The sequence below is a fragment of the Lactuca sativa genome, chromosome 1 (assembly GCF_002870075.4).
Source record: "Lactuca sativa cultivar Salinas chromosome 1, Lsat_Salinas_v11, whole genome shotgun sequence".
In the NCBI taxonomy this organism is placed as follows: domain Eukaryota; kingdom Viridiplantae; phylum Streptophyta; class Magnoliopsida; order Asterales; family Asteraceae; genus Lactuca; species Lactuca sativa.
Window position 1 is genome coordinate 212,633,589 of NC_056623.2, and position 144,179 is coordinate 212,777,767.

Below are 144,179 nucleotides of genomic sequence, written 5' to 3' on the forward strand. Positions count from 1 at the left end.
ACCCTCTCACAAGTGCCAATGAAGGATGACTTGGTCATCTTTCCAAGTAAACATGATTCGCATGTGTCATCTTCCCTAAGGTCGAATGACTCCAACACTCCATCCTTTTGGAGTTGGTTATCGGACGTGGAGGGGTGTTTCTTCATGTGTTCATGACCTGCTGATCTGAGGGTGAGGTATGCTCTGATCCTGTTGAGACTCGGGGCAAAGGATTGGTGGAGATTGACCACAGGGTCATACTCGGATGCGCAGAGGGCTGCGGTTTCATGGGATCAGTTCAGAGAGATGTTTAGCACTCGATATGATCCGCAAGTTGCGAGGGAGAGATTGGCTCAGGAGTTCCTTGAGCCGAAGCAGAATTCGGAGTCGGTGACTGAGATCGCCAGGATGTTCTTTGTGAGGGCGATGTTTTGCCCTGAGTTCGCTTCGGAGCAGGCTCAGATGTCCCGATATCTGAGTATGCTCAAGGGGGGATATCAGATAGTTCGTTTCTGTGCAGAGGTGTGAGACTTTGTTGCAGTTCCAGGAGGCCGCCAGGCGGCGTGAGTTAGAGGTTGAGTTACCGTTGCGTGAGCTGAGGCAGGCCCCGATGCAGTCGCAGCCGGCGCCGAAACGGTCCAGGACCGTTGATGTTAGAGTGGGGAATCTGAGCGGCCTCACTTGTGGGAAGTGTGGGAGGGGTCATACCGGAGTTTGTTGGTCTGGTTGTGCATGCCGCAAGTGCGGAAGGGAGGAGCACTATGCGCGGGATTGTCGGCAGTTAGTGCCAGTTCGGGATTTGAGGATTTGTTATCATTGTTGTCAGGTTGGACATTTGAGGGTCAACTGTCCACAGCTTTCTGCAGGACCGGTGCAGGCTCCAGCACCGGCCACTTTGAGGATTCCAGGAGGAAGTTAGGATGGAGCGGAGCCCCAAGGGCTCAGGGTCGTGCTTATCAGCTTGCGGCAGAGGAGGTCACAGCAGTGCCGGAGGCAGCTGCGGGTATGTTTCTTTCTTGATGTTTTGTTATCTTGCGATTATGGTGGTGTATTGTTTGTGCTGGTATCTTTGTGTGGATTTCGATGCGGTATTCATCGTTGTGCGGGTTGAGGTTTGGCATGGTTTTGGATTTGTGTTTTGGGTTGGTATCCGTTGTTCCCTGAGGGTTTGGTGTGATCATAGTTTGGTGTTTTGTGCTATCGTTGGTTATCGTTCGTACGGGTTGTTAGTGGAGATGCGACATTGGGTTGAATGTCGAGAAGCATCCACATTCGTGGAAGGGATAATTGGAGATCGGATTCTTTCGAGCGGATTGATCAGTGAGGAGATGTGTTTTGCTGAGGGTTGCTTATGCTTGTGGGAAGCAGTGAGTGTGTAAGTGTTCTCTTTGTGCGGGGTTGTTCTGGGGGGTCGTTAATGGCGACCGGTGGTTGTTAGTCAGCGCTTAAAGTGGGGGAGAATTGGGGAATTCTCCGGGAGATCGATGAGTATTTGAGGGTGCTTAGCTGTTGGGATTCAGCAGTGTTTTGTCAGCCAAGAGTATAGGCTGATAGGAGCGAGTGTCGGGCATGCGGGGCGAGATACGGACCTAGGGCATTTGATTGTGGAGGCCTGGAAACAGGCCGGGATCAAGTTTGAGTAGGTAACCGGGGCTATGTGATCAGAGTATTTGTATGCTTTATGTATGTTATGTGTTGTACTGCATTATTTCTATGTGATTTATGCTGTGCATGTTTACAGAGTTGGAACCGGAGGGTTCCTGGAGTTAGAACTGGAAGGTTCGCAGGGTTAGAACCTGAGGGTTCACGGAGTTTGGATGTACGGACCCACAGAGTTATAGCCTCGAGTGGCCAATATGTGCTATGTGAGTCGGTCCAGTATGCTGGAGACTCTGTTGGTATTGTCGGATCGGTTTGAGATTGCGGATTGTGTATGTTGCAGTGGGATTGCATTGGAAGGTCTGGCCCCGGGTAGTGATCTTGTTTAGTTGAGGTAGTGCAGGGGCTTGAGAGTCCAAGTGAGGAGAGCCAGAGTAAGTGTGTGGGATGGATAGCAGAGACGCTAAAGGGTGGTGTAGCGTTAGACGTGCATCGTGGCATTTGTCGGAGTGACATTGTGGCCGAGTGGATTCCTTGGTAAAGGAAGAGAGAGAGAGAGAGAGGTAAGAGGTGTGTAACTTCGAGAGGGAGTGCAAGTTCACGGAAGTGAAAGCGGCAGAGCAGAGTTATGATTAGAGTAATTCAAGTATGGTTACTGAGCAACGTGTTTGCGGCAGTGGAGTAGAAGCTCATCCGGTTTGAAATGTCTGCTGAGGTTGCGGAGGGAAATCCGCAAGTGTAGAGCCAAGAGGCTCGGAAGGGATGCAAGGAGAGAGAGTCTTGGACTCTCAATGTGATTCTGATCAGGGTATGGGGTGTATATTAGTTGTTCACCCTGGGGGATGTTCAAGGATATTATCAGTGTATCAGGATTTCCCAACCTGAGGGTGTTAGAGCTGGTTCAGCTTGTGTGTGTGGTTGCAAGGGGAGAACTCGTGAGAGTTGCTCTGAGGTTGAGAATGGGTCTCTTAGTCGTCCCGGAATGGATAGAGTGGGAGTCGGATAGGGTATCCGATGGTGCATGGTTTTCTAACCCTTATGGGTCGAGGGATTATTGAGATTTGGGGCAGTGATGCCTCTTGGGTAATTCTCGGTTATTGAGAGTGATGATCAGGGGGTACAGTCGGTGCCCGGTTCGAGACGGTGGTCAGGACACCGTGAAGGAAGGGAAAGTGTGTTCGAGTTTCGATAAGTATGCCTTGAGGGACCTGGCCTGGTTGAGGCCAGGTGGCGCGTTGCGGGAGTATCTTTGGAGTTGAGCTGCTGTAGGCTTCGAGGACGAAGCCTAATCTAAGTGGGGGAGAATTGTAACATCCCGAAATAGCAAGAGTAGAGTTGAAGGACTAAAAGTGTTATTTGGGAAGAGTGACTCGGCGAGTCCATGGATGGACTCGGCGAGTAGAGTCGCGACTTGGTCGCATGTTAAGTAGCCGACTCGGCGAGTCGATGAGATGGACTCGGCGAGTAGGCCCTGGGTGGAGAAAACCCTAATTCTCAGGGTTGAGCCCTATATAAAGAACATAACAGCCCACTCTCAGCCTCTTTATTCATCTCCAAGTCCAGAAACCCTTAGCCTTCGTGTGTGAGTGATCCTATCTCAATTGGGAGCTTGAAGGAGATGATTATTGAAGGAATTTTGGGAGATTGGAGGCTTGGAGCAAGGGGCTTTGCTTGGATTCGAATTTCATTGCAGTTGGGGCGTCCATTGGAGGTATTATCTCGTTCTTGGTCTGTTGATATGTTGTTTCTTCATTTTGGGGTTTGTGGGAACTTTTCTATGGATGTAATTGGAAGTCTAGAGGTTAGATCTGAGGTTGCTACCTTAGATCTGGAATGAAGAAGAATCAGAGAGCATGAAAGTCCCTGTGTTGGAGTGTTTAGTGAAGCTTGCATGTCCCAAACCCTAAACCAAAGTGAATAAGGCCTAGATCTCTTTGGATTCACGTAAAGTTTGCCACTTTACGTGATGGATGAGTTGTAGGAGGCTAGATCTATGTTTTGGATTAATTGCATGGTCTGGAATGCTTCTGTATGGATTCCAATCGGTGGTACTCGGCGAGTCACATGGGTGAACTCGACAAGTTGTTTGAAGATGAGCTGGGACTCGGCGAGTTGGAAGAACAACTCGGGGAGTCAGATGAAGATGGCCTTGGACTCGGCGAGTTGTATGAACAACTCGGCGAGTAGGTTGAAGATAGCCATAGACTCGGCGAGTCTGTTCTTGGACTCGGTGAGTCTTGTCGCAGAGTTTCGATATTCTCTGGTTGAGTCGAGAATCGATGAGTCAAGGGATGACTCGGTGAGTTGTGTGCGAGAGGACTCAGAAGTTGCGGGACTCGACGAGTCCTGGGGTGACTCGGCGAGTTAGGTCACGAATTGAGTGAGCTCTGAGTATGGGAACTCGGCGAGTCATCGGGTTGACTCGGCGAGTAGGGTCAGTCAGGGGTTGACTTTGACCTTGTCTTTGACCAAGGGTTGACCAGTGGTTTGCAGCGGGATTTTGGTAATTGTTGTTTATGGTTTTGAGTTTAGTGCATTGGTGGCTGTCCAGCGGTGGAGATTGTATCAGTGATCGGAGCAGCTTGAGTTATCTGTTCTGTCGGCAGTTTCGAGGTGAGTTATCCTCACTATATCGATAGGGTTTATGGCACCAAGGCCAACTATTTTATCGGATGGAAATCCGGGTAGTTGTCTATCGCTATGATATTGTGGAATATGGGCCGGAAGGCGTTATATGTTGTGGGCTGGAAGGCATTACATGTTGTGGGCCGGAAGGCATTGCTATGTGGACCGGAAGGTCATGGCCTGGAAAGGCGTATGTGTGCATTTAGTATGTTGACTGATTTGTAGGGTGATGTTATTCTAGTGACCGGATAGGCCGGTATCTTGATTAAAGTAATGCTATGTTATGTGATCTGTTGATCGATTGCTGACTGTGAACTGTTATATGATTATGTGTTATGTGCATGATTGCTAGGTCTGGGGTGTGACCCGGTATGTAGGGTCGTTCTATGTTCTATTATGATATGTATGTTTTTTATGCTGTGGGCCGGAAGGCAATAGGTTATGGGCCGGAAGGCAATATGCTGTGGGCCGGAAGGCAATATGTTATGGGCCGGAAGGCGATATGTTATGGGTCGGAAGGCATTGCGTTATGGGCCGGAAGGCGATATGTTTTAGACCGGAAGGTTGTGGCCTGAAAGGCCGTATATGTGGTTGGTATATTGGGGGTATCTCACTAAACTTTCGGGCTTACAGTTGTGGTTTTATGTTTTCAGGTTTTTAGGAGTCTATGGCAAGGCAAAGGCGTGATCGTACCGTTCCTCGTGTTGGTGTTTTATGATATGAACCTGGGAAAATACTCTGTTAAATAATGTATTGAAAACCTTTTGTAAAGATTTTATGGAATCGAGATGTTTTTGAAAAATTTAAAAATTGGTTGTATTTTTCGGTCGTTACATCCTTGATGGCTTGCAGGTATTTCGGGCAGCTTCTCTTCTAATGCCCTATTTTGTGGCACTGGTGGGACTTTGCCTCCTTTGGGTTTGGGTTGGGCTTAGCAGGGTCAACCTTGGTCCCACTAGAAGAGGAACCATCTTGGGACTTTCCCTTGCGGTGGTTCTTCGAGGAAGCCTTCCTCTTCTTGCCCCTTCCCTGCCCAATAGCCAAAACAGGAGCAACGGGTGGATTGGGAGTTGGCGTAATAGACTTGTCTTTGAGGTTGCTCTCAGCAGTCCTTAGGAGCCCTTGGAGTTTGCTTAGGGTGACCTCTTCCTTGTTCATGTGGTAGGTCATCCTAAATTGGTTGTAGCATGAGGGCAAGGAGTGAAGAACAATTTTGATGGCTAAATCTTCCCTAAAGTTGACATTCAACTTGCGAAGACGATCAACATACCTTTGCATCTTTTGCAAGTGCACGGTTAGAGACTCTCCACTTCCCATTTTAGCAATGATCATATTCGTTCTGATCTCATAGCGCTCTTGCCTCGCGCTTTGGTGATATCTCTCCATCAAGTCTAGATGCATTTCATAAGGATACATGTCCTCATAGGACTTTTGGAATTCGGAGTTCATTGTGGCTATCATGATGCAATGGACTTTCATTGCATCACGCTCATGGGTCTCAAAGACAGCCATTTCTTCGGGAGTAACAGTTTCTGGATTAATCTTCTCTAGCTTCTCATCGAGAACATACTCTTTGTCCTCGTAACGCGCGATTGTGCGAATGTATCTTATCCATTCGCTAAAGTTTGACCCATCAAAAGTCACTTTTTGATAAAGGCTCCTTAGTGTGAATGAGCTAGCAGCAGCGTTGTTCGCGTTAGATATCTACAAATAGAAAGGAACAAAGTTGATTAGAATTAAGTCCCTAATTAACACCCAAAATGAAAATTTAGGGCTAGGACCCAACAACATTATTTACACATTAGAAAAGGGATACCGTAATCCAACATGCAAATAATTTGGAGGTAAGTGAATGACGATTCACTAATTCTTCACCATGAAAAACATAAGCTTTAAGTTTTAAATATATTGAGAATTCCTAGATTTCTTTGACATACATTGAACTTTTCAATGGCATGTTTAAATCTCGATATGCCCCTCTAGTTTGTGACTGGGATACCGAGGATCACAAAGCGGGTGTGAATAACCATGCCAATCTACATGGTGCCTTCTTTGTTACAATCACCTATTCGATGTGCCGGTAAACCACACACGCTCCATCGAACTATGACAAACAAAGAATCACCCTTTGCCACATTTGCTTAGAACCAATTAGTGTTTCGGTTAACCGCACACGCTCCACTAACTTCTTAGCAAGGGTGCAAAGTGTAATTTCATGGGATTGCATCAATTCAACTTTCCTAAAGTAACTAAGATTGGGAATTTTATGAAACACGTTTAGTTACTTTATATAGATTCATTATACTTATTAATGAGAAGAGGTTTGCCCTATCCTACCCGTTCGGCTAACGACCCTCCACCAGTCAAGCAAGCGGTGGGTGTGAGTGTACACCCATTAAGCACCATTTTATAGGCAACAACCTTATACCCACGTTATAGAATGGCTTCATGAATGAGGCCTACTAACGGTAAGACTAGCATATTTTAAGTCATACATATATATATTAAGCTTGTAATAACATATTAGTATAATGTTGAATTTTAAACTCGTAAAATTATACGGTTTGAAATTTAAATTATTCAAATTAAACTTTTAATCACAAAACTTAAATTTCAAAACTTGAGGACAAGTTTTAAACTTTTCAAAACATAAGGATCAAATAGCAAATAATATAAATCACTAATTTGATTATCTCAATTTGATTTTATTCAATATTACTTGCAAGACAATTCACCAATTCAATTCAAATAATCAATTATTATCATATAAGGAAATTATTATTCAACTAATTGGTAAATATCTTTTGTTTGGTCAAGAATATACTCATATATATGTTTAAAATCGGATTTTGATGACCCAAAACAGTTAAGGCAGGTTTCCTCAAGTAAACAGCAAGAAATCCCGAAACTAGCTCCTTCTGACGCTCGAACTCGCCGAGTTCCTCTATGGACTTGCCGAGTTGGAGCTACTCACCGAGTCCACAGTGGAACTCGCCGAGTTCATCAAGTAGAAGCACAAAAATCGAATTTTTTAAGCAACAAGCAATCAACCAGTGCGTGAATTCAATAGAAATCAATCAAATCTCTGATACCACTGATGGGTTTCAGCCATAAGAACTTTCCTATGTGCATATGCAAACCCTAATTGCTTGGATCTAGGTTTCTCTAATTGAACATGCATTGTGTCCAAGACATACAATGCTAGATCTAATGAAAACAATTGAGTCTAATCATATGAAATCGGATCTAGAACAATACCTTAGATTACTTGCTTGATACTTCTTCTTCTTGGAGCTTAGAGTCACAATTGTCACTCCTCTAATGGTTTACAAACACCAACTAGCAAGAGAATGATCTTGAGAAAGAGAGAGAGAGAGAGAGAGAGAGAGAGGAGGGTGAGAAATTGGCTCTAGGGTTCCTTGCCTTGCATGAGTGGCGATTTCCCTCACCCAAGGGATCTATTTATACTATGAGCTACTAGGGTTTCACCTTCAACCCTAATTGAATAACTGACGCCCTAAGCAATCCAAGATCCTCCTAGGTATTAGGCTTGGACGATTTTATGGTCTCTAAACCCTAAAATCCGTCCACCCTTATATCCATAAGGATATATAGCCCAAAACACAACTATCACACATTTAACAGTTTATGCCCCTTTATTCAATTAACCTCTTTAAGTCACCAAATTAATTCTCAATTAATATATGACTTATATAACATTATTATTCCTTTAATATATTATTTTCATAATATATTAACAATAATATTTCTTCTCTGTTAACAAATCATCATGTCAAGTTGCTATGGTGAAGGCAACCCAAAAGGACCATGCACAACCGGGTCAAGTACTTACCAAATATAGTTACAGCCTTAGACACTAATCCAACATAACGTACTGTACAACTTTCGTTTAGACTTCGTTGGCTATATTTGACTTTATTTTAAAAGTTATATTATTAATAGACCGGGACACAATTGGTCCGTGAAAAATTCATAACTAACTTTCCTATGTGCATATGCAAACCCTAATTGCTTGGATCTAGGTTTCTCTAATTGAACATGCATTGTATCCAAGACATACAATGCTAGATCTAATGAAAACAATTGAGTCTAATCATATGAAATCGGATCTAGAACAATACCTTAGATTACTTGCTTGATACTTCTTCTTCTTGGAGCTTAGAGTCACAATTGTCACTCCTCTAATGGTTTACAAACACCAACTAGCAAGAGAATGATCTTGAGAAAGAGAGAGAGAGAGAGAGAGAGAGAGAGAGAGAGAGGAGGGTGAGAAATTGGCTCTAGGGTTCCTTGCCTTGCATGAGTGGCGATTTCCCTCACCCAAGGGATCTATTTATACTATGAGCTACTAGGGTTTCACCTTTAACCCTAATTGAATAATTGACGCCCTAAGCAATCCAAGATCCTCCTAGGTATTAGGCTTGGACGATTTTATGGTCTCTAAACCCTAAAATCCGTCCACCCTTATATCCATAAGGATATATAGCCCAAAACACAACTATCACACATTTAACAGTTTATGCCCCTTTATTCAATTAACCTCTTTAAGTCACCAAATTAATTCTCAATTAATATATGACTTATATAACATTATTATTCCTTTAATATATTATTCTCATAATATATTAAGAATAATATTTCTTCTCTGTTAACAAATCATCATGTCAAGTTGCTATGGTGAAGGCAACCCAAAAGGACCATGCACAACCGGGTCAAGTACTTACCAAATATAGTTACAGCCTTAGACACTAATCCAACAGAACGTACTGTACAACTTTCGTTTAGACTTCGTTGGCTAATTTTGACTTTATTTTAAAAGTTATATTATTAATAGACCGGGACACAATTGGTCCGTGAAAAATTCATAACTAACTTTCCTATATGCATATGCAAACACTAATTGCTTGGATCTAGGTTTCTCTAATTGAACATGCATTGTATCCAAGACATACAATGCTAGATCTAATGAAAACAATTGAGTCTAATCATATGAAATCGGATCTAGAACAATACCTTAGATTACTTGCTTGATACTTCTTCTTCTTGGAGCTTAGAGTCACAATTGTCACTCGTCTAATGGTTTACAAACACCAACTAGCAAGAGAATGATCTTGAGAAAGAGAGAGAGAGAGAGAGAGAGAGAGAGAGAGAGAGGAGGGTGAGAAATTGGCTCTAGGGTTCCTTGCCTTGCATGAGTGGCGATTTCCCTCACCCAAGGGATCTATTTATACTATGAGCTACTAGGGTTTCACCTTTAACCCTAATTAAATAACTGACGCCCTAAGCAATCCAAGATCCTCCTAGGTATTAGGCTTGGACAATTTTATGGTCTCTAAACCCTAAAATCCGTCCACCCTTATATCCATAAGGATATATAGCCCAAAACACAACTATCACACATTTAACAGTTTATGCCCCTTTATTCAATTAACCTCTTTAAGTCACCAAATTAATTCTCAATTAATATATGACTTATATAACATTATTATTCCTTTAATATATTATTCTCATAATATATTAACAATAATATTTCTTCTCTGTTAACAAATCATCATGTCAAGTTGCTATGGTGAAGGCAACCCAAAAGGACCATGCACAACCGGGTCAAGTACTTACCAAATATAGTTACAGCCTTAGACACTAATCCAACAGAACGTACTGTACAACTTTCGTTTAGACTTCGTTGGCTAATTTTGACTTTATTTTAAAAGTTATATTATTAATAGACCGAGACACAATTGGTCCGTGAAAAAATCATAACTTTTTCATATGACATCCGTTTTCGTCTGTCTTTATATCGTTGTGCTACTATTAAGGAGATCTTCGATTCTTGTTTAGTTTGCGTTGGCTAAAAACCGCTCGATCTAATATTCGAATTTCAGGTTGTATACTGCTAAGCCAAAACTTCGAAAACTCATAACTTCCTCATACGAAGTCAGATTTGGGCGTTCTTTTTATGGATGCTCTCGTTTTAACGTATTGTATGACTTTCGTTTAGATCGCTAAAGCTAAAACTCGCTCAATCGTAAATTCACTATTTACGCTTTTTGGTGTCGTGTCGGTTCCGTCGCGAAACTTCAACGGGTCATAACTTCTTCGTTGTAACTCGGATTTCGGTGTTCTTTATATGTACGAAAACCTTGTGACATATTCTACAACTTGGTTAAGATTGTTTATTCTAAATAGTCTTTTGTCGAAAAGTCATTTTCGACCCGTATTATCTCTAAATTGACTAGCCCAGATCTACGGCCGTTTCAATTATCTCCCCCTTAGGATGATTACGTCCCGGAATCATCACTGAAACAGGGCTCACATGATGACTCCATACGCTATCTCTTCATCCTAATTAATAACTGTAAGTTTCATGTTTCTTTGAATGAGTATCTAACTCTTGGACTCCTTGACTGCAGGCGGTGCTCGATCTTGCACTTGCTTCCTATCTCACGTTAGACTCCAAATTATGACCTTCAAGTCACAATCTCGATCCTCACTGGATATGAACTTATGATGGGTCCTTTTATTACTACAATGGATTGATGTGTCATATTCTAATGACCTATCATTGTATGTTGCAACGCTTAGAATTTGGTCTTTTAGAGTCTTCCAGAACAGGCTATACCTTCCTTCATGTTCTAATCACATCTTAAAAGGTAGCATTTCTAGCTAAAAGCAACTATCGCGATACCTCTACTGATCGCTTTGATTATCTTTTATTTCAATCTTCTGGCTTAAGTCAGATGTTACATCAAACTTGATTCTCTAAACCACGTAACATACTCATCGTAGTCGAACTCAATTCGATATGGTCACTAGGGTCGGAATAACAATCATCTTCTTAGTCATTACCGAAAAGATGGTCATGACATTGTTGAATAAAACGCTATTAATTACTAGCTTCTTGGTAACCTTGTGACTTTCCCGGATCAAAGTGTGAGTCTTGTGCTTCCGGTAGTATAGGCCTTTACTACCTTTCACACCTACTCATACTCGTCCCAAGTATTGTCCCGCAGTTTTTCCATGTCACCATACAAGAAAATCACATAACAACTTAACACATCAAATATCAAAACGAAGGTTTTATATTATTCCTTGAAATGATTACATAGGCGTTCAAGTTCACCTTAGACTATGCCTCTAACAGGCTACATCACGTGGTACTATCTACACGACTACTTCATAACTCGATCTTTGGATGTCAAACCTTCACTCCTGAATCCTTGCATTGTCATCTGCTTCATCAAGGGTCATTTGAAATGCTCTTGCCTTTGGATTTGGCGGCACATTTGGCTTTGTAGCCCTCTCTCTTTTTGGACGGTCTTGCTTGAGGTGCCCTTCCTCATTACATCCATAACACACCCTTTTGTTGAATGTACACTCGTTGGTATAATGCCCATGTTTCCCACACTTGAAACAAGTCACCTCCTCGTTGCATTTTCCAGTGTGTTTCTTTTTGCACATTTTGCACCATCTTTCTTCACTTCCTCATCCTCTAAACTTCCTCGTATTGGAATTTCTCTTCTCATTGGGCCTTGTCGATCCTTCGAATTTCCTCTTTTCGCCAACCTCAACCTTGCTAGAAACTCTTCCTTTAATCATATCCTCCCATGGAAGTCCTTTGGCGTACTTGTCGATTTTCGTCAGCTCATCCGGAACAAGATGTAAGGCAAACTCCATCTTCTCTGTGAAGTTGTTGGTGTATTCATCAATAGACATGCTCCCTTTCTTCAAGGTAAGGAATTGGTTTTCTAGCTCGAGCAGATTTTGGCCCACTTCCTAAAATAAGCTAGTGCTCACACCTCACAATCATCTCTTAGCATTCTAAGTTTAAGTCTAGAAATAAATTCATATTCCTAGTTCGCTTAAACTAATGCTCTGATACCAACTATGACATCCCCATTTTCACGGCCAGAAAAGACCGGTTTTGTTTATGCTTTAAAAAAACTCAGAGTATCTCTTTTAATAAAAAGGTTGCGGAATTTGTTCCCAATAAAACATGATAAATACGTTATCAAATCACTTCCGAAGAAAAATATTTTTATTCATTTTAAAACATTTGGGATGTCATCGTCAATACAGAAACATAAGCATAAACAGAACATACATTCATTATCACTAGTGATTTATATCTCCTTAGTCTCCCAGTGTAATTGACTTCATATCAACACCTGTGATATAAATCAACTAAGTGGGTCAGGTTGGGAAACCTGGTGAGTACATAGGGTTTTCAACCCACAATCATATAATTATTATATTTAAACATCAAACAATCAACCCAATTACCCATTTCCATTATCTTCTTAATGATTTACCCCTAAGGATCAACTATTTCTCGTTCATTCATTCATAAGGATCATCCTAAGGAAACAACATGAAGTTCATTGTTTCCAATGACAAAGTGGTCAAGCGTAGCTGCTAATATTATCCCTTAGGCGCAACTGCCAGAATTGGGACATTTTCTACGATTCGCTTCTACCGGTATTGACCTTTAAACGCTACTATCATGGTCATAAGGCTCCCTATTTGGCGCAGCTGCCCATACTGTCCTTAGAGCGCAGCTGCTAGGACGTTTCACCGTAGATCTAAAACATTTACGGGTTGTGGCATAGCTGCCAGTGCTCATCTATAGGGTACTAGGTCCACTGCTACCAATGTTTACCTATAGGGCACTAGGTCCATACTACTAGTGTTCCTCTATTTCAGCTTTTATCCCTCATCATTCATTTACCCATATTTTACCCAACATATTTTGTAGATATAAAATACTTTATACAGCTTACATCATTTAAAACATGTATAAAAATCTTTTAACAACATAGACAGCAAGTATTCAGACAATATGCACACATAGCACGTAATTTATATTAAAATACTTCATCTCTATGTCTAAGATGAAAGGGACTATGCACTCGCCTGAAAGGTGGTGATTCGGCACTCAGACAGCGCTTCGATACTCTCAAAACAATTTTCCTTCGATAAAACCTAGTATCAATACCACTAGGGTTTAGTCTAACGATAACCGTGACTAATTAATAGCTTGATTATTATTATTATTATATAAGCGTTAAACGATACTTATATAACTCATAATAGCCCAAATAATTATTTTAAGGACCTAATAACATTACTATAATTATTTGAAAGCTATCGTAAGCGTAGCTCACTTACAGCGGATTTTAAAGAAAACCGGGCTTTGCTCGGAGCAGTGTTTCGAAACCGAAAGACCTTTTTTCTCGGGACTCTGGGAGCCTCGGGGCTTCCCTCGGGTGCTAGGGGGTTTACCTAGGGTTTACGGAGGTGTAGGGGAGTTAAAGAGAGAAAAAAACTAGAGAGAGAAGTGAAAAATGTGTGAAAAACCGGCTGCCCTCGCTGCCTTTTGTAGCCTGCGAGGCCTCGGACTACGTTAGGCGTAGTCCTTGGCTTCGCGGGGCATAATGCTCGGATAAGGTTGCCACCTCGGGCCCAGCTGTCTTGCACACCGGATGGATAAGACCCGAAGGTACGGTGGGCGTACCGGATCTCATACGCGGGGCGTAGGGCGAAGCGACGTGTCAATATTCGAAGCGAAGCCTTGGTCAACAAGCAACAGCTCAGATGCGGCCATGTCATCCAACTATTTAAAAGAGTAAAAAGATTCATTATATGGGTATGAACTCACCTGATGTGGGTAATTCAAAGGAATTGGCACGTAAGGATGAGAAGTTCCACGAATGAACTCCCGAGAAACAAACGGGTCCTAAATGACATATATGGCAAGTATTTGCATGAATATAGTGTTTATAAGCAACTATCATGCAAAGAAACACTCCAATGAGTTACGAGAAACTTAGAATGGAGTGTAGAATCACATGTGATTGATCAAAGGAATGTTCACGGCCACCATATGGAGTTTATGGGCATGGGTTTACGGCCTTGGAATTTACGGTCGTAAACTCATGGTAAAAGGTGCATCAGAGGGTGTTTGAAGGCTTGGGAACCTTGACAGACCATTGATCTACACAAGGATGAGAAAGACCAACATAATGCAAGGCTTTTGATGAATTTACGGCCAAGCATGGAGTTTGTGTCCGTAAACTCATGGACGTTATGCAAATGAGAGTGGTTTAAGGTCCTTTTTCATCAAGGAAGGGTTCTAGGTCACAAGATTTGCATCTAGGAGGGTTTATGGCCAAAATGGCACCTTTATAGGGGTTTACGGCCTAGGGAGACGCTCTTGGCTGTAAACTCCTTTTGTTCTTGAGGAATGGATGATTTCAATGTCTAGATCAAGTGTTTCAATCATACAACAAGTTAAGGAAGGAGTACTCATGATATTGAAGCCTGGAAGGGTTTATTTTGCACCAAAACACTAGTGTGTTCTTGGTGTTCTTTGTGTCCTAACAAAATGGAATGATTTCATGTATGAAATCATAATGATACTAGATGATGAAGGATAACAACTAATCAAAGGTTAGGAAACTTACATATATGATGATTTAGATGATGAACTCGATGATACTTGAGAGAGTTTCAAGGATTTCGGCCAAGGAAGTGAATAGACTTGAAAAATGGCTAAGTGTTACATATATTAGGGTGAGTTTACGGCCACCTTGATTTTATGGTCGTAAACTCTTGGTGTCTTGGCCTAAACTCCTCTTGAATGAGTTTGTGGCTTGATCTTTTTACTGTGGCTCTTGCAGATACTTCTTAACACACGTTCCTTGAATGTATTGGGCTTAGAGCACTCAAATCGACTCTAAACAGTGTTAAACGGTAGCAGAACTGAGTCTAACTTTTGGGTGATTGGACTGGTTTTTAAAGAAAAAATTTTCGGGTTGTCACATCATCCCCCTGTTAGATGGAATTTCGTCTCGAAATTAGCTTTCTTAGCAGAACTACTGGGGTTGTGCTCCTCTGATTGGCAGAATACCCACTCGTAGACCTGGCACTTTTCCTCACTCTTCATGATAGGATTCATATTTGGTCCATCTACCATTACCTTATGTATACAAGTCGCATATAATTAGGATTAGTAAGACAGTCGGATGTGCGTCTGCCCCAGGTCCACAACCAAACAAGAAACAGGAGACAGGGCGGAAGCACACATACTAAATCTGCGTAATCATAATCATATACCACCCTCGCATATACACCGAATAGTAATAGGTGGGTTATATTTGTCCTTAGCCTCTGTGCTATAGGTTGCTCTGCTGGACGAGTGGTATTTCAGAAAGGACTATGGACATATGACGATAAGGCCTCAGAGATCAAAGTACTATTCGCATGAGTACTTCGGGGTTTAGAATACAAAAGACAAAACTAAGGTTAAGGTCGGACTGTCGATATGAATGACGAAGGTGTCATGAACTTGACGTTTGAAGTGATAGAAACATATGAACTTAGTATGGTGAGGACCACACCAACTCATGACAAATGATAGTAACGGACTCTTTACTGAACAAAGTTTTGGCTGATTTGAAAGAAACGTCTGATATACGATGATGTACCCCTAGTGTGTTCGACAATGTATTCTTTACAAAGGTTCTAGTGCTTTCTGTTTTCATTTGATGTTAACACTTCTATGTATCGTACCGCGATGAGCGAGTACATACAATGAAAGTGCTTTGATAACTAGTGTAGATAGATTAGACTACGATCGTCCTTGGTACCACTACGATCGCTTGTTATATACAAGTTATGAATAATTAAAATGAATAAGACAGTCGACTGAGTAACTCTGCCTCAAATCCACAACCAAACAAGGAACAGGAATTAAGGCGGAATCACTCATTCTAAGTCTGCAACATCTTAGCTATGCACAACCCTGATGTATATGCTAAGCCATCATAGCTTCTCTGAACGGACCTTTTAGTTCTCTTGAATACTGTGATCTATTTCAGTATGTGAGTTATTAAAATTACTTTTAAGTGTTTTTCCCCCCAAGTTTTAATCTTATATAAATATAAATTGATTTTTAAAGTAATAATTATTTCGAAAACGTACCGTTGCTTGTTGACCACTCCGAGGTTGATTCTCCTGCGGTGATCATCAGAATGCGTCCATCCGCTCCTAAGTTCTTTGTTATCGGGCAGTCGTTCTGGTAGTGTCCAATCTCACCACAGCCATAGCAGGCTTGGTTTTCTTCAACTTTGGGGAACTGGGAGATAGGTTGAGCCGGTGCCCTGTAGAAATGGACCACATGTCCCTTTATGTGGCAGTTCAAACACTGCATTTCCCAGCATACTCCGGTGTGGTGGTAGTTGCAATTTCCACACTTCGGAAGGGTTCCAACATATCGACTGGTAGGTGTTGGAGTAGTAGGTGTTGTGGCGGCATACATAGTACTCGTTTGTTGCTCTTGCAGGGTTTCCTGTGTTGTCTGCTTCTTCTTCCTCTTGTTCCCCGACTTCCGTTTATGGTCCTCTTTCTTTGATGGCTCGGGAACGAGGACTTCTACAACATGGTGGACTCCATGATCAATGAGTCGTTGTGCTAGGCATTTGGCACTATCAAATGTAGCTGGGTTAGAAGAAAACACATCTCCTTGGATCGGGGCAGTGAGACCCCAGATGTATCTTTCTATCTTCTTGCTCTCTGAGGTAACCATCCCTGGGCATATTGTTGCCAGCTCGCTAAACCAATCAGTGTAGGCCACTATGTCTAAGTCGACCATTGTGAGCTCCCATAGTTCTTGTTCCAGCTTTTGAACTTCACCCAACGGGCAGTATTCTTCCATCATTAACTCTTTTAGGTTCTCCCAACCAATTGAGTTAGCCACTAATAGGGTCAGTGACATAACATGGCTATTCCACCATGTTACGGCTCTGTCGAAGGAAGTGCAGGCAACAAACTTCACATTGCTCCTTTCTAGGCACGAACAAATTGCGAAGAACGAATCTGTTTTCTCAAACCATTACATCAGAGCGATGACTCCACCATTTCTATTAAAGGAATTGGGTTTGTAGTTCATGAAGTCGTTATACAAACACTCCCTTGGGTGTCCGTGAGTAGCTCTGGGGTTGTCTAAGTGGGTACTGCTACCAGATCCGAAGGTACCACTTTCACCGAATTGAGCTAAAGTAGTTGCCACTGCAGAGGATATCGCTGCTTGGAGAGCAGCAGAGTCGAATTGAGGTGCAGGTAGTGGCAGTAGAGTTGGAGTTATCGGAGTAGTGCGTCTATTTGATCTGCGAGCAGGCATCTTTGCTAAAAGAATACAAAGATGAGACAGGAATAAGTCTATAGCAATGTATAAAAGCCGAAAGCTGAAAGACAAGGTTATCCTAGTTCTGATTGTATTGGGTCCCAAATTCCACAGGGTTCTGGAAACAATTCATAAAAGATTCTATACCTAATAAACTTTATGAACTTGAAATGGCTATCCTTGAATGAATATTTGTTACCTGAATAACTGTTACCAATTGCATGTAAGAAAATAATCCTAACACATAATGTGAGCAATGTTTCCACTAACTAATTAAGTTAACCATGATTATTATTTATTAGTGTGACGCATATGATGTTGTGGTTACTTCGGCTGATCCCTCCTTGAAAACTTCTTTTGAACCTACTCTTGTTCCTCCTTGACTATTATGAGGAAGTGGTTACATTTATATGGGTTTGTCGTGCGAGAATGGATGTAACTAAAGAATCTATGAGATTTAGGGTAACTTTATGGGGGTGATCCTTATAGAGTCCTCATATAATTGCCCAATATATACAAGTTGTATATAATTTAAGATTAAATAGACCTTCGAATAAGCGATCCTACTCCAAAACCACAACCAAACAAGGAACACGTAGTGAAACGTAGATCACAAATTCTAAGTCTATAAAATCTCAATCATATAAAACCTTGGGAGTATACATTGCAAGATTATAGACCTATCCGTAAGGGTCTTTTAAGTTATCACATAATTTATTTATATAGTGCCTAAAATACTCCTATAGTATTTTAATGTAATATACTTAGTATGTTTCAAACTTGTTATCGTGTCATAGTGTCATAGAATACTCCTATAGTATTCTAACTCTCATGTTCTGATCTAGAAATCTCTTGTATAGAGTTAGGTGAGTTTTAACATCATTGCAACACTACATCACTCCCAAGCACATGTCGGTCGCATCTCAAATGAATATAGTTGATCAGGCTATATTGATCCATATAGGATTACATAACTGCCAAGGTTTGACCGCAGTATTCAACCTTTAAATACTTATGTTCTGTACTTCTTGTGATACTTGTTCTAGTATGTATACATGTATAAGCAAGTAGGTATATTTTTATAACTTATTGTTATATTTTTAAAATATATTATTATCCAAAGCACTTAAGCCCCACTGTATATATAATTGTAGACCTTTTATCGGTTGATATAATTAGTTCACTGTAAACAATGCTCTGATACCAATTTGTCACACCCCAAAACCAGAATGGCGGAAACGTTTGGGGGTGGAGTACGTCATGTTTATTATCACAAGACATGCATCATATTAATCAAGGTAATGAACAACCTTCTCATTAGAAAGAAAGTGTTTACAATATGTGTGATCACGAAACATAGAATAGATAAGCAAATAGCAAAACAAGACTTGAAGCTATTATGCTCCATCTTCTGAATTCCCAACACGAGTACCTGTCTACTAGTTTCCTGAGAATACAAGTTATTTCGAAAGAGTTGGTCAGCAATTAAGCTGGTGAGTTCATAAGATTTTAGTGATGTAATTAAGTTGTAGAAAGCTTAGTAAGATGTAGTAAGTTGTAAGTTTTATTTAGAAAAGTTCGCCTGTTCCTCCAGAAAATCCTATATTTCCTGCTTTGATGAAAGATAAGTAAAAATGACTCTACAATCCTTTCTATGAGTACTAAATGGATACAAGTTATATAAAAACCAGAGTAAACAAACAATCGATTGTGTGTATCTGCCCTAAGCCCACAACCAAATAAGGAATAGGAAGTAAGGCGGAAAGCACACATCCCATTGTTTGTTAGATCATTGTTGTATATAACCCTGGCGTATTCACTTGGTACTCATGGAGTTAACTGTAATAGTTCCTTTATATTTAATGAAAAGATTCTGTAAGAAAAACCTTATTTCTTATAATAAAAATGTTAACCACAGTGGTTCCTTCTATAATCACTTAGTTTATACTAGCTATATATAATCTAATATCGAATAGATAGTTAATTGTGTGAATCTGCCCTAAGCCCACAACCAAACAAGGAACAGGAAATGAGGCGAAAAGCACACATCCAACTAATTATCGGGTGTTAATTATATATAACCCTAATGTATAAACTAAGGTATTATAGAATTAACCACCTAAGGTCCTTTAAATTTACACTGGTTTAATAAAATGGATTAAACCCTTTACTGGGAAGTTGATGCGGGCCCTAGTGTGGAGGATCGGGCCCTTGCGTTCCTACAGGCCCACGATCGTGTGACTAAAGGGGCTTCACGAAAATGGCCATAACTTTGGCTACGAATCTCCGTTTTGGGCCTACGACCAGTCAAATCGAAGCTTGGAGCAAGGGGCACGTCTAGATAAGTACCCGAAGGGGACTTACCCATTTTTGAGTCCATAAATCGCTTTCTAAATGGAGTTATGAGCAATTTTTGTTATTTTTCCTTAATTTTTGGGTTTTGTTTTTGGGTTTGTATTTGGCCCATGGACTTTTAGGGTTTCATTTTAATTTCTGCTTCTTATTTAACTATTTTTGATGTAATTTGGATGGTCAATCATCAACTTTATGAACTTTCGATTTTCTCCCAAATTCTGTGTGGTAACCCAGATTTTGAAGCCAATCCCACGGTATTCGTAGAATCAACGTGGTTTTGAAGAGATTGTCCTGGCTATTCTTTTAGAATCAACAGGTTCATTCTTGGTTATCTTTGTGTTGTTTTTTTTGCGCTGCATCAGAAGTTTCAAGTTTTGTCTACCAAATGATCTATTTGAAAAGTATGTTTTGTACTAGAAAACGGTGCATTGCATTAGTGTCCTATGACTTGACCCATACCTGGTAATCCTTATGATGTCTTAATGTATACGGAACATAAACTAAGATCGAATGGAGAATAGGCTGGGTGAATCCCCTCTAAGCCCACAACCAAACAAGGAACAAGAAATGAAGTGGAAAGCACGCATCCTATTACCTATCGGATCTTATTAATATATATCCCTTGATGTATACATTAAGGAATCATATGGTTAGCATCATATGACCCTTACTACTGAATGTACTAGACCCAACTGTTATGTTTGTCATTTGAAAAGATGTAAGTTTTCCCTAGTTTATAACTATCTTGACTCGAAAATAGTTTGCATTAACTTTCAAGTGGTACTGTCACTTGATGACAGTAATGGGAATTAAGGTCATAATGTGAAGGCTAATACCCATACTATATGCTCTCCCTGTCAAGAGATTCTGGGAACCAAACACGACTTCAGCAACCCAGTTGCTAGGCCGTGTAATGCACATTAAAGTTATGTGATCATGTATACCCAATATAACTATCACCTTTTGTTTAGAACAATAAGTTAGTGATTCATTTGTATAATTAGATCATGTAGTTGTTCCATGCTATAGCATCTTAGTAAGTTCATTCTGTTATAGTATCTTAGTATGTTCCTTCTGTTATCCTGTATTGTATCTTCCTCCCTATTTCTCATTATAGTATGTTCTAGCATCTAGTATGAATTGAACCCCTAAACTATAACTAGTATAGTTTACTTGAATTCTTATTGAAAATACTCATTTATCTACTATGTTATGATAGTACATAAAAAAAGAGTTTTGTTAAACTATAAAGTAACATAACATTAAAGGAGTTTTTGAAATGTTTTGATAACTTATAAAGACATAATAAATTTTTTTGAAAGATGTTTATAACAAACATTTACACAATTAACACTGTGTTCAACTTGTATTCCCCCCCCCCCCCCCTTAAATGCATTTAAAATAGTTAAAAGATTCATTATAGGGGTATGAACTCACCTAATGTGGGTGGTTTAAATGAATATACACGTAAGGATGAGAATTTCCATGAATGAACTCCCAAGACACAAACGGGTCCTAAATGACATATATGGCAAGTATATGCATGAATATAGTGTTTATAAGCAACTATCATGCAAGGAAACACTCCAAGAGACTACAGGACACTTAGAATGGAGTGTAGAATCACATGTGATTGATCAAAGGAGTGTTCACGGCCACCATATGGAGTTTACGGCCATGGAGTTTATGGCCGTAAACTCATGGTAGAAGGTGCATAAGAGGGTGTTTGAAGGCTAGGGAAACTTCAGGGACCATTGCTTTACACAAGGATGAGAAAGACCAACATAATGGAAGGCTTTAGATGAGTTGACGACCAAGCAAGGAGTTTGCGGCCGTAAACTCATGGAAATTATGCAAATGTGAATGGTTTAAGGTCCTATTTTCATCAAGGAAGGGTTCTAGGTCACAAGCTTTGCATCTAGGAGAGTTTATGGCTAAAATGGCACCTTTATAGGGGTTTACCGCCAAGGGAGATGCTCTTGGCTGTAAACTCCTTTTGTTCTTGCGAAATGGATAATTTCAAGGTGTAGATCAGGTGTTTCAACCATACAACAAGTTAAGGAACGAGTACTCACAATATTGAAGCCTGAAAGGGTTGATTTTGCACCAAAACACTAATGTGTTCTTGGTGTTCTTGGTGATCTAAAATGGAATGATTTTATGGAATGATACTAGATAATCAAAGATAACAACTAATCAAAGGTTAGGACACTTACATATAGGATGATTTAGATGATGAACTCGATGATACTTGAGTGAGTTTGAAGGATTTCGGCCATGGAAGTGAAAAGAGTTGAAAAATGGCTAAGTGTTAAATATATATGGGTGAGTTTACGACCGTAAACTCTTGGTGTCTTGGCCGTAAATTCCTCTTGAATGAGTTTATGTCTTGATCTTTGTACTGTGGCTCTAGCAGATAATTCCTAACACTCATTCCTTGAATGTATTGGGCTCAGAACACTCAAACAGAATCTAAACAATGTTAAACGATGACAGAAGTGAGTCTGACTTTTGGTTGATTGGACTGGTTTTTTAAGCAAAAATTTTTGGGTTGTCATAGACCTCCAGTCTCCTCAAAAATTGAATTGAGTGGAGAGTCCCTCTACGGTGATAGAAACCCCATATCATCTTGACGAGTTGGAGACTGAGAGTTGCCCCTGTCGTAGAAGTCAGTCTCAACAACCACTTCATCCAACGAATCTTCAACTTGTTTTTGCTTCTTTTGAATAAACTTTACCCTATCGCTTTCCCTTTACTTCGGATGCTCGGGAAACTAGAGAAGGAATCTCACGAATCTTGAATCCTTTGCGAGAAAGTTGAAGTTTATGAATTTGTTTTGAACCATAAATCCCTTTTGGTGAGGACAAGGATATTTCAACCGTTTATTCTTCGATAATAGACCGCTCAGGAGAGTGTTGAGGCCTATGAGCCATTTTCTTTATATGCTTGAGAACCCCATAATTCGAAGGCATAACCTCCTTAGTATATTCTTGAACAACCTTATTTTGAACAGGTTTCTTTGTTTCCTTCTCAATGGGCACAATAGAAGACCTAATAATCTTTTTAGGAGAAGGATCAGGCATCGAAGGACTAGCCTTGCTAACCTTCATGGAACCCTTTGTGTGTTTAGAAGTACCAGTGACACCTTTCGCCAATAATTCCCTAGTTTCAATTGAGGGATTGATAGTTTGTAGATAAGCAAGAAGAAAAAGATCTGCAGGATCAAATTTGTGAAGTATAGTATAAGGAATCCACGTCATAGTCGGAAAAACATCCAAATAATCTGTCACAACCTTTGGATGTTGGTAAATGCCAAATTCAGCATTAGGATCATTAACAAGAACCATTATGCCTTCTTTTTCGTAAACATACTTCAGTATTAGGCTCCAATAGCAAGCACAAGAATCTCTAGCAACAAAACTAGTATTATTAATACTATTCACAAACTCTTTCCATGACTGAGTTGCATAATCAACCAATAAATCATTGTACAATCCTACGAACATAGCATAAATCTCAAGTTTTACGTTATCCAATCCAATACTTCGACCAGTTAGGCATCGAAGAAATATCGCGAAAAGAAAATTCCACATACAAGGAAGATGTAACACCGTAAATTTCAAACAAATTTTTCGCATTTTATAAAAACATAATTCACTTAATATTCATAAAAACATCAATGTTTAAAACTCAATCCATGCCATACAAAAATCCCAAGATCACGTAATATAAAAATCCCGTGTGTGTGTACAGATCAAGCCGGCGCCTTCCCTCGATCATCACTAGTACCTGAAACAATAACACCAAACACTGTAAGCACAAAGCTTAGTGAGTTCCCTAAAATACCACATATAACACATATTAGCTACTCGAGGCTATAACTCTATGGGTCCGTACACCCAAACTCTGTGAACCCTCAGGTTCTAACTCTGTAACGTGCACAACATAAATCACATAGAATAATGCAGTGCAACACATAACACATAGATATCATACAAACACCGCATCACATAACTCTAGTTACCTACTCAAGGAAAAGTATAGTGAGAAGACTCACCTCGCGTATCTTAATAGCTCGCAAATCCCTGAAATCACTCGTGCTCGATCCCCCGAGCTATAATCCTCCTATAATACAATACATCTCTAATTAACACTTTCACAACTAAGGTTGACTAACCCTAGTAAGTCAACACTGGTCAACTCTGGTCAACGGTCAACTTTGACCGGACTCGGCGAGTGCACCAAAGTGACTCGGCGAGTCTATAGGTGTTCACTGACTCCCTTGGATCCTCTCTTGACACGTCGAGTACTTACCTAACTCGACGAGTTCCACCTGGCATGAGTCGCGGGGCCACCACGACTCAACTCCCCGAGTCTCAAGAACAACTCGGCGAGTTCAGGCTTGACTCAGCCCCCTAATGACTCTACCTGACTCACTGGGTCATCCCCCAACCCGGTGAGTCCACTCGTTGAGTCTCAAGAACAACTCGGCGAGTTCACGCCATGCACAAACTCTATTGACCTTCTGAGATCAGATCTGCTTTCCCAACCCATAGATCTAGCCTTCCCAAGCATGAATTGTTGGATAAGGTGTCTAAGTCCATAACTTATTTGGTATATACTTGACCCGACCCGGCATGGTCCATTTGGGTTGCATCTCACCCGAACTATTTATGGATAATTTTATGAGAGTTATACACATATGTTTATTAATATATTATAACTTATAATATATTAATATGAGGTTATGTTATTTAATTAGTTTTAGTCTTAAATTAATTATGAATTAATTTAGAGATTAAAAGGAAGACTAATTAGATTATGGGCTATTAGTTTTATATGGTGTGGGCTAACACTCATTTGTTAATGGGCTAGGCTTGGATGAAAGTCCATGGATGATCCATGGAGCTTTTTACCCATGGATCCTTGGAAAAGGAAAGGTCATGGGTTATTAGGGTTTCACCCTAACCATGCACACTATATAAGCATGCTTATGGAGCATGAAATGGCAACTAGTGAACTAGTGTGTGTGTGCTTGTGTGTGGCCGAAAATACAAGTATGTATTCTCTCTCAAAGTTTTCCAAGAGTTTGTGGTGTTTTGTGATTCCATTTGAGGCATTCACACTATTGGTGCTTGGCCCTCAAACTCCTTAGGAATCAAACTCATCATTAAAAGGTATGTAATCTCATCTAATTCTTTTATGTTTAAAAGTACCCCATGCCATGTTAGATAGGTTAAGAACCTTGGAAAATTATTATTTTGCATGTATTTAGACAAACATAGATCCAAGGTTTATTAGGGTTGCATGCACACTTAAGAAGTGTTATATTGCTCAAAACCTAGCAGTGGTATCAGAGACTAGGCTTGCTTGTTTGAATACTTGATGCAAATTGCTGAAAATCGAAGATTTTATGCTGTCTGCACAGTTGACTCGCCGAGCCCTTGAAGGGACTCGACGATTCCCAGGAAAAACTCATCCAACTCGGCGAGTTGGTTCATGCACTCGACGAGTTGGACCCCCAGACAGCATATCTTCGCGTTTTAGTGCTGGAATTGGTCTAGAATCATTACCTTAAACTGTTTTGGACTCATAAAACTTGTTTTTGATGTGGTAATGATGATGGTGGACCAATTTCAAAGTTATAATCAAAATTTCAATTTTATATGTGTTCATATGATTCTTGAAATTGTTGATGTGGATGTTCATGTTCATATGAGTTTTGTTAGATCATAGGAATTATTTGCAAATTGTTTGTTAGTTAATTCTTTATCTTAATGTGTTTTAATGGAATTTTTAATTTGTCCTCAAGTTATGGAATTCCAAGAGGTTTTCTTTTAAATGTTTTTTTTTAGAAGTTGTAGGTTACATTTTCTTGAAGATTTTTTTCCCATAAATGCTTTATGGACTCAATAACTTGTCCACAAGTTATGGATTTCCAAGAGACTCTTAATTAAAACTCATAGGTTATGAATATCCAAAAGTTTATGAATTGTTCAAAACTTGCCCTCAAGTTTTGGAATTTGTAAAGTCTCACACAACCTTTAATTCCACATCCTAGGGTTTTAAAAGTTAAAATTCGACACTTATACTATTTATAACATTAATAATTAATTATTATATATATGTATAAGAATAAGTTGTTTTACCGTTAGTAGGCCTCATTCACGAAGCCGGTCTATAAGGTGGGTATAAGGTTGTTGCCTATAAAATGGCAACTTAATGGGTGTCCACTCTCACCCACCGCTTGCTTGATCGGTGGAGGGTCGTTAGCCGAACGGGTAGGACAATGACTTTAAATTCTCATTAAAAGTATAATGAATATTATAAAGTAACTAAATATTTTTTATTTAATTCCCAATCTTAGTTACTTTAGGAAAAATGTGAATTTGGTGCTAGCCCATGGAATTCACACTTTGTACCTTACCAAGTCGTTGGTGGAGCGTGTGTGGTTAACCAGCACACTAACTTGGACTAGTAAGGATCACGAAGAGTGACTTAATGTTTGTGATAGATCAATGGAGCATGTGTGGTTAACCGGCACATTGATTGGGTGATAATATTAAGGGTACCAAGTGAATTGGTATGGTTATTCACACCTTGTTTTGTGATCCTTGGCATCCCAGTCACAAAATTTGAGAGGGCACACTCGAGATTGAAACATGCCATTGAAAAGTTCAATGAATCTCAAAAGATATAGGAATTTCAAATCCAATTAAAACCTAATAAATTATTTCATTTTTCATGGTGGAAATTGGTGAATCGTCATTCGCCTACCTTCAAATATTTTATAGCTTGGATTACGGCATCCCTCTTCCAAATTATAAAATATTGTGTTGGGTCCTAGCCTTAATATTTCATATTGGGTGTTATATTAAGGACATTGAATCAACTAACTTGATTTTCTCCCATTATTGATGTCTGGTTCAGACAACTATGATCTTCCCAAATCTCTTGATGATGATGTCCCTCAACATCATGCTTCACTTCCTTCACCTCCTCCAATTATTCTCCCTCACCCACAAGTTCTTGAAAAGTTTAAAGTCACTCAATCCCTATTGGCAAACATAGTCTATGTGTGCTCACATCTTGGAGATAAGGTCACATATTGACAAGCCGGGAGAGTTGGGTGTCAAAGTCTTGTGAAAGTTGGATGTTCAATCACTTTCTTAGTAACATAGTGAGTCTCTTTGGGACTACTATAAGACAGACTATGACATGACCCTTAAGGATCTTATCTATTTGCTTGGTGTTGTGGAATCAGCAATGATTTGGAACACCAGTAAAGCAAATTTTATTAAAAGAACAACTTCCCAAGTCTTAAATGGAAATTGAAAATGGTAGTATTGGATATCTAGAAAAAAGATTTCTCTTCCCAATGGAAAGGGATCAGCCATAGTCAACTCGGTAGACCAAATGGTAAAGAGAAAGGCTAAGTCTGAGATAGTCTCATGTGCCGTTACCAAAAGGTCCATGTGTTTTGTTGCCAAAGGAAGGGGCATTGGTTACGAAGCTGCGCTATTCACCTGAAAGGTCATAAGATTGATCAAGTCAAGAGGTTTGACTCTACTTCGGGTAAAGTCCACTGTCTAACTCTATTAAGTTCCTATTTGGAGATTCTTATTACATAATGTGAATGGGTCACATGCTGATGTTTTTAAGAATCAAAGAAAAGATAGGAAGCTTAAAGTAAGTATATGTTGATTCTGATTGCGAAGGTGGGTTTCGATCGCATGGTTCGGTAATCAGAATTTTGAGTTGTTGCTTAAGAGTTATAATATATTGCTTATGAATAGATAACAACAAGGTTTTCATGTGGATTTTAAGGATAAGTTTTTCCGCAAAGTTTTAAAATAAAAGGAAAAAAAGGTTTTAATTTTATTTATTTTAAAAATATCCTTACAATGGCATCTGTGGAAAATTGTTGCTTATATGTTACAAGTAATAGCAATATTGGAAAGTGGATTTGATTCTTTCATTTGTGGTAGTGTCTGAATTTACCAAATGAAGAAAGTTTTTCATCACTCAAGTTTCAATTGGACAGAAACTTGGAATCATACAAGTTGTATTGGATGATGAATGAGAATTTTCATCTTTGAAAATTAAGACTAATTCTTTGATCACATGTATATGTGAGTCAATTGAAGGACTAAGGGATTAGGTACACTGGGTGTGCGTTGGTCAAGGTCCACCACAAAGATTGATTTGTCATGATTTACAAAAGATTAGTAAATATGATTATACTTATGAGGTTAAGTATAATTCTGTAACATTGGAAAGGTTACAATGTATGACAGAACAAATGAGAAGAATCAAATTAGGCAGAAAGATAAAAGTTTCTCAAATCTGAAAGGATGGGAGAGTACTTTAGTATCGTATTTCATGATCATCTTAATAATTATGAAACCATATCACAAATTCATACTCTAAGGACGTCTTAGTGCATTGTTATGACTAAGAAGAGAGGTCATGAATTGTTGGATTGGTTAAAATCAAGAAGATGAGTCATACTTTGTTCCAAAACAATTCTTAGAGTCATACTCCAAGATTGTAACTTTGAGTGACATAAAGGAAGATTTATTAACACTAGTCAAATGTAAGAGTTAAATGTTTTCTATTCTTGTACATTTGAGATTGGTAATATGTGATGTCTTGGATGAGACAAAGACCAACTAAGACCAATTGTGTGAAGTGTTAGTCTTGATAAGAATCCGCACTATCCCTAGAATATTTTTTTTTTCAAGGAACGGTTCTTGACTGGGGAAACTTATATGTCTAGGGGACAGTGGGAGCCTTAAAGATCCTGAAAGAGTTTCAAGATTTAATCAAGAGTAAAACCTGTAATTTATCACTAGCACACGACTTAAGGTTTGCAACCTATCGTGTTGACATAGTTCTTATTTATGTACCTACTTCAAATAAGTTGAATTTGAATGTGAGTTATCAGAGTTCAACTTGGAAGCATTGGTGGGCCTTGTGCTCCCAAGGTGACAAGAAACTAAGATTGAACAAGTTTAATCCATGTAAGGCTGAATTTGTCACTAACCTTATCTTGTGATTATGGTTTTGACAAATTCACATGGATAGGAACTCATACACTATAAAATCTAAGTGTCATAAGGTTTCTCTCTGATTCATGAAAATGATGGTAAGGAAACACTTTCACTAAGTAGATTTTACGTAGATATCAATTGTGTCATTTGCATTTTCAAAAGTCGTTAGTGGAGCGCGTGTGGTTAACCGGCACACTAACATGGACTTGTGAGAAATGGCAAATGTCTAAGCAATTGAGACTATGATTACGGCATCCCTTTTCATAGTTCTGAAAATTGGTTAGACACACATGTGAGCTATCTAAGAAAGGGTGTATGAATCTAAATTTCAGAAGTCCAGCAGATTTCTGGAAATATGTCAGAGCTAGTGGGAGAATAAGTGTTATGTTGATAATCATCATGTTAGTGGGAGCATGATTATTACGTTTAGTGTTGCAAGTTAGAAATGTTAATTATAAAAAACAAAGTTTCAATTCGTGAAGTTGCAGGGGTTGAAAAGTTGTTTTGCTATAATTAAGGGAGAGGAAATTATACTTCATTTCAATTCTAAAGCTTAGATTGAGATTTTAATCATCTTTAGTTAAGGATATATGTATGAATTTTATGTCTGAATGGTTCGACTTAAGGAAATTCTATATATATTGCGTTTTCAAAATTCGATTATGACTACGGCATCCCTCTTCATAGTTAAATTTTGAAAACATGGCAAATAAAAAAAAATATTGTAGCAAAAGACTGGTATAGTATCATGTCTTTATGTCAAACATCATGAATTGTCTCCCATATGCTTTGGATATAGGATCGATTGCATGTGCTATAATATTCATCTTTTCTAAATTTTCCAAATGCTTAAGGCATTGAGAAGGGAAAAGTCTAGAACTGGATATGACTAAAGTGATTAAGCAATTGTCGAGAACAATCTGAGGTTCGCCAAAGATTGGTTGCTCAGGGAAAGTTGGAAGTATGATGTAAGTTGTCGGAAAGGACCATATTGACATATTCTGAAAAGAAGTAACTCTTGTTCGGAAGTGATAGTGAAAATGGGACTATGGAAATGTCTCCATAGGTGGAAGTTATTCAATCTATGTAAGACCTTAATGCAAGAAGGATATTCAAAGCAATGTACTTTGAATATGAGACTTCCATTCCATAGAAGTTGACCTTCTTTGGAATACTCTGTAATGACTGGTGACAAGGTTTTGGTGACTTTGTGCATAATCATTACAAGAGGAACATTGCATAAAAGTTTAAAATCTAACAGATTTTTTGGTAAATGATAGGAATCAGGGATTCTCACATTTACAATAAGGATTTGGGATTGTGAAATGAGTATCATTGGAATCATGTTCAATTGATCTACATCACAATGTAAGGATCATAGACAAACATAGTGTGCATACTTGGAGTATGGCATAACTATTGTTTAGAAAAACAAAGTGTACATGCTAGGAGCATAGGACGACTGTTGTTTTTATTCAAGTCTTAAGTTGATTGTTTGAAACATTATACAATGAATAATGTGTAATCAATATGGTGATAAATAAAAGGTGGTTCTATTTATATTCAAAAGGGTTCTGAGACCATATTGGATTCGATTATTATTGTGTTTCACTTTGCATGTTTTGACTTCCAAAATAGCTAGGTTATTCTTTCCGAATGACTAATTTATTTAAATACTCCACAGTCGTTCATATGTTGGAAGTAGGTATGAATCAAGACTGTCATAAATCGAGTTTGTAGATGACTAAATGGGTTTAGTCATAGCAATGGTTGCTACAACATTCACGAGTGCTCATAAGTTATGAGTATTGGAATAAACCCACGCTCACTTGTATCACTTCATGGAATTTATCTCGAGTGATCGTGAGACGGTAATATCATATAAATCTTCAAAGCTAGAGATATGAGTTGTTACCTATGAGTTGGTTGTGCATTGATTGCACGTAAACGCATCAGTAACTTGATGTTATAAAACGTGCCTTTGTGTACAATTCAACAAGTAGTAGAACAAGCATATGAGTCGAAGTTTATATGTTCCTTCTAGAAATAGAAGCGATATTTGGGCCCCTCGATGATTTTGTTGTGACCTATGTACCGGCCGGTCAGAACTAAATTGATGTGTTCGATTAAGTTCTTTGTCAAACAAATCGAAAATCGGGAAACAAACTGCTGGACAATAAGTACGACGTTGTTCCATGTATTTGTCCGGCTGATATCATGAGAACAGAGGATTATAGGATCACTTATATAAAATGGCGCTTGATAGTTCAACAGATTTTTCGAGAGCTACGATTGCTGGTTGGTTCCTGAAGTAACATACGCAAATATAGGTATTAGACTTATCCAAGTGGGAGTCTGTTGGATAAGGTGTCTAAGTCCATAACTTATTTGGTATATACTTGACCCGACCCGGCATGGTCCATTTGGGTTGCATCTCACCCGAACTATTTATGGATAATTTTATGAGAGTTATACACATATGTTTATTAATATATTATAACTTATAATATATTAATATGAGGTTATGTTATTTAATTAGTTTTAGTCTTAAATTAATTAAGAATTAATTTAGAGATTAAAAGGAAGACTAATTAGATTATGGGCTATTAGTTTTATATGGTGTGGGCTAACACTCATTTGTTAATGGGCTAGGCTTGGATGGAAGTCTATGGATGATCCATGGAGCTTTTTACCCATGGATCCTTGGAAAAGGAAAGGTCATGGGTTATTAGGGTTTCACCCTAACCATGCACACTATATAAGCATGCTTATGGAGCATGAAATGGCAACTAGTGAACTAGTGTGTGTGTGCTCGTGTGTGGCCGAAAATACAAGTGTGTATTCTCTCTCAAAGTTTTCCAAGAGTTTGTGGTGTTTTGTGATTCCATTTGAGGCATTCACACTATTGGTTCTTGGCCCTCAAACTCCCTAGGAATCAAACTCATCATAAAAAAGGTATGTAATCTCATCTAATTCTTTTATGTTTAAAAGTACCCCATGCCATGTTAGATAGGTTATGAACCTTGGAAAATTATTATTTTGCATGTATTTAGACAAACATAGATCCAAGGTTTATTAGGGTTGCATGCACACTTAGGAAGTGTTAGATTGCTCAAAACCCAACATGAATGTCACGTAAAGTTTGGAACTTGATGCTTGTATAACCCCCACAAGGCATCAAAAGATGATTTGGTCCCAAAAATGACCACCTAGGTCCAATGACTCCATAATAACCCAAAAAGCTCCAAGGATTAAGGTCTCTGGACCTCTTTGAGTCCAGATCCAAGGCACAAACTCGAAGAGGGACCATTTGCTTCACATAATCACTCTACAAAGGGGTTGGAAAACCCTAACTCTAAAGATCAACCCTAAAACTGAAGGATGTTCGAATTATTACCTCAAAATGAAGCCTCTGGACTCTAGATCTGCTGGAATCTCACCTCCTCCTTGCTCTTGCCACCTTCTTCTTGCTAAACAAAGAATGTAAAAGGCCCAAAAGTGATTTCCTCTCTCCCAAAACGAATTAGCTCTCTTAGGGTTCTCTCAAGGGACTGGTAGCCGCAATGGGAGGCTATAAGTGCCCTTGAATAGGCTCCAAACCCAGGGAATTAGGGTTTCATTAAACAGCATGGACTCGTCGAGTCCACTCCATGGACTCGCCGAGTCAAGCCGTGAAACTGCGTCCAAACCGCGATCCTACTCGGCGAGTTTGAGCTCCAACTCGCCGAGTCTCCTCACAAAATACCAAAGATATAAGAATGAAAAATACCTGGGAATCCGGGATGTTACAATTCTCCCCCACTAGAACTAGACTTCGCCCTCGAAATCTCGCTTTGCAAATAACTCCGGATTCTGCTCGCGCATCTCACGCTCCGGCTCCCAAGTCATCTCGGAACCCTTCCGATGCTGCCACTGAATCAAAACCAAGGGTACCTCCTTGTTCCTCAGAACCTTGATTTTTTGATCTCTGATTGCCACTGTTCTCTCAGCATAATTCAGTCTCGCATCCACCTCAATATCCTCTAATGGAACCACTGCCGACTCATAGGCTATACACTTCCGCAATTGCGACGCATGAAAAGTATCGTGAATCTGTCCCAACTCTACTGGCAAATCCAAACGATAGGCTACCCTGCCTACCCTCGCGACCACCCGAAATGGACCAATATATTGGGGCCCCAACTTGTCCCTCTTCTTGAATCGAATCACTCCTTTCCAAGGAGAGACCTTTAGGAGCACAAAGTCGCTGACCTGAAACTCAAGCTTGGACCGGCGTCTGTCCGCATAACTCTTCTGACGACTCTGAGCGGTCAACAACCTCTGCCTGACCTGTTGGATCTGCTCTGTCGTCTGAAGCACTATCTCAGTACTGCCCATAACACGCTGTCCAACCTCTCCCCAGCAAATGGGGGTCCGACACCTCCTCCCATACAACAGCTCAAAGGGTGGCATACCAATGCTTGAATGATGGCTGTTGTTGTAGGAAAACCCTGCCAAGGGAAAATACGTATCCCAACTCCCCCCCGAAATCCAACACACATGCACGGAGCATGTCCTCGAGCGTCTGAATCGTCCGCTCACTCTGTCCGTCTGTCTGGGGGTGATACGCGATACTAAAATGGAGCCTAGTACCCAGCTCCTCGTGAAACTTCTTCCAGAATCTGGAAGTGAAACGTACATCCCGATCTGAAACAATCGAGATCGGCACCCCATGCCGAGATACTACTTCCCTCACATACATCTCTGCTAACTTCTCTGCAGAGGAACTCTCACTGATAGCAAGGAAGTGGGCGCTTTTTGTCAACCTGTCCACAATCATCCAAATCGCATTGACTCCCCTAGCAGTCCTTGGCAATTTGGTGATAAAATCCATGGTGATCTGTTCCCACTTCCATTCGGGAACCTCCAACGGCTGCAACTTACCATGCGGCTTCTAGTGTTCGGTCTTAACCCTATAGCAGGTTAAGCACCTCTCAACAAACCACGCAACATCCCAATACATCTTAGTGGCCCTAGGATGGATCGAGAATTTCAACCGATGAGCCTCTTCCATCAAAATGGTACGCGCCCCTCCCATAGACGGCACCCAAATACGCCCCTGAAAAGTCATAAGCCCCCGACCATCGGTAACGAACACCGATACCAACCCAAGAACTCGCTCCCTCTTCTGATTCTCTGATCTCACGGCCTCAGCCTGTGCTCCATGAATGGTGTCCAACACCAGAGTCATCACGGTCAATCGCAAACATACACCTCTCAATGGGGCGATCTCCGCCCTGCGACTCAGGGCGTCGGCTACCACATTAGCCTTGCCTGGATGGTATAGAATCTCACAATCATAATCCTTGAGCACATCCAACCACCTCCTATGCCGCATATTTAGGTTGGGCTGATCTATCAAATACTTCAGGCTCTTATGGTCCGTGTATATCGTACACCGAACCCCATACAGATAGTGACGCCAAATCTTGAGGGCGAACACCACTACGCCCAACTCTAGATCATGGGTGGGATACCTCGACTCATGAGGTTTCAGTTGCCTTGATGCGTATCCTATCACATGCCCTCTCTGCATCGGCACCACTCCCAACCCCAAGATCGACGCATCACAGTATACCACAAAGTCCTCCATTCCCGCTGGAAGGGCTAGCACCGGGGCTTCGCATAACCTTTGGCAAAGCGTCTTAAAGGAGGCCTGCTGCTCGGGGCCCCATGAAAAAGCGACACACTTCCAGGTCAACCTAGTGAGTGGAACTACGATCTTAGAGAAATCCTTGATAAATCTCCAATAATAACCGGCCAACCCTAGAAAACTCCTGATCTCGGAGCGTGACCTCGGCACCTCCCAAATCATCACCGCCTCAACTTTGGCCGGGTCGACCAATATCCCTTTCTGGTTAACGAGATGCCCTAGGAACTGGACCTCTCGCAACCAAAAATCACACTTGGAGAATTTGGCATAAAGACTCTCCGATCTCAGAACTCCGAGGATCTCTCTCAAATGCTCCTCATGCTGCTCTCTAGATCTCGAATATACCAAGATTTCATCGATGAATACAATCACCGACCGATCCAACATCGGCCAGCACACCCGGTTCATGAGATCCATGAACACTGCCGGGGCATTGGTGAGCCCGAAAGGCATCACCACAAACTCAAAATGCCCATAACGCATCCTAAACGCAGTCTTCTGGATGTCCTCATCTCACACCCTCACCTGATGGTATCCAGACCTCAAATCGATCTTGGAGAACCAAGATGCTCCCTGCAACTGATCGAACAAATCGTCGATCCTTGGCAACGGGTAATGGTTCTTGACCGTCAGCTTGTTCAACTCCCGGTAATCAATGCACATCCGGTGTGAACCATCCTTCTTCTTGACAAACAGGATAGGCGCTCCCCACGGCGAGCTGCTTGGCCGAATAAACCCCTTTCCCAGCAGCTCCTGCAGCTGTGAGGATAACTCTTGCATCTCTGGAGGTGCAAGGCGATAAGGCACCTTAGCAATAGGCGCGGCCCCCGGAACCAAATCGATACTGAACTCCACTTGCCTCACAGGAGGTACACGCAGAAACTCCTCTGGAAATACATCCGGGAACTCCCGCACTATCGGAATCTCCCCAACTGACCTCGGCCTCTCGGAATCCACCCGCGTATCCATCACATACGCCATGAAACCCTCACAGCTCTGCTGTAGACACTGTCTCGCTCTAGCGGCCAAACAAAACGCTGACCCAGAACGTGTACCCTCACCGTACACCGTAAGAACTCCCCCACTAAGGTGTCGTATGGCCACCAGCTGCCGCTCGCAGTCGATAACCACACCGAATCTGCTCAACCAGTCCATGCCTACAATGACACAGACATCACCCATCGCAATAGGAACCAAATCAATCGGGAATCATAACACCGAAAATCTCAACTACCCACCCGCGGATCACCTCCGTGGCATATATAACTCTCTCGTCAGCTATGAAAACTCTCAGAGGCCGACTCAACGCCTCACGACTAACACTGATATGCTGACTAAAAGCCAAAGATACAAAAGACCGACTCGCACCCGAGTCAAATAACACCAAGGCAAGTACAGAATTCACAAGAAAAGTACCTACGCATAACATAATATAAGCATAATATCACAACATCAAAATAAATGCACGAAAGAATACATACCAGCCACGACATCGGCCGCTGCGCGGACCTCCTCCGCGGTCAACTGAAAAGCTCTCCCTCGAGCCCTCGGTGCCTCGGCCTTCACTAGCCGACTCTCGATAGCTCTGATGGCGGCAGGGGCAGATCCCTGAGGTTCTCCCTGAGCTGATCCCCGCAACTGCGGACACTCCGCCTTCCGGTGTCCGGTCTGGTTGCAGTGAAAGCACACTGCGAACCCCTTGGGGCAGTCCTTGGCCATATGCCCCTCCTTGCCACACTTGTAGCAAGATCCAGCTCTACAAACTCCATCATGACTCTTGCCGCACTTTCCACAAGTGTGGACCTTCTGGCTCCCTGATTTGGGATCAGCGGGCTTGGCCCGCTTGGCTGCCGGCTGGGATTGTGCCAGTCGCCGATCCCTCCCCTGAGACTCTGCCTCCTCCCTGGCCTGAGTCTCTAGCTCAATCTCCCTCTTCCGGGCATTTGCCTGAAGCTCGGCAAATGTCCGGTATGAGGAGTTCGCCATGAACTCCCAAATGTCTCGCCTCAAGATACTCAAATATCGGCTCATACGTGCCTGCACAGTGGACACGTGCTCAGGGTAGAACATCGCCCTCTCGTGGAACATCCTGGTAATCACCGTCATAGACTCAGTACCCTGCTTGAGGGTCAGAAACACCTGGGCCAAACGCTCCCTCTCCACCAGGGGAACGTACTCATCTCGGAACATGGTAGTGAACCTCTCCCAAGTCACTGCCGCAAGCTCAGCAGGCGTAATGTGCGTTGTCACAAACTTCCACCAGTCCTTCGCTCCCAAGCGAAGCTGGTTCAACGCGAACCGAACTCTCAAATGCTCAGGAGATGAGCAAGTGAAGAAACACCACTCTATGTCTGAAATCCATCTCATAGCTGCCACCGGGTCCTGGGTCCCATCAAACTCTGGCGGTTTTGTGTTGCTGAACTCTCGGAACAGCAACGCATCACCACCCTACGGCCTCGCAGCAGCAACAGCTACGGTGGCCGCCACAACAGCAGCCTCAGAAAGAGCAGCATAACGCTCATCAAAAGTCTCAATCAATGTGGTCTTAATAGACCCGGACATCTCTGGTATCTCTGCGCTGATGGCCGCAGCGACCTCCTCGTGGATGATCCGGCGGATCTCCTCATCACTAGCCCCACTGCTCTCTGGCATAAGACGTGTCCTCACCATGATCTACCTCTGAAATACAACATACGATCAATTAGAACCCATTCAAGCATACTCACACTCGACAACTCATCCATCCTTGATCCTTGGCATTCCGAAGATTCTTACTTGAACTGTACACCGCCCCGGTGCTTTCAGTAGTATGGGCCCAATACTACTGTCCGCACCGTTTCAATATACACCCCAAATCCTCCTCTTCGGAACCCAAGTTCCAAGTACTCTATCATGCATAAATTATCCTCTAACAGATCTCTCATAAGCTCCTCGCTGCTACCTATTCACTCTCAAGCATCTCATAGCAGCTCACCTCTCCCTAGGCTAAGGCATCACAAATCAGGGCATTCTAGTCCTAATTGGAATACCTAGCCCACTCTAGCAAAAGAATACATCATATCAATCTCATAAACATATAATATATGGGTATTTTGGGAAATCACAGTTCGGGCACTGGCTGATCGTACACACGTGTCAGCTCTGAGTTTCTCTAAAAATCTTTTACTTCTTTTAGAAAATTTTGGTTCTCTTTCGAAAATATTTTCCAAATCCTCAGTTTGAGTTCAAATACTCCCGAAGGTGTACCCGAATCCCTCAAACCAAGGCTTTGAAATTCAATCCATGCCATACAAAAATCCCAAGATCACGTAATATAAAAATCCCGTATGTATGTACAGATCAAGCCGACGCCTTCCCTCGGTCATCACTAGTACCTGAAACAATAACATCAAACACTGTAAGCACAAAGCTTAGTGAGTTCCCCAAAATACCACATATAACACATATTAGCCACTCGAGGCTATAACTCAGTGGGTCTGTACACCCAAACTCTATGAACCCTCGGGTTTTAACTCTGTAACGTACGTAGCATAAATCACATAGAATAATGCAGTGCAACACATAACACATAGATAGCATACAAACATCGCATCACATAACTCAAGTTTCCTACTCAAGGTAAAGTATGGTGAGAAGACTCACCTCGCGTATCTCAATAGCTCGCAAATCCCTGAAATCACTCATGCTCGATCCCCCGAGCTATAATCCTCCCATAATACAATATATCTCTAATTAACACTTTCACAACTAAGGTTCACTAACCCTATTAAGTCAATACTGGTCAACTCTGGTTAACGGTCAACTTTGACCGGATTCGGCGAGTGCACCAAAGCGACTCGGCGAGTCTATATGTGTTCACTGACTCCCTCGGATCCTCTCTTGACACGTCGAGTACTTCCCTAACTCTACGAGTTCCACCTGGCATGAGTCGCGGGGCCACCACGACTCAACTCGCCGAGTCTCAAGAACAACTCGGCGAGTTTAGGCTTGACTCAGCCCCCTAATGACTCTCCCTGACTCACTGGGTCATCCCCCAACCCGGCGAGTCCACTCGCTGAACACTTTACGTGAAACCCCAACCCTACTCGCCGACTCTCAAGAACAACTCGGCGAGTTCATGCCATGCACAAACTCTATTGACCTTCTGAGGTCATGTCTACTTTCCCAACCCATAGATCTAGCCTTCCCAAGCATGAATGTCACGTAAAGTTTGGAACTTGATGCTTGTATAACCCCCACAAGGCATCAAAAGATGATTTCGTCCCAAAAATGACCACCTTGGTCCAATGACTCCATTATAACCCAAAAAGCTCAAAGGATTAAGGTCTCTGGACCTCTTTGAGTCCAGATCCAAGGCACAAACTCGAAGAGGGACCATTTGCTTCACATAATCACTCTCCAAAGGGGTTGGAAAACCCTAACTCTAAAGATTAACCCTAAAACAGAAGGAGGTTCGAATTATTACCTCAAAATGAAGCCTCTGGACTCTAGATCTGCTGGAATCTCACCTCCTCCTTGCTCTTGCCACCTTCTTTTTACTAAACAATGTATGTAAAGGCCCAAAGGTGATTTCCTCTCTCCCAAAACGAATTAGCTCTCTTAGGGTTCTCTCAAGGGACTGGTAGCCGCAATGGGAGGCTATAAGTGCCCTTAAATAGCCTCCAAACCCGGGGAATTAAGGTTTCATTAAACAGCATGGACTCACCGAGTCCACTCCTTGGACTCGCCGAGTCTAGGCGTGAACCTGCATCGAAACCGCGATCCTACTCGGCGAGTTTGAGCTCCAACTCATCGAGTCTCCTCACAAAATACCAAAAATATAAGAATCAAAAATACATGGGAAACCGGGCTGTTACAGAAGAGAAGGTTTCTTAAAGTCACTTATCTTAGTAAGCAGTTGTTGATAACCCATTTTGTTGAACATATGAACCACCTATTCAGTCGAAACCTCATAATAAGGTTCTTCGTTGGCTAAGTTCAAGATGTGAGAAAACTGCTTATTTGTTAATTTGTATTTCTTCTCATGTGTTAACTAAAAAGTGACCACTTTGGTTGTCTTGTTGAACACAGCACCGGAACCGGCAAGCAATAGCCATGTCATGGGAACAGAAAAAGAGGCCGACATTGCAATAGATAAAATGGAGTGATTCAAAGCGACAATAAGCATCTAAAGTTCTCTACGATATTGCTCAACATCAGGTTGAACCCGGTAATTAGTCCCCTGAATCTTCGGTAATGGCTGAGATGTGTTGTCATCGGTGGTGTGAGAAGGATCAATGTTGACATTTGTGGCCGCCATGATGGGTTTTAACCATAAGAACATCCTATGTGCTCATACAAACCCTAATGCTTGGATCTAGGTTTCTCTATTGTACATGCAATTCATCCAAGACTATAAACCCTAAATCTAGCATATGATAATCAATATTAGCATAATAATGGGTTTAAGATATTACCTAGATTGTTATGTATCAATAACAATCTCAAATCCTACTTGTAATGACTTTAGAAAGCTTAGAGTCAAAAATGTCACTCCTCTAATGGTTCACAAACACCAAGAGCAAGAGGATGAAGAATAAGGAGAGTGGAGGCTGCACAAAACGTGTGGAAACCCAAGAGAACAAGTTCACCACATTTTTGGGGCTTAAGGGTTCCTTAAATAGTGAGGCTATTAGGGTTATCTAACAAGGAAACCCTAAATTGGATGCTTTGGCCCTAAGCAACCCATGGACTCTTTCCTTAAGGCCTTTGCACGATTTCTAATGGGTTTCCTTATAGAATTCGCCCATCCCCTTAATAAGGAGTCCATTAGCTCAATATTCAACTATCACACAATTAACAGTTCTAGTCCCTTAAGTTTAATTAATGTCTTTTAGCCACAAACTTAATTCTTATTAATTCTTGACTAATATTAATTAAACAATATGATTTCTCCTTTAATATATTATTCACATAATATATTAATAAATCATAATTAATCCTTTCTCTCCATAATTCATCCTATCAAGTTGCTTTGGTGAAGGCAACCCAAAAGGACCATGCACCATCGGGTCAAGTACATACCAAAATAGTTATGGACTTAGACACTAATCCAACAGTCTCGCACTTGGATGAGTCTAATATCTATTCTGCGTATGACTTCAGATCCTGATCTGCAATCGTAGCTTTCTAAAGCCGCTGTAAACTCTGATCTTATCAGATACACGTGTCCTTTAGATAAGGGATCATATATTCCTCCATTCTAGATATTATCGTATAGACTAAGACATGGATCTAAATCATTCTCTCTGTATATGTGTTGTTTCCCGAATTCAGGTTTATGACGACTGACAACAGACTACAATTGAACACATCAATTTAGTCCCAGCTTGGCCAAGCACTTAGGTGCCATCATTAAATCATCGAGGGGCCCACAGATATCGCTTTTATCCTACTATGGATAAAAGGAACGGATAAACTTTGACTCAATGCTCGGTTGCACTCACTCACCAAATCACACACAACAATATGTTTTATAACACCAAGTTACTGGTACGTTTACATATTATCAATGTGCAAACGACTCGCAAGATACAACTCACACATCTCGGTTTCAAGAATATAAGATGTTATCGTCTCACTAATCACTTGTGATAAAATCCATGAAGTGATCCAAGTGAGTGTGGGTTTAATCCAATGCTCAAATCATATTCATAAGCACTCATGAACGTTGCAGCAAACATTTGCTTATGTCTAATACACTTTACACAATCCACACACCAATTCACGACAATCTTCATTCATACCTACTTCCAACATATGACCGACTGTGGTCCATTTGAATAATTTGACTATTCTGAACCAATTAAATTATTCAGGAAGTCAAAACATGCAATGTGAAACACAAGAATAATACTAATCCCATATGGCCTCAAACCTTTGAGTATAAACAAAACACCTTTTATTTATCACCATATCGATTACTCATTATTTGTCGTTTCGGGTAATCAACTTCTTACTTGAATTATTACACTTGTCCCATGCTCTTAGCATGCACACAATGTTTACCTATGGTTCTTACTTTGTGAAATAGATCAAATGAATACATTTCCAATCCTACTCATTCCACAACTCCCAATCCTTTTCATAAGTGAAAGAATGTCAAATTCTTGCAACTTATAGAATATGTTAGATTCTAACATTTTACGCAATGATCCTTTCGTAATGTCATAGCATAAAAGTCACAATGACTATTGCCAATGAAATTACAAAATCCTTTATCAGAGATTGTTATAATACAATGCCTTAGATGTGATGTATCTCACTCAAGGTACATTCCTTTGAACATCCTTTTGCATAAAAGTTTCTAATCTAGACATAGATTCTCAATATCTAACTCCCAATATGGAAACCTTTCCATACATACCATATGACAACTCATTCTTAATAGAATCTTATCTATTCATAATAATGTCAATATGGTCCATCCAATACTATACTTCCAACTACTCACAAGCGACCAATCCTTGGCGAACCCTAGATTGTCCTTTGATACTTGTTTAATTATCTTAGTCAAAACGATTCTTGTCCTTTTTCCTTCTAAATACGCTAGACATTTGGAAGATTTTAGAATGGTCAAATATTATAGCATTTGCAATCGATCCTATACCCAAAGCGTATGGGACACGATGCATAATGTCTTACATAAAGATTTGACACTTTATCAATCTTCTGCCATAATGTTTTACATGCTACGTTCTCATAATTCGAAATATGAAGAGGAATGTCGTAATCATAATCGAAATTTAAGAACACACTATGTATCCTTGACTAAATTTATTAACATTCCACAACCTAAGCTTTTAGATTTGAAATGAAGCATAATATTCTCTCCTTTAATTATAGCAAAACAACTATTCAACCCTTACAACTTTGCAAAGTATGACTCTTGTTTTCTATAATTAATATTGCTAACTTGCAACACTTGCTTTAATAATCATACAATCATAACATTTATGCTCCCACTATCATGATGATTATTTTAAACATAACGCTTATGCTCCCACTAGCTTTGACACGTGTTCAGAAACAGCTTAACTTTCAGAAAAACAATGCCTATTGAATTTCTTTAAGTTCATATTTCTAATACTCAATGCTTTGATAATCTTTTATCAAGGCTTCTTGAACTTGTACACTTTTCTTTTAGATAGCTCATATGTGTTTCTAAATAATTAAGACTAATTGCCAAATCTCACAATTTGAATCATGGAATGGGATACCGTAACCATAATCGAATTCGAGAATCCAATTATCACAATCACTATCTTCTTAAAATCTTTCTTAGTGAAAGCATTTCCTCACAGTCATTTTAATGAAGGAGGAAATCTTCTGACACTTTGATTTTAATGGTGTATGTGTTCCTATCCATGCGAATTTGTTAAAACCAAAGTTTATGACAAATTAAAATTCTTATGGACCGAGCCTTCTCAATCATGATTCCTTACCTAATGGTAACACGGCTGCCCACCATGTCTTCCAAGTAGTTAAGCAGCTCACCCTTTCCCATCAATGTACTTTTCATTGATTAAGGTCCTTGCCTTTTATGCACTCAAATGAGAACTCATAGAACTCATATGCATAATTAACTCGATTGGAACGGCACAAAAACAAGATAATGTCAACACGATAGGTTGTAAACCTCTACTCGTGTGCTAGTGATGATCGATAAGGTTTATTCTTGATTAATTCTTGAATCCTTTCAAGACCATTAAGACTCCCACTGACTCCTTGACATATAATATTCTTTTGTCAATGAACATTTCTTGACAAATGAATATTCAAGAGTTAGTGTAGTTTTTATCAAGACAAAACATTTCATAAAATTGGTCCTAGTTGGTTTTTGTCTTATCCAAGACATCACAACTTTCCAATTTCAAATGTGCAAGAATAAGGAAACCTTTTTCCAAATTCCACATTTGATGAATGTTATAAACCTTCTTAAGACTTGTCACTCAATGTCACAATCTTAACTCTAAGATTTGTGTTGGAACGAAGTATGATTGACTTTTTGATTTAACCATTTCTTCAATTCTTAATTCCTCTTCTTAGACATACAATTGTACTAAGATTTACTTAGAGGATCAATTGAGATATGGTTCTTAATCATTAAGACCTATCATAAAACATAATAAAATGTACTCCTTCTTCTTCTTAGAATAGAGAAACTTTTATCTTTCTGCCTACTTGATTCTTCTAATTCGTTCTGCTATTGATTTAAACTCTTTTCAATCAACTAAGAATCACACTTAATCTCATAAGTGTAATCATATTTACTTAACCTTAGTAAACCATGACGAATATCTTTGTCACTCTTGTGGTGGACTTGATCAACACACAACCTTGTGTACTCGATCTCCTAGTCCTTCACTTGACACTTTGTCAATGAATTAGTCTAATTTTCCAAAATGTGATTTTTTCATTCATCATACAATACTTGTTGCATGATTCCAAGTTTCTGTCCACTTGAAACTTGGATGATGAGAAACTCTCCCTATATGGTAAATTTTCGACATTTCCACAATTATCATAATTAAGAATCACATCCATGGGTTGTAGAAATATGCAAACATCAATTTTTCATAACGATTTTATTGCAAGGAAATAAATAAATAAATAAGTCAAATCAAAATTTATTTTATTCATAAAGGCAACGGAAAACATTTAGTCCTTACAATGCAAAATCAATTGAAAAAACTATGTAATAAATATTCCTAACAACTCTATCATAACTTTCTAAGCTCAAAATCTAATCTTCGAATCCATGCAATCGAGATCCATTTCTTCGTGATTAGACTCATCTTGCTCTTTCATCAAGCTTCCTCTTCTTTTCATTGATCCTGCAAAACATTCAAATGCAATCTTATCACATCATGTATTAAGAATCAACGAATAGGAACTTAATGGAGTTAGATAGTGGATTTTACCTGAAGCACAACCATACTCTTTGACTCTCCCATCTTCTGGACTCTTCAGGGTCTTAGGGCATACTTGTATCCAATGCCCTTTCTCATTGCAGCAAACGCAGGTCGGTTCTCCTAGAATGTCCTTGGAAGCATGGTTGGTTGACTTTCCCAACAAATACGCTCCATTGCTTTGCCAAATCATTTCTGATTCAGCAGCGATGAGCATGTAAGTTAGGTCAATGATGTTTTCGTCATGATCTATAATACAATACTTTCTTTTGAACTCATTATATAATTCGGGAAGTGACTGTAGAACCCAGTTCACAGCCAACTTATCCGGGAATGACACACCCAACATTATCAACCTATCGATGTGTGATTTCATTCCTAGACTGTGGGCACACACGGGTTTACCATCTTCATGTTTCATTTCCAATAGGGCTTTAGTGACATTGAACCTTTCAATTCTTCGATCTTGTGGGTTAGGGAGAACAACGGGAGGAGGAGGAGGAAGTGAAGCATGATTTCTTGTTCCTCGATCGAATCGTGGAATATCATCTTCATGTGGAATGCTTGTTCCACAGGATTTGGGAAGACCATAATTGTCGTACATTGACATCTACAAAATGGGAGAAAACAAATTCAAGTTAGTTGATTTATTGAGTCCTTAGTAAATCACCAAAATGATATACTAAGGCTAGGACCCAACACAATATTCTACAACTCGGGAGAGGGATGCCGTTACCCTAATTGCAGAACATTTGAAGGTAAGTGAATGACGATTCACTAATTTTCCACCATTAAAAAACAAAAAAGAAATTTAAGTTTTAAATCTATGAAAACTCCTAGATCCTTTGAGATTCATTGAACATTTCAATGGCATGTTTAAATCTTGATATGCCCCTCTAGTTTGTGACTGGGATGCTGAGGATCACAAAGCGGGTGTGAATAACCATGCAAACTTATATGGTGCCCTTACATGTTACGGTCACCTATTCGCTGTGTCGATTAACCACACACGCTCCACCGAACTATGACAAACATTGAGTCACCCTTTGCTACCTTTGCTTAGACCCATTGAGAGTGCTGGTTAACCACACACGCTCCACTAACGTCTTCGCAAGGGCACAAAGTGTAATTCATGGAAGTGCATCAATTCACTTTTGCCTAAAGTAACTAAGATTGGGAATTTTATGAAAGCATTTAGTTACTTTTATACTTCATTATACTTATAATGGAAGGTTTCTGTCCTATCCTACCCATTCGGCTAACGAACCTCCACTAGTCAAGAGTGCGGTGGGTAAGAGTGGATACCCATTCAATTGCCATTTTATAGGCAATTTCCTTAAACACCCCTTATAGACCAGCTTCGTGAATGAGGCCTACTAACAGTAAGACTGACTTTTACTCATACATATATATAATGTTAGACTTTTAATGTTATATATAGTATAGGGTGTATTTTACACTTATAAAATACTATGTGGTCAAATTTAATAATTATACCTTTAATTCAATTAAATTGTAAACCAAAATTTTATGGATTTATTAAACCTTTTTTAATTATACACATTAATTAATTAATAAAACCATAAGGGTGTGATTTGAATTTTTCAAAACAATACTAGGGTTTTAGAATTTAACATTCCTAAATTAAACTTTTAATCAACTTTTAAATTCCAAAACTTGAGGGCAAGTTTTGAAACATTTCAAAACATTAGGGTTTAGAATTTAAATATTTCAAAATCAAACTTTTCAGTCAAAATTTAAATTCCAAAACTTGAGGGCAAGTTTTGAAACCTTTTTCAAAACATTAGGGTTTCAACTATTTAAATTTCAAAACAAAACTTTTGAGTTCTAATTTAAACTATAAAACCTAAAGGGATTAATTTGAAACTTTTCCAAACATTGTCAAGAATATTCTAGATCACATAATTCAAATAAGGCAATTAACTATAATTGGTGGTTATCTAATTAGATCTAGTTCAAATTCTTGCAAGATAATGATCAAATAATTTCCATAACTTAACATTTATCAAATAAGGGAACAATTATCTAATTAGATGACCAAAATCTTTTATTTTGACAAGGATAATCATAAGGAATCAATAAAATTCGAATTTTATTAATTTTAAACAATTATGGCAATTATCCTAAGTAAAAATAGGCAAAAATCCCGAAACAACCTCCTTCTGACGCTCGAACTCGCCGAGTCCACATTGGAACTCGCCGAGTTCATCAGGCAGGGAGCAAAAAAACGATTTTAGAAGCTTGAACAAATAACCAAGGCATGAATACAATAGAAACCAATCAAGTCTCTGATACCACGGATGACTTTTAACCATAAGAACATCCTATGTGCTCATACAAACCCTAATGCTTGGATCTAGGTTTCTCTATTGTACATGAAATTCATCCAAGACTATAAACCCTAAATCTAGCATATGATAATCAATATTAGCATAATAATGGGTTTAAGATATTACCTTGATTGTTATGTAGCAATAACAATCTCAAATCCTACTTGTAATGACTTTAGAAAGCTTTGAGTAACAAATATCACTCCTCTAATGGTTCACAAACACCAAGAGCAAGAGGATGAAGAATAAGGAGAGTGGAGGCTGCCCAAAACGTGTGGAAACCCTAGAGAACAAGTTCACCACATTTTTGGGGCTTAAGGGTTCCTTAAATAGTGAGGCTATTAGGGTTATCTAACAAGGAAACCCTAATTTGGATGCTTAGGCCCTAAGAAACCCATGGACTCTTCCCTTAAGGCCTTTGGACGATTTCTAATGGGTTTCCCCATAGAATTCGTCCACCCCCTTAATAAGGAGTCCATTAGCTCAATATTCAACTATCACACAATTGACAATTCTAGTCCCTTAAGTTTAATTAATGTCTTTTAGCCACAAACTTAATTCTTATTAATTCTTGACTAATATTAATTAAACAATATGATTTATCCTTAAATATATTATTCTCATAATATATTAATAAATCATAATTAATCCTTTCTCTCCATAATTCATCCTATCAAGTTGCTTTGGTGAAGGAAACCCAAAAGGACCATGCACCATCGGGTCAAGTACATACCAAAATAGGTATGGACTTAGACACTAATCCAACACGCCATTGTTAGGGTTCGAATGTTTTGGAGAAAACAGAGCGTATATGTAAAAAGCATTCGGAAAATCTTGATTTTGGTCGCGTGAAGTTGGAGTGAGCTTACCCGAAACCCTTTTATACGTAAACCCCACGTGTTTCCTTGTAAATCGATTCACCATTAAAACTGTGCCATGTGTTTCCTTGTAAATCGGACCTATAGTTGTAAAAGTAGTCACGTCTGAAAAGAAATGAGGACTTTTCCTTCAAATTTGTGAACCAACAAAATCGTAACATCAACCAGTCGGTTTGCGTACCCCAAGAGGATAAGAACCGTAAGAAGACCTTCGGCATGGAGGTTGGGCTCTTTCAATTTTAGTTTGCGAAGTGAAGCCATATGCCAGATGTTTCGAAATCATCAACCTGAGTTGGTATTACTCAGAACTTCAAGGATTTTGGTGTGTGCATAAGTGTGCCAAAAACTGGGATGAGGTCTAGATAAAAAAATTTGATATGTGATGTCAATGATAAATTGACATAAATTTAATAAGATCCTAGGCAAAGACCACATCATTCTACATCAAGAGAGATTTTGACCAGCTTGTGTGGTTTCCCATGACTTACAATCGAATACTTATAGAAAAGTATCGAAGGGCTTCTTTTTCAAGGCTTCACGGGTGGACTGAATTTCGTTACATATCACAACTCAGTATAAGTGTGAGAAATTATAAATGAAATTACTTGTTTGACTAGTGTAGTAAGTGACAATTAGGCTTTGGAAAATATGTAAAGTAACGAAGCATTAACTGATATTCAGACAGAAATCATATTCCCAGAAAAATAAGTAAGTATTGGACCTTGTTGAGAAAAAATGTCGTGGGTGTCGAACATTTTATCAAGATCGCTCAAAACAAAAGAATATGATTTTGAATATTGAAAATAGTTATTGAAACAAGTGTTTCTTTAAAATCTTGAACATAATGTTCACCGTTAATTCCTTAAAAGGTTCAAAATATAGGGTTTCACCTTCGTCATGGTCTCATAAATCGGGATCACTAACACATAGTGTTTACATACCTTTAACCTTATTGGTTTCAACAAAAGATGTCTTGGTTATGTGTCATTGTGTGTGATCATGAAAGAACATTATGGTGAAAAAGATTGGTTTGAAAACGAAATGTACCTCTGCTATGAATGGACCAAGCAGTAAACTCTTAACTCAATATGAGAAGAGTAAGGTAGCTCAGTGACTATTGCAAATACAGCCTAATTGGGAAGAATTTCTCATGATAAAATATCCATTAAGGCTGTGAAACACTTTGAGACATGGAGGCTTGGCACAACATATTTTAGCATGCTTCTAGGGACACTTAACTAGTGCAAAGGATTGAAATTATACCTTTCCTTAAAGCTACAAAGCATGTACCACCAGAGGTCTTTGCTAATAAGTTACACAAACAAGTTAAATAAAAAAATGTAAAATATTTTTGGTTTTTTGTTTTTGAAAAGAAAATAACAAAAATAAGAAAACCTTTTTGATATTTTTGATTTTAATTGAAATAACAAAAATAAAAAAATATTTTTGATTTTTTTTTTAATTTTTGAATTAAAATAACAAAAAATAAGAAAATATTTTTGATATTTTGAACTTTTGAATTAAAATAACAAAAATAAGAAAATCTTTTTGGTGTTTTTGTTTTTGAAACGAAAAAGGTATTAGATAAGAAAAGTGTAAAGTATCGACATAAAGATATAATTCATCGACAAAATTGTTGTGTCTTGACTAACGAAGAGTGTGTTGAATTGTTCAGAGGAATGTCGAAAGTGAAGCATATCGAACAGTGAATAGTAACTTCTGAATCAGTCAGGAAACAGTCGACACATCTTGACTTTAAGACAAAGGCGGGCTTGGAATAGCACTTGCATCAATTATGCATAATCCTAACAAAATCCTTAGAAAAATTTTCTCATCCAAGGGTTTGGTGAATATATTAGCAATTTGATCGGTGGTCTTTATAAAGTGAACTTCAATGTTACCATCCTCAACATGATCTTTGATAAAGTGATAACGAAGTCCAATGTGTTTAGCCTTCGAATGTTGCACTGGATTATGACATATGCGAATAGCACTTTGTGAATCACAATACAACTAAATTTTCTTCATGTTGATTACATAATCATGCAATTGATTTTGAATCTAAATGATTTGAGAGGTCCAAGCTACAGTAGCAATATATTCTGCTTCTACGGTGGAAATCAAAACATGTGTTTGCTTCTTCGGTTTCTAGCTAATAAGCTTCCCATGCAAAAGTTGTAATCCATAACTTGTGCTTTTGCGATCTAGTTGGCATCCACCAAGGTCTGCATCCGAAAATGCTTGTGTGAAAAACCCTGTTTTTGAAGGATACCACAAGCTTAACGAAATTGTACCTTTTAGATAGCGAAAGCCATTCTTGACAGCAGTAAGATGAGGTTCTATGGGGTTCAACTGTTAACTAGCACAATTGCACACATCAAACATAATATCAGGCCTACTCGCAGTTAAGTAAAGTAACAAACCAATCATGCTTCAGTACAGCGTGAGATCGATAGTTGGCTTGTCTAACGAAGGACCATGTCGTGTGCCAACTGCCATTAGAACTCTCAAATTTGAGCTATTTGTCATTCCAAACATTTCAAGCAGATTTCATGAATACTTCTTCTGATTATTAAAAATTCCTTCTCTGCTTTGACGAATATTATGTGACAACCCGATATTTCGAGAAAATGTAATGTAAAACCAATCAAATTTAGGTCAAAATATAACTTTCCTAAAATCTTATTTGGGTTAAATAAAGTAGTAGGAATCATATCAAGGTTTTCGTACATATAAAGAACCCTAAAATCCGAGTTATAACGAAGAAGTTATGACCAACCGTAGATTCTCGGCAAAATCGGCAACACCGATTAAACGAAAAACGCGAAGTTTCAATACAATAGTTTTTAGCCTTAAGTATCTAAATGAAAGTTATAGATAACATTAAACCGTAAACGTATATGAAAAGAGCGTCCAAATCTGACTTCGTATGAGAAAGTTATGATTTTTCCAAGTTCAGCTTAGCAATAGACAGCTAAAAACTCGAATCGGAGATCGAGCGACTTTTGGCCGGAATGACCTAAACGAGAATCGAAGGTCTCGTCAATGGTATTTCAGCGGCAAAAAGTCTGGCGAAAACGGACGTCAGATAAAGAAGTTATGAATTTTTGAATAAATTCCTTAATCACGTCATTTTAATAAATAAATAATAAAAATAATTTTATAATTTGCCAACGGAATCTAAACGAAAGTTGTAGATCTTAGTCTCACCTACGCGTAGATATAAAGAACGTCGAAAACGGAGTTCGTATGAAGGAGATATGAATTTTAGAAGTTTATTTAAAATAAATATAAATTTAAATGTAAATTCTTGGTAATATCCGAAGGGGGAGTCAGCAGATAGAATCGGAGTACGCCCTGCGTACCCTCGTACGCCCCGTGTACTCAAATCAAGGGCCTCGGATCGTCCACGTCACCCTATGCGAAGCTACCGACCCGTCCCATCTGACCCGCCGTCCCATCCGACCTGCCCTCCCATCCGAAGTACGTAAGCGATGACGCCCCAGTACGCGCTGCGTACCCTCATACGCCCAATGTACCGTGGCGGTTCAGCACCCCTATAAAAGGGATGCGAGGCTTTCCGAAAATTTTGCTCATTCTCTCTCTTTCTCTCACGATCTTGCCTCGATTTCCGTGCCCGTTCAAACCCGAAGCTCTGGTCTTTTTGCTCAAGTCCGAGGGTCGATTTTACTCCCGAGATTCCCGAGAATCCCGAGAAAAATCCGTTTCCCGAGTCGAAACTCTGCCCGGTTTTCCATCTCGCTATCTTCAAACTTTCAAGTGAGTTCATACCCCTTAACTAATGTTTTAAACTATTTTAAATGTTTTATGGGGGGCGGGGGGATACAAGTAGAATCATGCTACTTATTATGTCAATCACATGTGATTAGTAAGTAGGATTATATTACTTATTACATCAATCACATGTGATTAATATACAACATTCAAAAGATTTGGCTACTCATTAGCCGTTTTACCAAACAGTTTCCTTCAAATGATTTTTATAAACATTTTATATGTTTTAAACTCCTTATTACACTGTACCCCTTACTCTGTTTATCATATTTCAAACTTATTTACAACTGTGTTTCAAACAAATGTTCCTTATACTTATATTGTTTTATCAAACTTATGCCTTCAAATTGTTTTATAGATTGACATCAAGTCGATCTTTCCTTAAACTAATATTTATGTTTCAAATGTTTTACCAAACTTATTTATGCTTTTATATTATAAATTGCATGCCTCTATATGTATAGTTATATAAGAAATGTTTAAAAGACTTAGGAAGGCTATCCATCCTATTTCCTTTTCGGGGCTTGAGATGTGGTCTGGTGGAACATCGGGTACCCGTCCGAAGGTCGTTTAAATATTAGTTATATATCATGTGTACATATAAAGTCATAAAAGGTCCTTTCAGTTCATCCTATGCCCTTGGGTAGCAAGGGTATACATCCATGTCCATACGTACCACATAGATTACTAGTAAGCTACCATATGGGTAGTTCAGGAAGATACTAGAACAATTACTAGAATGCGATATCATACAATGAGTCAGTTCATTCATGAGTCAATACTTTCTAGAACATTACTGTACATTACATATACATCTATACTAGGACGAGAACATATACAACTATACTAGAACGTTTACATTACTATACTTGCTAGGTAGAGAGCACGTACATTACAGCTAGAACAGTTCATTACATTACTTATACGAGAATACGTTAACAATTGTGATCCACTGTATCAGAGCATGCCTTAAATGTCATGGCCCGAGTGGTAGCCAGAATTCTCTTGGAGGGAGAGCATTGAGTTTGCGTATAGATCTATAATGGATTAACTATCCCACACCTTGCTGCTAGCTACAGTGGGACCTGCAGGTCTGCGGGTGCCAAACGTCATACCTTATTTTCGACTATACGTTGTCGTTGTAACCAGTCTATAGTATCAGTTTGTGTATAGATCTATACTGGATTGACTATCCTACACCTTGCTGCTAGCTACAGTGGGAACTGCAGGTCTGCGGGTGCCAAACGTCATTCCGTTATTACGACCATTCGTATGTCGTTGTTATCAGTCGATAGTATGGTGCAATTTATCACAGAATGCCTTAGCCTAAAATCCGGTTCAAGGTAGTTAGTACAGTTGTAGTCCTTTTAGAGCTACGTTTTAGTACTACGTTAATTTTTCCATTGCATATTTTTAGTGATAACCTCACTTAAACATAAATGTACAAACTATGTTTTTGGATAATGATAGTTATACTTTGTGTAACACCCCAAAGTTTGGAAAGTCAAGAAAAGAAGGAAGACCTCAATTTTCATGGGAGACTCGGCGAGTCCATGGAGGGACTCGGCGAGTCCAAGCGGGATCCGGGTCGAGGTGTAAGCGACCGACTCGGCGAGTCGGCCAAGGAGACTCGACGAGTTGGGTCTGAACGAGGAAAACCCTAAATCCGGGACTTGGAGCCTATTTAAGCGTCTCATTCTCTTTCCTAGGGTTCCTTTACTGCCACTCTTCCCCATAACACCAAACCCTAGCCACCATATCCGTTTTAGAGCTAGATCTTGCCTTGGAGAGTGCACTAAAGCTTGGAAAAGGAAGAAAGGCTTTGGAGGTGCAAGAAGGGACTGTAGATCCGGGATTGAGAAGACATTTCAGACCAATTAGAGGTAATAAGCTGTTGCTTGGAATCCCTTTGCACCTAGATCTATTCTCATGTGTGAGTTTTGGACATTTTGGCATGATAAGTAACCATTTCAAGTTAGAGGTCTAGATCTGAGGTTGCTACCTGAGATCCATGTTTGTTTTGGTCTAGAATTCCCTAATGTATCAGCCCTTGGTATGTTGAAGAAGTATGTTGCCATAAACCCTAGTTTGAATGTGTTTTAAGCCTAGATCTCTTGATCTACACGTAAAGTTTGCCACTTTACGTGGGGGATAGGCCTTAGAAGTATGGATCTATGAGTTGGAAGCCCTGCTTGGCTCGAAAAGGCACTGCATGGATTAAGGACTGAATAGACTCAGCGAGTCCTTCGAGTGGACTCGGCGAGTATCTTGAAGATGATGAGGAACTCGACGAGTGGGATGAACAGATCGTCGAGTCGGATGAAGTTGGGCATCAACTCGGCAAGTTGGAAGAACAACTCGACGAGTTGGTTGAAGATTGCCTTGGACTCGGCGAGTCAGGTCGCGAAACCTCAAACCCTACGAGTTGAGACTCGAATTAGTGAGTCGGGTGGTGACTCAGCGAGTTGGACAGGACCGGACTTAGAACTAGTTGGACTCGGCGAGTCATAGAATGACTCGGCGAGTCGAGTCGCGAATAGAAAGACCCTGAGCTTATGAACTCGGCGAGTCATTATGAGGACTCGGCGAGTAGGGTTGACCTGGAAGGTTGACTTTGACCAGAGTTGATTTAGTTGACTGTCAGACTAAGTGTTATATGTATATTGATAGCCCGGAGAGCTAGAGGAGCAGCGGTTCAGGGGATTGTCGAGTAGCAGCCAGAGGTTTATCAGCAGAGCTCAGCAGTTCAGGTGAGTTTCCCTTCAGTAGGAACGGGTCTAAGGCCACAATGCCGGCCCGTTTAGCTAGCAGTAGTTTCTGGAATTGATCTGATGTAGTAGCTAGCATGTTTGATGCCTTCGTGGCTCAGACATGATCTATGTGTTATGTGTTCCGGGCTATGGCCCGATGTAGTATGCAGTTTAGGTGTGTTCATGCTAGTTGATATGTTTATGCTATGTTCTATCCAGTTAGTCCGGACTTCGGTCCGATGCAGGGGACAAGGTCCCAGTCAACTTCCGGACTTCGGTCCGATGTAGGGGGCAAGGCCCCAGTTAGTCTGGACTTCGGTCCGATGCAGGGGACAAGGTCCCAGTCAGCTTCCGGACTTCGGTCCGATGTAGGGGGAAAGGCCCGAGTTAGTCCGGACTTCGGTCCGATGCAGGGGACAAGGTCCCAGTCAGTTTCCGGACTTCGGTCCGATGCAGGGGGCAAGGCCCCAGTTAGCCCGGACTTCGGTCCGATGCAGTGGGCAAGGCCCAGTATGTGCTTTATATGTTATTGCATGGTATGTGGTGGCTTGGGGGAGCTCACTAAGCTTCATGCTTACGGTTTTCAGTTTTGATTTCAGGTACTCGGTTTTCAAAAGAGGAGCTCGGGAAGATTGCAGAGCACACACCATAGTCAGTTGGCCTGGGAATGTTTGACTCTGATAATGATATTATGTTTTGATTTAATACTCGAAAATTATGTTTGACTTATGATACGTTGTTATAAATCTAGTTTTAGTAATGTTTTAAAAGAAATTTTTAGTCGTGATTTTTGGGTCGTTTCAAGTTGGTATCAGAGCCTTGGGTTGAGGGATTCGGGCGCACTTCCGAGTGTGCCTGAACTCAAACTAAGGAAGTGGTATAGAGTTTTCAAAAGAAAAATCGTAGTTACAAAAGAATTTTGAGAAAAGAAAACAATTTTAGAAAAAGTGTAAAGAAAAGAGTTTTAGAAAAAGTAAAGAGTTTTGAAAAGAGAAAAGGGTGTGGTGCATGCAATCAGCCGAGCTCAAGTAAGTACTCTCAATTTACCCATACAAGTTACGTTATGATTATCAGTCTCAGTTTCAGTTTCAGTTTCAGTTCCAGCTTCAGTAGAACAGCATGCTAGAATAGGACTAAGGATCTAAGATGATGCCTTATGTTCCTGCTTTATGTGTTCAGCTTTATGAGAATTGCATGCTAGTATTGAGTAGACAGTAATAGGATAGCATGTGTAGGTTATGCCTGATAGTATGAGCTTAGCATTGAATGCTAGTGCAGTTTCTTGTTATGAGAATGGTTTTCCCTGAGTACGTTTCCTTTATCCGAATGCTACTTGCTTTGTGCTTTGTGGGACTCTGAGTGATGGGAGTTAGCCATTAGGTGAATACGTCACATCACATGTGATCAGGGTTGAATAATCTCAGAGTGCTGGATTTGGCCCTACTACGCAGCTCTCGTCTGAGTCTAACCGTTGTAGGGACGAGACTTTTACTCGAAGGATTATCCGAGCCTCATTGCATGTGATGGTATTTAGGTGGTGGCTAATTGGCATTACAATGAGGCCTTCAGCAGCTGAGGACTGTTTGGGTAGAGTCAAAGGTTCCCTAGGGCAAGCCTAGGATGAGAGTAGCAGAGATCAGTATTAGTAGAAGTGATTTGGTGGAGTTGAGGTAACTCTTGAGGAAAGTGCGGATAGATGTGGAAGGTAGTAGGGGCCCATACTACTGAAAGCAGAGGATCCGTACTCCATTCAAGAGGGGCCAAGACGAAACCAGGGAATGGTAGAGTGTGTGAGAAATCCCTCAGCAGTAGTGTGTAAATTGATCAGGAAATGTTATATTTTCAGCATGGTGACGTTGCGCGAGATATCAGTTAGCAGTTCAGACATCGAGGAGGGATCTGGCTTGGGCTTTAGAGCCGGGCAGCTTGATGACCAGATGAGGGATTTCATTTCCACAGAGATCACGCGCAACATCATTGATCAGACTCCAGTGATTTTCGGTTCGGTTAGAGAGGCCATTGTGGAGCTCATGGACAGTCATCTTGAGGCCTTTAAGGCCGGGATAGTTTTAGGACAGGTTGGGGCTCGTCTAGATCCCGATTCTTATGGAGTTCGGGGATCCATCAGGGAGGGAGACCCCATTTCTAGTTTTTGCCATCAGGGGACAGGAGTGAGTGGGGCACCCTGTCTCCAAGAGAGACCTCTGTATGATTGAATAGTTGAGGAAGTTTCGCGAGCCATTCGCGAGGATCTGCCCGACATGGTCGTGAGGATCACTGATAGATTGATCGAGAGGCTCCAAGATCACACAGCTGTTGTTCAGTCGGCGGGCAGGGAGTCGGAAAGGAAGAGGAAAGTGGATGAGACTCAGGTAGCCTCAGGTTCGGGTAAGAGGCCCAAGGGTTCGGATTTGAGGGCGAGGAACTATCAGAACCACAGTCGATGCGGGAAGTGCGGAAGGACGCACATGGGTGTGTGCAAGCGTAGAAAAGGTGATGATTTGGGCTGTTTCAGATGCGGTCGAATGGGTCATATCAGTAGGGATTGTACTACTACCAATGCCCATGGACTTGACCCGATATGTTTCCATTGCGGTCAGAGAGGCCACAAGAAGGCCCACTGTCCGAGTTTGTTTACAGCAGGGCAGGTGTCAGCTCCTGCCCCTGGGACTTCGAGAGCCCAACAGACATCAGGGCCGGGCAAGGGCGCCTACGGCTCGGAGCCGAGTTTTCCGGTAGATTTCAGCAGGGATTCGAGCAGCACTGAGTGATGGAGGTATGTATCTTTTGCTTTTCTGTCATCTATTATTATGATATTATTGTTATATTGCTGCATTACCTGCTCGTGGTTGAGTTTTATGCCATCTGCATACCTTGGAATTCGAATAGTGAATTGGAGATCGTTCCCTCTAGATCAGGTTATTTCGGATTCAGTATTTGTAGCATGTATGTGTAAGATGCAGTAGTGCTTTACTACTTGCGGAGGGCGTTAGTCGAGTAATGATCAGTTATATTCTTAGTTGTGATAGTGCAGAGTTTTTAGTAGAGTAGCTAGCGGTCAGTAAGAAAGTGGGTTGGGGAGGTGCACCCCAAACGCAGATTCTCGAGATGTAGTCCCTAAAGCAATTACAGTTAAGGATCGAATGGTGCGCAGTCATATAGCAGGAAGGGTGCGGACGTGGCCGGAGTTAGTTGGAGCGCTGGCAGGGGTAAACGTCGGCGGTCAGCATATCGCCCTTCTAATGAAAGGAATGTTGGAAATCCTTTCGAACAGTGAGCAGTAAGGATCTAGTCGAATCCAAGTGGGGGAGAACCCTTCCAAGTATACAAGAATAAGAGCCACGTAGACTCAGAATGATTGTGCGGCCTCTGAAATGATTGTAGCACAATGATCGATGGATTGAGGAGTTCAAATTTGGGAGTTCGAGGACCTTTCCAGCAGTTAGTTCATGTAATCGAGATGGTTGGAAGCTGGTTGAGAATCCAGGATTGGAGGACCACCTGTAGAGGCTCAAGTGAGTCAGAATGAGGACCCTGAGAAACGGATAGCAGGAGATGTTTTCGTATTAGTAGCCAGTGGCAGATTCAGCATGCAGGATTGCGTGGATTTAGGAATTGGGAGTTTGGAAACTTCCCAACGAGAGCTTCTTGTATCTGGATTAGTAGACGGTTGGTTTGGGAACCAAGCCGAAGAGTTCCTCGACGAAGTGCTAATTATATCAAGGATATAAGATGTCAAGAATGATGCAGTATTCAAACAATAAGGGCTGTTTTTGGGAAATCAAGATGAGGAATCTCTAGCGGGACTAGGGATAGTCAGGATGTCCTCGGGATAATAGTAGAGTATTGTAAGTCTGCGGGGGTAGCCGTAGCATTCACTAGCAGTCAGATAGTAGTAGTAGTGTTGTAAGTCTACGGGGGTAGCCGTAGCATTCACTATCAGTCAGATAGTAGTAGTGGTGTTGTAAGTCTGCGGGGGTAGCCGTAGCATTCACTAGCAGCCAAATAGTATTAGAGAGTTGTAAGTCCGCGAGCATAGTCGCAACCTTTATCAGATTGATAGGTAGCATGAGCGCGTGTTAGACGCGGGAAAGCAGTAGTACCCACCAGTTCGGGTGCAGCAGTGAGGATATGGGAATCCACGGGTTAGATTTCGGATTTCCCAAATGGTTCAGATATGGCTAAGTCAGCAATTTTGGCTATAGATCGTCACATCAGTTATGAGATCAGAGTAGCAGTAGACCCTTGGGGTTCGGATATGTTAAGGGCTACCGTCAGTCTGGGGGCCATCATGTTGTTAGTCATGGAATTGATGATGTCAGGATGTGACGTATGGACCCGATCGGTTGGATCGGAAGGTTGCTAGAGCCACAGTGACAGAATAACTAGTGGAAACTAGTCCTAGAGGAAGATTTCATTCAGAAGTCGCGGAAGCGACTAAGTAAGGAGTCCCTTGACTCCACAGTTGGGTCGGAGTTTAGTGTTTCAGCCAGTTCGGTGTTTCAGGCAACTCAGTGTTCAACCAGTTCAGTGTTTCAGGCAGCTCAGTGTTTCAGTCAGTTCAGTGTTTCAGGCAGCTCAGTGTTTCAGTCAGTTCAGTGTTTCAGGCCGTTCAGTGTTTCAGTCGGTTCAGCGTTTCAGGCAGTTTAGAGTTTCAGGCATGTACAGTATAAGCGGCAGAATGGATAGAACAGTTATAGATAGTCGAAGTATCTTTAGGAGTCGCTGGAAGCGACTAGGAGATTGCGATGGAGTGTAGTGACTGGTGGGAGTCCAGTAACTCAGATATCGGTAGATTAGTTGGACCAGAGTGGTCTCAGTGCATCCAGTAGGCGGATGAGGGGTACAGAATTCTCAGTCGGAGGAAGTAACATTGAGGAAATTAGGAAAGGAGAAGAATTCAGTATGTACCAACAGTAGTGACCAGCACTGTGAGTGCCTAGAGTGATGGACAGAAGGGTGTTAGTTTTCCAGATAGAGAGTTGGAGGCAGTTCGCAGGACAGTTGGTCATAGCAAACTTCGAGGACGAAGTTTAGTTTAAGTGGGGGAGAGTTGTAACACCCCAAAGTTTGGAAAGTCATGAAAAGAAGGAAGACCTCAATTTTAAGGGGAGACTCGGCGAGTCCATGGAGGGACTCGGCGAGTCCAAGCGGGATCTGGGTCGAGGTGTAAGCGACCGACTCGGCGAGTCGGCCAAGGAGACTCGACGAGTTGGGTCTGAACGAGGAAAACCCTAAATCCGGGAATTGGAGCCTATTTAAGCGTCTCATTCTCCTTCCTAGGGTTCCTTTACTGTCTCTCTTCCCCAGAACACCAAACCCTAGCCACCATATCCGTTTTAGAGCAAGATCTTGCCTTGGAGAGTGCACTAAAGCTTGGAAAAGGAAGAAAGGATTTGGAGGTGCAAGAAGGGACTGTAGATCCGGGATTGAGAAGACATTTCAGACCAATTGGAGGTAATAAGCTGTTGCTTGGAATCCCTTTGCACCTAGATCTATTCTCATGTGTGAGTTTTGGACATTTTGGCATGATAAGTAACCATTTCAAGTTAGAGGTCCAGATCTGAGGTTGCTACCTCAGATCCATGTTTGTTTTGGTCTAGAATTCCCTAATGTATCAGCCTTTGTTATGTTGAAGAAGTATGTTGCCATAAACCCTAGTTTGAATGTGTTTTAAGCTTAGATCTCTTGATCTACACGTAAAGTTTGCCACTTTACGTGGGGGATAGGCCTTAGAAGTATGGATCTATGAGTTGGAAGCCCTGCTTGGCTCGAAAAGGCACTGCATGGATTAAGGACTGAATAGACTCGGCGAGTCCTTCGAGTGGACTCGGCGAGTATCTTGAAGATGATGAGGAACTCGACGAGTGGGATGAACAGATCGTCGAGTCGGATGAAGTTGGGCATCAACTCGGCGAGTTGGAAGAACAACTCGACGAGTTGGTTGAAGATTGCCTTGGACTCGGCGAGTCTATTAGTGGACTCGGCGAGTCAGGTCGCGAAACCTCAAACCCTTCGAGTTGAGACTCGAATCAGTGAGTCGGGTAGTGACTCAGCGAGTTGGACAGGACCAGACTTGGAACTAGTTGGACTCGGCGAGTCATAGAATGACTCGGCGAGTCGAGTCGCGAATAGAAAGACCCTGAGCTTATGAACTCGGCGAGTCATTATGAGGACTCGGCGAGTAGGGTTGACCTGGAAGGTTGACTTTGACCAGAGTTGATTTAGTTGACTGTCAGACTAAGTGTTATATGTATATTGATAGCCCGGAGAGCTAGAGGAGCAGCGGTTCAGGGGATTGTCGAGTAGCAGCCAGAGGTTTATCAGCAGAGCTCAGCAGTTCAGGTGAGTTTCCCTTCAGTAGGAACGGGTCTAAGGCCACAATGCCGGCCCGTTTAGCTAGCAGTAGTTTCTGGAATTGATCTGATGTAGTAGCTAGCATGTTTGATGCCTTCGTGGCTCAGACATGATCTATGTGTTATGTGTTCCAGGTTATGGCCCGATGTAGTATGCAGTTTAGGTGTGTTCATGCTAGTTGATATGTTTATGCTATGTTCTGTCCGGTTAGTCCGGACTTCGGTCCGATGCAGGGGACAAGGTCCCAGTGAGCTTCCGGACTTCGGTTCGATGTAGGGGGCAAGGCCCCAGTTAGTCCGGACTTCGGTCCGATGCAGGGGACAAGGTCCCAGTCAGCTTCCGGACTTCGGTCCGATGTAGGGGGCAAGGCCCCAGTTAGTCCGGACTTCGGTCCGATGCAGGGGACAAGGTCCCAGTCAGTTTCCGGACTTCGGTCCGATGCAGGGGGCAAGGCCCCAGTTAGCCCGGACTTCGGTCCGATGCAGTGGGCAAGGCCCAGTATGTGCTTTATATGTTATTGCATGGTATGTGGAAGCTTGGGGGAGCTCACTAAGCTTCATGCTTACGGTTTTCAGTTTTGGCTTCAGGTACTCGGTTTTCAAAAGAGGAGCTCGGGAAGATTGTAGAGCACACACCATAGTCAGTTGGCCTGGGAATGTTTGACTCTGATAATGATATTATGTTTTGATTTAATACTCGAAAGTTATGTTTGACTTATGATACGTTGTTATAAATCTAGTTTTAGTAATGTTTTAAAAGAAATTTTTAGTCGTGATTTTTGGGTCGTTTCACTTTGGAAAGATACATACTCTTACAAGAGACACACACACAGAACAGTTAGGTCTTGGTAGAAGACAACTTTCTATACTAGAAGGAATCATAGGGATTCTAGGGTTTTTCAAACACTTACAATTCATATACACTTTCAAATTCTTACAAAACATAGACTTACAAATTCTTACATACAAATTAAGACACTAAATACTTATGATCTCACCAGCTTCAAAGCTGATACTCGCTTTCAAAATTACTTGTATCCTCAGGTCATCATAGACAGGTACCGATGCAAGGAGAAAGGAAGATGGAGCTTGTTCAAGACTTATCTTTCATTTTGATTTATGCTTTGGTTTTTATCAAAATTTGACAGAATACAATTGTATAATAATTATTTTATTCATGCAATGGATGATGTTGTTGCTTGTTTACTACTTTACATTGTTGTTGTTGGGTTGAAGATTCATTTTAGGATTGCGTCATTGGGCTCGGCTATTAGTCCAATTGTTTTGTGCTCCGGTTTTGGGCCTGTCCAACCGTGAGCCTGTTAGGTTTACTATATAAGTATATGCTTGCATGCATATTAGGTAAACGATAGAAAACGATTTTATAGATTACGATTGCTTTGATTTTCTTCATCGTTCCTGTAAACCTTCTAACCCTCTACAGTTGATGTTCTTGATCGAGCTCTTCTGAGGGTTATTTTATAATCATTCGACACGTTTGATTCATTCTTGAGTTGTTCATTATTTTTGCATTCTTGCTGTTTAATCTTTATTTACCTGTTTACGATCTAATCGATCTTCTAGATTAAGTTTTAATCTCATCAATTGGTATCAAAGCAGGAGGTTGTGTAATCGATACACTTCTTTTCTGTGAAAAGGTTTCAATTAGGGTTTTCCGCAATTACTGATATTTATTGAGCCGTCATCTCATTATTGACGTATCTTGATATTTATTGTTTTGCCCTAATCTGATTTATTACAAGTCTGATCTTTGAACAGGTTATTCGATCATAATGGACGAGTCGCAATCGAATCCCATCAATATTTCCAACAGCATTGGATCAACCACGAAGATTCCCATCCTATACACCCACGATTATGAAGTCTGGGCGCATCACTTTGAAGACTATGTTATAGGATCTGAGGATAATGGTTACCTCATCTGGGAAGCAATTATAAATGGACCGTTTCTCACTCTGCAACTTCAAGGATTATTAAAACTCAAAAAGAGTATAATGATCTACTGAAGGACGTTAAAGATATTGCGCAAGATGAAAAGGATAAATTCCAGTGTAATATCAAGGCGTTAAGATTGATCAGATTCGCCCTTCAGTCTGACACTTTCAGGTTGGTAAGTTCATGCACGACGGCAAAGGAAGTTTGGGATAGACTTCGTGAATTGTACTCCACAGACGAGGATCTTGAACACTCTATCCAAACCTTACTCTTGTCTGAGTTTGGAGAACTCAGGCATGGAGCCGAAGAAACTGTGACCCAAACGTTCGATCGCTTCAATCATCTTCTCAGAAAGATGATCAAACATGACATCGAAAGGAAGCTTATCGAGCAGAAGGTTACGTTTTTAAATGGTCTAAGTTCAGAGTGGAGAGCAGTGGTGTCTACAGTTAAAGCCCATGAGCAGTTTGAATCATATTCTTTGGCGAAACTGGTGGGTATTCTCAAGTCTCAGGAGAAGATTGTGCTGCAGGAAAAGAATGTTGTCTCAAGCCTAGGTTCGCTGGCCCTCCTGTCAAAAAGTAAAGCTGTGATGGAGAACGAAGACCTCAACTTGGAGGAGTATGACCTCACGTCTGAGGATTATGCTATGATGGTGTCTAACCCCAAGAGGTTCATTAAGAAGAGACTCCCCAGCAACAAAAACATAAACTGGCAGGGGAGTTATAGTTCAGAAAAGGTTAACAATGAACCGAAGGTTGAAGAGTCTAAGAAGGAACCGAAGGCAGAAGGTGATTCTGGAGTAAGCTGTTACTACTGTGGAGGGAAAAACCACTATGCTAAGGATTGTGTCCTTAAAAAGATGGCTGAAAAGGATGAGGAAAAGGATGAGGATGCTTTGCTGCAGAAAAAGCTTGATGAGATGAGGAAGAAGAAATCTACCGCTAACCCTTCCATGAATGCTCTAATTGTGCAGGGTTCGGTTGCTGATGACGAGTTCGGTGGTGTGGAAGTTTGGTCAACCGACTCTGAAGATGATGAAGTGAGGAAGCCTTCTCATGGAAAGTCTTGTGTGGCAAAAGAGGAGAGCAGTGGAGGAAGGTGCTTGATGGTGTCCGAAGTATCTCAGATGAGGGGATACAACACTGATGGTGGAAGCAATGAACCGAAGGAGCAGCAGGACATGTGCTTTACGGCCAAACCGCTCAGCGTGCAGTTCAACGAGCTCGATGAACTGATCAAGAAGGTACAATCGGTTTTTGTTTCATTTAAAGTACCACAAAGCTCATATGAAAAAGAACTAAAAAGTGTTAATACACGAATCTCTCATCTAGATGGTAGTTTAACTCAAACTCGAGTCACCAATTCTAACCTAACTGATCAATTAAGCAGGGTGTCTTCGAAGAGTGAGGAACGACGCATGTGGATCGAGTTGAAGGAGTCAGAATTAGTTAAAATAAAAGATGAAAACATTTATTTACAAAGAGACAATTTAAAGATGTTAAAACAGCGAAATGTTTTTTGTTTGATTGCAAAACGTCTTTACACTAATATTACTCAGCTTCACTTGGACTGTGAAATAGGACAAAAGATTCATTGCATGATTTTGCCCTTCCTTGAGTTTAAGGAGGATGAAATTGATGCTGAAGCTTACAATTGTGAGAGTGTGATATCATCTGATGACGTCAATACGACCTATATGTATGGACTGGACAAAATAGAATCTTTCATTAAATCCAAGGACCATAAGGACATGCTTAAAAACCTTTTGGGTGAAAATGATAGACTTAAACTGAGAACCGAAACCATACAAAAATTTGACTCTTTAAACGCCAACTTGAGCTCAGAAAACAAAATTGATGTTGAAAATGCATCTGAGCTTAATGAGGATGACAATATGAGTGAAATTTCTGTAGAGGACACGGTTGACTGCTCAGAATTTGTGAAAAGCGAACCTGAAAACCACAAGAATCTAATTTCAGAAAATTCAGTGGAGTTCGCTCAATTGTCCCAACAAAAGTCCCCAATCTTAGCAGAGAAATCAGTTGTATATCAAAAGGTTAGGACCACTCCAAATCAAGTGTACAAGGTCACAGGAGTACCCGAACATCAGACTGCTGAACTCACAGCGATTGTTAACGAAGACAATGCTGATGGCTGCGATGAGTTCTTCTGGTCAGCTCCAATCGATAATTCAGATGAAAAGGTAGGCTTATCAGAAAGGACCTCATGGATAAGTAAAGGTAGATACATACCAGAACCCTTGAACATGGCAGATAATTTCGATGTGCCAAGTACCAGTGATACGAAAAACATTCCTCAAGAAAATGGAAGTTCGGCAAAAGAAGACGTTCCCTCTAGTTCCTCAGTTCAAAGTGAAACTCCCACAGTTCAAAGTGAACCAGCCAAAGAGAAACCGAAAATGAAAGCTAATATCCATCATCAACCGAAGCAGATGAGGAATCAGAAACGTCAAAGGAACCAGAGATACAGGAAGAATCTCTCTGAAAGGAAACAATTCTGGCAATCCCAGAATGCATATTTCTCACATCAAGACAAGAATCTAAAGTTTGAGAACAATCCTGTTAAAAAGCACGAGAGCCATAACAACCGAAAGCCAAGGTTCGGTTCGGAAAAGAATACCAAGCGAAAGCAAAGGTTCGGTTCTGAGGATGACTCCAACCGAAAGCAAAGGTTCGGTTCAGAGAATGGCTCCAACCGAAAGCAAAGGTTCGGTTCCGAAATCAAAAGAGATCAAAACTCTAAGGTCAGTCCCACCAATGATAAAAAGCAAAAGGGTCACCTAGAGTCTCCAGCCAAGAAGTCATCTCAATCAAAGCCCTCTCCTTCTCACTCATCTAATTCTTCTAATTCTTCCAATTCATCTCCATCTCGCTCTAAAGTTCACTCAGTTCATTCTCAAAAATCTCATTCGTCAATTGAACAAAAAGGCAAACAGAAGGTTTCTGCATCCAAACTAGAGTCTAAACCGAACACACCTAATCCTAATAAAATCAAAGTTTTTACCATCAAAAAGAAAGATGAAACAACACTAATAAAATGAACATATCTTGTTGACATCTATATTACTATTCCTGTACCTGTGAAAGGCTCACGAGGACCCAAGAAACTTTGGGTTCCTAAATCTGCTTAATTTTTGCAGGCTATAAGTGACGAGCAGTTTGACGAAGAATGGTACATCGATAGTGGCTGCTCGCGTCACATGACAGGGAGGAAAGAAGAGCTCAGGGAATACAGGTCTCTTACAAATGGTGGCAACGTCATGTTTGGAAACAACTCCTTCGGCACCATAAAGGGATACATAATGATTACTAATGGTGACTTTACTATAAGGAAGGTGGCATACGTGGAAGGACTACAACACAACCTCATCAGTGTATCAAAGCCTGTTGGAGGTACAGGTCTCAAAGTCTCATTCGACGATGAAGGTTCTGAAATCATTGAGAAGAAGACGAAGAAAGTAATTCTCAAATCAGAGCGTAAGGGTGAAATGTTTCCTCTAAACCTCAAACCCATCAAAGGAAACCCAACTATATGCCTGTTATCAAAAGCACAATCTGACGAAAGCTGGTTGTGGCACCGAAGACTCTCTCATCTCAACTTTAAAGATATCAACAAACTTGTCACTGGAGGTCATGTTCGAGGTCTTCCATTGCTCAAGTTCGATAGAGATCATTTATGTGCTGCATGCGAAATGGGGAAGCAGAGTCGTCAAAGTCATCCATCTATAATTAACACTAAAGTTGTTGAACCAGTCGAATTACTTCATATTGATTTGTGTGGTCCATCATCTATCGAAAGCATCGGCGGTAGCAAGTATATTCTTGTTATTGTGGATGACTTTTCGCGGTTTACATGGGTGTTCTTTCTAAAGCTCAAATATGAAGCGACTCATAAGCTGAAAGTGTTCATCAAGCAAATTGAAGTACAACTCAAGAAGGTCGTTCGCAACATCAGAAGCGACAATGGTCTGGAATTCAAAAACAGAGAATTTGAAGATTTTCTGGCAGAAAAGGGAATAAGTCACAACTTCTCAGCTCCCTACACACCTCAACAGAACGGAATTGTCGAAAGACGAAACCGATCTTTGTGTTAAGCTGCCCGAACAATGCTAAGTTTCGCTTCCTTACCTCTTTATTTTTGGGCTGATGCTATTTCTGCTGCTTGTTTTACACAGAACAGGTCATATCTCAACAAGCGATTCACGCTCACACCCTATGAGATTCTCAACAACAGGAAGCCCAATGTGAAATTTTTCCACGTGTTCGGCTCACGGTGTTTCATCTTTAACTCTAAAGAACACTGCAACAAGTTCGATGTCAAAGCCGACGAGGGAATCTTTCTGGGCTACACTCTCACTTCCAAAGCATACAGAGTTCTAAACAAGTGTTCGAGAAAAATCGAAGAGACTTATTACGTGACTTTCGACGATAGCTATGTCAAAAAGCTACAGGCCAAAGAAGACACAGCTGGGGAAATCTTTCCTCAAACTGGCCAAGTCACTATCTCGATCGCTAATCTATTCGAGAAGTTTATGGAGCTATTTGACGAACCAGAGAAAGCTACTCTCTCAGAAGCAGGTGCAGCAGACAACAAGGTAGACCACATGAAGCAAATTGTCAAAGAAGCTGCCAGGAGAATGAATGAAGGGGGATCGAATTCTGACGAATCTCCATCAAACGATGCTTCAGTCGAGGGGGAGGATCAACCGTCATCAACTCAGCCGACCTCACATGTTGAGGGGGAGCCAAGCTCTCCAACTGCTCCCGAAAGTACTTCTCAAACCGAAGGTGCTTCACCATCCGAAGGTGCTTCAAAGCCTGAAAGCCTAGCACCACAAGAAATCTCTGAACCTCAAGTTTCTCAAAGCATTCCAGAAAGCTCATCTATCGAGGGGGAGCAAGCAGATATGTCATTCGACTATGAAAGCCAATCCGAGCCAGAAGAAATGATCAATGCTGAACTGGACCCAACCTTTGATCCAAACTACCCTCCTCTTACCAAATGGACCAGAGATCATCTTATCTCTCAAGTGGTTGGTGATGTCTCTGAAAAGGTCCTGACCCGATCACAACTAAAGGCAAAACAGACATCCTTATTTTCCAAAGTTGAGTTTTGCATGTTTAACTCATTCGTATCAAAAGTTGAACCGAAGACAATTAACACTGCTCTCGATCACTCTGATTGGGTTCAAGCGATGCAAGACGAACTGAACGAATTTGAAAGGAACAAAGTCTGACGCCTTATTCCAACTCCTCCAGATGCCTCGGTTGTTGGTCTCAAATGGGTCTTTAGGAATAAAATGGACTAGGAAGGGAACGTTATAAGGAACAAAGCTCGTCTGGTTGTTAAAGGATATTGTCAGGAGGAAGGGATTGATTATGAAGAGACTTTCGCTCCTGTAGCTAGGCTGGAATCCGTAAGAATATTTCTTGCTTATGCTGCCCACAAAAACTTTGAAGTTTTCCAAATGGACGTCAAGTGTGCCTTTCTTAATGGAGAACTCGAAGAAACAGTGTATGTGGAGCAACCTCCTGGGTTCATGAACGAAAAATATCCAAATCATTGCTACATTCTGGATAAAGCTGTGTATGGACTCAAACAAGCTCCGAGAGCCTGGTATGAAACGCTAACTAAATTCTTAAAGATGTCCAAATTCAAACAAGGTTCGGTTGACCCAACCTTCTTTCGCAAAAAGGAAGGTAACCACCTTATGATCGTTCAAATTTACGTTGATGATATCATCTTTGGCTCAACGAATCCCAGCCTAACAGCTGAATTCAGAAAGCTGATGGAGACTAAATTTGAAATGAGCTCAATGCGTCCTATTAACTTTTTCCTTGGTTTAAATATTAGACAGGGACCCGAAGGCATCTTTATCAATCAGGAAGCTTACACGAAGACTCTCCTAGCAAAGTTTGGTATGATGGGAGATTCCAAAGTCAAAGTCCCAATGGCATTCCGCACCAAGCTAACTCCATCCCTAGACAAACCGGCTGTTGATATCACGCTCTATCGTCAAATGATAGGCTCACTAATGTATCTTACTGCTAGCAGGCCTGACATCATGTTTTATGTGTGTTACTGTGCTAGATTTCAGGCAAACCCACGCGAACCTCACATGCTTGCAGTGAAGAACATTTTACGATATCTCAAGCGAACTGCCTCCTTAGGTCTATGGTATCCTTCCAACTCAGGCTTCTTCGTTCAAGCCTACTCAGATGCAGACCTTGGAGGATGTGGACTCGACAGAAAAAGCACCACTGGCGGCTGTCAATTCCTTGACGGGAAGTTGGTTAGCTGGCAATCAAAGAAACAAACGTGCGTGTCGTTGTCTACTGACGAAGCTGAATACATAGCCGCTGCATCCTGCACCTCCCATGTGATTTGGATCCAGAGTCAACTTCGAGACTATGGACTCAATATGAAGAAGATCCAACTATATTGTGACTCTGAAAGTGCAATTAGGATCTGTCATAACCCAGTGCAACACTCTAAAACCAAACACATAGCACTGAGGTATCACTTCATCAAAGATCATGTGGAAGATGGAAACGTTGAAGTACACTTTGTTCGAACCACTGATCAACTGGCTGACGTCTTTACCAAAGCTCTTCCTGAAGCATCATTCAACAGAATTTTACAAGGGCTAGGTATGATGGAATCAGAGTCAGTACCTCAAACTACCTCTCAACCTCAAATGTAAGAAGCGAAATTGACCGAACGTTCAGGTTCGGTTAAATAATCTGACTCGCTCATCACCACAAAGGTAGATTTCTTGGTTGTAAATTTCTTGTACAAAGTTGTTTCTCTTATTGTCAAAAGTATTTTCTTATTGCAAACCTAAATTCCTTGGTTTTCGAAAATTTTCCAAAACCGAAACCTACCGATGGTTCGGGTTCGGTTTCTCAAAATTTTCCAAAACCGAAACCTACAGAAGGTTCGGGTTCGGTTTCTCAAAATTTTCCAAAACAGAAACCTACAGAAGGTTCGGGTTCAGTTTCTCAAAATTTTCCAAAACCGAAACCTACCGAAGGTTCGGGTTCGGTTTTCCAAAATTTTCTTTAACCGAAACCAACCGAACACTCGGGTTCGGTTTTCCAAAATTTTCTTAAACCGAAACCAACCGAACGCTCGGGTTCGGTTTTCCAAAATTTTCTTCAACCGAAACCAACCGAACGCTCGGGTTCGGTTTTCCAAAATTTTCTTCAACCGAAACCAACTGAATGCTCGGGTTCGGTTTTTCAAAATTTTTCTCAACCGAACGTTCGGGTTCGGTTTTTTTTGCTTATTTTTTTATTATAATTTTTTTATTTTCTTTTATTTTTTTTAATATATATCAAAAACTCAAAAAATATTTTTCTCTTTTAATTTTGTTTGTGTGTTCGTTCGTTTATGGAGATATAATTGATAGATTACTTAAGTGTCCCTAGAAGCATGCTGCTTTATGTGTCCCAAGCCTCATAAGATTCTGAATAATAGCCTTAATGACTTGGTATAAACAAACCTTGTCTTCCCAATTAGGCTATCCCATTTATTCTAATCATGAGCTACCTCACTCTCTTCTCACATGAGATAAGAGTTTTCTGCTTGGTCCTTATTTTCGCAGCAGAGCTACTTTAATTTCTTACACCATCTCCATTACATTTCTCCATTACATTCGTTTCATCAACGTAACCCTTGAGACTCTCAGAAATTACCACTCAGGTTTATGGTTACACAACAACTGTGTTTATGATCTCAGTTTCGTGCCACTACGAGCTGAGTGAAACCCAAAATTCAACACCAAATCTGAATTGACGGTGAACAATAAATTTGCTCAAGTTTTCACCAAAGAGTTGACGGATGTATCTTACTGAAATCTCACATTTTTATTTTTGTGTGATTCCTATGAAATTGTTAAACACCATAACATTTCTTCCCTTGGGATCCAGTTTTTAATTTTTTTGAGATTTTCTATTTTCCAAGCCAATTTAAAATTAATTCCTACCTACTTGTTCAACAGACTACACCGGTCTCACAAGTACTTTGATCACTTTCTTTCTTATTTCAAGATTAGAATTGTTGCATCAAAGCGAAACCTACCCGTAAGTAGCCAAATTAAAAGAAGCCTTTCAACATTTATTAATAAGTGTTTGATCGTCATTCAACGGGAAACCACATAAACACTTTAAGGTCTCTCTTGATCTTGAAGGAAGAGATTCGTGCCCGGGATCATTTGTTTCGTGTCATTATTGACATCACATTTATTCCTAAAAAGAGTTGCTTTATTTCTTTTCTTTTTATACTCTTAGCACGAAAATCTTTGATTTTCCAAAATTCTGGTTCTAATAATTACAGGCTGTATTATTGCTTTGGTGGTTAATTATCAAGTTGTGGTAAAAAATCATCCACGTGGGAAATTAATTCAAAAGATGCCATTTCAAAGATAAGATGAAGGGTTGCTGACTCAGGCGGGAGATCAAAGGATTAAATTTCAAACGGCGGTTAAAAAGGGACGCGTGCGAATTTGAAACGCCCACTCTTTTACTGACATAATGGACGCGTGTGCGAATTTCAAGCGGTTCCTCTCTGGCACTTAATGGCGCGTGTGGATTTGAAACGGTTTGTTCTGAAACGGCGCTTGATGGGCGGCGTGTTCCTAGGAATCTGACACTCTCTCTCCTACGTGATCATCGCATGCCTTAACTGTCACGCATCTGTCATTCCGGGTAACCTTTTCGTATTTCCATAGAAGATTTGAACTGATTTTTCTCTCTCCTTTCACCCACTATAAAAGGCAGTCTCCACTCCCATTTACCTCTTTACTGCATCTGAATTTCCAAGAGAGCAAAAATTCCCAAAAGCTTTCCTGTTCATCTTCTTCTTCCTACCTTCAACAATGGCAGAATCATCCTCAGTCCATGCCACATCACACATCCTTCCCATTCGCCCTCAACAGTGTTTGGTGATTGACCTAACCCCTCTGTCGTACGATTCCTATATGACTCCGATCATCGAGTGCCTGAAGTACTCACAAATCGCTCCTGCACTTTCTAGGGTTGAGTCTGTGCCCATGGAGATCCTATCGCAGATGTACGCGACTGCACATTACGATAAAGCAGTCGAGAGGGTGTTCTTCGAGGTTTCTGATCACAAGACCTCCATTTCTAGACAACGAGTTGACACACTGCTAGGATTGGCTGCTGATCCTTCAAGAATTAATCCGGAGACGATTCCGATTGGGCATCTTTACAACATGTTTTATAATATGGGGTACACGGGAGCGCTCACCTCCGTCGCGAAGTTTAAAAAATCCTGCTTGCCGCCACAATGGAACGGCATGTTTACAGTCCTCTTCAAGGGCTTATCTGAACGGAGCTCGGGATCCGATGGTTCTAGTCGACTGTTCTTGTCGATTATGTATGGCGTCTACAACGTAGTCAATCTTGACTATGGGTTTGTTCTCTGGCAACAACTCATCCAGAGCCTCTCTTCTTCTTCACGACACTCTGAGGTGTCGTATGCCCGGTTCTGGACTCTCATCACAAAATGGGCGATGGATAAATTTGATGTCCCCACTGTTGCTGGTGCATCGATGTCTTTGATTAGTACTTTTCATACCACGAAGATCATCGTCTCTGATGCATCCAAGTTTTCTTTCATTGGCTCCATTCCGGAGACAATGTACGGCGATGTTCCATCCGACAGCAGGATCATCCGGACCATTAAGGAATTCAAGGCGTCTGGTCCTAGGGTACTTACACAGGAAATGCTCAAGTCCATCCATGATGCTGACAAACCTGTTAATAGGGGCAAAAAGGCGGATAAAGGGAAGCAAGTGACCAAACCTGCTAAAGGTCCTTCTCCCAGGAAGAGGAAACCAACCAAACCTGCACAGTCCCCGCAACCGAAGAGAAGGAAGACTCAACCGAAGCGAAAGCTTGTCATCGCTTCCTCTTCGAGTGACTCAAAAGGCGAGAGTTCGGGTTCGGACGGCTCTCAAAGAGGCGAAACCCCTCCAAGAGGCAACACCCCACCCCGATCACCTACCCCAGACATGGAAATTCATGTCTCACCCATTACCTCACCTACTCAAACAATCCCTACTTCCATTCCCACCATAAACCCCACTACCACCATTCCTAAAACCTCTTTCCCTATACCACCACCCATTTTCACAGATACCACTACAACAACTGCAAAGGTTACAACCAACATATCTGATACGGGGGTTCATACCGACGCAACCGAAACACCACCTATAACCGAACCTCCTCCAACAACCGAAACCCAGCATACAACCGAACCTATCCATACTCAACCACCACCCGAAACTACCCCAACCAACACTCAACCTGAACCTACACATACTACCACACCCCCAGCTTCACCACCCCCAACATCTCCAGATCATGCCTCTGATGGAGATAATCCTTTCCTTGGAGGGGAAAATATGACCTACGATTCGGTCTACTTTAGTCCGTTTCAGGCTCAAAGCGACGACGAGGACGATGCTCCAGTAACAAAGAAGCATCTAAAGGAGCTAAACAAGAAGGTTGACTTGCTTCTTGCTTCATCCTCCAACACTCAGTCCTCTCTCTCTGAAGCCGCTCTTCAGAAGATTGTTGATGCCTTCTCCAGGGCTCAGCATGATTTTGTCGCTTCAGCCACTGCCGCCATAGACGCCTCCACAAAAGTGTGTGAGGCTGTGACCGCAAAAGTCGATAAACTATTCTCTGAAGCCTCTTCCCTGTTGAAGTCCTTACAGGAGAGCGTTGATGCTACAAAGACAACGTTGGAACCAATCGTTCAACAATTGGCCACGTTCGTCTCAACAGAGTTGCAGTCGTTCGCTACCCTTCGCCAATCCATCAGCGACGACAACTCGGCCCTTCGTGCCTCCATTGACGAGCGCCTCGCTAAACTTCAAGAGGATCTCGCTGCCGAAAACTCATTAATGGACGTTCTGGCAAGCAAAACCACCGCCCTCAAGGTCAAGAGCACTCAGCTTTCAAACTATCAGCAACAGATTGAAGCTCTTCGATCCGAACGGGAGGTTATCAAAACTTGTGTTTCGGATGTACACTCTGCCCTATCCAACATCCTGGAAGCACACGATCCGATTCTCAATCATTCGGTGAGGCGAACCCTTGCTGAAAAAATTTCTCCTGCCATGGACCTTCTCAGCAAAATTGAAGGCTTACCAAGTTTCGTGTCCAATCCGAAACAAGGGGGAGAAGTGAAGTCTAGATCGAAACCACCTCCTTCCTCAAAAGCTGCTCACACAACCGAACCTCCTCCGACTGGTCAAGCTGAGGAAGAAGATGAAGATGATAAAGAAACCATTGCTGACTTGCTTAAACGCAAAAACAGTCGCAATGTGGAAAACGATAATGTTCGTGTGGCGCGAGAAGCTGAAGAAGCCGAACGCAAGCAAAAAGAAGCCCACGATCTCCTTGAGAGCAGGAAGACTATTTTCCCTGCTTGGACTCGGGAGAGAATGATAAAGGAGGCCATAGATACTCCTAGCATCCTATGGCTCAAACCGGTGATCTCCTTCGACTGCAATAATTCTGTCGATTCGCAGTTCGATATTCCCCTGACTCGAAAGGCGTTTATCTTCCACGCCTTCTCCAACATTTTTGAAGTCCCTCATCCTAATCCTGAGGTCGATAGGGAGTTAATCGAATTCTATCTGAAGGCTGCTCAAACACAGTACCACACATGGAGCGCTCAGAAGATCGTTAACGTTCGAGTCTTAAAGCCGTATACCGAAGGAAGATTCATCAACGTTCGGTTCAGGGTGATTAGAGGGTCTGCTAGAACCGAACATCTTATATCCTTAGCAGATCTACCAAACCTAAACCCTCATGATTGGATCGTTTTCCATAATATCCTTTTGACGAATGAAGCTGAATATGGTCCAACTATTGACCATCTCAAAAGGACGATAGTTTGTTACATCATGGAGGTAGCCTTGATGGATCAGGAGATAGCCACAGTCTTCAAGAAGAAACCTAAGATATCTCCTGTTGGATCGGCCAGTGATCTCAATCAAATGAAGATGGGCAAGATTGACCCGAGGCGTAATTCGGTCATGTTCACTAGAGCAGAAGGACAGAAATGTCTCTTTGCTTTAGCGGATAAACATCTTTATACCAATGCTTGTCTTGAGCATGTGATGTCGATCATCCGTCGGTGTAAAGAGAATGCAGCAGACGGTGTCAAATACTTCAACGACATGATCCAATGGTACATCAGATTCAGACAGACGATACTTGCTCTTATCTCTCGTCTGTTTCAGACCGTAAAGAAGAAGGTACCTGCCGCTGCTGCTGGCCCAAGTAACAAGTGAAGATCTCGCTCCAATTGACGCAAAGGGATAGATTGTTGGGTTGAAGATTCGTTTATGGATTGCGTCATTGGGCTCGGCTATTAGTCCAATTGTTTTGTGCTCCGGTGTTGGGCCTGTCCAACCGTGAGCCTGTTAGGTTTACTATATAAGTATATGCTTGCATGCATATTAGGTTAACGATAGAAAACGATTTTATAGATTACGATTGCTTTGATTTTCTTCATCGTTCCTGTAAACCTTCTAACCCTCTACAGTTGATGTTGTTGATCGAGCTCTTTTGAGGGTTATTTTATAATCATTCGACACGTTTGATTCATTCTTGAGTTGTTCATTATTTTTGCATTCTTGCTGTTTAATCTTTATTTACCTGTTTAAGATCTAATCGATCTTCTAGATTAAGTTTTAATCTCATCAGTTGTTGATATTATACATGACGTCCTCCGCCCCAGAACGTTTCCGCCATTCTCGGTTTTGGGGTGTGACAGATTGGTATCAGAGCATTGTTTATAGTGAATTAAGTATATCAACCCATAAAAGATATACTAACTATAAATACATAAGGGATTAAAAATAATCTGACCAAGAGTTTATACTTTAAATAGTAAAATATTTAAGTAAGTATACGTGCTGCATTCATACTAAAATCAGTGTCACTAGGATAGTACAAAAGAATTACGATTGTTGGGCAACACAAGTGGGCTTAGAGACATATGGTCAAAACTGGGAAGATATAGCCTGATCACCTATATTATCCAAGGGTTGACTAGCTTGTGCCTAAGTTTAATTGTGTGGTTGCAACAATGCTAAAATCTTTCCAACCCTACCACAATTAGAACAATAGAACATAACATTAAAAATTTAAAATACTATAGGAGTATTTGGTGTTACTATAAGTACTTGATACTTGAGAACTAAAACGGGATCTTCATTATTAAGTTGATAGTTGCTAAGTGGATACACTGAGGCTATATGTAATTAGGATGTTATAGACTTAGAATATGTGATAATTTTGCCTTGCCCCTATTCTGTGTGAATTTGGAATTAAGGTCACTTATTCGAAGGTCTATCCTGGTTAGATTACACATAGCTGGTATACACTTCACAAATAGCGATGTAACTAATGAAGGTTTTCTAAATAATTATCTAGATAGTTCGTCAAATAATTATCCTCTTACCCTAAATTCTTGCTTAGAAATCATAGTTGGACTCCATCCCCTCAGCAACCAGTATCTTCCGAACGAAGTCATAGCTGGTTGGTTTGAAGAAGAAACAGTGAATGATCATCCTATCCCCTTGGATGATCACCATGATGAAGACTTTTCGTATGATGCTAACTCCGAACCAGAAGTTGAGAAACTACCTCGAGCAATTCCCGTTCCAACTCTTAAACCTCGTCCGGCTTTTCATTGCCCGACCCCGAGTGAGTGGAATGCTTGGAAACAGGGAGCCAAGGACAAGATCAGTCTATGCCATTTGATGGCAACCGAAGCTTTTGCAACTTGAACAATGGGGGCTCAGCAGATAGAGTCTTGCCAATCTTGGTCCGCAGACTATCCTGAAATGAGATTCAAGGCAGGACAGCCCTACATCAAATTGCAGAAGTAGTCGCCTATGCTAGAATGTATACCCTCCACACCATTCATCTAGAAGATGCTCACGAGAGATCAGAGAGAAACCATGAAACCCTACTGCAAGCACTGACTGAATCACGAGCCGAAGTCATAGGGCTCCGAGTACACCAGATGGTGTGCGAAAGACACCTACGTGACGTGGAACGTCAATTGGCTGAACTAAGCGTTCACCAGAGGGAGGACCGTCGCCAGTAGTAGACGCTTTACTTTATTTCCTTATAAGGAGGGATCGTATTTTTTTCTGTCTATTCCTGATGTGACATTTTCTATGAAATTATCTTGTACCGTAAGTACTTTAGTTAGGTCTTTATGCTGTCAGGAACTATCTCCTGTGGATATGATGTAAGACCTTTACAAGGTCATTTTCCTGAACATGTACGTCGTAAATATCCAAGATATTGATAGCCGGCTAACTTTTGTGTCATTTCCTTCATTCATGTACTCTTATCGTACTCTCATTGGAGTCTATCTGAAACCTGCTTTAGTTAAGTCATTGGACCATAGCAAGTTAGATACGGAGACATTTCCAAGTCTCTTTCAGTGGTTGGATTTTGTTATTCACCAACCCACGATACCTCAACTTGTACAACAAACGTCTTGAGACCATTCTACGAACTTACCTCTACTCATTACTAGGACTGCATCATAGGGATGTAGGTCAAACCTTCGCGAACATACTTTCATTCTATACTAGGACTGCATCATAGGGATGTAGGTCAAACTTTCGAGAACATCATCGTACTCTTTACATGAACAATCTAAGTACATCAGGGTCAACCAGAATCGCTCACAAAATCCTTACTTTTCATGTTACAGAATCATGTCGTCATCCAGAAGCAATCAGTCGATCAGCGAAACCCCCACTTTTCCTATGGACGCCGCTACCTTTCAAACAACAGCTACAGCTGCCGTGGTGGCTGCCGTAACCGCGGTCCTTGCACACCGTAGTGCTAACAGCACAGTCAATGCAACTAATGGGAACGAAGTTTCCAATCGTGGTATCCATCCAGGAAGTCGTCAAACAGTAACAGTCAAAGGCTCGCAAAGCCGAAAAACAGAAAACAAGAAACGAAAGTGTCAAGCCCGGAAGGAACGCAAGAGAGCCCAAAAGCTGGCTATACAACAGCAGCAAGTGGAAACCCCTGCCATCCCAGTACCGAGCAGGCCATACGAGGGAAAACTCCCGAAGTGTGATAAGTGTAGTTTCCATCATCATGGGGCTTGCCATGAGATGCAGTGTTGCAATTGCCTAAACATAGGGCACCATGATCGTAACTGTGGAGCACCGGCGCGACCCATCACTCAAGTCCCTTTCATCGGGACTAAACCTGCACACAAGATTTGTTATAGCACCGAACGATTTAAGAAGCAGTTTTCAAAGTGGAGTAACGAGGAAGGCACTCGTGTCCGCATAACATTGGCTAAACACCGCAATCCCGTCTCCAAGGCTAGTACTAGTCAGTCATGCCACCAATACGGTGCGGTAGGGCACTTCAAGAAAGATTGGCCGATAACAAAGAACTCTGGCGCAGATGGGAAAATTCTCAGGATCACAGCTGCAGGAGAGCCTACTCCGGAACCACGTTAAATGTAATTTAGGCATTTCGTTGTAACAGACTTATAAACTATCTAGAACTAGTGCAACTAGAGTCTTACCTTTTGCGAGATCCTTTCTGTATAGGAATTCTCGTGCTGTGTATACTTGTCTTTTGTAGTATATCTTATTCGCAGCAATAGTCTTGTGGTAAATCTAATGTACTGTAACTCTGTCCATGGTTGCACAGTTGTGTTTTGTCTGTAATCGTCTATGTTTAATTCTAATGTCTTTAAAGTTTCTGTATGATTCCGACATTATCATACAATCAGATTCAATTTGATCGACGCCAAAACAGCTTCATGCGTACATCTCTTTCTTCTACATCGTTTTTCCAGCGAAGCCGTCATATCAGAACACCGTAGTACTCATGCCAGGAGTACCACTTAGTTATTTTCTTTCCGAAGAAATCCCCGAAGTACCACTCGTGCAGTACGTCAAGTTCAATCCAAGGATTTATACGATTGATCTATCACTGAGAAATGTATGCATAAGAGTAATATATAATCAAGGTTCTACAGGTTTAGAATTGATGAATCCACTTTAACTTCTTTTCCCGGATGGGATGTGAGGGTAAGGAAGAATCAGTTATTCGACTACCTTTTCAATCTTAATTATATACGCCTCATATACACGAGATTGTGATCGTGAAGCCCTATATAAATTCTAACATGGACTTCAGGACGGAGAACTGCCTAAGTATACGAGTAATCACATCGTCATGTGAACAAACTTAGAACCCAGTACGACTCCCGAAAACAGATCGCCCTATAGTTTAAACACCCTCGGAGATGCTAGAACAGTACAAACCACATGACGAACTACACAGAAAGGGAATTAGAAGACTAGGCTTCTCACCCTAGAGAACCCCAGTCATATTCTCACGGAGATCGACGGATTGCAACGTATGTGCCTCGGATATCGAGGACTCCGTCAAGATTTTCATAGAAATCGTTATCTCTGCCTCGCATAGACAAAATGGTTGAGCAAACGCAAGGAAAGAAACTACTTCCAGGAATGGATCTGGAATCCAAATATCACCAGTTCGAGTGTTAGGGGAGGATGTCCAGAAGACTATCTCCTGAACTCGATGCGGACACATCGAGTTCGTAGTGATACCTTTCGGATAGGACCAATACGCCCATAGTTTTCATGAGCTAAATAAATAGAGTTACGTCTTTCTTACTCGGATCAGTCATCATTTCTGCATGTAATGACTTACTTATATACCCTCGTAGTAAGAAGAAAGCCCATGGTAACATTCCTACAGAGGAACTTTTATCAAAGTTCTCCAGGCGCGAGTTTTGATATTGAAGAGTCAAATTTCTAGGACACACTGTTAGTAACATGAGAAATTATGAGTACTCTTTCAATTTGTCAAAACCGTTGAGCATTTATCAACACCAGAGACGCCGACTGTTTTTCACCAGATTCTAGGTCTTACCGACCTACCGCCTTAGTTCATTCAGAACTCCTCACAAGCTACAGAAACTCGTACGACTTTGACCCAGCACGGGGTGGCCTTTGACTGGGAAGTTATGCAAGAAAAGGAACCTTTGAGATTCCAAGTGAGTGACCAAGTTCTTTAGGATAACTCACTCTGGGAATGGCTTAATACGTTTCGTAAAGCGTGGAAAGCTAAATCCAAGTTAGACAGGACCTCCGAGATTCTTATCAGAATCGGTCCTGTGCCTCACACAAACTAGACCTACTCCGCGAACTTAGTAACGTACTTTCTACTCTTCGCATCTCGATCGTGAAACCATACCTTTCCGTTAGGACTCTTGCAAGTCCACTCGTCGAGATCCTCGCCTTCGTATTAGAACCGTAGTGACCCGCGACCGAGAGGTCAAGCGGACAAAGGAACGCCATCGCCAGTTAGTGAAGGTTCGTTGGAACGCCAACCGAGAACCCGTTATCACTTAGATGCGCTAGAACCAATCGATTAGGAAGTTTCCTCCTCACGACTCGATCATTCGTGCATACTTCCTTGCTTAAATTCTAATTTCGGGACGAAATTCCTTCTAACGGGGGGATGATGTGACAACCCGATATTTCGAGACAATGTAATGTAAAACCAATCAAATTTAGGTCAAAATATAAGTTTCCTAAAATCTTATTTTGGTTAAATAAAGTAGTAGGAATCGTATCAAGGTTTTCGTACATATAAAGAACCCTAAAATCCGAGTTATAACGAAGAAGTTATGACCAACCGAAGATTCTCGGCAAAATCGGCAACACCGATTAAACGAAAAACGCGCAGTTTCAATACAATAGTTTTTAGCCTTAAGTATCTAAATGAAAGTTATAGATAACATTAAACCGTAAACGTACATAAAAAGAGCGTCCAAATCTGACTTCGTATGAGAAAGTTATGATTTTTCCAAGTTCAGCTTAGCAATAGACAGCTAAAAACTCGAATCGGAGATCGAGCGACTTTTGGCCGGAATGACCTAAACGAGAATCGAAGGTCTCGTCAATGGTATTTCAGCGGTAAAAAGTCTGGCGAAAACGGACGTCAGATAAAGAAGTTATGAATTTTTGAAGAAATTCCTTAATCACGTCATTTTAATAAATAAATAGTAAAAATAATTTCATAATTTGCCAACGGAATCTACACGAAAGTTGTAGATCTTAGTCTCACCTACGCGTAGATATAAAGAACGTCGAAAACGGAGTTCGTATGAAGGAGATATGAATTTTAGAAGTTTATTTAAAATAAATATAAATTTAAATGTAAATTCTTGGTAGTATCCGAAGGGGGAGTGAGCAGATAGGACCGGAGTACGCCCTGCGTACCCTCGTACGCCCCGTGTACTCAAATCAAGGGCCTCAGATCGTCCACGTCGCCCTATGCGAAGCTACCGACCCGTCCCATCTGACCCGCCGTCCCATCCGACCTGCCCTCCCATCCGAAGTACGTAAGCGATGACGCCCCAGTACGCGCTGCGTACCCTCGTACGCCCAATGTACCGTGGCGGTTCAGCACCCCTATAAAAGGGATGCGAGGCTTTCCGAAAATTTTGCTCATTCTCTCTCTTTCTCTCACGATCTTGCCTCGATTTCCGTGCCCGTTCAAACCCGAAGCTCTGGTCTTTTTGCTCAAGTCCGAGGGTCGATTTTACTCCCGAGATTCCCGAGAATCCCGAGAAAAATCCGTTTCCCGAGTCAAAACTCTGCCCGGTTTTCCATCTCGCTATCTTCAAACTTTCAAGTGAGTTCATACCCCTTAACTAATGTTTTAAACTATTTTAAATGTTTTATGGGGGGGGGGGGATACAAGTAGAATCATGCTACTTATTATGTCAATCACATGTGATTAGTAAGTAGGATTATATTACTTATTACATCAATCACATGTGATTAATATACAACATTCAAAAGATTTGGCTACTCATTAGCCGTTTTACCAAACAGTTTCCTTCAAATGATTTTTAAAAACATTTTATATGTTTTAAACTCCTTATTACACTGTACCCCTTACTCTGTTTATCATATTTCAAACTTATTTACAACTGTGTTTCAAACAAATGTTCCTTATACTTATATTGTTTTATCAAACTTATGCCTTCAAATTGTTTTATAGATTGACATCAAGTCGATCTTTCCTTAAACTAATATTTATGTTTCAAATGTTTTACCAAACTTATTTATGCTTTTATATTATAAATTGCATGCCTCTATATGTATAGTTATATAAGAAATGTTTAAAAGACTTAGGAAGGCTATCCATCCTATTTCCTTTTCGGGGCTTGAGATGTGGTCTGGTGGGACATCGGGTACCCGTCCGAAGGTCGTTTAAATATTAGTTATATATCATGTGTACATATAAAGTCATAAAAGGTCCTTTCAGTTCATCCTATGCCCTTGGGTAGCAAGGGTATACATCCATGTCCATACGTACCACATAGATTACTAGTAAGCTACCATATGGGTAGTTCAGGAAGATACTAGAACCATTACTAGAACGCGATATCATACAATGAGTCAGTTCATTCATGAATCAATACTTTCTAGAACATTATTGTACATTACATATACATCTATACTAGGACGAGAACATATACAACTATACTAGAACGTTTACATTACTATACTTGCTAGGTAGAGAGCACGTACATTACAGCTAGAACAGTTCATTACATTACTTATACGAGAATACGTTAACAATTGTGATCCACTGTATCGGAGCATGCCTTAAATGTCATGGCCCGAGTTGTAGCCAGAATTCTCTTGGAGGGAGAGCGTTGAGTTTGCGTATAGATCTATAATGGATTAACTATCCTACACCTTGCTGCTAGCTACAGTGGGACCTGCAGGTCTGCGGGTGCCAAACGTCATACCTTATTTTCGACTATACGTTGTCGTTGTAACCAGTCTATAGTATGAGTTTGTGTATAGATCTATACTGGATTGACTATCCTACACATTGCTGCTAGCTACAGTGGGAACTGCAGGTCTGCGGGTGCCAAACATCATTCCGTTATTACGACCATTCGTATGTCGTTGTTATCAGTCGATAGTATGGTGCAATTTATCACAGAATGCCTTAGCCTAAAATCCGGTTCAAGGTAGTTAGTACGGTAGTAGTCCTTTTAGAGCTACGTTTTAGTACTACGTTAATTTTTCCATTGCATATTTTTAGTGATAACCTCACTTAAGCATAAATGTACAAACCATATTTTTGGATAATGATAGTTATGCTTTGGAAAGATACATACTCTTACAAGAGACACACACACAGAACAGTTAGGTCTTGGTAGAAGACACCTTTATATACTAGAAGGAATCATAGGGATTCTAGGGTTTTTCAAACACTTACAATTCATATACACTTTCAAATTCTTACAAAACATAGACTTACAAATTCTTACATACAAATTAAGACACTAAATACTTATGATCTCACCAGCTTCAAAGCTGATACTCGCTTTCAAAATTACTTGTATCCTCAGGTCATCATAGACAGGTACCGATGCAAGGAGAAAGGAAGATGGAGCTTGTTCAAGACTTATCTTTCATTTTGATTTATGCTTTGGTGTTTATCAAAATTTGACAGAATACAATTGTATAATAATTATTTTATTAATGCAATGGATGATGTTGTTGCTTGTTTACTACTTTAAATTGTTGTTGATATTATACATGACGTCCTCCGCCCCAGAACATTTCCGCCGTTCTCGGTTTTGGGGTGTGACATATTCAATCCTAGAAAATTATTGATCTTCCCCATCACACTCATCTCAAACTGACTCTTCGTCATATTTTTAAGCCCGTTTGACAAGTTAGGATCAGTAGAGCCAAAAAATAATCATCAACATAAATTTGAACAAGCATGAGATGATTCCCAACTTTCTTTTGAAAGAGAGTGGGGTCAACAGATCCTTTTTTAAACTTTGATGATTACAAAAAATTAGTAAGAGTGGCATACCAGACTCATGGTGCTTGTTTAAGTCCATAAACAGCCTTATCCAAAACATAACAATGATCAGGGTATTGAGAATTTACAAAACCTGGTGGTTGCTCAACATACACCGTTTCTTCCATAACTCAATTGAGAAAAGCACACTTCACATGCAGTTGATATACATCGAAGTCCTTGTGTGCTACATAGGCTAAAAATGTTCGAACAGCCTCGAGTCTTGCGACAGGGGAAAAGGTTTTTTCATAACTAATGCCTTCTTGTTGCGAATATCCTTTTACAACTAGCCTAGCCTTATTTCGTACTATGTTCCCTTTATTATCGGTTTTATTTTTAAAGATCCACTTTAAGCCTATGAATGATACATCATTCCGTTATTACGACCATTCGTATGTCGTTGTTATCAGTCGATAGTATGGTGCAATTTATCACAGAATGCCTTAGCCTAAAATCCGGTTCAAGGTAGTTAGTACGGTAGTAGTCCTTTTAGAGCTACGTTTTAGTACTACGTTAATTTTTCCATTGCATATTTTTAGTGATAACCTCACTTAAGCATAAATGTACAAACTATGTTTTTGGATAATGATAGTTATACTTTGTGTAACACCCCAAAGTTTGGAAAGTCAAGAAAAGAAGGAAGACCTCAATTTTCATGGGAGACTCGGCGAGTCCATGGAGGGACTCGGCGAGTCCAAGCGGGATCCGGGTCGAGGTGTAAGCGACCGACTCGGCGAGTCGGCCAAGGAGACTCGACGAGTTGGGTCTGAACGACGAAAACCCTAAATCCGGGACTTGGAGCCTATTTAAGCGTCTCATTCTCTTTCCTAGGGTTCCTTTACTGCCACTCTTCCCCATAACACCAAACCCTAGCCACCATATCCGTTTTAGAGCTAGATCTTGCCTTGGAGAGTGCACTAAAGCTTGGAAAAGGAAGAAAGGCTTTGGAGGTGCAAGAAGGGACTGTAGATCCGGGATTGAGAAGACATTTCAGACCAATTAGAGGTAATAAGCTGTTGCTTGGAATCCCTTTGCACCTAGATCTATTCTCATGTGTGAGTTTTGGACATTTTGGCATGATAAGTAACCATTTCAAGTTAGAGGTCCAGATCTGAGGTTGCTACCTGAGATCCATGTTTGTTTTGGTCTAGAATTCCCTAATGTATCAGCCCTTGGTATGTTGAAGAAGTATGTTGCCATAAACCCTAGTTTGAATGTGTTTTAAGCCTAGATCTCTTGATCTACACGTAAAGTTTGCCACTTTACGTGGGGGATAGGCCTTAGAAGTATGGATCTATGAGTTGGAAGCCCTGCTTGGCTCGAAAAGGCACTGCATGGATTAAGGACTGAATAGACTCGGCGAGTCCTTCGAGTGGACTCGGCGAGTATCTTGAAGATGATGAGGAACTCGACGAGTGGGATGAACAGATCGTCGAGTCGGATGAAGTTGGGCATCAACTCGGCAAGTTGGAAGAACAACTCGACGAGTTGGTTGAAGATTGCCTTGGACTCGGCGAGTCAGGTCGCGAAACCTCAAACCCTACGAGTTGAGACTCGAATTAGTGAGTCGGGTGGTGACTCAGCGAGTTGGACAGGACCGGACTTGGAACTAGTTGGACTCGGCGAGTCATAGAATGACTCGGCGAGTCGAGTCGCGAATAGAAAGACCCTGAGCTTATGAACTCGGCGAGTCATTATGAGGACTCGGCGAGTAGGGTTGACCTGGAAGGTTGACTTTGACCAGAGTTGATTTAGTTGACTGTCAGACTAAGTGTTATATGTATATTGATAGCCCGGAGAGCTAGAGGAGCAGCGGTTCAGGGGATTGTCGAGTAGCAGCCAGAGGTTTATCAGCAGAGCTCAGCAGTTCAGGTGAGTTTCCCTTCAGTAGGAACGGGTCTAAGGCCACAATGCCGGCCCGTTTAGCTAGCAGTAGTTTCTGGAATTGATCTGATGTAGTAGCTAGCATGTTTGATGCCTTCGTGGCTCAGACATGATCTATGTGTTATGTGTTCCAGGTTATGGCCCGATGTAGTATGCAGTTTAGGTGTGTTCATGCTAGTTGATATGTTTATGCTATGTTCTGTCCGGTTAGTCCGGACTTCGGTCCGATGCAGGGGACAAGGTCCCAGTGAGCTTCCGGACTTCGGTTCGATGTAGGGGGCAAGGCCCCAGTTAGTCCGGACTTCGGTCCGATGCAGGGGACAAGGTCCCAGTCAGCTTCCGGACTTCGGTCCGATGTAGGGGGCAAGGCCCCAGTTAGTCCGGACTTCGGTCCGATGCAGGGGACAAGGTCCCAGTCAGTTTCCGGACTTCGGTCCGATGCAGGGGGCAAGGCCCCAGTTAGCCCGGACTTCGGTCCGATGCAGTGGGCAAGGCCCAGTATGTGCTTTATATGTTATTGCATGGTATGTGGAAGCTTGGGGGAGCTCACTAAGCTTCATGCTTACGGTTTTCAGTTTTGGCTTCAGGTACTCGGTTTTCAAAAGAGGAGCTCGGGAAGATTGCAGAGCACACACCATAGTCAGTTGGCCTGGGAATGTTTGACTCTGATAATGATATTATGTTTTGATTTAATACTCGAAAATTATGTTTGACTTATGATACGTTGTTATAAATCTAGTTTTAGTAATGTTTTAAAAGAAATTTTTAGTCGTGATTTTTGGGTCGTTTCAAGTTGGTATCAGAGCCTTGGTTTGAGGGATTCGGGCGCACTTCCGAGTGTGCCTGAACTCAAACTAAGGAAGTGGTATAGAGTTTTCAAAAGAAAAATCGTAGTTACAAAAGAATTTTGAGAAAAGAAAACAATTTTAGAAAAAGTGTAAAGAAAAGAGTTTTAGAAAAAGTAAAGAGTTTTGAAAAGAGAAAAGGGTGTGGTGCATGCAATCAGCCGAGCTCAAGTAAGTACTCTCAATTTAACCATACAAGTTACGTTATGATTATCAGTCTCAGTTTCAGTTTCAGTTTCAGTTCCAGCTTCAGTAGAACAGCATGCTAGAATAGGACTAAGGATCTAAGATGATGCCTTATGTTCCTGCTTTATGTGTTCAGCTTTATGAGAATTGCATGCTAGTATTGAGTAGACAGTAATAGGATAGCATGTGTAGGTTATGCCTGATAGTATGAGCTTAGCATTGAATGCTAGTGCAGTTTCTTGTTATGAGAATGGTTTTCCCTGAGTACGTTTCCTTTATCCGAATGCTACTTGCTTTGTGCTTTGTGGGACTCTGAGTGATGGGAGTTAGCCATTAGGTGAATACGTCACATCACATGTGATCAGGGTTGAATAATCTCAGAGTGCTGGATTTGGCCCTACTACGCAGCTCTCGTCTGAGTCTAACCGTTGTAGGGACGAGACTTTTACTCGAAGGATTATCCGAGCCTCATTGCATGTGATGGTATTTAGGTGGTGGCTAATTGGCATTACAATGAGGCCTTCAGCAGCTGAGGACTGTTTGGGTAGAGTCAGAGGTTCCCTAGGGCAAGCCTAGGATGAGAGTAGCAGAGATCAGTATTAGTAGAAGTGATTTGGTGGAGTTGAGGTAACTCTTGAGGAAAGTGCGGATAGATGTGGAAGGTAGTAGGGGCCCATACTACTGAAAGCAGAGGATCCGTACTCCATTCAAGAGGGGCCAAGACGAAACCAGGGAATGGTAGAGTGTGTGAGAAATCCCTCAGCAGTAGTGTGTAAATTGATCAGGAAATGTTATATTTTCAGCATGGTGACGTTGCGCGAGATATCAGTTAGCAGTTCAGACATCGAGGAGGGATCTGGCTTGGGCTTTAGAGCCGGGCAGCTTGATGACCAGATGAGGGATTTCATTTCCACAGAGATCACGCGCAACATCATTGATCAGACTCCAGTGATTTTCGGTTCGGTTAGAGAGGCCATTGTGGAGCTCATGGATAGTCATCTTGAGGCCTTTAAGGCCGGGATAGTTTTAGGACAGGTTGGGGCTCGTCTAGATCCCGATTCTTATGGAGTTCGGGGATCCATCAGGGAGGGAGACCCCATTTCTAGTTTTTGCCATCAGGGGACAGGAGTGAGTGGGGCACCCTGTCTCCAAGAGAGACCTCTGTATGATTGAATAGTTGAGGAAGTTTCGCGAGCCATTCGCGAGGATCTGCCCGACATGGTCGTGAGGATCACTGATAGATTGATCGAGAGGCTCCAAGATCACACAGCTGTTGTTCAGTCGGCGGGCAGGGAGTCGGAAAGGAAGAGGAAAGTGGATGAGACTCAGGTAGCCTCAGGTTCGGGTAAGAGGCCCAAGGGTTCGGATTTGAGGGCGAGGAACTATCAGAACCACAGTCGATGCGGGAAGTGCGGAAGGACGCACATGGGTGTGTGCAAGCGTAGAAAAGGTGATGATTTGGGCTGTTTCAGATGCGGTCGAATGGGTCATATCAGTAGGGATTGTACTACTACCAATGCCCATGGACTTGACCCGATATGTTTCCATTGCGGTCAGAGAGGCCACAAGAAGGCCCACTGTCCGAGTTTGTTTACAGCAGGGCAGGTGTCAGCTCCTGCCCCTGGGACTTCGAGAGCCCAACAGACATCAGGGCCGGGCAAGGGCGCCTACGGCTCGGAGCCGAGTTTTCCGGTAGATTTCAGCAGGGATTCGAGCAGCACTGAGTGATGGAGGTATGTATCTTTTGCTTTTCTGTCATCTATTATTATGATATTATTGTTATATTGCTGCATTACCTGCTCGTGGTTGAGTTTTATGCCATCTGCATACCTTGGAATTCGAATAGTGAATTGGAGATCGTTCCCTCTAGATCAGGTTATTTCGGATTCAGTATTTGTAGCATGTATGTGTAAGATGCAGTAGTGCTTTACTACTTGCGGAGGGCGTTAGTCGAGTAATGATCAGTTATATTCTTAGTTGTGATAGTGCAGAGTTTTTAGTAGAGTAGCTAGCGGTCAGTAAGAAAGTGGGTTGGGGAGGTGCACCCCAAACGCAGATTCTCGAGATGTAGTCCCTAAAGCAATTACAGTTAAGGATCGAATGGTGCGCAGTCATATAGCAGGAAGGGTGCGGACGTGGCCGGAGTTAGTTGGAGCGCTGGCAGGGGTAAACGTCGGCGGTCAGCATATCGCCCTTCTAATGAAAGGAATGTTGGAAATCCTTTCGAACAGTGAGCAGTAAGGATCTAGTCGAATCCAAGTGGGGGAGAACCCTTCCAAGTATACAAGAATAAGAGCCACGTAGACTCAGAATGATTGCGCGGCCTCTGAAATGATTGTAGCACAATGATCGATGGATTGAGGAGTTCAAATTTGGGAGTTCGAGGACCTTTCCAGCAGTTAGTTCATGTAATCGAGATGGTTGGAAGCTGGTTGAGAATCCAGGATTGGAGGACCACCTGTAGAGGCTCAAGTGAGTCAGAATGAGGACCCTGAGAAACGGATAGCAGGAGATGTTTTCGTATTAGTAGCCAGTGGCAGATTCAGCATGCAGGATTGCATGGATTTAGGAATTGGGAGTTTGGAAACTTCCCAACGAGAGCTTCTTGTATCTGGATTAGTAGACGGTTGGTTTGGGAACCAAGCCAAAGAGTTCCTCGACGAAGTGCTAATTATATCAAGGATATAAGATGTCAAGAATGATGCAGTATTCAAACAATAAGGGCTGTTTTTGGGAAATCAAGATGAGGAATCTCTAGCGGGACTAGGGATAGTCAGGATGTCCTCGGGATAATAGTAGAGTATTGTAAGTCTGCAGGGGTAGCCGTAGCATTCACTAGCAGTCAGATAGTAGTAGTAGTGTTGTAAGTCTACGGGGGTAGCCGTAGCATTCACTATCAGTCAGATAGTAGTAGTGGTGTTGTAAGTCTGCGGGGGTAGCCGTAGCATTCACTAGCAGCCAAATAGTATTAGAGAGTTGTAAGTCCGCGAGCGTAGTCGCAACCTTTATCAGATTGATAGGTAGCATGAGCGCGTGTTAGACGCGGGAAAGTAGTAGTACCCACCAGTTCGGGTGCAGCAGTGAGGATATGGGAATCCACGGGTTAGATTTCGGATTTCCCAAATGGTTCAGATATGGCTAAGTCAGCAATTTTGGCTATAGATCGTCACATCAGTTATGAGATCAGAGTAGCAGTAGACCCTTGGGGTTCGGATATGTTAAGGGCTACCGTCAGTCTGGGGGCCATCATGTTGTTAGTCATGGAATTGATGATGTCAGGATGTGACGTATGGACCCGATCGGTTGGATCGGAAGGTTGCTAGAGCCACAGTGACAGAATAACTAGTGGAAACTAGTCCTAGAGGAAGATTTCATTCAGAAGTCGCGGAAGCGACTAAGTAAGGAGTCCCTTGACTCCACAGTTGGGTCGGAGTTTAGTGTTTCAGCCAGTTCGGTGTTTCAGGCAACTCAGTGTTCAACCAGTTCAGTGTTTCAGGCAGCTCAGTGTTTCAGTCAGTTCAGTGTTTCAGGCAGCTCAGTCTTTCAGTCAGTTCAGTGTTTCAGGCCGTTCAGTGTTTCAGTCGGTTCAGCGTTTCAGGCAGTTTAGAGTTTCAGGCATGTACAGTATAAGCGGCAGAATGGATAGAACAGTTATAGATAGTCGAAGTATCTTTAGGAGTCGCTGGAAGCGACTAGGAGATTGCGATGGAGTGTAGTGACTGGTGGGAGTCCAGTAACTCAGATATCGGTAGATTAGTTGGACCAGAGTGGTCTCAGTGCATCCAGTAGGCGGATGAGGGGTACAGAATTCTCAGTCGGAGGAAGTAACATTGAGGAAATTAGGAAAGGAGAAGAATTCAGTATGTACCAACAGTAGTGACCAGCACTGTGAGTGCCTAGAGTGATGGACAGAAGGGTGTTAGTTTTCCAGATAGAGAGTTGGAGGCAGTTCGCAGGACAGTTGGTCATAGCAAACTTCGAGGACGAAGTTTAGTTTAAGTGGGGGAGAGTTGTAACACCCCAAAGTTTGGAAAGTCATGAAAAGAAGGAAGACCTCAATTTTAAGGGGAGACTCGGCGAGTCCATGGAGGGACTCGGCGAGTCCAAGCGGGATCCGGGTCGAGGTGTAAGCGACCGACTCGGCGAGTCGGCCAAGGAGACTCGACGAGTTGGGTCTGAACGAGGAAAACCCTAAATCCGGGAATTGGAGCCTATTTAAGCGTCTCATTCTCCTTCCTAGGGTTCCTTTACTGTCTCTCTTCCCCAGAACACCAAACCCTAGCCACCATATCCGTTTTAGAGCAAGATCTTGCCTTGGAGAGTGCACTAAAGCTTGGAAAAGGAAGAAAGGCTTTGGAGGTGCAAGAAGGGACTGTAGATCCGGGATTGAGAAGACATTTCAGACCAATTGGAGGTAATAAGCTGTTGCTTGGAATCCCTTTGCACCTAGATCTATTCTCATGTGTGAGTTTTGGACATTTTGGCATGATAAGTAACCATTTCAAGTTAGAGGTCCAGATCTGAGGTTGCTACCTCAGATCCATGTTTGTTTTGGTCTAGAATTCCCTAATGTATCAGCCCTTGTTATGTTGAAGAAGTATGTTGCCATAAACCCTAGTTTGAATGTGTTTTAAGCTTAGATCTCTTGATCTACACGTAAAGTTTGCCACTTTACGTGGGGGATAGGCCTTAGAAGTATGGATCTATGAGTTGGAAGCCCTGCTTGGCTCGAAAAGGCACTGCATGGATTAAGGACTGAATAGACTCGGCGAGTCCTTCGAGTGGACTCGGCGAGTATCTTGAAGATGATGAGGAACTCGACGAGTGGGATGAACAGATCGTCGAGTCGGATGAAGTTGGGCATCAACTCGGCGAGTTGGAAGAACAACTCGACGAGTTGGTTGAAGATTGCCTTGGACTCGGCGAGTCTATTAGTGGACTCGGCGAGTCAGGTCGCGAAACCTCAAACCCTTCGAGTTGAGACTCGAATCAGTGAGTCGGGTAGTGACTCAGCGAGTTGGACAGGACCGGACTTGGAACTAGTTGGACTCGGCGAGTCATAGAATGACTCGGCGAGTCGAGTCGCGAATAGAAAGACCCTGAGCTTATGAACTCGGCGAGTCATTATGAGGACTCGGCGAGTAGGGTTGACCTGGAAGGTTGACTTTGACCAGAGTTGATTTAGTTGACTGTCAGACTAAGTGTTATATGTATATTGATAGCCCGGAGAGCTAGAGGAGCAGCGGTTCAGGGGATTGTCGAGTAGCAGCCAGAGGTTTATCAGCAGAGCTCAGCAGTTCAGGTGAGTTTCCCTTCAGTAGGAACGGGTCTAAGGCCACAATGCCGGCCCGTTTAGCTAGCAGTAGTTTCTGGAATTGATCTGATGTAGTAGCTAGCATGTTTGATGCCTTCGTGGCTCAGACATGATCTATGTGTTATGTGTTCCAGGTTATGGCCCGATGTAGTATGCAGTTTAGGTGTGTTCATGCTAGTTGATATGTTTATGCTATGTTCTGTCCGGTTAGTCCGGACTTCGGTCCGATGCAGGGGACAAGGTCCCAGTGAGCTTCCGGACTTCGGTTCGATGTAGGGGGCAAGGCCCCAGTTAGTCCGGACTTCGGTCCGATGCAGGGGACAAGGTCCCAGTCAGCTTCCGGACTTCGGTCCGATGTAGGGGGCAAGGCCCCAGTTAGTCCGGACTTCGGTCCGATGCAGGGGACAAGGTCCCAGTCAGTTTCCGGACTTCGGTCCGATGCAGGGGGCAAGGCCCCAGTTAGCCCGGACTTCGGTCCGATGCAGTGGGCAAGGCCCAGTATGTGCTTTATATGTTATTGCATGGTATGTGGAAGCTTGGGGGAGCTCACTAAGCTTCATGCTTACGGTTTTCAGTTTTGGCTTCAGGTACTCGGTTTTCAAAAGAGGAGCTCGGGAAGATTGTAGAGCACACATCATAGTCAGTTGGCCTGGGAATGTTTGACTCTGATAATGATATTATGTTTTGATTTAATACTCGAAAGTTATGTTTGACTTATGATACGTTGTTATAAATCTAGTTTTAGTAATGTTTTAAAAGAAATTTTTAGTCGTGATTTTTGGGTCGTTTCACTTTGGAAAGATACATACTCTTACAAGAGACACACACACAGAACAGTTAGGTCTTGGTAGAAGACAACTTTCTATACTAGAAGGAATCATAGGGATTCTAGGGTTTTTCAAACACTTACAATTCATATACACTTTCAAATTCTTACAAAACATAGACTTACAAATTCTTACATACAAATTAAGACACTAAATACTTATGATCTCACCAGCTTCAAAGCTGATACTCGCTTTCAAAATTACTTGTATCCTCAGGTCATCATAGACAGGTACCGATGCAAGGAGAAAGGAAGATGGAGCTTGTTCAAGACTTATCTTTCATTTTGATTTATGCTTTGGTTTTTATCAAAATTTGACAGAATACAATTGTATAATAATTATTTTATTCATGCAATGGATGATGTTGTTGCTTGTTTACTACTTTACATTGTTGTTGTTGGGTTGAAGATTCATTTTAGGATTGCGTCATTGGGCTCGGCTATTAGTCCAATTGTTTTGTGCTCCGGTTTTGGGCCTGTCCAACCGTGAGCCTGTTAGGTTTACTATATAAGTATATGCTTGCATGCATATTAGGTAAACGATAGAAAACGATTTTATAGATTACGATTGCTTTGATTTTCTTCATCGTTCCTGTAAACCTTCTAACCCTCTACAGTTGATGTTCTTGATCGAGCTCTTCTGAGGGTTATTTTATAATCATTCGACACGTTTGATTCATTCTTGAGTTGTTCATTATTTTTGCATTCTTGCTGTTTAATCTTTATTTACCTGTTTACGATCTAATCGATCTTCTAGATTAAGTTTTAATCTCATCAATTGGTATCAAAGCAGGAGGTTGTGTAATCGATACACTTCTTTTCTGTGAAAAGGTTTCAATTAGGGTTTTCCGCAATTACTGATATTTATTGAGCCGTCATCTCATTATTGACGTATCTTGATATTTATTGTTTTGCCCTAATCTGATTTATTACAAGTCTGATCTTTGAACAGGTTATTCGATCATAATGGACGAGTCGCAATCGAATCCCATCAATATTTCCAACAGCATTGGATCAACCACGAAGATTCCCATCCTATACACCCACGATTATGAAGTCTGGGCGCATCACTTTGAAGACTATGTTATAGGATCTGAGGATAATGGTTACCTCATCTGGGAAGCAATTATAAATGGACCGTTTCTCACTCTGCAACTTCAAGGATTATTAAAACTCAAAAAGAGTATAATGATCTACTGAAGGACGTTAAAGATATTGCGCAAGATGAAAAGGATAAATTCCAGTGTAATATCAAGGCGTTAAGATTGATCAGATTCGCCCTTCAGTCTGACACTTTCAGGTTGGTAAGTTCATGCACGACGGCAAAGGAAGTTTGGGATAGACTTCATGAATTGTACTCCACAGACGAGGATCTTGAACACTCTATCCAAACCTTACTCTTGTCTGAGTTTGGAGAACTCAGGCATGGAGCCGAAGAAACTGTGACCCAAACGTTCGATCGCTTCAATCATCTTCTCAGAAAGATGATCAAACATGACATCGAAAGGAAGCTTATCGAGCAGAAGGTTACGTTTTTAAATGGTCTAAGTTCAGAGTGGAGAGCAGTGGTGTCTACAGTTAAAGCCCATGAGCAGTTTGAATCATATTCTTTGGCGAAACTGGTGGGTATTCTCAAGTCTCAGGAGAAGATTGTGCTGCAGGAAAAGAATGTTGTCTCAAGCCTAGGTTCGCTGGCCCTCCTGTCAAAAAGTAAAGCTGTGATGGAGAACGAAGACCTCAACTTGGAGGAGTATGACCTCACGTCTGAGGATTATGCTATGATGGTGTCTAACCCCAAGAGGTTCATTAAGAAGAGACTCCCCAGCAACAAAAACATAAACTGGCAGGGGAGTTATAGTTCAGAAAAGGTTAACAATGAACCGAAGGTTGAAGAGTCTAAGAAGGAACCGAAGGCAGAAGGTGATTCTGGAGTAAGCTGTTACTACTGTGGAGGGAAAAACCACTATGCTAAGGATTGTGTCCTTAAAAAGATGGCTGAAAAGGATGAGGAAAAGGATGAGGATGCTTTGCTGCAGAAAAAGCTTGATGAGATGAGGAAGAAGAAATCTACCGCTAACCCTTCCATGAATGCTCTAATTGTGCAGGGTTCGGTTGCTGATGACGAGTTCGGTGGTGTGGAAGTTTGGTCAACCGACTCTGAAGATGATGAAGTGAGGAAGCCTTCTCATGGAAAGTCTTGTGTGGCAAAAGAGGAGAGCAGTGGAGGAAGGTGCTTGATGGTGTCCGAAGTATCTCAGATGAGGGGATACAACACTGATGGTGGAAGCAATGAACCGAAGGAGCAGCAGGACATGTGCTTTACGGCCAAACCGCTCAGCGTGCAGTTCAACGAGCTCGATGAACTGATCAAGAAGGTACAATCGGTTTTCGTTTCATTTAAAGTACCACAAAGCTCATATGAAAAAGAACTAAAAAGTGTTAATACACGAATCTCTCATCTAGATGGTAGTTTAACTCAAACTCGAGTCACCAATTCTAACCTAACTGATCAATTAAGCAGGGTGTCTTCGAAGAGTGAGGAACGACGCATGTGGATCGAGTTGAAGGAGTCAGAATTAGTTAAAATAAAAGATGAAAACATTTATTTACAAAGAGACAATTTAAAGATGTTAAAACAGCGAAATGTTTTTTGTTTGATTGCAAAACGTCTTTACACTAATATTACTCAGCTTCACTTGGACTGTGAAATAGGACAAAAGATTCATTGCATGATTTTGCCCTTCCTTGAGTTTAAGGAGGATGAAATTGATGCTGAAGCTTACAATTGTGAGAGTCTGATATCATCTGATGACGTCAATACGACCTATATGTATGGACTGGACAAAATAGAATCTTTCATTAAATCCAAGGACCATAAGGACATGCTTAAAAACCTTTTGGGTGAAAATGATAGACTTAAACTGAGAACCGAAACCATACAAAAATTTGACTCTTTAAACGCCAACTTGAGCTCAGAAAACAAAATTGATGTTGAAAATGCATCTGAGCTTAATGAGGATGACAATATGAGTGAAATTTCTGTAGAGGACACGGTTGACTGCTCAGAATTTGTGAAAAGCGAACCTGAAAACCACAAGAATCTAATTTCAGAAAATTCAGTGGAGTTCGCTCAATTGTCCCAACAAAAGTCCCCAATCTTAGCAGAGAAATCAGTTGTATATCAAAAGGTTAGGACCACTCCAAATCAAGTGTACAAGGTCACAGGAGTACCCGAACATCAGACTGCTGAACTCACAGCGATTGTTAACGAAGACAATGCTGATGGCTGCGATGAGTTCTTCTGGTCAGCTCCAATCGATAATTCAGATGAAAAGGTAGGCTTATCAGAAAGGACCTCATGGATAAGTAAAGGTAGATACATACCAGAACCCTTGAACATGGCAGATAATTTCGATGTGCCAAGTACCAGTGATACGAAAAACATTCCTCAAGAAAATGGAAGTTCGGCAAAAGAAGACGTTCCCTCTAGTTCCTCAGTTCAAAGTGAAACTCCCACAGTTCAAAGTGAACCAGCCAAAGAGAAACCGAAAATGAAAGCTAATATCCATCATCAACCGAAGCAGATGAGGAATCAGAAACGTCAAAGGAACCAGAGATACAGGAAGAATCTCTCTGAAAGGAAACAATTCTGGCAATCCCAGAATGCATATTTCTCACATCAAGACAAGAATCTAAAGTTTGAGAACAATCCTGTTAAAAAGCACGAGAGCCATAACAACCGAAAGCCAAGGTTCGGTTCGGAAAAGAATACCAAGCGAAAGCAAAGGTTCGGTTCTGAGGATGACTCCAACCGAAAGCAAAGGTTCGGTTCAGAGAACGGCTCCAACCGAAAGCAAAGGTTCGGTTCCGAAATCAAAAGAGATCAAAACTCTAAGGTCAGTCCCACCAATGATAAAAAGCAAAAGGGTCACCTAGAGTCTCCAGCCAAGAAGTCATCTCAATCAAAGCCCTCTCCTTCTCACTCATCTAATTCTTCTAATTCTTCCAATTCATCTCCATCTCGCTCTAAAGTTCACTCAGTTCATTCTCAAAAATCTCATTCGTCAATTGAACAAAAAGGCAAACAGAAGGTTTCTGCATCCAAACTAGAGTCTAAACCGAACACACCTAATCCTAATAAAATCAAAGTTTTTACCATCAAAAAGAAAGATGAAACAACACTAATAAAATGAACATATCTTGTTGACATCTATATTACTATTCCTGTACCTGTGAAAGGCTCACGAGGACCCAAGAAACTTTGGGTTCCTAAATCTGCTTAATTTTTGCAGGCTATAAGTGACGAGCAGTTTGACGAAGAATGGTACATCGATAGTGGCTGCTCGCGTCACATGACAGGGAGGAAAGAAGAGCTCAGGGAATACAGGTCTCTTACAAATGGTGGCAACGTCATGTTTGGAAACAACTCCTTCGGCACCATAAAGGGATACATAATGATTACTAATGGTGACTTTACTATAAGGAAGGTGGCATACGTGGAAGGACTACAACACAACCTCATCAGTGTATCAAAGCCTGTTGGAGGTACAGGTCTCAAAGTCTCATTCGACGATGAAGGTTCTGAAATCATTGAGAAGAAGACGAAGAAAGTAATTCTCAAATCAGAGTGTAAGGGTGAAATGTTTCCTCTAAACCTCAAACCCATCAAAGGAAACCCAACTATATGCCTGTTATCAAAAGCACAATCTGACGAAAGCTGGTTGTGGCACCGAAGACTCTCTCATCTCAACTTTAAAGATATCAACAAACTTGTCACTGGAGGTCATGTTCGAGGTCTTCCATTGCTCAAGTTCGATAGAGATCATTTATGTGCTGCATGCGAAATGGGGAAGCAGAGTCGTCAAAGTCATCCATCTATAATTAACACTAAAGTTGTTGAACCAGTCGAATTACTTCATATTGATTTGTGTGGTCCATCATCTATCGAAAGCATCGGCGGTAGCAAGTATATTCTTGTTATTGTGGATGACTTTTCGCGGTTTACATGGGTGTTCTTTCTAAAGCTCAAATATGAAGCGACTCATAAGCTGAAAGTGTTCATCAAGCAAATTGAAGTACAACTCAAGAAGGTCGTTCGCAACATCAGAAGCGACAATGGTCTGGAATTCAAAAACAGAGAATTTGAAGATTTTCTGGCAGAAAAGGGAATAAGTCACAACTTCTCAGCTCCCTACACACCTCAACAGAACGGAATTGTCGAAAGACGAAACCGATCTTTGTGTTAAGCTGCCCGAACAATGCTAAGTTTCGCTTCCTTACCTCTTTATTTTTGGGCTGATGCTATTTCTGCTGCTTGTTTTACACAGAACAGGTCATATCTCAACAAGCGATTCACGCTCACACCCTATGAGATTCTCAACAACAGGAAGCCCAATGTGAAATTTTTCCACGTGTTCGGCTCACGGTGTTTCATCTTTAACTCTAAAGAACACTGCAACAAGTTCGATGTCAAAGCCGACGAGGGAATCTTTCTGGGCTACACTCTCACTTCCAAAGCATACAGAGTTCTAAACAAGTGTTCGAGAAAAATCGAAGAGACTTATTACGTGACTTTCGACGATAGCTATGTCAAAAAGCTACAGGCCAAAGAAGACACAGCTGGGGAAATCTTTCCTCAAACTGGCCAAGTCACTATCTCGATCGCTAATCTATTCGAGAAGTTTATGGAGCTATTTGACGAACCAGAGAAAGCTACTCTCTCAGAAGCAGGTGCAGCAGACAACAAGGTAGACCACATGAAGCAAATTGTCAAAGAAGCTGCCAGGAGAATGAATGAAGGGGGATCGAATTCTGACGAATCTCCATCAAACGATGCTTCAGTCGAGGGGGAGGATCAACCGTCATCAACTCAGCCTACCTCACATGTTGAGGGGGAGCCAAGCTCTCCAACTGCTCCCGAAAGTACTTCTCAAACCGAAGGTGCTTCACCATCCGAAGGTGCTTCAAAGCCTGAAAGCCTAGCACCACAAGAAATCTCTGAACCTCAAGTTTCTCAAAGCATTCCAGAAAGCTCATCTATCGAGGGGGAGCAAGCAGATATGTCATTCGACTATGAAAGCCAATCCGAGCCAGAAGAAATGATCAATGCTGAACTGGACCCAACCTTTGATCCAAACTACCCTCCTCTTACCAAATGGACCAGAGATCATCTTATCTCTCAAGTGGTTGGTGATGTCTCTGAAAAGGTCCTGACCCGATCACAACTAAAGGCAAAACAGACATCCTTATTTTCCAAAGTTGAGTTTTGCATGTTTAACTCATTCGTATCAAAAGTTGAACCGAAGACAATTAACACTGCTCTCGATCACTCTGATTGGGTTCAAGCGATGCAAGACGAACTGAACGAATTTGAAAGGAACAAAGTCTGACGCCTTATTCCAACTCCTCCAGATGCCTCGGTTGTTGGTCTCAAATGGGTCTTTAGGAATAAAATGGACTAGGAAGGGAACGTTATAAGGAACAAAGCTCGTCTGGTTGTTAAAGGATATTGTCAGGAGGAAGGGATTGATTATGAAGAGACTTTCGCTCCTGTAGCTAGGCTGGAATCCGTAAGAATATTTCTTGCTTATGCTGCCCACAAAAACTTTGAAGTTTTCCAAATGGACGTCAAGTGTGCCTTTCTTAATGGAGAACTCGAAGAAACAGTGTATGTGGAGCAACCTCCTGGGTTCATGAACGAAAAATATCCAAATCATTGCTACATTCTGGATAAAGCTGTGTATGGACTCAAACAAGCTCCGAGAGCCTGGTATGAAACGCTAACTAAATTCTTAAAGATGTCCAAATTCAAACAAGGTTCGGTTGACCCAACCTTCTTTCGCAAAAAGGAAGGTAACCACCTTATGATCGTTCAAATTTACGTTGATGATATCATCTTTGGCTCAACGAATCCCAGCCTAACAGCTGAATTCAGAAAGCTGATGGAGACTAAATTTGAAATGAGCTCAATGCGTCCTATTAACTTTTTCCTTGGTTTAAATATTAGACAGGGACCCGAAGGCATCTTTATCAATCAGGAAGCTTACACGAAGACTCTCCTAGCAAAGTTTGGTATGATGGGAGATTCCAAAGTCAAAGTCCCAATGGCATTCCGCACCAAGCTAACTCCATCCCTAGACAAACCGGCTGTTGATATCACGCTCTATCGTCAAATGATAGGCTCACTAATGTATCTTACTGCTAGCAGGCCTGACATCATGTTTTATGTGTGTTACTGTGCTAGATTTCAGGCAAACCCACGCGAACCTCACATGCTTGCAGTGAAGAACATTTTACGATATCTCAAGCGAACTGCCTCCTTAGGTCTATGGTATCCTTCCAACTCAGGCTTCTTCGTTCAAGCCTACTCAGATGCAGACCTTGGAGGATGTGGACTCGACAGAAAAAGCACCACTGGCGGCTGTCAATTCCTTGACGGGAAGTTGGTTAGCTGGCAATCAAAGAAACAAACGTGCGTGTCGTTGTCTACTGACGAAGCTGAATACATAGCCGCTGCATCCTGCACCTCCCATGTGATTTGGATCCAGAGTCAACTTCGAGACTATGGACTCAATATGAAGAAGATCCAACTATATTGTGACTCTGAAAGTGCAATTAGGATCTGTCATAACCCAGTGCAACACTCTAAAACCAAACACATAGCACTGAGGTATCACTTCATCAAAGATCATGTGGAAGATGGAAACGTTGAAGTACACTTTGTTCGAACCACTGATCAACTGGCTGACGTCTTTACCAAAGCTCTTCCTGAAGCATCATTCAACAGAATTTTACAAGGGCTAGGTATGATGGAATCAGAGTCAGTACCTCAAACTACCTCTCAACCTCAAATGTAAGAAGCGAAATTGACCGAACGTTCAGGTTCGGTTAAATAATCTGACTCGCTCATCACCACAAAGGTAGATTTCTTGGTTGTAAATTTCTTGTACAAAGTTGTTTCTCTTATTGTCAAAAGTATTTTCTTATTGCAAACCTAAATTCCTTGGTTTTCGAAAATTTTCCAAAACCGAAACCTACCGATGGTTCGGGTTCGGTTTCTCAAAATTTTCCAAAACCGAAACCTACAGAAGGTTCGGGTTCGGTTTCTCAAAATTTTCCAAAACAGAAACCTACAGAAGGTTCGGGTTCAGTTTCTCAAAATTTTCCAAAACCGAAACCTACCGAAGGTTCGGGTTCGGTTTTCCAAAATTTTCTTTAACCGAAACCAACCGAACACTCGGGTTCGGTTTTCCAAAATTTTCTTAAACCGAAACCAACCGAACGCTCGGGTTCGGTTTTCCAAAATTTTCTTCAACCGAAACCAACCGAACGCTCGGGTTCGGTTTTCCAAAATTTTCTTCAACCGAAACCAACTGAATGCTCGGGTTCGGTTTTTCAAAATTTTTCTCAACCGAACGTTCGGGTTCGGTTTTTTTTGCTTATTTTTTTATTATAATTTTTTTATTTTCTTTTATTTTTTTTTAATATATATCAAAAACTCAAAAAATATTTTTCTCTTTTAATTTTGTTTGTGTGTTCGTTCGTTTATGGAGATATAATTGATAGATTACTTAAGTGTCCCTAGAAGCATGCTGCTTTATGTGTCCCAAGCCTCATAAGATTCTGAATAATAGCCTTAATGACTTGGTATAAACAAACCTTGTCTTCCCAATTAGGCTATCCCATTTATTCTAATCATGAGCTACCTCACTCTCTTCTCACATGAGATAAGAGTTTTCTGCTTGGTCCTTATTTTCGCAGCAGAGCTACTTTAATTTCTTACACCATCTCCATTACATTTCTCCATTACATTCGTTTCATCAACGTAACCCTTGAGACTCTCAGAAATTACCACTCAGGTTTATGGTTACACAACAACTATGTTTATGATCTCAGTTTCGTGCCACTACGAGCTGAGTGAAACCCAAAATTCAACACCAAATCTGAATTGACGGTGAACAATAAATTTGCTCAAGTTTTCACCAAAGAGTTGACGGATGTATCTTACTGAAATCTCACATTTTTATTTTTGTGTGATTCCTATGAAATTGTTAAACACCATAACATTTCTTCCCTTGGGATCCAGTTTTTAATTTTTTTGAGATTTTCTATTTTCCAAGCCAATTTAAAATTAATTCCTACCTACTTGTTCAACAGACTACACCGGTCTCACAAGTACTTTGATCACTTTCTTTCTTATTTCAAGATTAGAATTGTTGCATCAAAGCGAAACCTACCCGTAAGTAGCCAAATTAAAAGAAGCCTTTCAACATTTATTAATAAGTGTTTGATCGTCATTCAACGGGAAACCACATAAACACTTTAAGGTCTCTCTTGATCTTGAAGGAAGAGATTCGTGCCCGGGATCATTTGTTTCGTGTCATTATTGACATCACATTTATTCCTAAAAAGAGTTGCTTTATTTCTTTTCTTTTTATACTCTTAGCACGAAAATCTTTGATTTTCCAAAATTCTGGTTCTAATAATTACAGGCTGTATTATTGCTTTGGTGGTTAATTATCAAGTTGTGGTAAAAAATCATCCACGTGGGAAATTAATTCAAAAGATGCCATTTCAAAGATAAGATGAAGGGTTGCTGACTCAGGCGGGAGATCAAAGGATTAAATTTCAAACGGCGGTTAAAAAGGGACGCGTGCGAATTTGAAACGCCCACTCTTTTACTGACATAATGGACGCGTGTGCGAATTTCAAGCGGTTCCTCTCTGGCACTTAATGGCGCGTGTGGATTTGAAACGGTTTGTTCTGAAACGGCGCTTGATGGGCGGCGTGTTCCTAGGAATCTGACACTCTCTCTCCTACGTGATCATCGCATGCCTTAACTGTCACGCATCTGTCATTCCGGGTAACCTTCTCGTATTTCCATAGAAGATTTGAACTGATTTTTCTCTCTCCTTTCACCCACTATAAAAGGCAGTCTCCACTCCCATTTACCTCTTTACTGCATCTGAATTTCCAAGAGAGCAAAAATTCCCAAAAGCTTTCCTGTTCATCTTCTTCTTCCTACCTTCAACAATGGCAGAATCATCCTCAGTCCATGCCACATCACACATCCTTCCCATTCGCCCTCAACAGTGTTTGGTGATTGACCTAACCCCTCTGTCGTACGATTCCTATATGACTCCGATCATCGAGTGCCTGAAGTACTCACAAATCGCTCCTGCACTTTCTAGGGTTGAGTCTGTGCCCATGGAGATCCTATCGCAGATGTACGCGACTGCACATTACGATAAAGCAGTCGAGAGGGTGTTCTTCGAGGTTTCTGATCACAAGACCTCCATTTCTAGACAACGAGTTGACACACTGCTAGGATTGGCTGCTGATCCTTCAAGAATTAATCCGGAGACGATTCCGATTGGGCATCTTTACAACATGTTTTATAATATGGGGTACACGGGAGCGCTCACCTCCGTCGCGAAGTTTAAAAAATCCTGCTTGCCGCCACAATGGAACGGCATGTTTACAGTCCTCTTCAAGGGCTTATCTGAACGGAGCTCGGGATCCGATGGTTCTAGTCGACTGTTCTTGTCGATTATGTATGGCGTCTACAACGTAGTCAATCTTGACTATGGGTTTGTTCTCTGGCAACAACTCATCCAGAGCCTCTCTTCTTCTTCACGACACTCTGAGGTGTCGTATGCCCGGTTCTGGACTCTCATCACAAAATGGGCGATGGATAAATTTGATGTCCCCACTGTTGCTGGTGCATCGATGTCTTTGATTAGTACTTTTCATACCACGAAGATCATCGTCTCTGATGCATCCAAGTTTTCTTTCATTGGCTCCATTCCGGAGACAATGTACGGCGATGTTCCATCCGACAGCAGGATCATCCGGACCATTAAGGAATTCAAGGCGTCTGGTCCTAGGGTACTTACACAGGAAATGCTCAAGTCCATCCATGATGCTGACAAACCTGTTAATAGGGGCAAAAAGGCGGATAAAGGGAAGCAAGTGACCAAACCTGCTAAAGGTCCTTCTCCCAGGAAGAGGAAACCAACCAAACCTGCACAGTCCCCGCAACCGAAGAGAAGGAAGACTCAACCGAAGCGAAAGCTTGTCATCGCTTCCTCTTCGAGTGACTCAAAAGGCGAGAGTTCGGGTTCGGACGGCTCTCAAAGAGGCGAAACCCCTCCAAGAGGCAACACCCCACCCCGATCACCTACCCCAGACATGGAAATTCATGTCTCACCCATTACCTCACCTACTCAAACAATCCCTACTTCCATTCCCACCATAAACCCCACTACCACCATTCCTAAAACCTCTTTCCCTATACCACCACCCATTTTCACAGATACCACTACAACAACTGCAAAGGTTACAACCAACATATCTGATACGGGGGTTCATACCGACGCAACCGAAACACCACCTATAACCGAACCTCCTCCAACAACCGAAACCCAGCATACAACCGAACCTATCCATACTCAACCACCACCCGAAACTACCCCAACCAACACTCAACCTGAACCTACACATACTACCACACCCCCAGCTTCACCACCCCCAACATCTCCAGATCATGCCTCTGATGGAGATAATCCTTTCCTTGGAGGGGAAAATATGACCTACGATTCGGTCTACTTTAGTCCGTTTCAGGCTCAAAGCGACGACGAGGACGATGCTCCAGTAACAAAGAAGCATCTAAAGGAGCTAAACAAGAAGGTTGACTTGCTTCTTGCTTCATCCTCCAACACTCAGTCCTCTCTCTCTGAAGCCGCTCTTCAGAAGATTGTTGATGCCTTCTCCAGGGCTCAGCATGATTTTGTCGCTTCAGCCACTGCCGCCATAGACGCCTCCACAAAAGCGTGTGAGGCTGCGACCGCAAAAGTCGATAAACTATTCTCTGAAGCCTCTTCCCTGTTGAAGTCCTTACAGGAGAGCGTTGATGCTACAAAGACAACGTTGGAACCAATCGTTCAACAATTGGCCACGTTCGTCTCAACAGAGTTGCAGTCGTTCGCTACCCTTCGCCAATCCATCAGCGACGACAACTCGGCCCTTCGTGCCTCCATTGACGAGCGCCTCGCTAAACTTCAAGAGGATCTCGCTGCCGAAAACTCGTTAATGGACGTTCTGGCAAGCAAAACCACCGCCCTCAAGGTCAAGAGCACTCAGCTTTCAAACTATCAGCAACAGATTGAAGCTCTTCGATCCGAACGGGAGGTTATCAAAACTTGTGTTTCGGATGTACACTCTGCCCTATCCAACATCCTGGAAGCACACGATCCGATTCTCAATCATTCGGTGAGGCGAACCCTTGCTGAAAAAATTTCTCCTGCCATGGACCTTCTCAGCAAAATTGAAGGCTTACCAAGTTTCGTGTGCAATCCGAAACAAGGGGGAGAAGTGAAGTCTAGATCGAAACCACCTCCTTCCTCAAAAGCTGCTCACACAACCGAACCTCCTCCGACTGGTCAAGCTGAGGAAGAAGATGAAGATGATAAAGAAACCATTGCTGACTTGCTTAAATGCAAAAACAGTCGCAATGTGGAAAACGATAATGTTCGTGTGGCGCGAGAAGCTGAAGAAGCCGAACGCAAGCAAAAAGAAGCCCACGATCTCCTTGAGAGCAGGAAGACTATTTTCCCTGCTTGGACTCGGGAGAGAATGATAAAGGAGGCCATAGATACTCCTAGCATCCTATGGCTCAAACCGGTGATCTCCTTCGACTGCAATAATTCTGTCGATTCGCAGTTCGATATTCCCCTGACTCGAAAGGCGTTTATCTTCCACGCCTTCTCCAACATTTTTGAAGTCCCTCATCCTAATCCTGAGGTCGATAGGGAGTTAATCGAATTCTATCTGAAGGCCGCTCAAACACAGTACCACACATGGAGCGCTCAGAAGATCGTTAACGTTCGAGTCTTAAAGCCGTATACCGAAGGAAGATTCATCAACGTTCGGTTCAGGGTGATTAGAGGGTCTGCTAGAACCGAACATCTTATATCCTTAGCAGATCTACCAAACCTAAACCCTCATGATTGGATCGTTTTCCATAATATCCTTTTGACGAATGAAGCTGAATATGGTCCAACTATTGACCATCTCAAAAGGACGATAGTTTGTTACATCATGGAGGTAGCCTTGATGGATCAGGAGATAGCCACAGTCTTCAAGAAGAAACCTAAGATATCTCCTGTTGGATCGGCCAGTGATCTCAATCAAATGAAGATGGGCAAGATTGACCCGAGGCGTAATTCGGTCATGTTCACTAGAGCAGAAGGACAGAAATGTCTCTTTGCTTTAGCGGATAAACATCTTTATACCAATGCTTGTCTTGAGCATGTGATGTCGATCATCCGTCGGTGTAAAGAGAATGCAGCAGACGGTGTCAAATACTTCAACGACATGATCCAATGGTACATCAGATTCAGACAGACGATACTTGCTCTTATCTCTCGTCTGTTTCAGACCGTAAAGAAGAAGGTACCTGCCGCTGCTGCTGGCCCAAGTAACAAGTGAAGATCTCGCTCCAATTGATGCAAAGGGATAGATTGTTGGGTTGAAGATTCGTTTATGGATTGCGTCATTGGGCTCGGCTATTAGTCCAATTGTTTTGTGCTCCGGTGTTGGGCCTGTCCAACCGTGAGCCTGTTAGGTTTACTATATAAGTATATGCTTGCATGCATAATAGGTTAACGATAGAAAACGATTTTATAGATTACGATTGCTTTGATTTTCTTCATCGTTCCTGTAAACCTTCTAACCCTCTACAGTTGATGTTGTTGATCGAGCTCTTTTGAGGGTTATTTTATAATCATTCGACACGTTTGATTCATTCTTGAGTTGTTCATTATTTTTGCATTCTTGCTGTTTAATCTTTATTTACCTGTTTAAGATCTAATCGATCTTCTAGATTAAGTTTTAATCTCATCAGTTGTTGATATTATACATGACGTCCTCCGCCCCAGAACGTTTCCGCCATTCTCGGTTTTGGGGTGTGACAGATTGGTATCAGAGCATTGTTTATAGTGAATTAAGTATATCAACCCATAAAAGATATACTAACTATAAATACATAAGGGATTAAAAATAATCTGACCAAGAGTTTATACTTTAAATAGTAAAATATTTAAGTAAGTATACGTGCTGCATTCATACTAAAATCAGTGTCACTAGGATAGTACAAAAGAATTACGATTGTTGGGCAACACAAGTGGGCTTAGAGACATATGGTCAAAACTGGGAAGATATAGCCTGATCACCTATATTATCCAAGGGTTGACTAGCTTGTGCCTAAGTTTAATTGTGTGGTTGCAACAATGCTAAAATCTTTCCAACCCTACCACAATTAGAACAATAGAACATAACATTAAAAATTTAAAATACTATAGGAGTATTTGGTGTTACTATAAGTACTTGATACTTGAGAACTAAAACGGGATCTTCATTATTAAGTTGATAGTTGCTAAGTGGATACACTGAGGCTATATGTAATTAGGATGTTATAGACTTAGAATCTGTGATAATTTTGCCTTGCCCCTATTCTGTGTGAATTTGGAATTAAGGTCACTTATTCGAAGGTCTATCCTGGTTAGATTACACATAGCTGGTATACACTTCACAAATAGCGATGTAACTAATGAAGGTTTTCTAAATAATTATCTAGATAGTTCGTCAAATAATTATCCTCTTACCCTAAATTCTTGCTTAGAAATCATAGTTGGACTGCATCCCCTCAGCAACCAGTATCTTCCGAACGAAGTCATAGCTGGTTGGTTTGAAGAAGAAACAGTGAATGATCATCCTATCCCCTTGGATGATCACCATGATGAAGACTTTTCGTATGATGCTAACTCCGAACCAGAAGTTGAGAAACTACCTCGAGCAATTCCCGTTCCAACTCTTAAACCTCGTCCGGCTTTTCATTGCCCGACCCCGAGTGAGTGGAATGCTTGGAAACAGGGAGCCAAGGACAAGATCAGTCTATGCCATTTGATGGCAACCGAAGCTTTTGCAACTTGAACAATGGGGGCTCAGCAGATAGAGTCTTGGCAATCTTGGTCCGCAGACTATCCTGAAATGAGATTCAAGGCAGGACAGCCCTACATCAAATTGCAGAAGTAGTCGCCTATGCTAGAATGTATACCCTCCACACCATTCATCTAGAAGATGCTCACGAGAGATCAGAGAGAAACCATGAAACCCTACTGCAAGCACTGACTGAATCACGAGCCGAAGTCATAGGGCTCCGAGTACACCAGATGGTGTGCGAAAGACACCTACGTGACGTGGAACGTCAATTGGCTGAACTAAGCGTTCACCAGAGGGAGGACCGTCGCCAGTAGTAGACGCTTTACTTTATTTCCTTATAAGGAGGGATCGTATTTTTTTCTGTCTATGCCTGATGTGACATTTTCTATGAAATTATCTTGTACCGTAAGTACTTTAGCTAGGTCTTTATGCTGTCAGGAACTATCTCCTGTGGATATGATGTAAGACCTTTACAAGGTCATTTTCCTGAACATGTACGTCGTAAATATCCAAGATATTGATAGCCGGCTAACTTTTGTGTCATTTCCTTCATTCATGTACTCTTATCGTACTCTCATTGGAGTCTATCTGAAACCTGCTTTAGTTAAGTCATTGGACCATAGCAAGTTAGATACGGAGACATTTCCAAGTCTCTTTCAGTGGTTGGATTTTGTTATTCACCAACCCACGATACCTCAACTTGTACAACAAACGTCTTGAGACCATTCTACGAACTTACCTCTACTCATTACTAGGACTGCATCATAGGGATGTAGGTCAAACCTTCGCGAACATACTTTCATTCTATACTAGGACTGCATCATAGGGATGTAGGTCAAACTTTCGAGAACATCATCGTACTCTTTACATGAACAATCTAAGTACATCAGGGTCAACCAGAATCGCTCACAAAATCCTTACTTTTCATGTTACAGAATCATGTCGTCATCCAGAAGCAATCAGTCGATCAGCGAAACCCCCACTTTTCCTATGGACGCCGCTACCTTTCAAACAACAGCTACAGCTGCCGTGGTGGCTGCCGTAACCGCGGTCCTTGCACACCGTAGTGCTAACAGCACAGTCAATGCAACTAATGGGAACGAAGTTTCCAATCGTGGTATCCATCCAGGAAGTCGTCAAACAGTAACAGTCAAAGGCTCGCAAAGCCGAAAAACAGAAAACAAGAAACGAAAGTGTCAAGCCCGGAAGGAACGCAAGAGAGCCCAAAAGCTGGCTATACAACAGCAGCAAGTGGAAACCCCTGCCATCCCAGTACCGAGCAGGCCATACGAGGGAAAACTCCCGAAGTGTGATAAGTGTAGTTTCCATCATCATGGGGCTTGCCATGAGATGCAGTGTTGCAATTGCCTAAACATAGGGCACCATGATCGTAACTGTGGAGCACCGGCGCGACCCATCACTCAAGTCCCTTTCATCGGGACTAAACCTGCACACAAGATTTGTTATAGCACCGAACGATTTAAGAAGCAGTTTTCAAAGTGGAGTAACGAGGAAGGCACTCGTGTCCGCATAACATTGGCTAAACACCACAATCCCGTCTCCAAGGCTAGTACTAGTCAGTCATGCCACCAATACGGTGCGGTAGGGCACTTCAAGAAAGATTGGCCGATAACAAAGAACTCTGGCGCAGATGGGAAAATTCTCAGGATCACAGCTGCAGGAGAGCCTACTCCGGAACCACGTTAAATGTAATTTAGGCATTTCGTTGTAAAAGACTTATAAACTATCTAGAACTAGTGCAACTAGAGTCTTACCTTTTGCGAGATCCTTTCTGTATAGGAATTCTCGTGCTGTGTATACTTGTCTTTTGTAGTATATCTTATTCGCAGCAATAGTCTTGTGGTAAATCTAATGTACTGTAACTCTGTCCATGGTTGCACAGTTGTGTTTTGTCTGTAATCGTCTATGTTTAATTCTAATGTCTTTAAAGTTTCTGTATGATTCCGACATTATCATACAATCAGATTCAATTTGATCGACGCCAAAACAGCTTCATGCGTACATCTCTTTCTTCTACATCGTTTTTCCAGCGAAGCCGTCATATCAGAACACCGTAGTACTCATGCCAGGAGTACCACTTAGTTATTTTCTTTCCGAAGAAATCCCCGAAGTACCACTCGTGCAGTACGTCAAGTTCAATCCAAGGATTTATACGATTGATCTATCACTGAGAAATGTATGCATAAGAGTGATATATAATCAAGGTTCTACAGGTTTAGAATTGATGAATCCACTTTAACTTCTTTTCCCGGATGGGATGTGAGGGTAAGGAAGAATCAGTTATTCGACTACCTTTTCAATCTTAATTATATACGCCTCATATACACGAGATTGTGATCGTGAAGCCCTATAAAAATTCTAACATGGACTTCAGGACGGAGAACTGCCTAAGTATACGAGTAATCACATCGTCATGTGAACAAACTTAGAACCCAGTACGACTCCCGAAAACAGATCGCCCTATAGTTTAAACACCCTCGGAGATGCTAGAACAGTACAAACCACATGACGAACTACACAGAAAGGGAATTAGAAGACTAGGCTTCTCACCCTAGAGAACCCCAGTCATATTCTCACGGAGATCGACGGATTGCAACGTATGTGCCTCGGATATCGAGGACTCCGTCAAGATTTTCATAGAAATCGTTATCTCTGCCTCGCATAGACAAAATGGTTGAGCAAACGCAAGGAAAGAAACTACTTCCAGGAATGGATCTGGAATCCAAATATCACCAGTTCGAGTGTTAGGGGAGGATGTCCAGAAGACTATCTCCTGAACTCGATGCGGACACATCGAGTTCGTAGTGATACCTTTCGGATAGGACCAATACGCCCATAGTTTTCATGAGCTAAATAAATAGAGTTACGTCTTTCTTACTCGGATCAGTCATCATTTCTGCATGTAATGACTTACTTATATACCCTCGTAGTAAGAAGAAAGCCCATGGTAACATTCCTACAGAGGAACTTTTATCAAAGTTCTCCAGGCGCGAGTTTTGATATTGAAGAGTCAAATTTCTAGGACACACTGTTAGTAACATGAGAAATTATGAGTACTCTTTCAATTTGTCAAAACCGTTGAGCATTTATCAACACCAGAGACGCCGACTGTTTTTCACCAGATTCTAGGTCTTACCGACCTACCGCCTTAGTTCATTCAGAACTCCTCACAAGCTACAGAAACTCGTACGACTTTGACCCAGCACGGGGTGGCCTTTGACTGGGAAGTTATGCAAGAAAAGGAACCTTTGAGATTCCAAGTGAGTGACCAAGTTCTTTAGGATAACTCACTCTGGGAATGGCTTAATACGTTTCGTAAAGCGTGGAAAGCTAAATCCAAGTTAGACAGGACCTCCGAGATTCTTATCAGAATCGGTCCTGTGCCTCACACAAACTAGACCTACTCCGCGAACTTAGTAACGTACTTTCTACTCTTCGCATCTCGATCGTGAAACCATACCTTTCCGTTAGGACTCTTGCAAGTCCACTCGTCGAGATCCTCGCCTTCGTATTAGAACCGTAGTGACCCGCGACCGAGAGGTCAAGCGGACAAAGGAACGCCATCGCCAGTTAGTGAAGGTTCGTTGGAACGCCAACCGAGAACCCGTTATCACTTAGATGCGCTAGAACCAATCGATTAGGAAGTTTCCTCCTCACGACTCGATCATTCGTGCATACTTCCTTGCTTAAATTCTAATTTCGGGACGAAATTCCTTCTAACGGGGGGATGATGTGACAACCCGATATTTCGAGACAATGTAATGTAAAACCAATCAAATTTAGGTCAAAATATAAGTTTCCTAAAATCTTATTTTGGTTAAATAAAGTAGTAGGAATCGTATCAAGGTTTTCGTACATATAAAGAACCCTAAAATCCGAGTTATAACGAAGAAGTTATGACCAACCGAAGATTCTCGGCAAAATCGGCAACACCGATTAAACGAAAAACGCGCAGTTTCAATACAATAGTTTTTAGCCTTAAGTATCTAAATGAAAGTTATAGATAACATTAAACCGTAAACGTACATAAAAAGAGCGTCCAAATCTGACTTCGTATGAGAAAGTTATGATTTTTCCAAGTTCAGCTTAGCAATAGACAGCTAAAAACTCGAATCGGAGATCGAGCGACTTTTGGCCGGAATGACCTAAACGAGAATCGAAGGTCTCGTCAATGGTATTTCAGCGGTAAAAAGTCTGGCGAAAACGGACGTCAGATAAAGAAGTTATGAATTTTTGAAGAAATTCCTTAATCACGTCATTTTAATAAATAAATAGTAAAAATAATTTCATAATTTGCCAACGGAATCTACACGAAAGTTGTAGATCTTAGTCTCACCTACGCGTAGATATAAAGAACGTCGAAAACGGAGTTCGTATGAAGGAGATATGAATTTTAGAAGTTTATTTAAAATAAATATAAATTTAAATGTAAATTCTTGGTAGTATCCGAAGGGAGAGTGAGCAGATAGGACCGGAGTACGCCCTGCGTACCCTCGTACGCCCCGTGTACTCAAATCAAGGGCCTCAGATCGTCCACGTCGCCCTATGTGAATCTACCGACCCGTCCCATCCGACCCGCCGTCCCATCCGACCCGCCCTCCCATCCGAAGTATGTAAGCGATGACGCCCCAGTACGCGCTGCGTACCCTCGTACGCCGAGCGTACCGAGGCGGTTCATCACCCCTATCAAAGGGATGTGAGGCTTTCCGAAAATTTTGCTCATTCTCTCTCTTTCTCTCACGATCTTGCCTCGATTTCCGTGCCCGTTCAAACCCGAAGCTCTGGTCTTTTTGCTCAAGTCCCGAGGGTCGATTTTACTCCCGAGATTCTCGAGAATCCCGAGAAAAATCCGTTTCCCGAGTCAAAACTCTGCCCGGTTTTCCATCTCGCTATCTTCAAACTTTCAAGTGAGTTCATACCCCTTAACTAATGTTTTAAACTATTTTAAATGTTTTATGGGGGGGGGGGGGGATACAAGTAGAATCATGCTACTTATTATGTCAATCACATGTGATTAGTAAGTAGGATTATATTACATATTACATCAATCACATGTGATTAATATACAACATTCAAAAGATTTGGCTACTCATTAGCCGTTTTACCAAACAGTTTCCTTCAAATGATTTTTAAAAACATTTTATATGTTTTAAACTCCTTACTAAACTGTACCTCTTACTCTGTTTATCATATTTCAAACTTATTTACAACTGTGTTTCAAACAAATGTTCCTTATACTTATATTGTTTTATCAAACTTATGCCTTCAAATTGTTTTATAGATTGACATCAAGTCGATCTTTCCTTAAACTAATATTTATGTTTCAAATGTTTTACCAAACTTATTTATGCTTTTATATTATAAATTGCATGCCTCTATATGTATAGTTATATAAGAAATGTTTAAAAGACTTAGGAAGGCTATCCACCCTATTTCCTTTTCGCGCCTTGAGATGTGGTCTGGTGGGATATCGGATACCCGTCCGAAGGTTGTTTAAATATTAGTTATATATCATGTGTACATATAAAGTCATAAAAGGTCCTTCCAGTTCATCCTATGCCCTTGGGTAGCAAGGGTATACATCCATGTCCATACGTACCACTTAGATTACTAGTAAGCTACCATATGGGTAGTTCAGGAAGATACTAGAACCATTACTAGAACGCGATATCATACAATGAGTCAGTTCATTCATGAATCAATACTTTCTAGAACATTATTGTACATTACATATACATCTATACTAGGACGAGAACATATACAACTATACTAGAACGTTTACATTACTATACTTGCTAGGTAGAGAGCACGTACATTACAGCTAGAACAGTTCATTACATTACTTATACGAGAATACGTTAACAATTGTGATCCACTGTATCGGAGCATGCCTTAAATGTCATGGCCCGAGTTGTAGCCAGAATTCTCTTGGAGGGAGAGCGTTGAGTTTACGTATAGATCTATAATGGATTAACTATCCTACACCTTGCTGCTAGCTATAGTGGGACCTGCAGGTCTGCGGGTGCCAAACGTCATACCTTATTTTCGACTATACGTTGTCGTTGTAACCAGTCTATAGTATGAGTTTGTGTATAGATCTATACTGGATTGACTATCCTACACATTGCTGCTAGCTACAGTGGGAACTGCAGGTCTGCGGGTGCCAAACATCATTCCGTTATTACGACCATTCGTATGTCGTTGTTATCAGTCGATAGTATGGTGCAATTTATCACAGAATGCCTTAGCCTAAAATCCGGTTCAAGGTAGTTAGTACGGTAGTAGTCCTTTTAGAGCTACGTTTTAGTACTACGTTAATTTTTCCATTGCATATTTTTAGTGATAACCTCACTTAAGCATAAATGTACAAACCATATTTTTGGATAATGATAGTTATGCTTTGGAAAGATACATACTCTTACAAGAGACACACACACAGAACAGTTAGGTCTTGGTAGAAGACACCTTTATATACTAGAAGGAATCATAGGGATTCTAGGGTTTTTCAAACACTTACAATTCATATACACTTTCAAATTCTTACAAAACATAGACTTACAAATTCTTACATACAAATTAAGACACTAAATACTTATGATCTCACCAGCTTCAAAGCTGATACTCGCTTTCAAAATTACTTGTATCCTCAGGTCATCATAGACAGGTACCGATGCAAGGAGAAAGGAAGATGGAGCTTGTTCAAGACTTATCTTTCATTTTGATTTATGCTTTGGTGTTTATCAAAATTTGACAGAATACAATTGTATAATAATTATTTTATTAATGCAATGGATGATGTTGTTGCTTGTTTACTACTTTAAATTGTTGTTGATATTATACATGACGTCCTCCGCCCCAGAACATTTCCGCCGTTCTCGGTTTTGGGGTGTGACATATTCAATCCTAGAAAATTATTGATCTTCCCCATCACACTCATCTCAAACTGACTCTTCGTCATATTTTTAAGCCCGTTTGACAAGTTAGGATCAGTAGAGCCAAAAAATAATCATCAACATAAATTTGAACAAGCATGAGATGATTCCCAACTTTCTTTTGAAAGAGAGTGGGGTCAACAGATCCTTTTTTAAACTTTGATGATTACAAAAAATTAGTAAGAGTGGCATACCAGACTCATGGTGCTTGTTTAAGTCCATAAACAGCCTTATCCAAAACATAACAATGATCAGGGTATTGAGAATTTACAAAACCTGGTGGTTGCTCAACATACACCGTTTCTTCCATAACTCAATTGAGAAAAGCACACTTCACATGCAGTTGATATACATCGAAGTCCTTGTGTGCTACATAGGCTAAAAATGTTCGAACAGCCTCGAGTCTTGCGACAGGGGAAAAGGTTTTTTCATAACTAATGCCTTCTTGTTGCGAATATCCTTTTACAACTAGCCTAGCCTTATTTCGTACTATGTTCCCTTTATTATCGGTTTTATTTTTAAAGATCCACTTTAAGCCTATGAATGATACATCTTTTGGTTTTGGAATAAGTCTCCATACTTTATTTCGTTCACATTCAGCCAATTTAGATTACATGGATACAATCCAATCTAGATCATCCATAGCATCCTTTACTGACTTTAGTTCCATATTAGAAATAAACACATTAAACATACAAAATTCTTGATAAACATTGAGTACCTCATTCTTCATACGTAATTGAGCTCTACTCAATAACCCAACTTGAGGATCACTAAGAATTTGTTCTTGTGGATGACTTCGTGTCCATATATCCATCAGTAGATATGCAAGATCTAAATCTAATGGTGCATCTTTTAACATTTCTTATGTTTCAGAACCGTCACCTGCATTGGATATATTATCATTCACATCAAGAAATACATCAGTTTGAATATTCAAAGAATTTGATAATGATCCATTTTTCTCCCCCTCAACAATTAGATCGATATGTCGATGCTCCCCCTCGACGTCGACACTCATTTTATTATACTCCCCCTCAAAAGTATGCTCCCCCTCGACATGATTAGTCAAACTTAAGTGTTCCCCCAACACTTGATCATCAGGTAAAATTGGAAGACTTTCGTTGTTAATTGAAGAATTCATGGAAGATGTTAAATCAACCACATCATGTATGACAGTCGAATCATCAAAATGGTTTCAAAGATTCAGGAACTTGATTCTCATCAGCATCAATTTCTGCACCAATAGCCCTATCAAGAATACCAAATATCAAATTGTAATCAATATCCAAAGAATTCAACCTTTGAGATTCATCATTCTATTCATTAATAATTGGCTGTTGTTCAAAGCTCCTTTCAACTCTTTTAACAGAGAAATCATCAAAAGTAAGATTAAAGGTTTGTTCGATTTTCTTGGTTCGCTTGTCAAACACCCTATATGCCACCGAATTGTGAGAATATCCCAGGAATATCCCATCATCAACTTTTGTCGCACCCCCAAACCGGTAAAATGACGGAAACGTCTAGGGACAGATGAAGTCATGTATAGTATCATAACAATTGAATAATAGAGATAAAAGCAAACACAACCATCATAAATATAATTGATAAATTAACATGGTTTGTAAATGTTACATGTTCCAAAAATCAATTACAATATGATGATATAAGACTTGACAGACGTTTTAGCATCTCATCTTCAAAAGCTTGTTGTTACCTGTCTTAGTGATTCCCTGGGAATACAAGTAGTACTGAAAAGAAATGTCAACAATTATGTTGGTGAGTTCATAAGCATTTGAAAGAGAAATCTGCCATTTTCCTTGTAATATGAATGAGTGTGATGCCAGAAAATCCAATATTTTTTGTAAAATGAATTGTAGTCTTAGATACCTTAATACTTAAAATGAATGAAAATTGTTGCACTTGGAAGTATTTTTAATAATTAAAAAACTATTTGAATATATGTTTCCCGAAATGTAAGTTATATTATACTGAAATATAGTATAATGTAGTTGTATCTGTGTAAAACCCTTTGAATGTATGTATCTGGAACTACCAGTTGTACTGTAAAATAGTGTAGTGTAGTTTTATTATTTAATAAAAATGGTTGTATGTAAGTTAGCCCCGTAAACCAAATGTATTAGTTAATACCCATGTGAGTTATTGTAATCATACTAGCAACTAGTGGCATGTACGATGTTCTTCAGGCGTCGGAATGGTACGGCATTTGTCACCCCACACCTGCCGGTCTAACTATAGCTAACAATTTAGGTGCGGGATTGTCAATCTCATATAGATATATATACAAGTGTCACGCTCTCCTTATAAGAGACTCTGGTTATAGTACAGGACTTTAGCATATACTCTGGAAAGTACGTGAAGATGGTGTCTCGCAACCTTGCATTAACCGATTTACGTACAGTGTAACGAAATCCCTTTTCTTGTAGTTATATGTATTACTCTGTCATAGTGTTTATATAGTGCGAAAATAATTATTCTTTTAAATAATTATTTTGTTTCCCCAATAGGGTAAAATAGGGTGTATGCTCCATAAACTATACCTATTATAGTTTATATAAATGTTTCGATGAAATAGTGAATCCTTTGTATGCTATTATCATTTTACCAAGATAATAAAATGATTTGAAATAATTATATATTTATTTTTATATAATTATACCATTTTGCTTAACCTGTGTTTTACTTGTATTCCCACCCCCCCCCCCCCCCAAAAAAAAAAAAAAACCATGGAAAATCATTAAAATTGTAGGGTTATGAACTCACATCGAGTGTGTTCTTGGCTGGATAACGAAATGATGGTGATAATCTTCAAGTTAAAACACTTGAAAGTGTCCGTGTCCTATGAGTTTTTATCATACGTTAACGTGTATAAATTAGTTGTACTGATATGAAAGTGTTTATAAAAACACTAGATTATTTAGGAAAATATACAAAGGTCTCATAGGAATCAACTATGTAAAATAGCTTTCTAGGAAAAGCTTGAAGGTGTTCTTTAAAAACTAATGAAGATTTGATGATTGTATGAATATCTAAAGGTGTTCGTATGAGTTTTGAGAGCAAATGTGAAGGAACTTTGAAGTGAAAATGAGGAATGGGACGAATGATTTTGGTTGAATATATATATATATATATATATATATATATATATATATATATATATATATATATATATATATATGTATATAAGTGATTTGACATTTGCATTGGAATGTGTATTTTATCGCATTGGGTAGTGTGCCACCGGTTAAAACCATGGATTTCGGTCTAAGGCTCCAACCGAAATCAAGTTCTTCGGTCTAAAGTGTTTTCGGTCCAAGTGGTTCTCGGTTTCGCATGTTGATCTCGGCCAAAAGAGATTTCGGTCTACATTGATTTCGGCTAAGAAGTGATTTCGGTATAGACATGGGATTTGATTCCCAAAACCAAAAACCTCAAAAGTAATATGAATTTTCATGATTTAATTTTAACTATTTGACTTTTGTTTGACTTTCTTTGACCCGAAATAACCGGTTGTTACATTATCCCCCTGTTAGAGGGAATTTTGTCCCGAAATTATTTCTAAAGTAGGCACTCATGAACTAGGGAAGAGATGTTGGTATTTTGTTTCATCTGATCCTCTCGTTCCCAAGTGAGTTCAGGTCCTCACTTGGCGTTCCAGTAGACCTTCACTATTGATATATGGCTTTGTTTCATTCTCTTGATTTCCATGTCCATGATTTCCATAGGTTCTTCTACAAAGTGTAGACTCTCGTTTATGTCGATTTCATCGAGAGGGATTACAAGAGTCTCGTCAGACAGACACTTCTAGCAAGAATATCGAATGGTCCGATGTACCTTGGATTTAGTTTTCCACATTTTCCAAAACGTATCCTTCCCTTCCAGGGTGAGACCTTTAACAGGACGCGGTCAACAACCTGGAACTCCAAGTGCTTTCGTCGTTTATCCGCATAACACTTTTGTCGGGCCCTAGATGCTTTTAGTCGTTCCCGAATTTGGACGATCTTCTCTGTTTTTTTTGTACGATCTTGGGGCCGGTGAGAGTATTTTCATGAACTTGTCTCTTTTCTAGTTGCGTGTCACCCACTTCAGCCCATCACATAGGTGATCTGCACTTGCAGCCATAGAGGGCTTCAAATGGCGCGAATTTGATGCTAGTGTGATAGTTGTTGTTGTATGAGAATTCGATGAGTACTAAATGGTTATCCCAAGCTTTACCAAAGTCTATCACACAAGGTCTCAATATGTCTTCCAGCGTATGTATTGTCCTCTCGCTTTGCCCATCGGTCTAGGGATGGTGTGTTGTACTCATTTCGAGTTTGGTTCCAAAGAACTTCTATGGTGATTGCCAAAACCGTGCAGTAAAACTACTATCTCTGTCATAGATAATGGATATAAGCACACCATGAAATCGTTCGATCTCTTTAATGTACATACTAGTTAGCTTCCCCATCTTGTCGGCTTCTTTTATTGGCAGGAAATGCGTGGATTTGGCCAATCTGCCAATGATTACCTAAATGGTGTCAAGACTACCCGTTGTCTTGGGCAACTTGGTTATGAAATCCATGGTTATCTGCTCCCACTTCCACTCAGATATATATGGTTATTGTAGTAAACCAAGGGCTTCTAGTATTCTACCTTGACCTTGGTGCCGGTCAGACACTTGCCCGCATAGGTAGTGGTTTCCGCCTTCATGTTTTGCCACCAATAAAGTTTCTTGAGTTCTAGGTACATCTTGTATGAACCGGGATGAACGGAGTATCTGGTCTTGTGGGCTTCGTTCATGACAACGTCTCTGTACCCAATGAATCTCGGTGTCCAGATTCGATCCCTGAGGTAACGAGCTTCGTCATCCTTTTCCTCAAGGTTCTTATCCATTCCTCGTAAGGCTTCACCTGCGATGTTCTTCGGATTCAAAGCTTCCAACTATGCCTCCTTGATTTTCATGGACTGGTGTGCATGGATGGTCATGGTTAATGAATTTAATCGGCGGCCCAATCACTCTTTTCGACTAAGGGCATCTACTACTAAATTGGCATTGCCTAGACGATAGCAAATCTCGCATTCGTAATCATTTAGTAGTTCCACCCATCGGCGTTGCCTCATGTTGAGTTCCTTTTGATCGAAGATGTGCTGGAGACTCTTATGATCCATGAAGATTGTGCAATTCGTACCATAAAGGTAGTGTCTCCAGATCTTCAGAGCAAATACTACTGCTCCCAGTTTGAGATCGTGTGTGGTATAGCTGAGTTCATGATTCTTAAGATGTCTTAAGGAATAGGATATGGCCTTTCCTCGTTGCATAATTAAACAGCCTAGCCCTTACTTGTAAGTATAAGGACAAGTTTTTCCGCAAAGTTTTAAAATAAAAGGAAAATTTTTGATTTTATTTATTTTAAAATATCCTTACAATGGCATTTGAGGAAAAATTGTTGCTTATATGATTCCATTAATAGCAAGAGTGGAAATATGAAATTGATTCTTTCATTTGTGGTAATGTCTAGATTTACCAAATAAGGAAAGATTCTCATCACCCAAGTTTCAATTGGACCGGAACTTGGAATCATGCAAGTTGTATAGCATGATGAATGAGAACCTTCAAGTATTGGGAAATTAAGACTAATTACTTGCTCACATGGATGTGTGAGTCAAGTAAAGGACTAAGGGATCGAGTACACATTCTTGTGCACCGGTCAAGTCGACCACAAAAGTTTGATAAGACTATTCGTCATAGTTTACTAAAGCTCAGTAAATATGATTATACTTACAAGTTTAAGTATAACTCTGAGACATTGGAAAAAGGTTCCAATGTAAGGCAGAGCGAATAACAAGAATCAAATTAGGCAGAAGGATAAAAGTTTCTCAAATCTGAAAATATGGGAGAGTACTTTAGTATCAGTTTTGTGATCATCTTAATGATTAAGAAACCATATCACAATTAGTTCTCTAAGGAAATCTTAGTGCATTCTTATGACTAAGAAGAGGGATCTTGAATTGTTGAAATGGTTAAATCAAGTAGATGAGTCATACTTCGTGCCAATACAAGTCTTAGAGTCATACTCCAAGATTGTAACATGAGTGACATGTCTTAAAGAAGGTTTAAAACACTTGTCAAATGTAAGAGTAACTTTTACTCTTGTACATTTGAAATTGGTAAGTTGTGATGTTTTGGATAAAACAAAGACCAACTTAGGCCAATTGGGTAAAGTATTTTTCTTGATTAGAATCCGCACTATCTCTTGGATGTTTGAGAAGGGAGTCTTATAGGTCAAGAGGACAGTGGGAGTCTTAAAGGTCTTGAAAGTCTCAAGAACTAATCAAGAATAAAACCTGAAGGTCTTCCTTAGCACACGACTTGAGGTTTATAACCTATCGTGTTGACATATCTGTGCCCATTCCAGTTAAAGTTGGCTTTGCATATGAGTTCTTAGAGTTCTCAATTGGTTGCACAACTACTTGGAAGCAATGGCAGGCCCTTGAGCTGCCAGGTGGCAAGAAATTAAGATTGAGTTTAATCCATATGAGTTTGGATTTGTCATTATCCTTGTCTTGTGGCTATGGTTTTGACAATTCACATGGATAAGAACACATACACCATTAAATCTAAGTGTCATAAGGTTTCTCTCCGATTCATGAAAATGATGGTGAGGAAACACTTTCACTAAGTAGATTTTAGCTAGATAGCAATTGTGATATTTGCATTCTCAAAGTCGTTAGTGGAGCGTGTGTGGTTTACCGGCACACTAACCTGGACTTGTGAAAAGTGGCAAAAAGGTCTAACCATTATGATTACGGCATACCTCTTCATAATTGTTTAGACTCACAAGTGTGCTATCTAAGGGAAGGTGTATGATTTTGATAAAGTCTTATCAAAACAATCTACTATCAGAAATCTGAACTTTGGTAAGAAAGTCAATGAAGTATTGATTTCTAGAAGTCCAGCTGATTTCTGGGTACATGTCAAAGCTAGTGGGAGCATAAGTGTTATGCTAATAATCATCATGTTAGTGGGAGCATGATAATTATGATAAATATTGCAAGTTAGCAATGTTAATTATAGAAAACAAAAGGTTTCAATTGGGAAAAGTTGTTTTGCTATAATTAAGGGAGAGGAAATTATACTTCATCTCAAATCTATAAGCTTAGATCGTGAGGTTTTAATCATTTAGTCAAGGATATATATGAATTTCATGTTGGAATGGCTCAACATAAGGAAATTCTGTATATGGGTCCATTATTTGCGTTCTAAAATTCGATTATGATTACGGCATCCCTTTTCATAATCTGAATTATGAGAACTTGGCAAATAGAAATGGAAATGTTATAGCAAAAGACTGGTTTAGTCTTTATGTGAGACATCATGAATCGTGTCCCATATGCTTCGGATATAGGATCGATTACATGTGCTATAATCATCCGTTCTAAAATTTTCCAAATGCCTGGGGCATTAAGAAGGGAAAAGGTTTAGAACTGGATATGACTAAAAGGATTAAACAATTGTCGAGAACAATCTAAGGTTTACAAAAGATTTCTTGCTCAAGGACGGTTGGAAGTACAGTGATAATTCTGGAAGGACCATATTGACATAATCTATAAGGAGGCAACTCTTTTTCAGAAGTGATAGTCAAAATGGAATCTGGAAATGTTTCAAAGTTAGAAATTATTCAATCTGTGTAAGATTAAGGAAACTTAATGCAAGAAGGATGTTTCCAAGGAGATGATCTCCTTTGGAATGCTCTGTAATGTTTGTTGTCAAGTCTTTATGACTTTGTGCATAATCATTACAAGAGGATCAATCCATATAAGTTTAGAATCTAACAGATTTCAGTAAATGGCATGAATTTGGAATTCTTGCATTTGCGGTAAGGATTTGGGAGTGTGAAAAGAGAATCATTGAAGTTATGTTCAATTGATCTAGTTCACAAAGTAAAGATCATAGACAAACATAGTATGCATACTTGGTGTATGGCATGACTAGTGTTTAAGAAAACATAGTGTACATGCTTGGAGCATGGGACAACTATTGTTTTAAATTCAAGAATAAAGTTGATAGCTGAAACAGTATACAATGAATAATGTGTAATCATATGGTGATAAATAAAAGGTGTTTTATTTATGTTCAAAGAGTTGATACCATATTGGATTCAATTATTATTGTGTTTCATTTTGCATGTTTTGACTTCCCGAATAAACTGGGTTATTCTTCCGGAATGACTAAGTTATTCAAACCATCCACAGTCGGTCATATGTTGGAAGTAGATATGAATTAAGACTGTCATGATGGGTTGTAGAGGTCTAAGGTGTTGGACAAGGCTACAACAATCATGAGTGCTCATAAGTTCTGAGTATTGGATTCAACCCGCGCTCATTTGAATCACTTCATGGATTTTATCACGAGTGATCATGAGACGATAATATCTTATATTCTTCAAACCTAGAGATATGAGTTGTTACTATGAGTTGATAGTACATTGATTGCACGAAAACGCATACGGTAACTCGGTGTTATAAAACGTGCCTTTGTGTATGATTCAACAAGTAGTAGAACAAGCCATATGAGTCGAAGTATATCCGTTCCTTTTACCTTTGGGATAAAAGCGATATATGTGGGCCCCTCGATGATTTGATGATGACAAATGGAAGTGCTCGGCCGGGCCAGGACTGATTTGATTTGTTCAATTAGTCAGTCGTCGTAAATCGCAAATAGGGAAACAACTAATGGACAGAGAGAATGATTATAATCCATGTCTCAGTCCATATGATATCTAGAATGGATGAATATATGATCCCTTATCTAATGGACAAGTCATTGACAAAGGTCAGAGTTCACCGACAAGGTCAGAGTTCGACAGCGACTTTAAGAGCTACGATTGCCAGTTAGGTTTGAAGTCATACGCAATAATAGTTTTAGACTTATCCAAGTGGGAGACTGTTGGATTAATGTCTAAGTCCATAACTATATTTGGTATGTACTTGACCCGACCCGGCATGGTCCATTTGGGTTGCACTTCACCGACACAATTTATATGGATAATCTTTTGAGAATAGTATGTTTATGATTAATATTAATATATTATAAGTTCTAATATATTAATATGGAATTATATTATTTAATTAGTATTGATCAAAAATTAATTTATAATTAATTAAGTGATCAAAAGGAACTAATTAAATATGAACTCTTATATATATGGAATGGGCCAAGTTCATTTAGGTTGGGCTAAGCTTTCATGGATAGTCCATGGAGTGTTTAACCCATGGATCCTAGGAAATGAAAGGTCATGGGTATTAGGGTTTAACCCTAATCCTCCATACTATATAAAGATGTCTTTGGTTGGTGAAATTGGCACTAGTGTGGATACACTAAAGAAGGGCTAGCCAATTTCACTAGAGAGAACCAAGTAATCGTATTCTCTAAAGTATTCCAAGGTGTCTTGGTGATTTGTGATTCCACTTGAGGCTTCCACACTATTGGGGCTAAGCTCTTAAAGCTTGAAGACATCAAGCTACATCAAGAGGTATGTATTCTATCTTGTTACATTCATAGTTTTTGTATGCTAGATTAGGATAATACCTTGGATGTTCTTATTTGTATGTATAATAGAGAAAACATAGATCCAAGGTATTTAGGGTTGCATGTACACTTAGGAAGTGTTAGAATGCTCAAAACCCAACAATTCTTAGGGTCACCCAGTTTTCGATTGCTTTCATTTTGGAGGGATCCACATGTATCCCTTTCTCGCTGACCACGTGGCCTAGGAAATCCACCTTTCGAATCCAGAATTTGCATTTTGAGAACTTCACATACAACTTCTCCACCCTTAATGTTACCAAGACTTGTCGTAGGTGCAGACTGTGTTCTTCCTTACTTCATGAGTAGACTAGTAGTGAGTTCATCAGGTCCATGAACACTATCACGAATTGATGACCACTATCACGAATTTGTCTAAGTAGGGTCGACATACATGGTTCATCAGGTCCATGAACACCACGGTTGCATTTGTTAATATGAAGGGCAATACTACGAATTCATAGTGACTGTAGTGAGTTCTGAATGCGGTCTGGGAATAGCTTCCTCCTAGACTCGCAACTGATGGTATCCAGATCTTAGGTCTATTTTTGAGAAGTAACTTTCTCCTTATTGTTGGTCGAAGAGGTCGTCGATTCTAGGCAAAGGGTATCGATTTTTGATGGTGAGTTTTTTTATTTCCCGGTAGTCTATGCACATGCGGAACGTGTTGGATTAATGTCTAAGTCCATAACTATATTTGTTATGTACTTGACCCGACCCGGCCTGGTCCATTTGGGTTGCACTTCACCGACACAATTTATATGGATAGTCTTTTGAGAAAAGTATATTTATGATTTATATTAATATATTATAAGCTCTAATATATTAATATGGAATCATATTATTTAATTAGTATTGATCAAGAATTAATTAAGTGATCAAAAGGAACTAATTAAATACAAACTCTTATATATATATATATATATATATATATATATATATATATATATATATATATATATATATATATATATATGGAATGGGCCAAGTTCATTTAGGTTGGGCTAAGCTATCATGGATAGTCCATGGAGTTTTAACCCATGGATCCTTTGAAATGAAAGGTCATGGGTATTAGGGTTTACATGAATGTAACTCTAATCCTCCATATTATATAAAGAGGCCTTTGGCACAAGAAATGGCACTAGTGTGTGAGGACATAAGAGTGGGACAATTTTAGTGTGCATACATATTCTCTCAAGTTCTTCCAAGGTGTTTTGGTGATTTTTGATTCCTCTTGAGGCTTTCACACTATTGGGGCTAAGCTCTTAATGTTTGAAGACATCAAGCTACATCAAAAGGTATGTCATCTAACTAGAACTTTGTAGTATAGGTGCTTCATAATATGCTTGTTAGGATGAAACCTTGGAATATTTAACATTTGCATGTATAATAGAGAAAACATAGATCCAAGGTTTATAGGATTGCATGTACACCATAGGAGTGTTAGAATGCTCAAAACCCAATAGTGGTATCAGAACCTAGGCTTGTTTTCATGTTATAATTGCTTAAATTGCTGAAAAAATCAAATATTTGTGCTATATGGGCAGGGGACTCGACGAGTCCATGAAGGGACTCGACGAGTCCAACTGCTAACTCATCCAACTCGCTGAGTTGGTTCATGCACTCGACGAGTTGCACCCCCTGACAGCATATCTTCAAGTTTTAAAGATGGAACTGGTCTAGAATCTTTACCTTAAGCTGTTTTGGTCTTATAAAACATGTTTTTAAAGTGGTAATGATTATAGTAAACCATTTTCAAGGTTAAAATCAAAATTTCAAGTCTTATTTATGTTGATGTAATTCTTGAAATTGTTGATATGGATTGTTCATACTTATGAGTTTTGATAGATCATAGGAATTATTTACAAAAGTGGTTGTTAGTTAATTCTTTATCTAAATGTATTTTAATGGAGTCCATAATTTGTCCTCAAGTTATGGATTACCAAATGTTTTTTGTGTTACCTTGTTTTATGAGTTATTTTAGATTAATGAAAAATATGTGTTATCTGTTTTAAATCCAAATTAATCTAAAAGTTATTCATAAAATGCGTTTTTGTAACTTGTCCTCATGTTATATAAAAAGTCACATTTATGAATCTTAAAACTCATAAAAAATGTCTTAGGTTACAAAAAATGAAGAGTCTTTTCTTATAAATAGTTTTTATGGCTCCATAACTTGTCCTCAAGTTATGGATGTCCAAGAGTCTCTTCATTAAAAGATTTAAAACTTTAATTAAACTCATAAGTTATGAAAATCCAAGAGTTTTGAATATTTTAAAAACATGCCATCAAGTTTTAGAACATGGAAAGTCATAATTAAAACTTTAGTTCCAATCCCTAAAATTTTAAAAGTTAAAATTCAACCCTTATTCTTATCCAAGTGGGAGACTGTAGGATTAATGTCTAAGTCCATAACTATATTTGGTATGCACTTGACCCGGCCCGGCATGGTCCATTTGGGTTACACTTCACCGACACAATTTATATGGATAGTCTTTTGAGAATAGTATATTTATGATTTATATTAATATATTATAGGTTCTAATATATTAATATGGAATCATATTATTTAATTATTATTGATCAAGAATTAATTTAGAATTAATTAAGTGATCAAAAGGAACTAATAAAATATGGACTCTTATATATAGATATGGAATGGGCCAAGTTCATTTAGGTTGGGCTAAGTTATCATGGATAGTCCATGGAGTTTTAACCCATGGATCCTATGAAATGAAAGGTCATGGGTATTAGGGTTTACGTGGATGTAACCCTAATCCTCTATACTGTATAAAGAGGCCTTTGGCACAAGAAATGGCACTAGTGTGTGAGGACATAAGAGTGGGCCAATTTTAGTGTGCATACATATTCTCTCAAGTTCTTCCTAGGTGTTTTGGTGATTTGTGATTCCACTTGAGGCTTCCACACTATTAGGGCTAAGCTCTTAAAGTTTGAAGACATCAAGCTACATCAAAAGGTATGTCCTCTAACTAGAACTTTCCAGTATAGGTGCTACACAATATGCTACTTAGGATGAAACCTTGGAATATTTAATATTTTCATGTATAATAGAGAAAACATAGATCCAAGGTTTATAGGGTTGCATGTACACCATAGGAGTGTTAGAATGCTCAAAACCCATCAGAACGATCCATCCTTCTTTTTCACGAACAAGACTTGTGCTCCCCAAGGCGAGAAGCTTGGTCTGATGAATCCTTTTCCTAACAATTCATTTAGTTGGTTGGACAATTCCTGCATCTCTGTTGGTGCTAAACGGTACGGGGATTTGGCTACGGGGGTGGCTCCGGGAATCAAGTCGATTCTAAACTCGACTTGGCATTCGGGAGGTAACCCTAGGAGATCTTCGGGAAATACATCGGGAAGTTATAGACTTTGGGAACATCTTTGATGTCTTTCACTTCTTGTTTCTCATCCACCATGTGGGCTAAGAAGGCATGGTATTCCTTGCATAGATACTTTTGGGCCTTGATGCAAGAGATGATTTGAAGGTTCGTGCCTAGTTTGTCACCATAAATGGCGATGGTTTCGCCACTTGGCAGGTTAAGGCGAATGGGTTTTTTCTAACATAGAATATCAGCATGGTGAGGACTTAACCAATCCATGCCAACGATGACGTCGAAACTCTATATTTTGAACAACATCAAGTCGATTTGGAAAGAGTAGTTGTTAGATTGAGGGTACATCCTATTTATATATCGTTAATGCCCTCTACCATTCCATTTTCCATTTGTACGGTGAATGTGTTACTTAGTAATTTGGGATTTTGTTTAAGTAAGTGTTTAAACTTGTGGCTCATGAAACTCCTCTCCGCACCACTATCGAAAAGTATGCATGCATAAGAATTATCGAGGAGGAACGTATCGGTTACCACGGTAGGATCATTCACGGACTCTTCATGCCCCATGGTTAAAGCTCTTCCCTCGCCTCCGGTATTCCTTGCTTTTGGACAATCCCTCTTCAAATGCGTCGTTTCACCGCATCCGTAGCAGGCCTGGCTTACCCCGATATTAGCGGTTTGAGTGGTTTGTTGTGCCGATGCCTTACAGAAGTGGGCAATGTGCCCTTCCTGTTGCAATTATTACAGTACAACTCTCGGCAGGAAACGTGGTGATGAAAGTTACACTTGTAGCATTTTAGGAGAGTGTCAACATATGGCTTGGGCGGTGCTGGAGTGGTAGGAAGAGTAGCAGCAGGGACTGCCACAGTTTGTTGTTTCTTTCTGGGTCTTGTGTCGATTGGCCCTTTCTCTTGTTCCATAATTTCATTTTGTTGTCTCCTCCTTTTCTTGTTCGGGGGTAGCCGTCATAAAGCACTGGCGGACTCCATGATCCGCAAGCGTTTGGCACAATAAAACGTAGACGGGTTGGCTAATATCACATTTCCTTGAATCTGGGAGGATAGTCCCTAGATGTATCGCTCCACCTTTTTACTTTCCGGGGTGACCATCCCGGGACATAGTACTGCTAGATCGCTAAATCTGGAAGTGTAGGCTGCAATGTCAGAGTCTTTCATGGTAAGGTTCCAGAGCTCTTGCTCTAGCTTTTCTACTTCACCCTTCGGGCGGCATTTTGCTAGCATCAAAATTTTCAAGTCCTCCCAGCTCATGGCATTGGCCACTAGGAGAGTCAGCGATTCGACATACTGTTCCACCAGGAGAGGTCTCTATCCATGAAGGTGCAGGCTGTGAATTTAACTTTGCTAGCTTCTGAGCATGCGCAGATTTCAAACACCGACTCTGTCTTCTCGAACGACATTTTTAAAGCAATGAAACCTCTGGTGCCATCGAAAGACTTTGGTTTGCAATTTGTGAAGTCTTTGTAGGAACATTCCCTCAAGTGTCCCTACCTATCTCCCTGGTTAGTATAATTGGTACCGCCTTGGAAAATAGCAGTGTCCATCTGTTGAGGTGGTGATGGTGGTCAAGTTGGTGTTGGGTTGTTGACACGCCTGATAGATTTAGGCCAATGGAGACTATTTGCTCATAAAGTCTCCATCATGAGACCAAAAACCCTAGAAATTGGTCCAAGAAGCACACCACACAAACTACAAGGCAAGATCTGAACTTTTTACCTCAGGAAGAAGCTCCAACCTTTGTAGTCCTCAGATCTACACTTGTCCCCCAACTTCTAGCCTCCACAATGGTCTCCTCTTCTCTTTCACCACCTTGAAATGGAACTTGAAGCTTAGAATACTCACACCCTAGCTAAAAATGAAGGAAATACTCTCTTGGGGTTTCTTTCTGAAAGATGGTGGCTGAGGGACAAGACCATCTCATTCCTTTTATAGCCCTCTAGTCATATTAGGGTTTTGATTCTGGGCCGGTTACGCCCGGCGTAACCTTAGGTATGCCCAGCGTACCCGGATGAAACCGCGTACAAAATAAGCGTGCGAGTACGCCCAACGTACTCACAAGCTTAGTTCTTAACACAAAGGGACCTAATATGACAACTTGGAAAAGATGAAGGGTTAAATGGTTGAACCTGAATTCCGGGATGTTACAATTCTCCCCCACTAGAACCACACTTCGCCCTCGAAGTCTTATACCGAAAACAACTCCGGATGCTGCTCCCGCATCTCGGACTTTGACTCCTTGTTCCTCGGAACCTTGATCTTCCAACCCCGAATCGCGATTGGTCACTCGGCATAATTCAGGCCCGCATCCACCTGAATATCCTCCAGCGGCACTACCGCCGACTCGTTGGCTATACACTTCCTTAACTGAGACACGTGGAAGGTATCATGAATCTGGCTCAACTCCCCAGGTAGCTCCAGACGATATGCTACTCTACCTACTCTCACAATCACTCTAAACAACCAAATATACCGGGGCCCCAGCTTGCCCCTCTTCCGGAATCGGATCACCCCTTTCCAAGGAGATACCTTCAGGAGCACGAAATCACCGACCTGGAACTCGAGCTCAAATCGTCGCCTATCCGCATAACTCTTCTGGCGACTCTGAGCGGTCAACAACCTCTGTCGAACCTGTTGTATCTGTGTTGTCGTCTGAAGCACAATCTGTGTACTACCCATCACGCGTTGCCCTACTTCTCCCCAGCAAATGGGGGTCCGACACCTCCGCCCATACAACAGCTCAAAGGGTGGCATACCAATGCTCAAGTGATGGTTGTTGTTATAAGAAAACTCAGCCAAGGGAAAATATGTGTCCCAACTCCCTCCGAAGTCCAATACACATGCCCGACGCATATCCTCGAGCGTCTGAATTGTCCGCTCACTTTGTCCGTCCGTCTGTGGGTGGTATGCGGTACTAAAATGCAGCCTTGTACCCAACTCCTCGTGAAAATTCTTCCAAAATCTGGAAGTAAATCGCACATCTCGATCTGAAACAATCGAGACCGGAACTCCATACCCCGATACCACCTCCCTCACATACAACTCTGCCAGCCTCTCCGCAGAAGATCTCTCAGTAATAGCAAAAAAGTGAGCGCTCTTCGTCAACATGTCCACAATCACCCAAATTGCATCGACACCTCTAGCAGTCCTTGGCAATTTGGTGATAAAATCCATGGTAATCTGCTCCCACTTCCACTCGGGAATCTCCAATGGCTGCCATTTACCATGTGGACGTTGGTGCTCGGCCTTAACCCTACAACTATCGGTAACGAACTCCGATACCTGCCCGATCACCCGCTCCCTTTTGCGGTTTTCCGGTCTCACGACCTCCACATGGGCCCCTCGAATGGTGTCCAACACCGGAGCATCACTGTCAACCTCATACAAACATCTCGAATCGGGGCGCTCTCCGCCCTACGGCTCAAAGCATCGGCTACAACATTCACCTTGCCCGGGTGGTACAAGATCTCACAATCATAATCCTTTACCACATCCAACCATCTCCTCTGGCGCATATTCAGGTTGGGCTGATCCATCAAGTACTTCAGACTCTTGTGGTCTGTTTATATGGTACACCGAACCCTATACAGATAGTGACACCAGATCTTGAGGGCAAACACTACAGCCCCCAGCTCCAGGTCGTGGGTGGGATATCTCGACTCATGAGGCTTCAGCTGCCTCGATGCATATGCTATCACGTGCCCCCTTTGCATAAGCACAGCTCCCAACCCAGATATCAAAGCATCACAGTACACCACAAAATCCTCCATCCCTTCAGGGAGTGCAAGCACCGGAGCTTTGCACAACTTCTGGCGAAGTGTCTCAAATAAGGTCTGCTGCTCCGGACCCCAGGAAAAAGCGACACCCTTCCGGGTCATTTTGGTAAGTGGCACGGCGATCTTGGAGAAATCCTTAATAAATCTCCGATAATAGCCGGCCAATCCCAGAAAGCTCCTGATCTCGGTGGGTGATCTCGACACCTCCCACCTCATGACCGCCTCAATCTTGGCCGAATCGACCAATATCCCATTATGGTTGACGAGATGTCCCAAGAACTGAACCTCTCGTAACCAGAACTCACACTTGGGGAATTTGGCATACAGCCTCTCCGATCTCAGAACTCCAAGGATCTCCCTCAAATGCTCCTCATGTTGCTCTCTAGACCTCGAATATACCAAAATATCATCGATGAATACGATCACCGACCGATCCAGCATCGGCCTGTACACCCTGTTCATGAGATCCATGAACGCAGCCGGTGCATTGGTGAGCCCAAAAGGCATCACCACGAACTTGTAATGCCCATAACGAGTTCTGAATGCTGTCTTCTGGATATCTTCATCCCGAACCCTCATCTGATGATAACCCAACCTCAAGTCTATCTTAGAGAACCAAGACCCCCCCTGCAACTAATCAAACAGATCATCGATCCTCGGCAACGGATACCGATTCTTGACCGTCAACTTGTTCAACTCCCGGTTTTTGGGTAGCGGATTTATTTTGTATTGCGTCATTGGGCTCGGTTAATAGTCCAAGTTTTGTGCTCCGGTTTGGGCCTGTCCAACCGTGAGCTGATAGGGTTTAGAATATAATAATGTGCTTGCATGAATATTAGGTTAACGATTTAGAGCGATTGATTGAATTACGATAGATCACAGATTACTTTCTTTATCGTTCTTGTAAACCCTAATCCTCTACAGTAGAAGTTCTTTATCGAGCTCTTCTGAGGATTGTTTATTAATCATTCGACATCTTTGATCCATTATTGTGTTCTTGCTGTTTACTCGTTTATTTCTTTACCTGTTTTATAGATCTAATCGATCTTCAAGTTTGTTTTTCAACTTATCAATTGGTATCAGAACAGGAGGCTGTGTAATCGATACACTTCTTTTCTGTGAAAAAGGTTTCAATTAGGGTTATTCCGCAATTACTGATATTTATTGAGCCGCCATCTCATTATTGACGTATCTCGATATTTATTGTTTTGCCCTAATTTGATTTATTACAAGTCTGATCTTTGAACAAGTTATTTGATCAATTATGGACGAGTCGCAATCCAATCCTATTAATATTTCGAACAACATTGGATCAACAACGAAGATTCCCATCCTGTACACCCATGATTATGAAGTCTGGGCGCATCACTTTGAAGATTATGTTATAGGATTTGAGGATAATGGATACCTCATCTGGGAAGCAATTGTTTCTGGACCGTTTTCTCACTCAGCAACTTCAAGGATTATTAAAACTCAAAAGGAGTATAATGATCTTCTGAAAGATGTTAAAGATATTGTGCCAGACGAAAAAGATAAATTTCAGTGCAATATCAAAGCGTTAAGATTGATCAGATTCGCCCTTCAGTCCGATACTTTCAGGCTGGTGAGCTCATGGACGACGGCAAAAGAAATATGGGACAGGTTACGTGAACTGTACTCTACGGACGAAGATCTTGAACACTCCATTCAAACCTTACTCTTGTCTGAGTTTGGTGAATTCAAGCAAGGAGCCGAAGAAACTGTGACTCAAACGTTCGATCGCTTCAATCATCTTCTTAGCAAGATGATCAAACACGACATCGAAAGGAAGCTTATTGAGCAGAAGGTTACATTTTTGAACAGTCTCAGATCAGAGTGGAGAGCAGTTGTGTCTACAGTTAAAGCCCACGAGCAATTTAAATCCTATTCTTTGGCGAAACTGGTGGGCATTCTAAAATCTCAAGAAAAGATCGTGCTGCAGGAGAAAAGTGTGGTTTCAAGCCTAGGTTCGTTGGCCCTCCTGTCCAAAAGCAAAGCGGTGATGGAGGACGAAGACCTCAACTTGGAGGTATATGACCTCACTTCTGAGGATTATGCTATGATCGTGTCAAACCCCAAGAGGTTCATCAAGAAGAGATTTCCCACCAACAAAAACCGAAATTGGCAGGGGAGTTACAGTTCTGAAAAGGTTAAAGATGAACCGAAGGCTGAAGAATCAAAGAAGGAACCGAAGGCTGAGGGTGATTATGGAGTAAGCTGCTACTATTGTGGAGGAAAGAACCACTACGCAAAAGACTGCGTCCTCAAAAAGATGGCAGAAAAGGATGAGGAAAAGGATGAAGAAGCTTTGTTGCAGAAAAAGCTGGATGAAATTAGGAAGAAGAAATCTACCGCTAATCCTTCTATGAATGCTCTAATTGTGCAGGGTTCGGTAGCTGATGATGAGTTTGGTGGCGTGGAGGTTTGGTCAACCGACTCTGAAGATGATGAAGTGAGGAAGCCTTCTCATGGAAAGGCTTATGTGGCGAAGGAAGAAAGCAGTGAAGGAAGATGCTTGATGGTATCCGACGTATCTCAGATGAGGGGATACAACACTGATGGTGGGAACGATGACACGAAGGAGCAACAAAACTTGTGCTTTACAGCTAAACCGCTCAGCGTGCAGTTCAACGAGCTTGATAAACTGATCAAGAAGGTACAATCAGTTTTTGTCTCATTTAAAGTTCCACAATGCTCATATGAAAAAGAATTAAAAAGTGTTAATTCAAGAATCTCTCATCTAGATAGTAGTTTAACTCAAACTCGAGTCACCAATTCTAACCTAACTGACCAATTAAGCAGGGTGTCTTCGAAGAGTGAGGAACGGCGCATGTGGATTGAACTGAAGGAGTCGGAGTTAATCAAAACAAAAGATGAAAACATTTATTTACAAAGAGACAATTTAAAGCTTTTGAAACAGCGAAATGTTTCTTGTCTGATTGTTAAACGTCTTTACACTAATATTACTCAGCTTCATTTGGATTGTGAAATAGGACAAAAGATTCATCGCATGATTTTGCCCTTCCTTGAGTTTAAGGAGGATGAAATTGATGCCGAAGCATATAATTGTGAAAGTGTTATTTCATCTGAGGATGTGAATCCGACGTACATGTATGGACTGGACAAAATCGAATCTTTCATTAAATCCAAGGACCATAAGGACATGCTTAAAAACCTTTTGGATGAAAATGATAAACTGAAACTGAGAACCAAAACCATACAAAAATTTGACTCTTTAAACGCCAACTTGAGCTCAAAAAATAAAATTGATGTTGAAAATACATCTGAGCTTAATGAGGACGACAATATGAGTGAAATTTCTGTAGAGGACATGGTTGACTGTTCAGAATTTGTAAAAAGCGAACCCGAAAACTACAAGAATCTCATTTCAAAAAATTCAGTGGAGTTCGCTCGTATGTCCCAACAAAAGTCCCCGATTCTTGCAGAAAAGGCAGTAGTATATCAAGAGTTCAGAACCACACCAAATCAGGTATACAAGGTCACAGGCGTAACCGAACATCAGACTGCTGAACTCACAGCTATTGTAAACGAAGACAATGCTGACGGCTGTGATGAGTTCTTCTGGTCTGCTCCTATTGACAATGCTGATGAGACGGTAGGCTTATCTGAAAGGACCTCATGGAAAAGCAAAGGCAGATACGTGCCAGAACCCTTGAATAAACCTGATAACTTCGATGTGCCAAGTACTAGCGGTACGAAAGATATTCCTCAAGAAAAAGGAAGTCCTGCAAAAGAAGTCACATCTTCAAGTGAAACTTCATCAGTTCAGAGTGAACCAGCTAAAGAAAAACCGAAACCGAAAGCCAACATCCATCATCAACCGAAACAGATGAGAAATCAAAAACGTCAAAGGAATCAGAGATACAGGAAGAATCTCTCTGAAAGAAAACAGTTTTGGCAATCTCAGAATGCCTATTTCTCACATCAAGACATGAACTTAAAGTCCGAGAAAAATCCTGTTGAATCGCAAGAGAGCAACAACAACCAAAAGCAGAGGTTCGGTTCAGAGAACTACACCAACCGAAAGCAAAGGTTCGGCTCTGAGAACAAAAGAGATCAAAACTCTAAGGTCAGTCCCACAAATGATCAAAAGCAAAAGGGTCACCTAGAGTCTCCAGCCAAGAAGTCATCTCAATCTAAGCCCTCTCGTTCTCACTCATCTAATTCTTCGAATTCTTCTCCACCTCGTTCCAAATTCCATTCTGTTCCTTCTCAAAAATATCAATTATCAGATGAACAAAAAGGAAAACAGAAGGTTTCAGCATCTAAACCAGAGTCTAAACCGAAAGCACCAAATCCTAATAAAATTAAAGTTTTTACCATCAAAAAGAAAGATGAAACAACACTAATAAAACGAACATATCTTATTGACATCTCTCTTACTATTCCTGTTCCTGTGAAAGGCTCACGTGGACCCAAGAAGCTTTGGGTTCCTAAATCTGCTTAATTTTTGCAGGTTATCAGTGACGAGCAGTTTGACGAAGAATGGTACATTGATAGTGGCTGCTCACGTCACATGACAGGAAGGAAGGAAGAGCTAAGGGAATACCGGTCTCTTTCAAATGGTGGAAACGTAAAGTTTGGAAACAATTCCTTCGGCACCATAAAAGGCTATGGAATGATTCCTAATGGTGATTTCACGATAAGGAAGATTGCATACATGGAAGGACTACAACACAACCTCATCAGTGTATCTCAGCTTGTTGGAGGTACCGGTCTCAAAGTCTCATTCGACGATAAGGGTTCTGAAATAATTGAGAAGAAGACGAAAAGAGTTATTCTCAAATCGGAGCGTAAGGGTGAAATGTTTCCTCTAAACCTCAAACCCATCAAAGGAAACCCAGCTATCTGCCTGTTATCAAAAGCACAATCTGACGAAAGCTGGCTGTGGCATCGAAGGCTCTCTCATCTCAACTTTAAAGACATCAACAAACTTGTCACTGGAGGCCATGTTCGGGGTCTTCCATTGCTCAAGTACGATAGAGATCATTTGTGTGCTGCATGTGAAATGGGGAAGCAGAGTCGTCAAAGTCATCCATCTATAATAAACACTAAAGTTGTTGAACCACTAGAATTACTTCATATTGATTTGTGTGGTCCATCATCTATCGAGAGCATCGGTGGTAGCAAGTATATTCTTGTTATTGTTGATGACTTTTCGCATTTTACATGGGTGTTCTTTCTGAAGTTCAAATCTGAAGCGACTCACAAGCTAAAAGTGTTCATCAAGCAGATTGAAGTACAGCTGAAGAAGGTCGTTCGCAACATCAGGAGCGACAATGGTCTGAAATTTGAAAATAAAGAATTCGAAGAATTCCTGACAGAAAAGGGAATCAGTCACAACTTCTCAGCTCCCTACACACCTCAACAAAACGGGATTGGCGAAAGACGAAACCGATCTTTGTGTGAAGCAGCCCGAACCATGTTAAGTTTCGCTTCCTTACCTTTATATTTTTGGGCTGATGCTATTTCTACTGCTTGTTTTACACAGAACAGGTCATATCTCAACAAGCGATTCACGCTCACTCCTTATGAGATTCTCAACAACAGGAAGCCAAATGTGAAATTTTTCCATGTGTTCGGTTCACGGTGTTTCATCTTTAACTCTAAAGAACACCGCAACAAGTTCGACGTCAAAGCTGACGAAGGGATATTTATGGGCTATTCTCTCACTTCTAAAGCGTACAGAGTACTAAACAAGCGTTCGAGGAGAATAGAAGAAACTTATTACGTGACTTTCGATGATAGCTATGTCAAAAAGCTACAGGCCAACGAAAATTCAGTTGGAGAAATTTTTCCTCAAATTGGCCAAGTCACGGCCTCGATCGCTAATCTATTCGAGAAGTATATGGAGCTCTTTTATGAACCATAGAAAGCCACTCTCTCAGAAGCAGGCGCAGCAGACAACAAGGTAGATCATATGAAGCAAATTGTCGAAGATGCTGCAAGAAGAATGAATGATGGAGGATCAAGTTCTGACAATTCTCCACCACACAATGCTTCAGTCGAGGGGGAGGATCAACCATCGTCACCTCAGCCGACCTCACATGTTTAGGGGGAGCCAAGGTCTCCAACTGCTCCCGAAAGCACTTCACTAACCAAAAGTGCCTCACCATCCGAAGCTGTATCATCGCCCGAACGCTCCACACCACAAGAAACCTCTGAAGCTCAAGATTCGCAAGGCATTCCTGAAAGCTCATCTATCGAGGGGGAGCAAGCCGATATGTCTTACGACTATGAAAGCCAGTCCGAACCAGAAGAAATGATAAACGCTGAATTAGATCCGACCTTTGATCCAAACTACCCTCCTCTCACCAAATGGACCAGAGATCATCCTGTCTCTCAAGTTGTTGGTGATGTCTCTGAAAAGGTTCTGACCCGATCACAACTCAAGGCAAAACAGACCTCCTTATTTTCCAAAGTTGAATTCTGCATGTTTAACTCCTTCGTATCAAACGTTGAACCAAAGACAGTTAATACTGCTCTTGATCACTCCGATTGGGTTCAAGCCATGCAAGATGAACTGAACGAATTCGAGAGGAACAAAGTCTGGCGCCTTATTCCAACTCCTCCAGATGCCTCGGTTGTTGGTCTTAAATGGGTCTTTAGGAACAAAATAGAAAAGGAAGGAAACGTAATTCGAAACAAAGCTCGTCTGGTCATGAAAGGATACTGTCAGGAGGAAGGGATTGATTATGAAGAGACTTTCGCTCCTGTAGCAAGGCTGGAATCCGTAAGAATATTTCTAGCCTATGCTGCCCACAAAAACTTTGAGGTCTACCAAATTGACGTCAAGTGTGCATTTCTCAATGGAGAACTCGAAGAAACTGTGTATGTGGAGCAACCTCCTGGATTCGTGAACGAAAAGTATCCTAATCATTGTTACATTTTGGATAAAGCCGTGTACGGACTGAAACAAGCTCCGAGAGCCTGGTATGAAACGCTGACTAAATTTTTGAAGATGTCCAAATTCAAGCAAGGTTCGGTTGACCCAACCTTCTTTCGTAAAAAGGAAGGTAACCATCTTATGATCGTTCAAATTTATGTCGATGATATCATCTTTGGCTCAACGAATCCTAGCCTAACAGCTAAATTCAGAAAGCTGATTGAGACTAAATTTGAAATGAGCTCAATGGGTCCTATTAACTTTTTCCTTGGTTTATATATTAGACAGGGACCCGAAGGCATCTTTATTAATCAGGAAGCTTACACGAAGACTCTTCTTGCAAAGTTTGGCATGATGGGAGATTCAAAAGTCAAAGTTCCCATGGCGTTCGGCACCAAGCTCACTCCATCCCTGGATAAACCGGCTGTTGATATTACGCTTTATCGGCAAATGATAGGTTCTCTAATTTATCTCACTGCTAGCAGGCCTGACATAATGTTTTCTGTTTGTTACTGTGCTAGATTTCAGGCAAACCCTCGCGAACCTCACATGCTTGCAGTGAAGAAAATTTTACGATATCTCAAGCGAACTACCTCTTTAGGTCTATGGTATCCTTCCAACTCAGGCTTCTTCGTTCAAGCCTACTCAGATGCAAACCTTGGAGGTTGTGGAATCGACCGGAAAAGCACCACTGGCGGCTGCCAATTCCTTGACGGGAAGTTGGTTAGCTGGCAGTCAAAGAAACAAACGTGCGTGTCTTTGTCTACAGCTGAAGCAGAATACATTGCAGCTGCATCGTGTACCTCTCAAGTGATTTGGATCCAGAGTCAACTTCGAGACTATGGACTCAATATGAAAAAGATCCCACTATATTGTGACTCTGAAAGTGCAATTAGGATCTGTCATAACCCAGTGCAACACTCCAAAACCAAACACAAAGCACTGAGGTATCACTTCATCAAAGATCATGTGGAAGATGGAAACGTTGAAGCACACTTTGTTAGGACCACTGATCATCTGGCTGATGTCTTTACCAAAGCTCTTCCTGAAGCATCATTAAACAAAATACTACAAGGGCTAGGTATGACGGAATCAAAGTCAGTACCACAAACTACCTCTCAAACTCAAACGTCAGAAGCGAAATAGACCGAACGTTCGGGTTCGGTTGAATCATCTGCACTCACTCATCATTTCAAAGGTAGTTTTCTTGGTTGTAAATTTTTTGTATAAAGTTGTTTATCTTATTGTTCAAAGTATTTTCTTCTTGAAAGTCTAAATTCCTTGGTTTTCCAAAAATTTTCAAAACCAAAACCAACCGACAGCTCGGATTCGGTTTTTCAAAATTTTTGAAAACTGAAATCAACCGAAGGTTCGGGTTCGGTTTTTCTAAATTTTTCAAAACCGAAATCAACCGAATGCTCGGGTTCGGTTTTTCAAAATTTTTCAAAACCGAAACCAACCGAACGCTCGGGTTCGGTTTTTCAAAATTTTTCAAAACTGAAACCAACCGAACGCTCGGGTTCGGTTTTTCAAAATTTTTCTCAACCGAAACCAACCGAACGCTCGGGTTCGGTTCCAAAGTTTTTTCAATGTTTTTCTTCTCTTTTCCAAAGTTTTTTTTACTCTTTTTATTTTCTTTCTGCGTCTTATTTTTTTTTTTTACTTTCTTATTTTAAATTTTTTTTATCAAAAACTCCAAAAATATTTTATTTTTATTTGATTTTTGTTTTTAATTTTTATATGTGTGTTCGTTCGTTTATGGGGAAATATTTGTTGGATTAGTTAAGTGTCCCTAGAAGCATGCTGCTGTATGTGCCCAAAGCCTCATCAGAATCTGAACAAGAGCCTTAATGACTTGGTATACACAAACCTTGTCTTCCCAATTAGGCTACTACTCTCTTATTCTAATCGTGAGCTACCTAACTCTCTTCTCACATGAGATAAGAGTTTTCTGCTTGGTCCTACTTTTCACAGAAGAGGTACTTTTACTTCTTACACCATCTCCATTACATTTCTCCATTAAATTCGTTTCATCAACGTAACCCTTGAGACTCTCAGAAATTACCACTGAGGTTTATGGTTACTCAAAAACTGTGTTTATGATCTTAGTTTCGTGCCACTACGAGCTGAGTGAAACCCAAAATTCAAAACCAAATCTGCATTGACGGTGAACAATTAATTTGCTCAAGTTTTCACCAAAGAATTGACGGATGTATCTTCATGAAATCTCAAAATTTTATTTTGTGTGATTCCTATGAAATTGTTAAACACCATAACATTTCTTCCCTTGGGATCCAGTTTTTAATTTTTTGTTGAGATTTTATATTTTCCAAGCCACATTAAAATCAATTCCTACCTACTTGTTCAACAGACTACACCGGTCTCACAAGTACTTTGTTCACTTTCTATCTTATTTCAAGATTAGGACTGTTGAATCAAAGCTAAAGCCACCCTAATATACCTAATTAAAAGAAGCCTTTCAACACTTCTTAATAAGTGTCTGATCGTTATTCAACGGGAAACCATACAAACACTTTAAGGTCTCTCTTGACTTTGAAGGAAGAGATTCGTGCCCGGGATCATTTGTTTCATGTCTTTATGGACATCACACTTATTCCCAAAAAGATTTGCTTTATTTCTTTTCTTTTACACTCTTAGCACGAAAATCTTTGATTTTCCAAAATTCTAATACTAATAATTACAGGCTGTTTCATTGAATTGGTGGTTGATTATAAGTTATGGTCAAAGTTAATCCACGTGGGCGTTTTATTCAAAAGATGTCGTTACACTTTAATGGGATAAGATGAAGAGTTGTTGACGCACGCGGGAGGTTAAGTGATTTGATTTCAAACGGCGGAATAGGGAACGCGTGCGAATTTGAAGCGTCTATATTTAACTGACGTCGCAGACGCGTGTGAGAATTGAAACGGTTCCTCTCTGGCACAGAAAGGCGTGTGGGAATATGAAACGGTTCATCAGAAACGGCGCTTGTTGGGCGGCGTTTTCTTCGGAATCTGACATTCTCTCTCATGCGTGATCATCGGTTCCACAACTGTCACGCATCAGTCATTCCGAAAAACCCTTGGTATTTCGATAGAAGATTTGGGCAGATTTTTCTCTCTCCTTAAACCCACTATAAAAAGCAACATCCTCTCCCATTTACCTCTTTACTGCATCAAAATTCCCAAGAGAGCAAAAATTTCCTGAAACCTAACTGTTCATCTGTTGGATATAGTGTCTATGTCCATAACTATATTTGGTATATACTTGACCCGACCCGGCATTGTCCATTTGGGTTGCACTTCACCCGAACAATTTATGGATAATATTTGAGAATAGTACAAGTTATGATTTATTAATATATTATAAGTTCTAATATATTAATATAAGATCATATTATTTAATTAGTAGTGATCTATAATTAATCTAGGATTAATTTAGTGATCAAAGATATTACTAATTAAATATGGGCTTCTATATTTATATAGTGTGGGCTTAGGCTTATTTGGAATGGGCTAGGCTTGGATTGGGAAGTCCATGGATACTCCATGGATCTTTAACCCATGGATCTCATAGAAATGAAGAGACATGGGTATTAGGGTTTACATGGATGTAACCCTAATCCACCACACTATATAAAGGAGGTCTTGGTTCTTGAAATCACACTAGTTGACACATGTTGAGGTGAGGGACGATTTCAAGAGAAGTGTGACTATTCTCTCAAAGTTCCAAGTTTGTGGTGATTTGTGACTTTCATTTGAGGCATCCACACTATTGGTGCTAGGCTCTAAAACTCCAAGCAATCAACTACAACTACAAGGTAAGTGTTTCTACTAGCTTTATTTGATTCAAGTTCCCCATGCCATGCTAGTTAGGATATAAGCCTTGGAAAAATAATTATTTGCATGTATCTTAGACAAACATAGATCCAAGGTTTATTAGGGTTGCATGTACACTTAGGAAGTGTTAGAATGCTCAAAACCCATCAGTGGTATCAGAGCCTAGGCTTGTTTGTTTGATACTTGTTGCAATATGCTTGAAAAAGTCGAAATTTTGCTGTCTGACTGCTGGACTCGCCGAGTCCATGGGGGGACTCGTCGAGTCCACTTGAATCTTCAACCTACTCGCCGAGTAGGTTCATGCACTCGGCGAGTAGGGTCGACAGAGTGCAGATTTTCGACTTTAGTTGCTGGAAATGGATTAGAAACATTACCCTAAACTGTTTTGGTACTTGAAAACTTGTTTTAGAAGGTGTAATGTCTTTTCTAACTCATTTATGTTCATGATCATGATCTTGTTCTTATGATGTTTAGATGATCATAGGAATTATTTGTAACCTATGTGGTAGATTAATTCTTGATCATAATGTGATTTAATGGAGTCCATAACTTGTCCTCAAGTTATGGAAAACCAAAAGTCTCTTGGATTGAAAACCATTAAAAGAACACAAGAGTTAGAAAAGTGAAGAGTCTTCACTTTATTACTCTATTAAACTCATAAGTTACAAGATATGAAAAGTTTTGAAAGCTTACAAAACTTGCCCTCAAGTTTTGGAACAAGTAAAGTCAAGTTAAAACTTTAGTTCCAACCCTTAGAAATTTAAAAGTTAAAATTCAACCCTTATACTTATATTATTATGATTTAATAATTATATGTATATATATATATGTGTGTGTGTGTGTATAAGAACAAAGTCGTCTTACCGCTAGTACGCCTCATTCACGAAGCCGGTCTATAAGGTGGGTATAAGGTTGTTGCCTATAAAATGGTGACTTAATGGGTGTCCACTCTCACCCACCGCTTGCTTGACTGGTGGAGGGTCGTTAGCCGAACGGGTAAGACGAGGACTTATAAATTCTCATTTAAAGTATGATGAATATTATAAAGTAACTAAATGTTTTATTAAATTCCCAATCTTAGTTACTTTAGGAAAAATGTGAATAAGGTGCTAATCCATGAAATCACACTTTACACTTTGATTAAGTCGTTGGTGGAGCGCGTGTGGTTAACCGGCACACTAACTTGGACTTAACAAGGTAGGTAAAGGGTGACTTAGGGTTTATTATAGTATCGATGGAGCGTGTGTGGTTTACCGGCACATCGATTGAGTGATAAACCTTAAGGGTACCAAGTGATTTGCATGGTTACTTCACACCTCGTTTTGTGATCCTCGGCATCCCAGTCACAAAACTTGGAGGGCACACTCGAGATTGAAACATGCCTTTGAATAGTTCATTGAATCTCAAAGAATCTAGGAACTTCTAAGAACCAATCAAAAACCTAATACTTAAATGTTTCGGTTTTCGTGGTGGAAATTGGTGAATCGTCTTTCATCTACCTTTCAAATATGGTATAGCTTAGATTACGGCATACCTCTTCTAAGTTATATTATATTGTGATTGGATCCTAGCCTTAATATTACATTTGGGTGTTTTATTAAGGACACTCTTATATCTAAACTAATCTTGTTCTCTTCTTTTCAGATGTCTTCAAGCAATGCTGGTTCTGGCTCGAATCCCCATGGCTCCTTTACCCTTATGAACTTGTGTGGGAAAGTCACCTTGACAAGGAGCTTAAGGAGATTGATGAGACCACTACAACTCCTCAGGAGATCGCTGAATTTCGGGCACATGAAAGGGATGCTACGAAAGTGGCATGCATCATGATGGCCACGATGACAACGAAACTCCAAAAGTCTTATGAGGATTTCTACCCTTATGAAATGCACCAAGATTTAATGGAAAGATACCATCAAAGTGCAAGACAAGAGAGGTATGAAATCATCTGCTCCATGATAACAACCATGATGAAGGACGGGGAATCCGTCACGAGCCACATGCAGAAAATGCAAAGGTATGTGGATCGTTTGTTGAAGCTTAATGTGAACTTCCCTGAGGATCTTGCAATAGATATCATTTTGCACTCCTTACCATCGTGCTATGATCAATTCCGCATGACATATCACAT